Source organism: Carassius carassius, chromosome 21 (genome assembly GCF_963082965.1).
Source record: "Carassius carassius chromosome 21, fCarCar2.1, whole genome shotgun sequence".
Taxonomy (NCBI): Eukaryota; Metazoa; Chordata; class Actinopteri; order Cypriniformes; family Cyprinidae; genus Carassius; species Carassius carassius.
The window spans coordinates 27874833-28019011 of NC_081775.1; the positions used below are offsets into that span (position 1 = coordinate 27874833).

At 36.2% G+C, this 144179-nt stretch overlaps 5 protein-coding genes and 1 pseudogene across 6 annotated transcripts in view; 2 read left to right on the forward strand and 4 right to left on the reverse strand.

Moving 5' to 3' along the window:
- Nucleotides 1–1766: 1766 nt before the first annotated feature.
- On the reverse strand, nucleotides 1767–21088 carry LOC132098047 (ubiquitin carboxyl-terminal hydrolase 11-like). Its single transcript, XM_059504152.1, has 21 exons — nucleotides 20865–21088; nucleotides 20058–20167; nucleotides 17329–17459; nucleotides 17105–17222; nucleotides 16115–16260; nucleotides 15818–15879; nucleotides 12222–12318; nucleotides 11962–12135; nucleotides 9802–9960; nucleotides 9051–9275; nucleotides 8659–8742; nucleotides 8399–8493; nucleotides 7314–7520; nucleotides 6703–6803; nucleotides 5791–6258; nucleotides 5487–5557; nucleotides 4407–4519; nucleotides 4084–4233; nucleotides 3219–3334; nucleotides 3037–3125; nucleotides 1767–2242 (listed from the first exon to the last, which is right to left on the reverse strand). Exons 1-21 carry the CDS (start codon nucleotides 20972–20974, stop codon nucleotides 2078–2080), a joined length of 2991 nt encoding a protein of 996 aa, XP_059360135.1. The 5' UTR covers nucleotides 20975–21088; the 3' UTR covers nucleotides 1767–2077.
- Nucleotides 21089–27997: 6909 nt separating this feature from the next.
- LOC132098048 (metabotropic glutamate receptor 6-like) lies at nucleotides 27998–74102 on the reverse strand. Its single transcript, XM_059504154.1, has 12 exons — nucleotides 73728–74102; nucleotides 65281–65886; nucleotides 48007–48223; nucleotides 47590–47725; nucleotides 44028–44182; nucleotides 43340–43480; nucleotides 42959–43159; nucleotides 40865–41004; nucleotides 39251–39874; nucleotides 35878–36189; nucleotides 32535–32780; nucleotides 27998–28169 (listed from the first exon to the last, which is right to left on the reverse strand). The coding sequence occupies exons 2-11, from the start codon at nucleotides 65836–65838 to the stop codon at nucleotides 32538–32540; spliced, it is 2727 nt and encodes a 908-aa protein (XP_059360137.1). The 5' UTR covers nucleotides 65839–65886; nucleotides 73728–74102; the 3' UTR covers nucleotides 27998–28169; nucleotides 32535–32537.
- Nucleotides 74103–85227: 11125 nt separating this feature from the next.
- On the reverse strand, nucleotides 85228–93548 carry LOC132097245 (catechol O-methyltransferase A-like; annotated as a pseudogene).
- Nucleotides 93549–100036: 6488 nt separating this feature from the next.
- LOC132098049 (cyclin-dependent kinase 16-like) lies at nucleotides 100037–133426 on the forward strand. Of its 2 annotated transcripts, XM_059504155.1 has the most exons (17): nucleotides 100037–100425; nucleotides 111602–111782; nucleotides 117487–117651; nucleotides 121147–121280; nucleotides 121639–121764; nucleotides 123529–123585; nucleotides 123673–123787; nucleotides 124261–124355; nucleotides 124936–124998; nucleotides 125114–125237; nucleotides 125529–125649; nucleotides 126769–126866; nucleotides 126981–127086; nucleotides 127195–127237; nucleotides 128385–128475; nucleotides 128810–128887; nucleotides 131975–133426. In XM_059504155.1, the coding sequence occupies exons 2-17, from the start codon at nucleotides 111662–111664 to the stop codon at nucleotides 132010–132012; spliced, it is 1575 nt and encodes a 524-aa protein (XP_059360138.1). In that variant the 5' UTR covers nucleotides 100037–100425; nucleotides 111602–111661; the 3' UTR covers nucleotides 132013–133426. The 2 variants fall into 2 exon arrangements, with proteins under 2 accessions (XP_059360138.1, XP_059360139.1); XM_059504156.1 differs by lacking the exon at nucleotides 117487–117651 and having other exon boundaries at nucleotides 100042–100425.
- Nucleotides 133427–136894: 3468 nt separating this feature from the next.
- tsr2 (TSR2 ribosome maturation factor) lies at nucleotides 136895–140557 on the forward strand. Its single transcript, XM_059504157.1, has 5 exons — nucleotides 136895–137049; nucleotides 137338–137428; nucleotides 137505–137596; nucleotides 137903–138076; nucleotides 140146–140557. Exons 1-5 carry the CDS (start codon nucleotides 136969–136971, stop codon nucleotides 140278–140280), a joined length of 573 nt encoding a protein of 190 aa, XP_059360140.1. The 5' UTR covers nucleotides 136895–136968; the 3' UTR covers nucleotides 140281–140557.
- A 230-nt stretch (nucleotides 140558–140787) lies between these two features.
- LOC132098051 (SRSF protein kinase 3-like) overlaps nucleotides 140788–144179 on the reverse strand; it is a 21397-nt gene continuing 18005 nt past the window's right edge. The window contains exons 12-16 of the mRNA XM_059504158.1: nucleotides 143831–143928; nucleotides 143614–143721; nucleotides 143436–143505; nucleotides 142455–142547; nucleotides 140788–141428 (exon numbers count right to left, since the gene is read on the reverse strand). Coding sequence (XP_059360141.1) covers nucleotides 141244–141428; nucleotides 142455–142547; nucleotides 143436–143505; nucleotides 143614–143721; nucleotides 143831–143928 — 554 coding nt within the window. The 3' untranslated portion in view covers nucleotides 140788–141243. The remainder of the gene's footprint in view (nucleotides 141429–142454; nucleotides 142548–143435; nucleotides 143506–143613; nucleotides 143722–143830; nucleotides 143929–144179) is intronic.

Consider the following 144179-nt stretch of genomic DNA (forward strand, 5'->3'; position numbering starts at 1 on the left):
AAGATGCCCCCACAATGAAAAAAAATCACAAATATTAGAAATTTGGTGTGTTATACTGTGAAATGGGCTTTAGAAATTTGCGTAGCATTGACAGAAATAGACTATTTCTCAAACAAATTGAGTTGCTGTAATATTTCAGCTATTTACAGGTGACCATCTGATGGATTTCACTGAAATAATACAAGCATGATTGCAGGCCACACAGTAGCTCTGATAAATATCTTATTGTAATATAATAAACATGCTGCATTTAAGAAATTAGGCAGCACTGTGTGTGGCTTTCTGAAGCTGTTGATTCTAGCACTGGTAAATTATCTCAGAAATAAATACTAGAATGAAGCCATTTAATTACTGTAAAATAGTAAAAACTGAAGCTCTTTTTAAATGGATCACTGCATTCATTAAACCTTGTAAAAAATGGAAGACTGCAGATGAGAAATAGATGAGTTCAAGCATTTGAGGAGTCTATTTGTAAAGCAGATTACCAGAAATTTTAGCGTCACAGGTTCATAAATCTCACAAATGCAGTCAAGAACACAACGGGTCGATTTTAATTGACAAATTCTTTCATTTTCATACTAGCAGAATTTTGGAATGCTAAATTGTGATGAAAATGTCAAAATGCTTCCTTTTCTAATAAAAAAATATATAATTCCATATTGTTTCCTTTGTTCTGGACAGGTTTTGTGAGATTCACCTGTGTTATATTAGAACATACTGAAGGTATATAGTGACATTTATATAAATGTCACTAGACTGCGAGTGCGATAAACTCTGTCCATTAAAATCCAAGGATTGCAATAAAGCACTTCACTTAATGGGAAGTACAATTGAAAAAGCATTTTCTATAAGATCTTTACACAACGGGCCAAATTAATTACAACACTGAGCAGCTGAGAAATGTTAATATGCAGTCAGAATAAACCGAAGGGAATTGATTTCCCATTGCCAAAGGAGCTACGCCTCCTTTTATTCAGAGGAAAAACCATGTAAATGGAAGCCAAATGTGTCCAATCTAATCTCGACTTTATAGTCAGCATTTATTCATATCAAAAGATGTGTATACAATTATATATTTAATCTATAATTAACAAAATAAAATGAAAGCTCCCACATTCCCAGCATCTGATCCAAAAGATCAAAGATAATACAACATTTATGACAATACAAAAATACTGTACAGAGGTGCTTTAAAAATCATCCCGAAAAGAGCTCTATCCAGAAAGCACTTTGCTGAAATATTCTTCATTCAGCAATATCTTGCTGTGCATTTCCTTATTAATTAAGATAAAAAAGTGAATTCTCACTGGAAAACAGGCCTCCATTTGTGTCCCGCAACAGAGTGGCTTTTCCAAAGCTCATGAGAGACGGAAAAAAACCCCATCACAAGAAAGAAAATAAAAATGGAAGAACTTTAGAATTATAATCTCTCACTCCACATTAGCATTTATTAATTCCGAAAATAAATAGTTCACGAGTGAGTGGACAGAAAGCTGTATCTCATTTACCTCCACCTATTTCTCCACCCACACCTTTTTACAAGATCTCAGAAATCTGAAGCACATGACATCCCTGATATGAGAAAGCCCAACCGCCCCTGCTGAAAGCGCCCATGATGAACGTCGCTGCTGGAATAAACTGATTTATGACTGATAGCTGAAGGTTGTACGTTCAGATCAAACATCACCACCGTGAACAGCAGCTGAGCTAGCTCAGAAAAGCAAGCTTAGGAAAAAATAAAGAACTTCAGTGACGATGAGAATTCGGAGAATGTCGGTGACGATGAACTGTGGTGCAAACCTCATTCTCCGAATTCTCATCGTCACTGAAGCACGCCGCAGACAAATCAGTGCATGATCTCTGAATCCGCCGATACCAGCCTAACCCGTTTCCTTGAGTTTGTCATACAGATAAAAAAACAACACATAAATCTACATTCCCACCCCATGATGCTCGTGCACCAGCCTGAGAGAGGTGCCCCTGCCTTGCACTTCCTGTCGCAGTCAGAGCAGAGGCGAAGCTTCAAGTTTCTGTTGATTATGAAGTTGAGAGGGAGAAAGAATGAAGTGGATAGAAATCAGTCCGTCTCCATGCTGACACAGGAAGAGGCTCCATCCATGCCATCATGGGTCTGGGATGAGACGTGGTTCTCGGGCTGGCTGGAGGAGGGGACGGGTGGAGGGACGGTGGGCTGGCGGATCTTGTCTTGGCGCTGGTAGAACAGAAGGTAGACGGCGCTGGTCTACAGGAATAGATGGAGAGTAAACATTACAGACCTATTGTATTTAAACACCATTCAAAGGTTTGGCTTCTGCATGTTTTTTTAATGTTTTTGAAAATTATATCATGATTACCAAGGCTGCATTTATTTGCTCAAATAAAAAAATATATATAATTAAAATTTCAAATCACTGTTTTCTATTCAAATATATTAAAAAAATGTAATTTATTCTTGTAATGCAATGCTGAATTTTCAGCTCAGTTGGTAGAGCATTGCGCTATCAAGACACATGACCCATATTGTGCTTATTAAATGGTTTGACTTGTTTATACTGGTAAAATAATGTGTAGCCTGAATGCACTGTAAGTCACTTTAGATAAAAGTGTCTACTAAATGCATAAATGTAAATGTTTAGATGTACTTTTGTAAATCTCCTTACGCACTATATAGTAAACTTATGAATTGTATTTGCAATGATATTATAGCCAACTCTTAAATTACGCCCTGACATCACATGATCTCAATCTGGCAACCACCATGAGTTCATGTAGAATAAATAAACTCTACTCCACTGTTATGACCATTTCTTGTGGATATCATTTTAAACAGACCAGTTTTTTTGACACATGTGGCCCAGTCATTTCAGAGGCTAAGAAAGTTATTGTATTTTGAGGAAAAACAAACATTTCATTTAAGAAGAACGTGCACTGGTGAGTCATGGGCGGCAAGACCTAGGAAATTTAATAAAAAACATAAAAAGTCTATTTTGATTTCATGTTGATAATGCAAACCACAGAAAGGTGCATTCATCTCACCACTATTTGTTCCTCCCTTGCATAGGTCACCTTGCTGTCGTCAAAGTAATACCACTGACCATTGTCCTTGTTCTGAGCGTAACTAGTATCTAGAAGAGGGAAAAGGAAAATGTTTGTGCAATGTTATTGTCACTAATCAAATGAGCATGCTTCTCAATGAAGGCTAAGAAACTGATGCATACAGTGTCCATCTCGGAGTCCGCCGAAGTGGTTGGACACAGAGATCAGGTCATATCTACAGGGAGGTTCAGTACTGTTCACGGTCTTCTTTAGGAGGAAACCTGAGAAGTCCAGATCCCTGCAGTCAGAGAGAGAGAAAGCTGCTTTTCACCAGAGCAATAACAACATTTGAACCACATGAAAATGTAATAGTCTGAGTATCAACCATTGAAAAAAATATAAAGCTTGCTCATCAATTTAATTATTTTAAGGATGTGAACGAACATTTATGACCCCATCACCATCACATCAAAAATAAAAGCATTTATAATTGTACAATACATTTCAAAAGTTTGTGGTCAGTAAGACTTTTTCCTTCTTTTTTGAAAGACATTACTAATTTTATTCAGCAACGACACAAAACACTGATCCCAAATTACAGTAAAGATTTAAAATATTATAAAAGACCTCCTTTTCAAATAACTGCTGTTATATTTAATTTTCTATTTATTAAAAATTCTTGAAAAACTGTATTGTGGTATGCACAAAAATATTAAATTACACAACTGTTTTCAATAATAACCAGAAATGTTTCTTAAGCTGCAAATCAGCATTTAAGACTGATTTCTGAAGGATCATGTTACACTGAAGACTGGAGGAATGATGCTGAAAATTCAGCTTTGATCACACACAAATTAAATTTTACAATATGTTCAAATAAAAAACATTATATTAAATTCCAAGTATATTTCACAATATTACTGTTTTACTATACATTTGATAACATAAATATAACCTTGGTGAGCAAAATGTACTTCTTTCAAAAACATGTAAAAATGTTACCAACCCACATTTTTGAATACTAGTGTATGTATGTCTTCATCTTACCGCAGGGGGAACTCCACGATGGTATCCAGTTTCTCTCGAGAGTATTTTGTGTAGGAGAAGCGCTTTAAATGGATGATAAGAACCTCAGGCAAAGACCACAGATCCAATTTCTTAGTAGCAAGCTGATGCTTTTTACATGTTGGACAATACCTACAGACCATATGAACAAACACAGAGCTATGCGTGCGGAGGAAGCAATCAGGTTCTTTAAATACAACAGTAATCATGAAACAGATGCTTATAGGTTTCTCTTTCTTCATGGTCATGAAGGATAGACTGGAATAAAAGACTAGAATCTGTAATAGGTTTAAGTAATAGATTACCAGGGGTTTTCCTCTTCCAGTGTCTCTACTGTGGTAAAGAGCTCTATACATTCCTGCAGCTGCACTGTGATTTGCTGGTGAGGGACGTCCATGCTCTGATGCTTTATATATTTCTGCATACACATAAAAAACAAGTTTGCAACAGAAATGCTGCAGTTTGCATAGCTCGAAAAAGACTCAAGGTTAGGTTTTGTAACAAAAGATGACAGAAATAATGGATTTCGATATGTATTCAATTAAATGATCAAGTAAATACTGCATTTAAGCATATTTTGCATATTAAAAAGCTTTAAAAAAATCACTGTGATAGCAGACCAGTGGTTCCTGACTGTTGAGCACAAGTTTTTGTACATTTTAAAAGCATGTGTGTTTATATTTATGTACATGATAAACTTGGGTGCTGCGTTGGGTTGAGAGCCACGGTTTAAAAAAAATACTGACAAAGAAAAGATGCAGCGCTGGTTTAAAACACTTGATATTTAGTAACATTACTGATTTTACTGCACTGACATTATCGGATGATAACAAAACTTTAACTGAATTTAAGCAGAATACTGAAAATATTGTCTTCTGTAGAGCTTCGGTACAGCTGAATTGAATTAGTCTCATAATACAGTGCAACAATGATACTGTTATTTAACTGAACTGACTCGATCTGGATAATGACAGTAGGCCTTCTGTAGAGCTTCTTATAGCTAAATTGAACTTGTTTCACAATTGAGCTGCTTTACACCATTACTGATCTGAATCAACACTGAACTGACCACAGCTGAATAATGAATAATACTGTCTTTCTAAAAAAAAAGCTTTACAGCAGGATTTGCATATTATCAATTCTGTTATTTTCCCTTGCATCACTGTGAAGTTGCTTTGAAACAATCTGTATTGTATAAAGCTCTACATAAGCGAAGGTGACCTAAATTTACTGCGGTTATGCAATACAGACGCATCACTGCATTAGGAGTAATACTTGACACAAAACTTCTAATGGAATAGACTGGATTGAGACTTATATGAGAGATTGCAATAACAGACAAAAAGCATTTTTTTAAGGATCAAAGAGTTCATTAGCAATCTTACCTCGGCTTCATTCTCATTGTAGTACTTCTTCTTCATGTCAGGGTCCCAGTCGATGGCGATGTATGGCTGAGCTAAACAGAAACAGTGAGTCACGGCATTAAGAGCAGGAACATTTCTACTTATGAACACTCGGAGTTAAAAGATACCATGTCTATGAAAAGATGCGAATTGAGCAGCCGGAGAGATAAAAGACACGCAATCTCAATTTGTTATGACCCTCACTTCTGCGCACATGACCCTGAAGTTGTACAAAAGCATCAGAAGTGTCTGTAATAAATTGAGTTTCTCATTAGTATGTACTTACAGCTGAAGGAGAAGCCACCGTCCGCCTCTCCCATCCCTCGCTCCGTGGTGCCATTAGAGTTCACCGCCTGAATGGTAAAGAGGGCTTTTTTCTGCTTCTCAGTGTAGCGCCGTCTTCCCGGAAGCTTCTTGTTTGCCTGAGCGCAAGATGCGGCCTCCTCTTCTTCTTCCTCATCGTCATCTTCGTCCTCTTCCTCCTTTGCCAAAGGTTCCACACCAGTACTTTGGTTCCCGTCAGTGGCATCTTGGGAGTTGGTGTCAGTGCTGCCGCATGCTGATTGGCCCTCCTCTGTACTGCTGCCCCGGTCCGGTTCGCTGCTCGACTCCTCCTCCTCAGCTCTCTCCTCCCCGTCGCTGCTCGGGCTGGCTTCTGATTGGCAGTTGTTCTGCTCTTCGGCATGGCCTCTTTCTTGAGTCTCCTCCTCTTTCTTAGATGGCCCTGCCTCCTCAGAGTCTTCCTCGCCCTCATCTGTTCAGAAATGAATCATTGTTTGTACACACAATTGTGGGGTCATTTCAAGATTTTAAAAGAAGAAGTCTCTTATACTCATCAAAACTGCATCTATTTGATAAAATAACAGTTATGTGAAATATTATGACTATTTAACATAACTGTTTTTATTTAAATATATCTAAAAATTACATTTATTCCTGTGAATTTTCAGCATCATTAGAAATGATTCTAATATGCCGATCTACTGTTCAAGAAACATTTTGTTAAGAAACTTTAAAACTTAATATTTTAGTGGAAACTGGTATTTTTATTAAAATTCTTTGATGAATAGAACATTTTAAAGAACAGCATTTATTTGAAATAGAAATACTTTGTAAAATTATAAATGGCTTTACCATCACTTTTAGTGAATTTAATGCATCCTTGCAGAATAAAAGTATACATTTCCTTTATTCATACCATCACTAACTCCATTGGTTTGAGCCTTGTACAAATCTTCCTCATCTTCTTCTTCCTCCTCCTCTACTTCTTCTGAAGGGTCAAGGGGACGGACATATCGCCTGTGCAGGACACAATTATGACACATATGAATGGCAACCCAACTTTGGCATGAAAAAAAAAAAACTGATCACGACAGATTTATGCACCCAAAAACCAATGACCCTGAAATAAAAATGCACAATAACAACATATTGAAGCAGTTAGTTACCAGATTTATACAAAGAAACTAATAATTCAATGCATCTAGTGGCAGTAAAATATGTACAAATTGTTTAAATAATCTATACAATGCAGTTAAAAATGCATAAATAAAGGAAAAATACAAAGCATCTGCTTTCTGTATAATTAATGAATTTTGATTCCAGGACTAATGGCATACATAGCAGCTAACAATTTTTTAACCATATAAATATGACTATTTTTGTTTTATTGTAGAAATGATATCATAATGGTCATTGTATGCGTTTACCTTTTATAACTAAAAAATGTACAACATATTAAAAACTAAACAATCCCAATATTTAATGAAAACTAGCTTGTTACAAACATGCATGACTGATTAGACTTACGCCAGTCTTTTGAGGATGAGCTGGTAGAGATCTTCCCGTGTGCACTGGGTGCGTGGCACAGTCATCAGCAGCGGGTGACCGAACAGGGAGGTACCATAGTTGTTGCTTCCAGAGCCGTAATCTCTGTAATGGGAGCGTTCACGCATATAGATGGCCATAACCACCTCCTCACCATCCTTATCCACACAACCGTTGCTCAGCTGATACCTGCGTCAACAAATCACAAAACACATTTAGACTTAGCCGTTTGTCTCAAGATGCAGCTTTGATACATATTGTTTTCTTTTCTTAAAAGATGGTCTTGTAGCCCATTCTAGTCTTGTGCAGATCTACAATCTTGTCTCTGACATCCTTTGGCAGCTCTTTGGTCTTTCCCAATGGTGGTGGGAGATGTTGGAATGGAAGATACAGATTGTGTGGACAGGTGTCTTGTACACCTAACGAGCTGACATTAGGAATAACTTGTTAAAGTGGCAGGACTAATCTGTTTTCCACATGGACACATAACCAGAATTCTTGCTGATTGGTAGGGGATCAATACTTAATTCACTTACTGAAATGCAAATCAATCTCTAACCTTTATATAATGTGTTTTTACTGGATTTTTTGGTTGGTATTCTGTCTCTATCTGTTAAAATAAACCTACCATAAAAATTACAGACCCTTCATTTCTTTGTAAGAAACTTACAAAATCAGCAGGGGATCAAATAAATATTTCCCCCACTGTAATGCACTATGAATTATATTTTGAAAATAAACAGCATTATATGAAATGAAATCAACAAATCTTAAAGGCTCGGAAAAGTCAGACACTAACAACAACTGAAAAAAAAAAGAATATGTTTATATAATTTTATAAAAATATATATCATATTATGAATTATATTTTGCAAGGAAATAATATTTAAAGCTAAAGGCTTGGAAAATTCAAGACACTAACAACAATTTAAAAAATATATAAATTGATTTTTATATAAATATATAATATTTAAAACTTAATGAACCAGGCTTAATAAGACCTGTATATTTGTGTGTTGGCATGTCTGTATGATTAAAGCCGTTTACTCAGATTAGTTCTATCTTACACAAATATATCATCCCGGTCCAATATACAGCTTAAGGATTCGTCAGCCTGGTAAATCCTATAGAAGCGGTGATTGAAAACATCAGCCACAGCCATCTGTGAAGAGCAGATCATTTATTAGCCCAGAACAAATACAGCATTTATCAGTAGTAAATCAAACTTAAAATGGATACAAGGTCACAGCATTAACCAAACCAAGATTATAGCCAAAAGCCACTTGTAAACAACAAGTGTTTTAGTAGTTAAAATGCTTGTTAGAACCTGGTTGGGAGGGACTCCTGTTGCCTGAGAGAGGGCAGTGCACAGGTCAATCACTCGGCCAGCTTTAGGTACAATCAGACGATACTGCAGAGGGAAGACAGACACAATTATCAGTCATCACTTATTAAACTCTTTAATAAGAATCCTTATTAAACTCTGTTCAACAGACTACTTGGCCCTAAGCAAAACTGGTTCTGATGATATCATGACACACCACCAGCTGGCTTCCTGTTTACAAACCTGCAGTGCTACATCATTCACATCTGCCAAACTCATAGCATGGATTCACTCATAATAGACATGTATGTCATGCAGCACATATGCTGCTTTTCCTGCCAAAAGTGACTGAGCATTTTGTTTTTTTTGTTTTAAGTATATGACATAATACAAACCTGGGTTGGTTTGGCCATGGGATCCAGCGATACATAGAACACCTCCATGACCCTCTCCTTACTAACAGGTAAGGGCACGCTCAAGTAGCAGAAGGGGTCGAAGGTCACAGAGACCTTGTTGCATTCGGGACACACCAGCGTTGATTTAAACAACCCGTGGAATGTGTCGACAATGACCGAATCGTTCCGCCGCAAATGGTTGCGCCATGCTTCCTCAGCAACTTCCTGCAATACACAAATAGAAATGTGATTCCCATAGCAACACTTTGTTTTGATGTGGAGTTATAAATATTGTTACACTTAACATTTTGACCAATAGTGGATTTAACAGAGACTAAGCTGGAAAAACTGGTAAAAAAAAAAGATAAAATAAAATAATAATAAGCTTATTTATTATTATATGATGAATACAAAAAGGAAAAAGAACAACATGTATTCAAAATAGAATTTTTTTGTAACAATATACACTACCAATCAAAAGTTTGAAAAAAAAAATATTTAATCAAACAATCCTGAAAAAACTTACACAATTACTAATAATGACTAATAAACTAATTAACCATGGAAATGTAATTATGAAATAATAAAAATGTATTATTCTATAAAATAAAGTTAATTACTTTTATTTTCACATTTACTCTGTTTGGTTGTAAACAAGAGTGACAACAGCATTTAATAAATGAACTATCGATAAAGTGATATGTGACACTGATAAATATGGTGTGTACTAGTGTGTGTGTGTAAAAGGCACCTGGTCAGGTCTGCCATCAGCATCCCTGAGTTCAATATACTCCTTCTTTTTAACCCTGTTGAGGTCTTCATGCAGACCGTCCAACAGGAAAGACAGCAGCTCCTGAGAGTCGTGTTGCTGGTAGCCCAGAAACTGTGACGCAAAGTGGCCGACCTTGGTCTGCAAAGACATACACACACAATGCTGCTTAATTTCTGTACTATTAAAGGAGCAAAACTAAAAACAAACTATCATAAATACTGTTTACAGCCTATAAATGACTTACACTGATCAAACGTGACCGTAAAGGCATTTAAAATGTTACAAAAGATTTCTGTTTCAAATAAATGCTGTTTTTTATTTTTATGTTTTTCACACAATGTTTCTTGAGCAGGATATCAGCATTATAATGATTTCTTAAGAATCATGTGACACTAAAGACTGGAGTAATGGCTGCTAAATTCAGGATTGCAAGCATCAGAAATTATTTTTAAAAAATACCGAAACAGTTATCGTAAATTGTAATATAATATTTCACAATTTTACTGTTTTTACTTTGTTTTTGATATAGTAAATGCAGATTTGGTGAATATAAGAAACATCTTCCAAAAACATTAAACGATTACTGTAATCATAGTTGTTTCTTCATATTAAAAGTTATTTTATTAAGACAGTGGTTTTCAACCTGTGGGCCGCGGCCCCCTTTGTAGGTGGGCCACCAATTACTAATAAAATAAATAATAATATATTTCATATATATAATTAAATAACAAAAAATAAATATTAAACTGTAACTATGCTTCCACTATTGGAGCTTGCTGATTGATTTAAGAATAAACCACCAATTTATCTTAGATATTTTTGCTGCATATGCTACAGAACAACAAATTCAAACATGCATAAATGCTGTCAACGTGTTCCCTTACTGCTTGCTCCGCTGACTGTCTACCCGCTGCCGAGCTCTGCCTGGATCTGGTTTTCCCGTTTTGCTGAGGGGTGCCAGTCCGAGTTATTTTCTGTTCATTGCCAGTTCATTCTAGGGCTGTGCGTAGAAATCGTCATAAAATAACGATTTGAGCCTGCGCGATTTCTAAATCGCTTTATAGCAAGATTTTCCGCGGCTCTGACCTCCCGCATTATGCTATCTGATCCAATCAGAATGCAGCGCCTACTGCGAGAACAGAACAGACTGGGCATATGCCTAACTCCAGGTTCACACACTGTCTGCGATGCGCCTTTTTTCCGCGCCCATGTTAACGGATCAGAGCGTTCACACTGCACGAGGTAAAAGGCTTTAAATAAAAACGTGCAAAAATTAATATCTAGCACATGAGCATAGAGAGAGTTGTGAGTGCACAGGACGCAGTTTAAGTGTGATGAGAAACGTTTTAAGTGCGCACACTCTCTCCGGGTGAGAGCAGCGTGTATCTGAGCAATCTCGTCTGGTTTTGTGACAGAGCAAAAGGAAATTTGCGTGCGAGCGGAGAGATTCGCTCTCGTGCATTATTTTAATGTGCTTTCGCGTTACATTAATGCACTCTCTCTGCTGCTTCTGCACCGCACACATAACTGTATATATTTATATTTTATTTATTTTTTGCCATAAGTCTATAAATGTTGTTACACCTTTAGTGATTATTTTGACTTATGTCTGTTCTAGAGACGTTACAACTTTTTGATAAAGCTCTAATTGGTTTTCTTTTGGAAATATGTTTCAAATTCATCCTGAATGCATTTATGACTGTAAAGCATATATGTGTGCGTCAAAATTGTGATTAAAATCGAAATATCAAAATTGATCAAAGAAATCGCGATGTTTTTTTCCCCATATCGCACAGCCCTAGTTCATTCAATAAATACAGTTAACAATCTAGCTTCTGAGTACTAAGTTATTAACCGTACAATAGCGGGGTCAGTTATTATTATTATTTTTTTTTGCAGTGGGCCACGCAAACATATATGTTTGGATGTGTGGGCCGCGAGTTGAAAAAGGTTGGGAACCACTGTATTAAGATATGAAAACAGAAAAAGGACAGGTAATGATAAAAAGAAAAGGGGAAATTGTATTATGAATTAGAATGGGAACCAGATTTGAAATGGACCAATTGATTTCAGTTCCACTGGTGTGGTTTTGCACTACAAAATGGCAATGCATACTGATGATCACTACAACTACGTTACCTTAAATACCCGAGGAACCACAGAATAGTGCCTGCCTGACCACATCTGTTTGATAACATCTGCGTAGGCTTCAGCAATTTCTCCCTTCATGCCCAGAGGGTTGGTGAAGTTCAGCTCCTCCAGATACGAGTTCCTCAGAAAATACTCAGTCAGTGGTGGCGTGTTACTCAGACACTGTGGGGAAAATACACAATTCATTTCAAGAAAAGCCTTTTGTAGAAGTTATGTGACTGAGTGTTCAGCAATGCATGACCTCTGACCTGTAAAGCAGAGTTCATGAAGCAGGTGTTGCCTAGGTTTGTGAGGCCACACACTCCAGGAGGCCCTCGATACGAGTCCTCATCAGCAGAGTTCCGCCTAGAGACACAAAATTCCATATAAATTCCAAATATCCAATAAAAGTGACGTTTCAGAGCTCAGTGAGCTGCCCATCTGAACAGCATTTTTTGCTAAGAAACTTACAGTGACTTACTAGGTAGGTTTTCATTAAATTTGAGGTTAATAAGTGAAGTGACATTCAGCCAAGTATGGTGACCCATACTCAGAATTTGTGCTCTGCATTTAACCCATCCGAAATGCACACACACAGAGCAGTGAACACACACACACACACTGTGAGCACACACCCAGAGCAGATAAATTTGAGGTTAATCTTATAATGTTAGTAAACCTTTTTGCAGCACAAGCAGTTATAATTTATATTCATACAACTATTTTCCATTCTCTCTTTGACAGTTAAAATGAGACATTTAGGGATAGGTTAATATTAAGAATTCAGTGTAACCGGCATCTGTTATTTTTTTGAGCACTTTTGCAAACCATTCTTTTAAACCATACAATCCATGACTATAAAATATATTATATTAATGTAAACTATAACACTGGCCAGCATGCATACAGTACAGTCACATATAGCAATATTCACTATATACAAAACTATTACTAGTTGCAATAACTAGTTACAAAATATAACTTTATTATCGTCCAGCTCTATATAAAATGTTGGAAATATAAGTTCATCCAAATTCATCTGCATAAATATAGTACACTCATGTAATGTGATGCATACTATACTTTTATTGTCACCAAATTTCACAAAACAACATTATTGCCCTAATCTGCTAAATGGGACTATAAGACATTATGATATTAACACTGTGTTGCACAAGCTATGAAAATCCCTTCTAATACACAACATGGGTCTAAAATGACCCGTATTCATTTCCTATCCTATTTCATACATCGCTGGGCTTTTTTAAAATCTTTTGAAATCAGTTAATTCCAGCATTAAATATTCCCTGATCTATAAATTCCATTATGCATGAATATTCAAAATATCATTTTAGAATGACCACAAATTAATATTTGATTTTATTTTCTAGGTTTTTTGTTACCACATCATCACATTTATCATGCATCATCCAAGCATGATAAAACTAAACAATATAGACATTTTTTTAAATAATTATTTTAGCAGTTATTTAGACCAACCCATTTAACACTTGAAATATATTTATCTGTCACTTTGTCACACATAACATACACATATCACTGATGGCCGATAACACAGAAATTGAACTGTCTGTGGTGCAACTGTAGTGAATGGGACCGAATAGATAAAAATAAAACTAACAAAATAAAAATCACACTCAAATCGCCATCTCAGTGCTTACATGCCTCACAAATGACAACTACAGGTTTGTGCTCCTTACAAAAAAAAAAGGCCTCACACTGAACAACAGGGGCATATCCTGAACCTCTTTCTCTTCGACTGACCCTTCTGTCGGATGCAAAACTGTGGCCGGGTGGTGATTGTGTTTTGTTTTTTTATCCCACATCTTCCCATTGACTCTGTAAATGTGGTTTTGAAGGTGGTGTGTGTGCCCTCCAAACACCTCTTCCTATGTGGAATGACAAGCTCCTTGCTAAATAGCTGTCATGCATTGGTCACACCACACACAATCAAGGTTGGTGTAGACAAGGGGTGGCCAATGTCTGCCCTGGAGAGCCACAGTCCTGCAGAGTTTTGCTTCAACCTTGATAAAAACCTAGCAGCTTGTTGTTTTTTTATAGTAACCTTTAGACCTTGACTAGCTTGTTCAGGTGTGTTTGATTAGGGTTGGACCTCAACTCTGCAGGACTGTGGATCTCCAGGACCAACACTGACCACCACTTGTGTAGGCATTGAAGGTGAACATCCAGCACACTGTACCACAGCACCATGGGGCTACCTCTGTGTAGGTGCAAACCATTTTTACTCAATCTATTGGACTGGGCCTGAGGACTCATCAGACATCAAATGAGTCTTCTTCATCTAGGAGAGCTGGATTTACACCCACAACTCCAAACTGACCCCGTGGCACATAGTCTATGTAGCATCAGATATTTCATACTCTGATTCAGGACTAAGAATTTTGATCTTCCTCATCATGCAGCATCTCTACAAACATTTCAGCCGTTAATCTTCTAGAATGTCTGGAATAAGCTATACTAACAAGCAGTTGATCATGTATATAGTGATTAAATATTGTCGCTGTCAGACAGAAACCTTTTATGTACAAAACAATTACTTTTCAGGACCACAACACAGACATAAAGGGTGACCAATTTTACTGATTTGACAAGAAATATATAAATGATGAAACGTTGAGAAACGAGGTTTCCACCTGACAGCAATGATATATGCTTGTATATAATAATGTATTATTTTGACTCATTTTGTTGACCTAGCTAACATTAGCTAGTTAAAATAGAATATTTTAACAACAAGCAAGATAATGGTATTGGACATGTTTCTCTGTCTCACTAGTAGATTTCAAGGTCAAGGCAACATTAGCCCAACATTCAAATATTATATCCAGTTATATTTCACAATACATAAAATATTTTCTGAGGTAATAAATTATAAAATAAGTCTAAATGGATCAATTATACAAAAGCAGCTATTCTGAGTTGTGAAATGTGGGGCAGGTGAATAGTTTTCTGCAGTAAATACGTTCCTACTTGCAAAAAATTAGCAAATGTTTCTATTTTTGACTTGTGTGTGTAAAATTCATTTAGAAATACAAAAACAGTGTTTTTTATAAAGTAATGAAAGGACAAATAAACATAATTATTTGTGGAAATCAAAAACAAGATATTTAATGAAATTAAATAATTTAATGAAATAATAAATAATAATAAATAATAAAATGTATTTCTTTCAGAGATTCAGCTAAAGAATCACTCATCCCTAACTGAAATAACACAGGAAATGAATATGGGTCATTTTAGACCCATGCTGTGCATTATAGGGGTATTGACACAAAAACGATGCTGCTTTGAAATAATGTGCATTCAAAAAGCGCTATATGGATAAATTTCTCTTGACTATAATACAATGCTTTGTGGCACTGTAATAGACCATCACATCATAAAGTTGTGGAAGTGCAGATCCAGTCATTTTGCAGCCAAGGTTCAATTAATGGTCTTTTGATTTGGGAAACTGAAAGATTTATAGTGCAAAAACCAAATATTCCTCATGATAAGACTCTTTAAAACCTACTATAATGGTTTATTTTTTTTATTGGACTCTGGCATAGAAGGCATAAATGATTATTTTTGATAGTTCGTTTGACTGATATTAAAATTGATTTGTGCTACACTCATCACATTTGGCTTGCGATTTCTATAGGATATAAGCATTTAACCTACTACAACTAGCAACCAATGTAAATGAATGGGGCTGATGATACATATGTGGATGTTTGAGCATTTTGTGCTTTAGACTTGTGTCTTTTTTCATTTTCCTAAACAAAAACAGAAAGGAAACCTGCATTAATGCACGAGAGAAGGAAGCTGGTGTCTTCATACTCACATGATCTGAGGCCTAGATGTGGGCCACGTACCATCCGCATTCCTGATCTCCATAATCACTGTCTGCAGAGTGAGCAGAGCATGTTAGGACACAACACACACACACACACATACACACAAACACATGCAGGGTGGCCCATGATAGAGCATTCATTTAATAGTAACAAAGTTTGTCGATATGACAAACCTGCCAGGTGAGGTTGCAGGCAGTGCTTATAACAGTATATGTCACCAAGTGGTTACATAACATAACAGATAACCAGAGTTTAGGAGTGTAAATGGTAGGTGTGTATTTTACCATGCCGGAGCTGAGGCAGGTGTCTAGGACAGTCATGTTAAGGTTGCGTAGCCTCTCTGAGCTTGTATCTGTACTCCTCATCCACAGTCGGCTCTCAGCAGTCTCTGACACGTTAAAATGTTGCCGTATCTTTTGATGTATAGCGTCTATCAAACACAGATACACATGTGAGAGATTTACACACACACACTCACTCAGAGATCTGTACCTCAGATACACCAGGCTGCCAATACCCTGAGGGGTTTCACACATCTGTTTACAAAACATAATTACATGCCAAAAATAAAATAAGATCTGTGAGAACAACGTTCTGTAAATTAAGTGGCAATCCAGAGTTTGAGCTTAACATTTGGTGTGCCAAAGAAGACATTTAGTTTATTTTAAATTAAGTATAGTGTAAGACATTTAGTATGCCTGTTTATCAAGCATAATTTAATGCTTATGGCTAGCAGAAATTGTAGCTTTTCTTAATAATAATTTAAAAAAAAAGTTTTTCAAATAACAACAATCTATTTAATCAAGGAACCCATAAAAAAATATAAATGTACAATAAAAAAAAAATTATAATAATAAATCAGCAACAAATCAGCATATTAGAATCATTTTTAAATGTGACACTGATCATCAAAGGAATAAATTACATTTTAAAACATATTCGAATAGAAAACAGTTATTGTAAATGTTAATATTATTTCACAATATTACTGTTTTTGTGAAATTTTGATTAAATAAATGCAGCCTCGAAGAACATAACAGACTTCTATCAAAAAGTGTACTGACCCTAAACTTTTGAACGGTACACAGTGTGTACAGTGTTGCTGGAAAGTGGACCGAATTTATTTTTACTTATTTTGCGTTATTTAAAACAGAAGCCCTAGTCCCGATATTTATTGCAGTGATTTTACATGCAGAAAGCTCTGTATCTTTAATCAGACATTTTTAAGTGTCCAAACACTTTTCTTTTTCTATCCATCAACAGCCTGTACTCACGTATCTTGTCTGATCGACTGAAGCTTGCAGATACAGTACTCTCCATGTTGCTAGAAAGACAGAGGTAGATCTCCACAGGGTAGACCTCTACTTTAACAGTGCTGGGAAGATCAACAACCTGCAAAGAGAAGATGATTTCACATCATCCTCAAATAATGACAAACACCGCCAATTCTGAATTTAACATCTCATTTAATTTTAATAGAAAGAAAAGTTAACACTACCTTTCTCTCCAAAGGAGGTTGATCGTCCATCATGTCATACCATGACAAAAGTTTATGCCAGGCTTCTGCAGGGACCAGGACAAAGTCCTCATTCTCAGACAGCCTCTCTTTCAGATGATAGGAATCCAGATCTACAGAAAGCATACAAAGTATTTCAAAACATCTTCTACCTCCACAATTATTTAAGGAATTGTTCAGCCAAAAATTTACATTTGCTGAACATTTTCAGTTCAAGATGTTGATGATGTTGTTTCTTCATTAGAACAGATTTGGAGAAATGTAGCATTATATCACTTGCTCACCAACGGGTCCTCTGCAGTAAATGGGTGCCGTCAGAATGAGATTCCAAACAGCTGATAAAACATCACAATGATCCAAAAGTAATGCAAATAACTTCAGTGCATCAATAAACATCTTGTTAAGCAAGATTTTTTTTAAGAAGCAGATTCACCATTACGGTATTTTTAACTTTGAACCATTGCTTCCAGCTAAAATACAAGTCCTCTATACAATAACTTTGATGCATTACTATGGATTATGGACTCATAGTCTAGCCAGAAGATGCATACATTATGGATTTGTTTCTTACTAACATGTATCTTTTAACTTCACAAAATGTTCATTAGAGGACTTGATTTGTGTGGATTACTTGTGGATTATTGTGATGTTTTTATCAGCTGTTTGGATTCTCATTCTGACGGCACCCATTCCACAGTTTCCACTGGTGAGTGAATGACATAATACTACATTTCTCTATATTTGTTTTGTTGAAGAAACAAACTTAATCTTGGATGGCTTGATGGCGAGTAACTTTTCAGCAATTTAATTTTTTAAGTGAACTACTTCTTTAAAGGAACACTCCGACTTTTTGGGACTTTAGCTTATTCACAGTATCCCCCAGAGTTAGATAAGTCCATACATACCTTTTTTATTTCTGTGCGTTCTGTAAGTGTTATTTGACGCACCCACCGCTAGCCTAGCTTAGCACAAAGACTGGATGTAAATGGATACTGGTAGCATAGTAATCCCAATAAGTGACAAAATAATGCAAACATTTTCCTATTTACATGTTGTGGTCTGTATAGTCACAGTGTGTAGAAATAACAAGGCTATATGAGACGGAGAGCATTTTTAATCGTATAAATACTGGGAACTATATTCTCACTAGGCGTAGGAGCACAGCTAACGTTACTTGGGCGGAGTGGCTACTTGGGCGGAGTGATTAGCGCAGCACCCGAGACGCGCCGTGGTGAGGAGAAGACAGTTCGCTCAGAGTTGGAGTAATAGAGTCAGCAATTACTAGATAGTAGATTTATAGTGTACAATCATGGGTGTTCGCTGTATTGTAAAGAACTGCGACAAACAGGGGAGACCAGGTATTACCATGATGTTTCATAGAATTCCAACCACAAACGCTCATAAACGACATAGATCCAAACACACCTGTAAACACCATCACAAAGTATTTCGTTTGCTCTGAACATTTTAATGTAGACGACTATTTTGAAAAAATGCAAGTTGCCACACGGACCATGAAACGTGTGCTAAAGGATACAGCCATCCCATCGATAATAAAGACAGGACAAATTGGATCACCTGTTGCTGCGGTAAGTGTTCCGTTATGTTTTGAGATGACTAACATTAGCCATACTGTAACAGGGCCATGCTAATGTAATATAACCTTAGTAGTGACACTATTACGTGGATAGGGGCTCCGTGTATCCCCTTTATTGTTATTATTGTGACACACTGTATGCAATGGCTATACTACAATTTCATTGAACTATGAATGATCATTATAACAAAATCACTTACTTGGTGGACAGCTGACCATTAGGTTCACTCAGCATGGGGCGTTTCTTCCAGTTGATCTTGTCACAATGGGAAAAAAGACAACTGCCGGGTGTATTAGGGCAGAGAAATCTCCTGTAGTAGTGACGCAAATATTTTGATTGTCATCAAGCCTTGACATTGATGGCAATACCCGGTCCCATTCATTACAACAAAGGCACTCGGTTTCTGTCAGCATAGGTTGGCATGTTCCACATTTACACCACCAGTCCGTGTTCGTTCTGATTCTCCCTTCGTCTGACAGCTTCCAAAGTTTGTAACTCCTCGTCTGTGTATTCTGGCTCAAAACTATATGGTTCTGGATCTTGGTTTGATACACAGTAAAATTCCTCTGAGTCTGCCAATTCCTCAAAGTCAGCCATGATCACGAGTCACGTCTAGCTAGTTAGTCACGTTTGTTTTGTTTACGGTCTCGTGTGCTGCGCTAATCACTCTGCCCAAGTAACGTTAGCTGTGCTCCTACGCCTAGTGAGAATATAGTTCCCAGTATTTATACGATTAAAAATGCTCTCCGTCTCATATAGCCTTGTTATTTCTACACGCTGTGACTATACAGATCACAACATGTAAATAGGAAAATGTTTGCATTATTTTGTCACTTATTGGGATTACTATGCTACCAGTATCCATTTACATCCAGTCTTTGTGCTAAGCTAGGCTAGCGGTGGGTGCGTCAAATAACACTTACAGAACGCACAGAAATGAAAAAGGTATGTATGGACTTATCTAACTCTGGGGGATACTGTGAATAAGCTAAAGTCCCAAAAAGTCGGAGTGTTCCTTTAAGGGAACAGATCTGCAGAAAACGAGACATTAAATGGTTCATGGTGCTACTATGGGATATTGTGTATAACATCACACAGAATAGCAGCACTTACCTTCATAGAGCTCAGTGTTATCAATTTTCCCGGGATATGAGGAAGAATTTTGGTCCCCGGCATGTACATACTCTTTCCACTGATCATACCATCTTTTATCCAACAAATACCTGCAATACAGACACATGCACCTTTCACATTCAATACTAATTGGTTGTGTCAGTCCAGCATCATTTAATGAGCTTTAGGACAAATCTGTTTAATGTAAACTGTAAAGGGCGCCAGTGTCAGACATGGATTAAGACACCAACCACTTGTCATTTGACTTGAAGGACAAGAAGGAAATACAGCAGTTCTGTCTTTCCTGTCCAAGGAACAAACACAAACCGAAAGTAACTTTCCCACAACAGACTGACACACCTTCTAGAGATGGAAGTGAAACTTAAAACAACTGCATTAATGACTTGGGACACCACAAAACTTGATCATGTTCACGTTTCCTTTATGAAAATGAAAAGAAGTTAAAGCGTTTAAAGCGGCTAAGTTAGAGTTGATGGTGTTCGAATCTGGTAAGACAAGCAACCTGTCAAAACTTAATGATGCCAAGGAAGCTGTAAACCAGGAAACCCGATCTATAATTAGGCCTGAAAACTGACCTGTATGTTAGTTTCCTTCTTTAATTTGATATCTGAATCATTTAATTCTCTATCACATTGGCAAGGCTGCTATAAAACCCTTGAGAACCTGAAGACCCTCGAACCGCACAAGCTCTAGAGTGTTATAGGTTTTACAGATTTCTGTCAATGATTTATGCGTGTTGTTGTTTATTGAATGTTTGTTTGTTATTAAGTCTGAAGTTTCTCTCACCAGCTGTCTCCGGCCCGTAGCAGCTGCTGGTTCAGGATGTCGATCTCCCGCCACTGGGTCTCTAGTCCAGGAGGCTCCGTGGACGATCCGGTGCTGCTGTTCGCAGCCATAATCACTCAGAAAATCCGAAAAGCGCCGTTAAAGCCGCATAGACACAGCGGAATGTTTTGACGCAGGAAGTAGGAAGCGGTTAGAATGACAACTTCCGCCCTGCTAGGAACTCCAGGGCGTGGCGTACGACGAGAGGGCGTGTGTGAAGGAAGAAGAGTTTGATCAAATCTGCAAAATAAATCCAAAAAGATATGACCAGTATCTTCCCACTTTAAAAAATTGAACCATAAACATTTAATCTGATATTTTTTTTATTTTTTTTCCTACAATTTAATTCAGCAAAATTCGATTTTATTTATTTATACTACGTTTATATATACTGTTTATTTATAGATTCATTATTATGAATCTATAAATACAAATTTATAGTGCAATTTAAGTTATAGTGGGACTTACAGTGCATCCAGGCTAACATTTTTTTACCTAACATTTATATATTATATTTATTTATACATTTATTTTAAAATATATACATTTTTGCAATTAATTATTATTGTATTAATTAATTTAACTGTTAACTATTATTGTTTTAAAATGCTGAAAAATGTCCCCATAAATCAGCTAAAATGTATTTATAATAAATTAGTAGTAGTAGGTTACAGTATGTCACGATAATATTCCAACACTTAGGCTAAACCTTTAAAATGGACATTTAATTTGACATTTACAGTGCTACATGTTATGCATTCAGATATTACTAATATAGATGAATAAAAAAGCATTAAAATGATTTAATTTCTTCATTCTTGTTATCAGAGAATGGGTGTTAGGTTATGCAAGTAACCTAAAGTTTTGGCTGTAGGACCATGCAATTGGCACAAGACGGCAGTGTTTGACAAAAATACACTTAGACACTAGTGATTCGAATAACTTCAATTACCCAGAAATTGATTGATTTATTTATTAATAAAGGACCTTTTAACTAATCTGATTAATCTTGTAGTATATCATTTTGGTTTTCAGTGTGTGCACAAGCAATGTTGAAATTTGCCTTGAGACCTAAGAGATTTTAATGTTCTTTATAAAAACAATGCAAACTAATAAATATAAGCTGACAAAGCATGTTCTAGAGGCTGCAGTGCTTGGAATTATTTATTTTCTGAAATTACATAATTTCAATTATTTTATTCTATTCCCTGGCACAAAAAGTTAATGTGGCCCCTGAATCTTGCAAATGTGTCATTGTCATAATTCCATATTTGTGACTGACAGCTGATTGATGTGTGAGCAGCTGATAATTTGGTGGTGAATGTTCACTCTGTCGAGCCTTTCAGTGTCTCTGTTGCAGCCCTGTGTTTAGACTCCTATTGCCAAATCATCAGATGTCATCATTTCTTCACCTCCAGCGCACACGTCTGTCATCTAGGTTTAGTGTTAAGGCGTACTTGAGTAAACTGTGCTTGCAATGGCCTAATGGTTCCTCTGTTGTCAACGTAGAGAAAAAGAAATCATATGTTGTAAAAAAGAAAAATCTCCACCATCTTTACCGGCCCATTATGTGTTTTTCACCTACATACTGTCACACATGATTTGAGCACTTATGTAAATAGGGACAGAATGATTCTTTTTCATACACATTAATATTTATACCTAAGTTAAGTGGTTTGTGCATTGCATATAACAATGCAATAGTAGTGCATGCAAAATAGATGAGAACGTGGACCATTATGTGTTAGAATGCATTATAATAAGTGAATCTTTCTCTAAAGTTACAAGAAAGAACTGTATTGAGATCTGACTTGATATGCTTTCAAAGGAAGTTCACCCAGATAATCAAAAAGCACAATTACAATGAATGGGAAGTTTTCAAGCTGCAAAAAGGATTCAAAAGCAACACAAAGGTATCATGAAACATTAAAGGATTCCATAAGATTTGTGCACTGAATCTTCTGATTTTGCACATTTAATTATTATTCACTGTGAGCTACTACTAAAATTGTGAGTCCGAATGAAATTGTGAGAACTGAATCAGTCTGATTTCATTAAGATTTCATGAAATAGATAATTTGCTTATGGATTCTCATTTTGCTTTCCATTAAAAATGAAATAAAATAAAATGACTATGTAAGTAATGATACAATGTACATTTTAGGTAAATAATACAATTAAGCATATAGAAAACACATTATGAATGCTTAAAAAATGATAGGAACAAAGAAAATAACAGGTCTTGATGTTATTGAAACATTTATTTTGTTTTTAGGCATGCGTGGAAAGCACACACGACCATCTATATTTTATTTTTCTATTTTCTATGTATCAAACGTCTTGCTGTAGGGCTTTATTGAATGATTTTTGAGAACAGAAACACTGAACTAAGAAATATTCAGAAAACAATGAGTTTTATTCACAGCACAGCATCCCACTGTTGTTATTTCATGTAGGAATTATTGTGGCAAAGCATTCTGACCATCAGCAGTCTGTTTAAGAAAGTCGTGGCCTAATGGTTAGAGAGTCGGACTCCCAATCGAAAGGTTGTGAGTTCGAGTCCCGGGCCGGCAGGAATTGTGGGTGGGGGGAGTGCATGTACAGTGCTCTCTCCACCTTCAATACCACGACTTAGGTGCCCTTGAGCAAGGCATCGAACCCCCAACTGCTCCCCGGGCGCCACAGCATAAATGGCTGCCCACTGCTCCGGGTGTGTGCTCACAGTGTGTGTGTGTTCACTGCTCTGTGTGTGTGCACTTCGGATGGGTTAAATGCAGAGCACAAATTCTGAGTATGGGTCACCATACTTGGCTGAATGTCACTTCACTTTAATTACAATTGATTGCTTTGCTCTTTCTATTATTGATTGTACCATTCATTCAACATCAATATGCTTCAAAAATGACATCTTCATAGACACAGCCAGTTTTGCATTTTCTTAAGCATTATGAAGTCAGCAGAATATATGGACATCCTAAAACACTGATGTAAAAAATAGCAAATATAGAAAGACATGAACTACATTTCTTTAATGTGATGTGAGCAAAACACAGCAGTCATGTTACTCATGTAACACAGTACGACTTTTCAGATAGAGTTTCCCATGCAAATTGTCAATCAAACAACACAATATACCCGCCTCAAAACACAAATATAATACATCCATTAAACCTTCTGCAGATTCCTCTATTTACAATGTTAAACTGTCACGTTCGGTGTTACAGAGAACACACAGGAGAGAGAACCAATTGCGGGTATGTATTTATTAAAGGGGCAATCCAAAGAATAAACAGTCCAGGCAGGGGTCGATATCCAACAAATCCAAACATAAACAAAACACGAAGACAAGGCAAGGCAAGATGACGGACATGAATAAACATCAACATTAAACAAGGACTCCGTGACTGAGACTCAGACAGACCAGGTATAAATACACACAAGGATGATGGGGAAACAGGAGACAGGTGGGGAACACAATCAATTACCTAAACAAGGAGGAAGGTGACCAAATAAGGGAGACAGAAAGTGATAAGGTGATAGACACCGTGAGAAGGAGGACATCTAGTGGACACCCAGGGACACAACCCAGACACTGTGACAGAACCCCCCCTCTACGGAGCGGCTCCCAGACGCTCCACGACAGACACAAGACAGACCAGGAGGGAGGCGGACAGGTGGAGGCTCAGGGGGAGGGACGGAGGGCCAGAAAAGAAAGACATTGGAAACAGGCACCAGACAGTAAACACAAAACAGGAAGACCAGGAGGGAGGAGGACTGGAGGAGATTCAGGGGGAGGGATGGAGGGCCAGACTACAGAGAGGAACGGGGACAGGAGTAAATACGAAAACAACAGACAAACACAACATGAAGCCCCCCCAGGGCGGGGCAGAAGACCACCATGTCCGTGTGGTCAAAGCAAAAAGCCCCCCAGGGTGGAGCCGAAGACCACCACGTCCTCGTGGTCAGAGCGGAAACCCCCCAGGGTGGAGCGGAGGACCACCACGTCCTTGTGGTCGAGGCCAGAGTCCTCCAGGGCGGGGCAGAAGACCACCACAACCGTGTAGTCAGGGCAAGCGCCCCCCAGGGCGGAGCAGAAGACCACCATGTCCGTGTGGTCAGAGCAGAAGCCCCCCAGGGCGGAGCAGAAGACCACCACGTCCTCGTGGTCAGAGCGGACGCCCCCCAGGGCGGAATGGAAGACCACCACGTCCGTGTGGTCAGAACGGAAGCCCCCCAGGGCGGAGCAGAGGACCACCATGTCCTCGTGGTCAGAGCGGAAGCCCCCCAGGGCGGAGCGGAGGACCACCACGTCCTCGTGGTCGACGCCAGAGTCCCCCAGGGCGGAGCGGATGACCACCACCCCCCTGTGGTCGATGCCGGAGTCCAACAGGCCCGAGCAGCAGCCCACCCAGTGACTTGACTTGACTCTGAACGTCCAACGGTGACCCGCCCTGACTCTGGAAGGTCATCAGTGACTGGCCCTGACTCTGGAGAGTCCACTGGGACCTGACTCGACTCTGGACGGTCAACAGGAGCTAGCCCTGACTCTAGACCGGTCTTGGGCACCGAATCGGGAACGGCATCGGGCACCGCCTCGGCCTCGGGAACGGCATCGGGCACTGCCTCGGCTTCGGGAACGGCATCGGGCACCGCCTCGGCCTCGGGAACGGCATCGGGCACCGCCTCGGCCTCCGGAACAGCATCGGGCACCGCCTCGCCCTCCGGAACCGCATCGCCCTCCGGAACAGCATCGGCCTCGGGCACCGCCTCGGCCTCCGGAACAGCCTCGGCCTCGGGCACCGCCTCGGCCTCCGGAACAGCCTCGGCATCGGGCACCGCCTCGGCCTCCGGAACAGCATCGGGCACCGCCTCGGCCTCCGGAACAGCATCGGGCACCGCCTCGGCCTCCGGAACAGCATCGGGCACCGCCTCGGCATCGGGCACCGCCTCGGCCTCCGGAACAGTATCGGGCACCGCCTCGGCGTCGGGCACCGCCCTGGCGTCGGGCACCGCCTCCGCATCGGGCACCGCCTCCGCATCGGGCACCGCCTCCGCATCGGGCACCGCCTCGGCCTCCGGAACAGCATCGGGCACCGCCTCGGCATCAGGCACCGCCTCGGCCTCCGGAACGGCATCGGGCACCGCCTCGGCCTCCGGAACAGCATCGGGCACCGCCTCGGCATCGGGCACCGCCTCGGCCTCCGGAACAGCATCGGGCACCGCCTCGGCATCGGGCACCGCCTCGGCATCGGGCACCGCCTCGGCATCGGGCACCGCCTCGGCATCGGGCACCGCCTCTGCCTCCGGGACAGCATCGGGCACCGCCTCGGCCTCCGGAACAGCATCGGGCACCGCCTCGGCTTCGGGCACCGCCTCAGCCTCCGGAACAGCATCGGGCACCGCCTCGGCATCGGGCACCGCCTCGGCATCGGGCCCCGCCTCGGCCTCCGGAACAGCATCGGGCCCCGCCTCGGCCTCCGGAACAGCATCGGGCACCGCCTCGGGAACGTCCTCTGGGCCTTGAGGAACGGTAGACGCCTGTCTCCTCCTCCTCCGTCCTCTATGTTGGCGAGCCGGTGACACCTTATCTGGAGACTCAGGCGTTGAGTCGGCCATCTTGTGCTGTGGCCCCAAGCTGGCGGCCACCTTGTGCTGTGGCGCTGGGCTGGCGGCCATCTTGTGCTGTGGCGCTGGGCTGGCGGCCATCTTGTGCTGTGGCTCTGGGCTGGCAGCCATCTTGTGCTGTGGCCCTGGATTGGCGGCCATCTTGAGCAGTGGTGCTGGGCTGGGGACCGCCCCACCGGAAGAGACCGGAGTGGCTGGGGCATTCCACAGAAGCCGATGCTGCACATAGTACACAAACTCCCAGTAGTCCAGTGTCTCTAAATGTACCATCTCCTCCTGAGACACTGGATCATCCAGCCCGCCGTTGAAGTAGTCCTTCAAGGCCGCATCGTTGTATCCCATACCCTCGGCCAGGGACCAGAACACCTGTGCCAGGGCACCCACCTCATTGCCCTCTTGGCGGAGAGCGATCAGCCGGAGATACTTAGCTCTCCGCTCCGCCATCTTGGCTGGGGAACGGGAAAAAAACATACCGCTGGATCTCAGTGCGACGGAGTCCTTCTGTCACGTTCGGTGTTACAGAGAACACACAGGAGAGAGAACCAATTGCGGGTATGTATTTATTAAAGGGGCAATCCAAAGAATAAACAGTCCAGGCAGGGGTCGATATCCAACAAATCCAAACATAAACAAAACACGAAGACAAGGCAAGGCAAGATGACGGACATGAATAAACATCAACATTAAACAAGGACTCCGTGACTGAGACTCAGACAGACCAGGTATAAATACACACAAGGATGATGGGGAAACAGGAGACAGGTGGGGAACACAATCAATTACCTAAACAAGGAGGAAGGTGACCAAATAAGGGAGACAGAAAGTGATAAGGTGATAGACACCGTGAGAAGGAGGACATCTAGTGGACACCCAGGGACACAACCCAGACACTGTGACATAAACAAGTTAAAGTGTGCACTCTGGATGGTGTATTGATATTTAATTCTGTCCTTTCCTTCAGGTTTCTTTATAAAAGCACCAGCTTGTCTTTGGCCAAAGAGATCAATCATCAACATTAAATCAAAGAATGCATTATTTCAAAAAATAAAAATAAATTAAAGAGCTAATTAATAACACCTAGTTAGAATCATTTAAATAAATAGATATATAAGATGCACAAAGCTATCAAATACACAACTGCCTCAATATAGTGTCTACTTAATTATTGGAGCTTACAGTCTAAAATAAAATAGTGTATTATGAGCTGACAAAGCAGTGACTTTGCTGTACAGTTAAAGGTGAGGAGAGTTTTTCTTTTTATCAAATCTGGTGGACTTCATTAAGTTTATTCTTCTTAGTGCGTGCATGTACAAAGTTGCACTGTTTTAAATGTCTCATGCTAAAACTTCAATACAACAACCACACAATACTTTTTTCTGAGGTAAAAATGGGACAAAAAGAGCTATTTCCAAATTGCATTGTGCGATCCGCAAAAATCCTCTGGATGAGAAAGGCTTTTGAGCACATAGATGCTCAATAAAGTATTTTCTGTTCGCAGTGTTAGCAGTTTGTGCTTCACAGTCAGTAACATCGGCTTTATTAACGTCCTCACCTGGCATCACAAAATACAACACAGCAAAACTCCACCTTTGACTCTGTTCCTCAGTGATTTGAGATCCACACAGCTGTTCCAAGGGTCACCTGTAAGTACAAAGACAGATCTGTGAATATGAGAAACTCAGCAACACTCAGCAAAAAAGTAGGTTGGTACTTCACGTGCGTTTTAAAGGGTGCTACAAAGAGTGTACATCAAAGTAGAGACAAACTGTCTGCAAGAAAACATAAAATAGCCCCAAACCAACCAACCAGCAAAGACTGCCTGGTTAGCATGATTCTGTTAACCTCTGCTGGAAGACAACTACATCTGCATAAAAGTATCTTTCACTATTTATGACCATCTTTTTAATGGAACACTCTTCTGCCCACCAAGGCTGCATTCATAATACGTTGTTTGAATATATTTTAAAATGTCAGTGATGCAAGGCTGGATTTTCAGCATCAATAACTCCAGTCTTCAGTGTCACATGATCTAGATAGATAAACAGAATGAACGATGGATGGATGGATGGATGGATATTGGCACAAAAGTTGAAGCAACAACTAAAATGTTGTATGACAAAGTGAAAGGAAAATGGCTTCTGGACTTCTGAACTTCCTCTTGTAAGCAACACCCACGAATGACAGATCGGGAGAGAAAGCAAGATGTGCCATCAGATCTAGTGTGTCTCCTCTGAATAGATCCGTGCTGTTTTTATATCACACTGCTGAATGTTCCTTTGACAAAAACACACACTTGAACGCTTCTTGTGCTGGATGTGGGTGTTTTTCCTTCATCACTCAAGTCCTGAAGGGTTTCGGCTGCATTTCCCATGAATGCAGTGTTTTCTAGTGAAGGCAAATACAATCTTCTCACGGATGCATCAACAGATGGCAGTTATAATAGACATTTCTCATAGCGGTATGGGAATACTAACAAAATTGTGCTTTAGGCAGATGATGTAGGTACGATGTGCGATGTATGATTCACTATTATAACCACTCTTTGCAAATGTAGTAGGATAACAATGGCAAGGATAAATTATATTTCTACATTTTGCCAATGCAAAACTCACTATCAGTGCTGAAGTGTTGTTGGTGGTTGTCACTGTGTTGCTGTATCATTGATAAAATGTTCTGGGTGTTTCTTACTGGCCATGCAAGACTAAATACCACAAGCCTATGTGCCTATGATATAATGGGCTCTAAATATGGTTCACATCTCTTCTTAAATGGAAGACGGTGGGATTTATTTGCCCATTTAATCATTCATTAAGCATCCTTTATGCTCTGAACTTGGTGTGGGACAAATTACATGCAAAAGCTTAATGCTTGAAGCCAGAGGTTACCTTTAAATAAACATATTTAATAAATATCACCATACTTTCCCAGCTGATTGATTACATTAAAAACTGCAAAATACACAAAAAACACATTTTCGAGTTGTTTACATGTGCAAATGAAGCATGATCTCTTTAAATATCCACCAATTTGCATACATTTCTAAATCAGAAATAGGAAAAATAAATAAAGAAATGTTCATAATTATTGTTTGAAATTAGTTATAGGGTTTTCATCAGAAAATGCAGCCAAGAACCGAAAAAACAAACAAATTTTCACATTTGTTTAGGGAGAAAATATTGTAGAAAAATTTGAGAAATGATATATGAACATGGAACCCCTCTGTAAACACCTTCAGTGCTGTGCTGAAGTGGAGAAAATTTCATTTTGAGAAAACATCTTTAAAGATATGTATTCTAATTGCAATTGACAGACATGTCAATAAAATAGTGCAATATAATAAACACTTAAAAGTGTTTATTTTTTTGTTCAGTATAAAAACTGGTAACATTTATGAAAACTACTCTAACTTAATAACAAAACAACAGAAAACACAAGAGACTGTACATGTACAATGAAGGAAGATGCCTTTTTGTCGGGAGTGATTTACCCTGTACTGACATGAGAAACTGTCTGTCTGCAGTAGCCAGGAGTAAAACCCCTTGTTTAAGGGCGCAGAAGTGATAGGGCAAGTGTGAGAGCATGCTAACTCTCTTCTTCAGGGATGAACACAGCTAACAGCACACAGATCACTGCTTATGACTGTCAATCAGCTGTCAAGAGGATGATTTGTGCTAGTGTTTGTTTCTGGAAAGCACTATATGGTGGTCAGTGAAGTTACAAATACTGCAAAAGAAATATCATTGTATCTAAGCAGCTTTAAAAATGCAAATAGTATCTAATATTAGCACTCTGTGAAGCTGCATGTGTATAATCTAATATGATAGATATACTACAGTTCAAAGATTTGGATTATTGTTTATAAGAAAATTTATATTTTTATTCAGCAAGGATGCATTAAATTAATCAAATGTGATCATAAAGACATTTATAATATTCGTAAAGATTTAGATTTCAAATAAATGCGGTTATTTTGAACTTTCTATTCATCAAATATTGCTAAAAAAATGTTTCCACAAATAATTGAATAAAGGCGGCTGGAAATTCAGCTTTGCATCACAGGAATAAATTACATTTTAAAATATATTACAATCGAAAACAGTTATTTTAAATTGTAATAACATTTCACAATATTACTGTATTTTGATCAAATAAATGCAGCCTTGGTGAGCACAAAAAAATACAAATATAAAAAATGCATATACATGTATGTAAAAGAAAGCTAGTTGTCACAGGGCAAAATTATATCAGTGCCTACAAGGGGAGAGCAGAGGATAACTGCACTAAAAATATATAACAGAATCATTTAGCATTTGTTTAATTAATAACTACATTTATAAAGCCCATAAAATAATCATATTCAATGCACTTCTATCCACATGGTGTTCATAATTCATTTTCTGCTTCCAGTTTTCTTCCGCTTGTGCACCCAAATATTGTTGCAGCGCAGAGAAATATCCATATCAACAAGCATCACTTCAAGAATTTCGTGCAGGCTTAGTCATTTTTGGCTTCCAAAAGCTCAGTAATATGGAAGTAATGAGATGTGCTGCTTCAAACTGCATGTTTTGAGGAAGCAAATGTGTGCTGCAGAGATAGAGAACAAGTGGAAAATAAACCCAAAAGCATTTCACTGCAATTTAAAAGAGGAAGAGAGAGAGGGAGATGTTATGGATATCACAATGTGAGGGGGCACTCAATACAACTTCCATAAAAGGATTCAGGGCACCTTAAATATTGAATTTAAAGCATCGAGTTTCCTAACAATCCCATCTTGGAAGCTTTGAGGACAGTTTATTGCAATGAAATATATTACGGAGCATTATTTCTCAGCAGATTCCCTGCTATAAGTCATTCGAGGGCATAAAAGTTCACAAGAGCAAGTAACTGCAAGACGTTTTCTCTTTTCAGCAAATATGACTTCACAGCAGAAACTAAACACAGCTATAACATAATGCTAGTGTGTTGTGGGTAGGGCTTTGCTATTGCTAAAGTGTTCTGAATGTTTTAGTGCATTGTTATGCAGTTTATTGGTTATGTTGCTAGATAGCTGCTATAGTGTGATCAGGCAAGTCATTACTATTGTTGTCTCTAGAAATGGCTTGGGTCTCTCTTTCAATAGACTTTAGTGAGATTAGAGACCATCGCGAACACTGATGACAACGAGGCTCTGAAGGATGGCCTTAACAATGATAAACAAGGTCCTATATTGCATCTTCACAGCTTACAACTTTCAAAACTGTTACAGTGTTTTATCTACTCAGAAGTAATGTTCAGAAAGTTGTTTCGACAGCTGAACAATTGCTAAACAACAGTTGTACTTCTAGCCCTCGAAGCCTTGTTTTCATTTTTGTCAGGTTTCAACACGGTACCCTGACTAAACTCTTTTTTAGATATTTTGTCTTCTGATAAAATAATCTGATTTGAATCTGGATCGGACAACTGAAATAAAAATAATAGAAATATTAGATGGAAAACATCAATTTATTTCAGTTAGATTTCTAAGTTTTGTTTAGTTTAATTAAACAAAAGTGCTAAAATGACTCAGATATGAGTTAAATAAAAGCTTAAAATAAAACTAAATGTGAGATAAAACTAAATGAATTAAAATCTTACTTATAAACTTACTTGTAAAATTCCATTCAGGGCTATTATCATTAACGAAAACTAATATTATTAAAATATTTTTGTTAATTAAATTAAGCTGAAACAAAATAAAATAAAATAAATATTAAAAATAGCCAAAAAAAATTCTAAGCCACCTTTCAAGATTTTGTTTAGTTTAAGTAAGTTGAAGCACTAAAGTTTATTCAAAATATTAACTTACAAACTATTAACTTCAAACTATAATAGTATATAAAAAGTACTGACATGACACTGTTCTTAGCATCAATCTTATAATCTTTTGGCTCTGATTGGAGGCTTTATTCTTAAATTTGTGTGATTTGGAGGGGTTGATTTAGTTGTAGCGTTCTTCTAGACTTTAATGGTGTCTGAGAGTGGTTGTACCTGCTACTGCGTCCTGTCTGGCTCGATCTTGGTCTCTCCGTTCTGCTTGTCACTGATGGATTTCTGCGAGAGGCGTGAGGACATGGTGGCGGCTTGAACCACAGCTTTGAAGCTGCGCTTGCGCTTCTGCACGTTCTGCTCCGGGTGGAAGATGATGACGTAGACTTTCGGTATGTAGAGCATCCCCAGAGACACAGAGGCACTCAGACTCATGGACACGGTCAGCGTCGTCGTCTGGATGAACATCTACATCAAACACGGGAAAAGAAAGGTCAAGAGATGCAGGTCAAAGGACCATCAGAATCATTTCAGAACAATGCAAGATATTTCATAATGACAAAGTGATGCTAGACCCCATAATAAAATAAAGAAAACATGACAAATAAGATTGCTTTACCAGCTCAGTTGTCACTACAGCATAGTAATAGAGAGTTTTATCTTTTGATTTTTATTCTGGAAAAAAAAAGATCCTTGTAATCAGTACCTCAACAGTATCTACAAATCTAATTTACATACACACACATACACAAACATGCATGGAGTCATTTTTTAATAATTATAATTTTAATTGATAAACACTTTACAATAAGGTTTCATTTAACATTACTTAACTATTTTAGATAAAATGAACTAACAATGAAAAATATTCATAAAGCATTTATTAATCTCAGTTCATATTAATTTAATGAAATATTAAACGGTAATTAAATAAAAATGATAAATGAAAAAAGCCTGATAAATATTAATGAATGAGCTTGAGCTAACAATGAACAGTTGTACTTTTATTAATTATTGTTAACAAATATGAATAAATGTATTTCTAATTGTTAGTTAATATTAGTTAATAATTAATGTTAAGTAATGGCCCTTATCATACAGTGGTACCATTAAAATGAATGTAATTATAAAAATAATTAATTCATAATAACTATTTTAAAAAATGTATTCATAATTTCGATACATTACCATTTTAAGGTTTGGTGTCTTTAGGTCTCTTATATGCTTTCAAAAGGTTGCATTTATTTGTTTAAAAATACAGGAAAAAACTGTGAAATATTATTACTATTTATAATAACTGTGATCACTTTGGATATATTTTAAAATCTAATTTATTCCTGTGATGCAAAGCTGAATTTTCAGTATCATTACTCCAGTCTCCAGTGTCACATGATCCTTCAGAAATATTTTTTTATTATATATTACTTATGATCAGTGTTGAAAACAGCTGAGCTGCTTAATATTTTTGCGGAAACCATGATACTTTTTTTTTTTTTAAGCTTTCTTTGTTTACATTTATTTGAAAAATAAATATTTCTTTAGTGTCATTTAATGCCTCCTTGCTGAAAAAAAGTGATTTATTTCATTCAGAAAAAATCTTACAGACCCCAGAAAAGTAGCGCATTAATGGCATCCACAGTCATTTTTTAGCTCTTACTTTGTGTCAGAAGATGAACAGAAGAAACATCAAACGTGACGCCTAAATAAAACACCTCCTAAGGCCTCCCGAGCAACCTTTTAGCAATAAAATCCTCCTTTGGACAGGCTGTGGCTATGCATCAAAATAAACATTCACAATGTTCATCATATGCGACTGCCAAGCCAAATAAAAGAGCACCTGCCCACCCAAAAGCACTCACCAGGAAACAGCACATACAGTATTAGCACAGCACATCAGTGGGAAGCTACCTGGCTCGTTTAATCTATGCAGCAATAACTAATGCTCTAATTCCTAATTCCCGCTGACAAGGCTTCTGGCTTTATTATGATGGGTAGACATTGTCTTTCAGGCTCCAAAACACTCCCGTTATCAACCTCCTCCCACAGTCAAACCCCCGGACCCTCATTGGTGGGCGGAAGAGCTTTTGTCTCTGTGTCATGGTGTGTCTTTGGGAGATAAAGGGGAGAAATGAAATGTTGTTGTTTTTTCTCATCTCATCCCTTTCCATGTCTGCCATATCAAAGGGCTCTTCAAAAAAGAAACTGTGGCAATACAACTTGGACTTGTTATCGTGAGCCTGGCAGGTTGTTGCTTACTTCAGTGCCTTCATATTGAAATGACTTCATTTCACATAATTTTCTACTTAAGTATTTAAACGGCGACTAAGCTCTGCTCTTTTGTTGATGGATTGGAGCAGAACTGTGAGAACACATTGTGGTGCAAATCGGGGAAGTTGTTTTATAGCATTGCTATATATTGTGTTTTGAAGATGTGTAGTATTGCTCGCTGTCTTATTGTGAATGTATGAGAAAAGCATTAATAGCCTAAAATATCTCACTGTCAGAGAGTACGGCTTTCATTACAGTTTTTATATAAGATCAGTAACACAGAAACCTGCAGGTAATGATGAAAACACTTCCATAAAAACAGAATTTTGCTTCCATGAAGTGATTTTTTTGTGTAAAAAAGAGTGGGGTGGTATTTCTGCAGTGATGTTAATCATATGAGATTCCTCAAAGAAACTTTTTTTTTTAGTGTGAAGATCATTACATTAAGATCTAAAGAATCTTTGAAGAATGAAACGTTTTGATGGTTTTTTTTATGGAACCATCAATGGAAATAAAGAATCTATATTTTTGATTGTGTGCTCCTGTCCTAAAACACAACTGAAATAATTTCTGAAGTTCAAACATGTTCAAACTCATCGTATCATGTTCGGTCACACGTCAAACTTGGCTAGATGTGTTAGCATGCAAAGTTTAAATATGTGCATGTGCAAATGAGATTTGAGCACTGTGGTCAGGAAGAACATTAAGAACTTAAATTTCAATTTTGTTTAGCACAAAAAGCTATTATGCTATTATTATTAAAGCTATTATAATGATTTCAGAATAGCATTTTTGTCACTTTATACACTAACAATAAAAAACTTGGGGTGTGTCTTTTAAGAAGTGCCTATGCAAAAATACAGTAAAAACCAAAATATTGTAAAATGATATTCAAATGTTTTAAAGGATGCTCTCAAGGCTGCATTTATCTGATCAAAAATACGGGGGAAAAAACTAAATATTATAAAATAGCATAGCAATATATATATATTATAAGTACAGCATTTATTTGAAATAGAAATCTTTTGAAATATTAAACATTTATTTACTGTCACTTTTCAGTTGAATGCATCCTTGCTGAGTAATAAAATAAACAATTTATTCTTTCAAACAAAATTCTTACTTTTGTGCATTTCGGATGTATAAAAAGAGACAGGCTTCCAAATATCTTGTTTTATGTTACAAACAAAAAAGAAAATCATACAGGACTGGAACGACATGGTGCAAGTTTGCATTTTTGGGTGAACTACTTGTTTCTCAACATTTGCAATGAATCTCATTATAACACACTTCTCACCTTCTCAGTGGACTGTGCTGTGCCAAAGAAAATAGGCACGAACGCCAGCCAGACGATGCAGGTGGTGTACATGGTGAAGCCGATGGGTTTAGCTTCGTTGAAGGTCTCAGGAACACCTCGGCTCTTGACCGCATACACAGTGCATGTGACCATCAGCAGGATACTGTAGCTCAGGCAACAGATGAGAGACAAATCAGCTATGTCACACTTCAGGATGCCACGCGCCAACTCTGGATTGGGCGGCCGCTGCTCCTCGTAGTCCACAATGGTGTGTGGCGGCATCACACCAAACCAGATGAAAACACCCACAACCTGCAGAGAGACGAGGGGAAGAAAAAGCTGATCGATCATTAATGGCGAGACTGAGTCAGTCAGAAGGGCAGAATCATTTGTCAAGAGCTGCTGTTTGATTGATGTAGAATAAAGTGTAAAAGAAGCTGTGTTTTAGCCAGTCTACAGCAGACAAGACTTTGCACAAGATTACTGGTTAAAATAGGCCTGCTATCAGCCTGATTGCTCTTAATGATGGGTTTTAAAGTGCTTTTTTAAAGGCACAAAAGAAACTATAAGATCCTTTCCCCGCTTTGTAATAACGTGACCAGATTTTTCTGAAATGAAAAAAGGGGATATGTCTAGTTCAGCTGAAATGTAGCACTTAAATTTCCAAAGTTTTTCATTTTTGAATTATGACATTTTGTGTATTTTGATCATGACAAATGTAGATTGTCAAAAAAAATAAAAAAAAATAAAAATACAATGCACCCTTTATAATATGCCGTTACATTACAAAGGTTTGGGGTCAAATTTTTTTTTGAAAGGAAGAATAACTTTAATTTCAATAAGGGTACATTAAATTTCTCAAAAGTCATACATTTATAATATTTCAAATGAATGCTTTCTATTCATTAAAAAAAAATAAAAAAATTATCATGCTTTTCACTAAAATATGAAACAGCACAACAACTTAAAACATTGATAATTATAAGAAATGTTTCTTCAGACTTGACACTCAAGTCTGAAGTAATGATGCTGAAAATACAGCTTTGCATCACAGGAATAAATTACATTTTAGCACATATTCAAATAGAAAACACTTATTTCAAATTGTAATAATATTACACAGTTTTTACTGTATTTTTGATCAAATAAATCTTATATAGCCTTGGACAACATAAACTGTAGGTCCTTATTTTTTATTAGATTTTTAAAATGTAAAATTGTGCGTTTTATGTTGGATATTGCACCATATTGCTTACAAAAAAACTCTTCTCCATATAGAGTGTGTATTTTCATTCAGTAAACATAGGTCAATAACATACAGTATGTGTCAGATGCCTGTAATCAAATTCTCTTATGAACTCATATACTTCCCATTTAATTCACACAGACAGCTACAGACATGAAAATACATGTCTTAATTGTCTGAACTGACTTCTGTCTAGCGAGTTATTTGCTATCTAAAACTGGAAAACGATGAAATCGAAATGCCAAATTCTATTTGAAGATATAATATTTCTATGAGTATAATGTCCAAAATCTAGCATAAGTTACTATTCTACATTTTAATCACCGGGTGAGAGCAGCTGTTTAGGGGCGTGATTTAGAGATGCACCTGTTCTCGATGGGAACATTCAAGTGACTCATCCCGATTGAAGGTGCTCATCAGGTAACGCGAGGAACTTTCCGAGAAACTTCTACGGCTGGGAGGAGAAGAGAACAGCAGCCGGGCGGCCGGCATGTTGCTGGGGAGACAGATGTTGCTGTCAGAATGGCTCAACGGAGTTCCGTTCTCCACTCAGCATCGGTGACACATCTGCCAACATGCGCTGGAGGAGGTGCCGAGAAACGTCCTGCTGTCAATCATTCTCCCGCAAACGTCCTGTTAATCTCGTCTCCCCCGTGCCTCTGCCGGTGACTCATGCGCATAATTTTGGGGCTAAGCTCCAACTACAAAAGCCTCTAAAATATTCTTTTGTAAAAGTTCAAATCAGCAGTTTTTTAGGTGTTTATCAGCAGACACGATGTGTATCGACAGCGGTGGGGCTTTCTTGTCAACTGTAAATCATTTTGGAATCTGTTGCTTTTGCACATTAGCGTGTTTGGCACGTTCTGGCACAAGCAGAATGAAGCCCCGGCACTCAACATGATGAGGTCTGCACGCAGCTTATCAGCTTCGACAGAGTGTATAAACACAGGAGAATCTGCTCGACTGGGAAGCAGCTATTGACAAAACCTCAAAATTCATCCATAGGGGCGTGTTGAGAATGGAACAACAGCACAGGGGCTTTAGTTTCCATAACCAGTGGCTCTGTGGTGCTCATGAACCTGTGTTTGGCTGGCTGGAGGGAGACAGCCTGTGAATTCTGTGCAATGTGCAGCAGAATTGTCTTTATTAATTCAGTTAATTAATGTTTTATTCTATAATTCAATCTTTTGGCCTTGCATTCCTCATCGAAGCTGTCACAGCAGTTTTTAACATATATATGAAGCTAAACATTAAAGGTGACGTGTGTTATTTTTTATATTAACTACTTTTGCTATGCAAAACTTAATATGCAGAGGTAATTTGTCCATTTTCTAGATATATATGTACAATAGTGTTCAAAGATTGGGGGCAGTAAGATGAATACTTTTAATATTTCATTCGTTTTTGTAATATTTTTGACATACTTTTAAGAAATAGTCTAGGTTCTACAGTTAAAGGTCACTAATAAAATTTTATGAAGGGTGTTTTTTTTAAATAGGAAAATAATACTTTAATTTAGCAAGAATGCAGTAAATTAATCAAAAGTGACAGTAAAATCATTTATTAAGTTACCAAAGATTCCTATTTTACTAAATCCTGTTCTTCTGAACTTTTAATTCATTAAAGAATGTTGAAAAAATGTATAATGTTTTCACAAAAACATCAATGAGCACAACTGATTATAATAAGAAATATTTCTTGAGCAGCAAATCAGTATATAGAATGATTTCTGAAGGATCGTGTGACAGTGAAGACTGGAGGAGTGATGCTGAAAATTCAGCTTTGCATCACAGGAATACATTACATTTTAAAATATATCCTAATAGTATACAGTTATTTTAAATTTGAATAATATTTTACAATATCACAGTTTTTACTGTATTTTTGATCAAATAAATACATCCTTGGTGATCAGAAGATACTTCTTTTTAAAATCATAAAAAATGTACCAACCCCAAACTTTTGAACTATAATGTAAATACTTTTAAAAGTAAAAAAAAAAAAAAATCATTATTTTTTCAAACCAGCCCAACAGAGTAACCAGTTCCATGAGATTTGGAGAATTATAGGATATGCAATACAGCGATTATCACCAATTGGCTTGAAACTTTAACTTAACACGCTCACCTGTACTGAGATCAGTATGAAGGTAATCATAAGTTGCGATGTGGGGCTGATGAATTTTGGCGGTGTGACGGACTTCTTGCCCTGCTCGAAGATGCGGTAGATCCGGTTGGTCTTTGTAAGCATGGCCGAGTACGTAATGCACATGCCCAGCCCCAGCAGCAGCCTGCGGAAAGCACACACCACCGTCCCCGGCTCAGCGATCATCAAGAAGGTGATGAAGTAGATGAGGAAGATTCCCGTTAGGAGCACATAGCTGAGCTCACGGCCTGCGGCCCTCACGATGGGGGTGTCGTTGAAGCGGATGAAGGTGATGATGACGGACAGTGTGGCTAGGATGCCAAGAATGGCCAGGAACAGAGGGATCATGGCCCAAGGTGAATGCCACTCCAGCTTGATGATGGGAGTTGGGCGGCAGGCCGTGCGGTTGAGAGTCGGCCGCATGTCAAAAGGGCACATCTCGCAGTTGAACTCGTCAGCTTGGAACTGATAGCCATCACAGAGCTCACAGTGCCAGCAGCATGGGACACCCTTCACCATCTTCTTCCTCTCGCCGGAGCGGCACGGAAAACTGCAAACCGAGTCCGGAATCTGACGGGATCCACCAGTCCACTGCATCTCTTCCACCTGATGAAATACAGAGAATATTTACAACCAATTAATTTAGAAAAAAGCAAAAAAAGTCACCTGTTGAACCAAACAGATCATACTTGTAAGTTCAAGATACACATACAGTACAGCAAAAATGTTGGGCTCTGTACGATTTTGTAATTTAAAAAATAAATAAAACGTCTCTTATGCTCACCAAGGCTGCATTTATTTGATTAAAAATACAGTAAACACAGTAACACTGTGAAATATTATTACAATTTAAAATAACGGTTTTCTATTTGAATATGTTTTAAAATATAATTTATTTCTGTGATGGTAAAGTTCATTCGAATATACTGATTTGCTGCTCAAGAAACATTTCTGGTTATTGTCAATGTTGAATTGAGTTGTACTGCTTAATACTTAATCACTTAATACAGCATTTATGTTAAAGTATGAATTTATGTGAAAATGATTACAATTTGAAATAGAAATTTTCTATTTGTATATATTTCAAAATGTTATTTATGTGATGCAAATCTGAATTTTCAGCATAATTACTTCAGTCTCCAGTGTCACATCACATTTCTTATAACTATAAATGCTGCTTAATATTTATGACAATTATTTTGTTTCTTCATAAATGTATTTCACTGTCACTTTTAATAAATTTAATTTATCCTTGCTTAATTAAAGTATTAATTTCTTTCACAAAATTTTTTACTGCCACCAAACTTTTTAATAGTAAGTAGTGCATTTAGACAAATAACCAAATTAATAGCTCTAACAAGACAACTATCTTATTACTTATAATTGCTTACATTTGTTTAGTGTCCATGAAACAGTGTTATCATTGTTTAAAAAAAATTATTAAACATAATAAAACTTTACCAAAACATTAAATAAAATTTTTTATTAAAACCATTAAAAAAATAAAACATTTTTTGGAATAAGTGGGGGGAAATTTTAGACTCTTGGATCCTCAAGATGTGAATATAATTAATGTACAATTTAATGTCAATTTACATTGAGTCGCAGGTTATTGGTCCACTGGCCGATGGCTCTGTATCCTGGATTGGTGGTGTTGGTCATCTGGTACTGAAAGATGTCATAGCGTCCAGGAGCATCACCATTTTCATTAAACAGAACAGCAGTGCCCGCACTACCTACAAATCACAGAGGAAACAGGATTTATAAAGTGAATCATCATACAAGAAACATCATTCATGTCATTATTTTACAGAGACAACAACAACAACAACAAAAACTCAGTTTGGCCTGCTTTTATTTTAGATGCATATATCTGCTAAGCTACTTACCAAAAACCATAAACCATTCTGATGTCTTGTCTTTGAAGAAATACATACAGATGTGATAGCAGATAATAGTTGAGAACATCAGCTCTTCAGATGAGTGCGATCACATAAAGAGACGTACCCTGATCACCTCCTCTTCCTGTCACTGCTTCTTCTCCACTGAGACTCTGAACATCTTCACTTCGCTCTACACCCATCTGTCATATAAACGCTCCGTTCATGCATACTTTATCCTGCTGCACGTCATTACAGGTAGTGATGTCTGTTTTTAGTCCATGTTTAGATTTGAATGGGAAACTAATGCACTACAGACAAACGTTTCCCTGTGATTGAATATGTGTATTTAGTTCAGTCATTAGTTCCCTTCCTCCAACTCAGCTAGAGCACATCATTGAACCGCTGATAACCTGCTCCTGTTAGCCCTGGATGGATAAGGATTTGTGTTCTCCTTGTTTGCTCTTTGCTGTATAGGAGGAAGACAGCTTCATTTGAAATTCTAGAGTGGAAAAATGACTTCTTTTCCATTTTCTTCTTCACAATAATGCACATTGCTTGTTCAGCCAACTCCCTCCAGGCGAGTTTTCACCAAATGTTTGTCACTCTTGAGGAAGTGATTTAATGGAAATTCCTTCATGGCCAGCTTCACAATGCCAGAGCAACATTACATTTACGTACCAGAACTTTGCCATTTTCTGGAGATGTTTCTGGCCACAATGGTACTGGGAAAAACTAATTATATATAAACACCCCATTAAAAGAAATTCGTAACACATTTAAGGGCAATAATGTCACACATTTCAACATTAAAGTGTATAGTCTGCAAATAATTTTGTAGGACGGGACTTGATTTTATCAGTCAGGATTTGATTAGACTATGAAAAATAGCTTTGATATTAGTGGTTAATAGAAAATAAATTTTAGAGGTGGAGAAATTAATATATATATTTAAAAAAAATTATTTAGAATAATATGCAATATTTAAATAAACAGAGTTCCTATGATATGTGATATTGTATAATATTTCATAATATTTCAATAAACATTTTCAGTATTAAATTATGCTTTCAACTGATTAGAAGTGATAGTAAATAAATGTATAATGTTACCAAAGATATCTATTTCAAATAAATGATGTTCTTTTAAATTAAATGTAAATAAACAATAAAACATTAATAAAATAATACATTTTTATATTAAAATAAATAAAACATTTCAACTGTTCTCCACATTGATAATACAAATAAATAAAAAATGATCATGTAACACTAATTTTAAATTAAATTTTACAATTTCATATTAGAATCCAAACCGTTATTGTAAATTGTAATAATGTTTCATAATAATGAGATTTTCAGTGATTTTCAGCAAAATAGCCATTTAAACTTCTTGTAGAGCATAAAGCTACTTTACACTTTAATTAAATATAAAAGAGCTCTCCATTTCCATATTTACTTTAAAAATCTTATATCAGAAACTTTTTTTTTATCCAAAATACTTACCAATAAGGCATACAAATAAATAAATAAATGCATCCTAACTTTCTCAATAATAACTAAAGTCATACAGGTTTGGAACGACATGATAACAGAATTTTAATTTGTTGATTAAAATTCAAATATCTGAGGGCAGGCTCATGTCAATATTCATGACCCTTGTGCTCAATCCAAACGAGCCTGTGAGGCTAAACTCTTTATGGGGTTTAGTTTGAACCTTTCAACATATTATGGCATCTAGCCTAATGGCATTTCTGATGCCAGTCAGGTCTCATCTTCAGTGATTCTGATCTAGCATGATGTCGACTCACCATTGAAGTTGACAGCGTGGATGTAGGTAAGCAGCAAGCGTCCCTCCACTGGGTCCATCTTATCGCATACGCCCGTGGCTCCAGGGCACAAATCCTGGTGCATGTTGTGCAAAGCATGAGCCATAGCATAAACTGCATCAATTACAAACTGAACCTTGCCCTCTTGCTCATAATGAGAATCACGACTGATCCGTTCTTCTCCTGAGAGAGAGAAAGAGAGAGAGAAAGAGTAACATGAAAAAAGTGAGACAGCAAAGTGATGAATGAAAAAGTTGGAGAAGTTAAAGATAAGTAGGACAGAAGACATTTAAGAGCTTTTAAGGTCCGCTGTCATTACTTCAAACATCAGTTAACTTGCAAACGGCTATCGGGAGCTCTCACCTGTGCATTTCTTCTTTTCTGGGTCGATTTTGATACCTGGACGTGTCAGTTTGCACCTGAAGTCATCCTCCCAGAATTCAGCAAACCATATATTCCTGCGGTTGTTCTCTAGGGATCGAGTGGTGAAGTACTGGTCAAATCCTGATTAAAAAGCAGAAAAATGACCAATTTTATTCTTATAGTGGAATCGATTGTAAAAAAAAAAAACACAGCATGAAATAGAAGTTGCAACCAACTTTACTACCATTTCTGAGTAAAACAGCTATCGAGCATTAAAGGGTGAGACTTAATTTTATTTGTCGATTATTGATTGGATTGTGAAAAGTGAGGTGGGGGCAGATTCACAACCATTTTTGGTTCCCTTTCAGTGAACAGTTTTTAAAAGAACACTTTTTTGTCTTACTGTGAAGAACATTTTAATAACATAACATTTTAATATAAATGTAAAACTTATACAATGATATATAAGAACTTTTTTTCACTATAAATAACTTTTTGAGCAATGAAAACATTTCTATTGATTTTAAAAGTTCTTCTTGGAACAACCATTGCAAATAAAGAAGCTTTATTTTGAAGTCCCAATTTCCTTGTAAAAAATGATAAACACACAAATGAATCAATCGCAATACAACCACTGACATGCATTTTTTTAATACAGACTTAAAAGATGCATATCTATATTTCAAACCTTCAATAGATGCTCTTTTGGGCAGAATGGTGACGGCACCCTCAGCCACTTCCTCCTGGTCCAGGATCGGAGAGCTCTTGGCACCCCAGCTGTCCGATCCCACAAACTTGAATTGACCAGTCAGATTGGACTTCCTCGCAGCCTCCAGGACCTGCCTGGACAAGAAACAGCACAGCTAAACTATTAAACTGAAGTAAAGTCATTCTAACTAATATTACAGGGCACATACAGTATCTCTTGCTATTATGCAGCGTTTTAGTATTTTGAACAGAAATATGATCTGTCGGGGAAATTGCCATTCATGTCCTTACAATCATGTACTGTATCAATTTATAACAAAAAGAGAAATAAAACAAGAATTGTGTTTTGTTTTGCCAGTGAGATGGATGCAATCCTCTTTAATATCCGTCAATGACCAACTCTTAAAAAATTATTACATTTGCACACAAATGTACTTTGTTCATAAATGTAAAAGAAACTTTGGGAGGAACCAAGCTGTGGAAGTCCTTATATTATACAAAGCACAACTGCATGCATACACAAATGTTAACATAACATATACTTGTATAAAAGTCTCTAAATAAAAGTACCTTCATGAAATTCAAATATCAAATTGTTATTTAGTGTGGCACTTAACCAAGTTATTATGACTTAAGCCATTCAGTTATGCATTTTGTTTCAGCACTGAAGACGTGGTTGACAATTCATGCAGTGTGAGCGACAGCTCGTGTTTACAGGAGTGTTTTAATGAGGGGGAAACTTCAACTGCACAGACCTTCTCCACCACATAAGCCTGTCAAAAAGCATCAGCAATGAGCCATATGGATTAGAGACAGTGACACCCAAACACAGAGTGGTAAACCGTCACTAGTGAGCGTCAATGGCGAGAGCAAAGTTTTGTCTGAGTTTATTTGGTACTTCTGTATTTGCAAAGTCAAACATAGAAAATAAAAAAGCAAAAGGACATTATGCAATGAGAAATGCAGTATCCTGAAATTTGTATCTGCTCTTATGATATATGAAAAGGTCAGCTCAAGAGATAAATTGATAAAGACAGCACATTTTGGATTTGACAGCATAGCACCTCCTAAATGAATATTTTCCAGGCAGATTTAGCACGTCCTGAGTTGTCCTAAGGGCAATGTTGCAATCACACATGTGATACAGTACGTCACACTATTCAGATGCACAATTATCATTTAAAAGGAAGAAATATTCAGGTAATTGAAAAGCCAGTGGAACAACAGAACATCTGTACATAAACATTATATTGACTAGAGATGTTAAATGTAAAAAATAATTCTCAAATCATGTTCTGGAGAATTAAAGGAATAGTTCACCCACAAATTAAAATTAAAATACTCATGCTCAAGATGTAGATGAATTGGTTTTTGATTGGAATAGATTTGGAGAAATGTAGCATTACATGACTTGCTCACCAATGGATCCTCTGGAGTGAATGGGTGCCGTCGAAATGAGAGTCCAAACAGCTGATAAAAACATCACAATAATCCACACCACTCAGGTCCATCAATTAACATCTTGTAAAGTTAGCATGTAAAGCTGCATGGTGTAAGAAACAAATCCTTTATTTTTAAGCTTCAGGGTTAAATACGAGTCCTCTGTCCATAATATTGCATTTTACAATGAAAAAGTCATCTGCACAGAACAAGCACCTTTAACAAGCGAAAACAGTGCAGTTCTAAACATTATGTTGGTGGATTTTGATGTGAGAGGAAAACAGGAGATGGATTTTTTTTCAATGGAGGAAGCGTTATGGATTATAAACTGGTTTAAAGTGCCTGAATGGTCGATTTGTTTCTTCAAAACACGTTCGATTTCATATCAGAAGATGTTAATTGATGTACTGGAGAAGACTACTGTGATGTTTTCATCAGCTGTTTGGACTCTCATTCTGACGGCACCCATTCACTGCAGAGGATCCATTGGTGAGCAAGTGAGCAATTTAGCTAAATTTCTCAAACTTTTTTTTAATTCTATACATTTTCAGCCAATTTTCATTTTTTGGAGAACTATTCCTTTAATGAAGAACCTTTTTTCAAAATATGGTTCTTTAAAAAATAAAAAGTTATTTGTTTCAAAAATTGGTTCTAAAATGGTTTCTGTTTGTGTATCAGGACAATGCACTAATCATACACATCTGTGATCATGTAATTGCTTAAGAGTATGTTTCTGGCCTAACACTGCGGCCATTGTTTCCTCTTCAGGTTTGCTGTTCTGGAGCCAACTCCATTTACATGCATGAGCATGTGTGATGCATTGCATATCAAAAGCAAAGTATCCCATATTGTCTTATCACTACATCAAAGGACGTTTTCCCTAATTGCACATACTTTGCATTTAGTATTTGTTTTTTTTTACAAATATCCCCTAAATGTCACAGATATTAAAAGTTAGTTCAATCATATCAAATAATCCACATGTGCCCTTGTTACCAGTCAACCATTATCAAATCTGTGACAACATTAGTCTACTGCACCGCAACAGATGGAACGAACAGTTTGTTCCAGACAGAACCATTAAAAAAACTATGAAAAAGAGCCACTGTTACACTCCCATTATCCATCTGTTATAGACAAAATCTTCAAATTCTAAATATAAAAATTTAATGTTGCTTGTAAACACTTATAAGTGAATATTTTGGGTTAAACACAACAAAAAATAATGAACATTAAATCAAAATTCACACTCTATGCCTAAACACTCCTTTACTTTAATACTTCTAGGGTAAGCCAATCATGCATGCTTTTTCAAGGGAAAAAACATGTTTGACTTCTTAATCTTTTACCAGAATCTGCCTCTGAAACAACTTTTTCAGCTGACTTCCCTTATTTGTTAACCAACATCTTGTCAAACAGTACAATGGGTTTGTTAACGTCACTTCAATCTGGCGTTCCTCAGTTGTAAAAAATAATAATAATAAATGCTTGTGAAATCCTACAATTACAGTTCAATTATAGCAGACAAACTCTGTTAGCTGGTTGTAACAGTGAAACCAAAGCACTTGAATTCACATGAACACATTTTCAAAATCTTCCTTCCGAGAGGGATGCATGTGCATTTGTAATCTGTTTTGGATAATTTCATGATTTCAGATACCTGTAAAAGTGTAACAATCTTATCTTATTTTAACATTTACATCCAATATAAAAAGTGGAAAAATAATCTGTCAGCATTACACCATTTCAATCTGCTTTAAATCATTACACTTTTAAAATATTAGATTTTTAATAAAATAAAATAAAATAAAACTTCTTTCTTTATTCTAAGAAAAAAATTAAATAAAATAAAAAATACTTAACACTCCATGGTCTTAATAAAATAAAATTAAATACAAAAAATAAAAAATATAAAAACGTCTTTCTTGACATGCATTCATGTTCTAAAAGAAAAAATAAAATAAAATACTTCCTTAACACTGCTTTAAGCCTCCACAAATGCAAATGCAGCTGATAGAATTAAAGCTGTTTTTAACCCAGAATGTTATAAGGCTTTTAAGGCCTTGCTGAACAAACATACATTAAGCATATCCTTCACTTACTTGATGTCGTCCTCATGGGCGAAGATGATGACTCCTCGAGCATTGGGGGTCTCCATTAGTCTCTTAATGATCTTGTCAAACTCTCCTGGTTTGGGCTCTCGTGGGATCTTTAAGGACTGAGCGATGCACAGACCTCCTTTGTCACAGAGAGAGAGAGATGGACACCAATGCTGAAATTTTTCTCTCCTAAAATGTGACTCACTTTCTATTTATATTAATGACCGCCATGAAATTCTGGCAGCAGATGGGTACAAATGCATGCAGCTGTCTCTGTCATGCTCCTCTTTGGAACTTCTTGAAATATAGCATATTAATGGAAAGCCCAATCTGGATCATTCTATATGCTTCAGTGTGTTTTACATCCATAGATTACCACAGAACAGAATCCAAAGACTGATAACTGTATGGATACTGTACCTGCCTCTCGAGAGATCTGAACGAAGGCATCTACTCCGCTTTCACCATAGTTCCCCTCCGACGCTAATGTGGACACATAGTTCCAGCCCAGCGCCTTCACGATGTCCACCATAGCTTGGGCCTGGTAGGAGTCTGGAGGTACCACTCGAGAGAAGAAGTCATAGCGGTTATTGTCACTCAGCTCTGGTGCTGTGGAGGCATAGCTGATCTGAGGGATCTGGAAGAAAAAGAAGAGATATACATACTTTTCTAAAGCCAGTTAGTCTGTTTGGCAACCGTCTTGCTAACATCCCCGGAAAACTGTTTAAGTTTATGCATAAATGCATAAATTAATGAATAAATAAATTAATATATAAATAAATAAATTGATTGATTTATTTATTAATTATTATTTTTTGTTTTGGTTTCCAATAGAAATATCAAATCAAATCCTCAAAACTAAATTAATTAAAGAGAAGATTATAAAAATGACATGTACGTACATCTTATAAAACTTGAAGCATAGTCTATTTTTAGGTAAATTCTATTTTCAAAATTAAAATAAAATAGAACCAGAATTATTTATATTTTAGAAATGTAAAAAAAAATAAGTATTCAAACACAATAAAATAAGTCCAGGGGCGTGACATTACTCCCATCCCCCCCCCCTTCAGGAAAGTGCATCCTCGCACTGTAGAAACATGGGGAGGGGAGGGGAGTGGGTGGGAACAAGGGAGGAGGACGGATATCCAGGAGAGGAGACGACAGAGGGAGGAGCCAGGGAGGAGACCGGAGGAGCTTGGACCCAGTAAACAGCCATGATGTCAACCCACGAGGGAGCCAAAGGAGGAGGAATGGACGAGGAATGGTCGCTGACTCCAGGGAGCCGTCCAATGGTGGTGGAGCAGGTGGAGGATGAGCCCGAGGTGGAGACAGAGAGCCAACGAGCCAGGGGGACACAGAGGATCTGGGGTGCCAGGGTGGAGCTGAGGGCTCTGGCAACCGAGGTGGAGATCCGGGTAGAGCTGGAGGGATGAGGGAGCCCAGTGGAGCTGATGGATCAATGGTTGACGATGGAGGCAAGGGAGCTAGGAGCCGCTGGGTCTACGGGCTGAGGTGGAGTCCAAGCTTTGGAGGCTGGAGGCAGAGGTGAGGGAGACTCTGACCATGATGACACTGGAGGATGGCACTCCCATGGGGCATGCACCGCAATGATGGTGGGCTGAGGGCGAGCAGAGGGGCTGCCAGATGACAGCGGTGGAGGAGACTGGAGTGGGTATTTTCGAGGAGCTGGCACTGGAGGGAACTTTCTAGGAGCAGCTTAAGATCCGCACAGTGGGGAGATGGTGGGCTGGGCTCTGGGTCAGGAGTGGCACTGGCCAGTGTCCATTCCACTTAGGTGGTGAAATTCCCTCGGGGACCGACCTCTGACGACAGTGATCTGTACGCGATGTTCAAACTGGCATCGTAGAACACACAGAGCACATCATTCGGGTAGTTGATGAGACTTGCCAGTACCCAGAACAGTCTGGTGCGGCCCCCAAGTAATTTGTCCCCCTGCATGATTTGTCCAGCAGGAGGAGGTATTGAGGGGATCCAGGAAACATGCAATAAACTGTTTGGGTCAGTTCTTCTGTCACACTACACAAGTAGTCAAGAAGCCAGGAGACGAGGAATTCATGAAATGAGAGTCTCTAATAATCCAAATGGGAAACATAGACTACATGGAAGATATCCAAGAACCGACAAACACAAACTGAAAGGACTTCTTATAAAGACAGGATAATTAGGGAAACACTGCATAGCATAACTGATTAACAGGGATACAGATACATTGTCAGGATTCTTTGTTAAATTTTTAAATAAAGCATTTATTTGAAATAAAAATCTTTTGTTACATTATAAATGTCAATTTTGATCAGTTTAATGCAATCTAATACATAATCTAATAAGATTACTTTTATAAATAATAATAATAAAAAACATACTGATGCCAAATGGTATTACGTATTTGCTGAAAATACATTTTAAATTTATTTAATTAATTACGTTTAATTAATCTTGTTTTAAACATTTTGCCTAGAAAACAAAATCTGACCAGATTTAGAAAAAAAAATCTGAAATTTCCATCTTACATTTGGAAAAACATATCAAATCACCAATAAAATGTTTCAAAAACTTTATCATAAAGTTTCTCCATTGGCTCAAAAGAGTTTTAGCATGCTACTTTATAAATTCATAGACCACTTAAGATTTGACAACAAAATGTAGTAGTGAATTATGTGTGCTATTACATCATTTGTCTGGAGCAAATGCAGATGGCTGCTGTTGGTTTCATCATGATTTGTCTCTAGGCCTCAAATACGGTTCACCCAGTGACTGATAAACCTAGATAGACTCCAGCTTTTTATAGCAGGAGAAGTGAAGCAGCGCTCATGTCTCGTCAGCTAATGCACAGAAGGAAAGCAAGGTCTCGGCATGTGGGTGAGCAGTAGAGGCGTCCTTACAACAGGTAGATGGATGAAAGAACGAACCATTTGACAGATTATCCATGAGGATAAGAGAGGTTTTAGTCAAATTAAGTTAAGCACAGGAGGAGAGATACAGAAATCAGGAGGGGGGAGGCAAAGAATTCATTTAACACTGATTATGTGTGGCGGCCCCCACCAATGAGACTTTAACCCAGCATTTCACAATCCTGCACATTTCAGTGTCTAAAAAATCTGACACACCCAATTCAGGTCATGGAGCACTCCACTAATCAACTGATGAAATGAATCAGGTGTGTTAGATAACAGACATTTATATAATTACTGTGACGGTACCATGGAACTAGGAACAGGTTTTGACACAGATTTCACGTTTGGATTTGATTCGATATTGTACATTTGAAATATTTCTGGTTCATGACAAAGAAAAAAATATTGTGAAATATTCTAATTTGAATAAACATATATTTCATATATTTAAAAAAATAATGTATTCATGTGATGACAATACTGAATACTGTAAAAACAATTATTGTGATTTTAACAGTAAAACACTGTAAAAATGCTACAGTAAATACCTGTTAACTGGTTAACTGTAAGTTTCTATACTTTGTTCAGTGAATAAATTTAGTAATATTTAAGCTAGTTTTTCAGTAAAATGCTGTTAAAAATACTGCTTTTGGAAGTGAAAAATTTTAAACGTATTTAAAATACGTAAATTGACCCTCCCAGAATCCCCTGCATGACACTTCATAATTAATGTTTTTTTTTTTTAAATAATGTTTCTTCTTAGTTTTTTCTTCTCAGTTGTTTACATTAGAGTTTAATCTTACATTTAATGTTGTTAAATTAATGTTTAGTGTTTGTGTGAATGACACTGTGCACCTTCTGCAGTATATATAAGTATTGCTCTCCTCAGCTCGTAGAAAAGCTGTTTGTGATGAGCTTTGGTTCATCATCTGACTTTTCATCACCACCAGTTTTTGGTGGTTATCAGTGCATTACAATGGTTCAAAACAGATATTAGTACTTGGCTTTTTAACTTTACATCAGTTAATGAAATAGAGTATTTTATTGTGAATTAATGTTATATCTGTAAAACCTAAAATGTTGCTACCATATTTTTTATGGTGAAGTAGTGATGAAGTCATTTCCTTGAGCTGACTCTTTCGGACAGTTGCATGCGGTTAAAGAAAAAAATATTTCATCAGGTCTTTTACACCCTAACGTAATGACGTCATTCGCAATGACATAATGATCTCGAGTCTATTGTCCCGGGCCGGAATGAAAATACACATTCAAATATGTAAAGTCAGTAGTCATAACTTCAGTCAGTTAAAACATCATAATAGTGGCAATCTGGCAAAACTTTAATTTATTTAATAACAAATAAACCGCTGTAGACTTAAATCCTCATATGCACATCACTGCCTGTTACTGTAATTGGGTGCTTGGGTGCAGGGGCGTCGGACTGGGGGTAAATCCAGTACTGATTACCAGGGCCCCAAAGGAAGAGAGGGCCCTTGAAAAGTCTGGAATATATATTTTCGGGGGGGGGGGGGGAATTAGGACAGCCTATGCATAGGGCCCAGGATCTTGTGCAGCGCCCCTGCTTGGGTGCTTGGGTGTGAACTTTTCTGAAAAGGTCCCTGTATGTTCATTATTCAGCTCGCTGCACACATACACACATACTGTGTTCATTTTCAGTTCTCTCTTTACAGCAGTTCAGTCAGTGTACAGTTTGAGTAAATTAATTACACCGGGATATTGGTTTATTCTGACTCAGGGGGAGTGTCAGCCACGTAAAAAAAGGGATTAACTTAAGTAATTTGTGGATTAATGCTTACTGGAGACACAAACTGTTTCAAACGATTCAGTCCGATTTGCTGAACTGGTTCAACCGGTTCACTAAGAAGAACCGGTTACAGTAAATCGAACAATTCGTTCGCGAACCGGACATCACTACGGTAAAGTTCTGGCAACCACAGCTGCCGGTATTTTACCGAAAATGTCACAGATTTTTTTTGTACAGTGAATCTTCAGCAGCCTTTAATTCCAATCTTCAGTGGTCAGATCTATCTGAAACTGTAAAACAATAAAAAATCAAATGTAAAAAAAAGAATAGAAAGTTCAAAAGAACTAATGCTGTTAATGCTGAAATAATGCTGTTTTGTTGTATTATAAATATCTTCTGTTTCACTTTTGGTTAATTTAATGCATCAGCACTCCAATTTTTTGTTGAAATATGAGTGAGTTGATATTTTTGTCACTCTTCTGAGGAAAATGTCATTCACTTGTTTTGGCAATGTACCGAATGTGTACGATTTTTTTAATGATCATCTGATCCCATTTTGTTTAAATCTGAATCAAATGAACCATGATCCCCGCTCCAATCTGCGGTGCGAAATTTCTAAAAAAAAAATTTGAAAAGAGGTAAATAAGGCTCTGTCTAGCCAGGTGATATCACATGTGGTCAATATTACAACAACAATGGTTACATACACATATATTTAATTGTTTGATCAATATTATTGCTTGGGACAATTTAATAGTTGATGGATATTGGTAGGGACTTCTCCCCAGTGTCCCTACTAAATTCAATGCAAAAGCTATTGTATGACTTTCATCATCCCTGGAATATAGTACATGAGGGGAATTAACACAGGTTTGGAAAGATATGAGGATGAGTAAATAATGACATAGCAGAAAAAAGTCTGATTCTGTCCTAACAGAACTGATTCTTAGAATTAATAGTTTAAATTGTGGTAAATTTCACTGCACCCCACTTTTGGGAGGGATGATTCTCCAGCTGGACAGGACGCTGGCTCAGACAGAGCTATTTATTATTCTGCACTAGTTCATCATGACTCTGTAACAGGACTGTTCAGCGCCTCTCGACACGATCCAAATCCAACCTTTTAATCACAGTAATGGCTCCTGTCTGGCCCTGATCTGTTTCCATGCACTTCACTAAAGCCCTTATTTCTGTTACATGCATCAAGTATATGTGTATATTTGTATTTATACGTGAATGCTTATTTTTGTGTGCATGTCCAACTGTGGGCTGTATGCAAAATTAACCATATGTTCAATTCTTGTTTTAAATACGTCAGAAACAAACTCATAAAGCAATATCATGTTTAGTATCCCATTTTTCACCCTCGGAAATCAAAGACTTCTGATTAGGTTTTCTGCTTCTTGGATGTTTCAGTATGTTTAAAAAAAACATAATCAGAAAATTATTCAGAAGATATTTTATATCTTGCTTGAAATGGCCAAAACAACAAAATCTGCTTTTGCATAGTCAGAGATAGCAATAAGAATTAATTTCCCATCAAATTCTTCCAAGACCAAATGATCTGAGCTGCACTCCACATTCAGTTTATACTGTAGCTCTGTACTCTCGCTGTAATCAACAGTTGAATGAGAACCATCTGAAACATTACATTTATTCATTTAGCAGATGCTTTTATCCAAAGTGACATGCAAATGAGGAACATCACAAGCTATGTTTTCATAAGAGCTAACAATATTCATAGTACGGAATGCCAACTTTAAAGTATTAACAAGACTAGTTGAATCACAAGCTAGAAGAAACACAGTGAATACTTCATATACTTCAATTAAACATAACTACCAACACTAATATGTTTTAAAAAAAGCTATAAAAGTGCTACCTCTGAGAAATAAAACTGTCTTTAGGGATCTCTTTTGTTTGTCTTTTTCTACAACAACAAATCAATCCATCATGCTGTCGCCACCGGTCTCCCTCAAATGACCCAAATACAGTTCACATAAAGTTTGAGTCGACTCTTAAGTCCCCCTAGCTGAAAGTGCATTTATGAAACATTGGTTATAGCTTAGCAGTTAATTAGAAGCTTTGAGCCAAGTATTCTGCTTCCCAGACAAACATTTAATAAAAGAATTGCTCAGCATGTTTATCAAAAATGTTGCTTTTGTTTTTTTACATATTTTTCTTAAACCTTGTGAAGTTTAAAAAAAAAAAATCACTACAAAAGATATTTAGAGCTTAACTTTTTCATGGTTAATTAGACCTTGACTGAATCCACTGCAATAAATAATCTTAGAAAATATGATTGAGTCACAAAGCATGACTGTAAATATCCTGACATTGTTTTGTTATGAGAAATGCCCCCTGGATATATCTTATTATTATTAGTGTTTGCAAACTATTGCTCGACTATTATACTCGAGGTTAAGGATTTGAACAATGAATACAAACATAAATGATTCCTCAAACTTCCAAGTGACTGGACTTACAATTTTAGCTCAGTGGGGGGACACATAGACTGCAATAATTTATCAACAGAGATAGATATCTGAATGCGTTTCTGATTCAGTAGCTACTATAGGTAAATAACAAGAAAAACAACAAAGGGCAGTAAAAAGTAAAACTTATAAACCAGCGTGTTTATGATTGTGCTTATATGATCAAGATAAAAAAAATTCAAAATTGTGATAATAATAAGTCATTTGCAGCATCAAGAAGCATAATGGACATTTTTTTTTTGTGAATCAAAAACAAATCATGTAACCCGTGATTGATTCATGAAAAAATTACTCTTTAGACCAGTTATATATATATATATATATATATATATCCAAACTGACACATATATGATCACTTCAATATTTGGACAATGCCATTCTGTCCCCTGGATAGACCATGTATTGAAGGTCTAGTGTGACTCAATACTTATGTTTATAAATGATAACTCTCTCTCCTGATGGAAGGAAGCAGAAAGAGACAGATTTACCATAGGTTGAACAAATCAGACACATAGATGTCTAGAATATTTGAGCGAATGCTTTCACATGCCATGAAATGAAGTGTACTTTTAGCCTGTTTTAAAGGAATGTTCCAGGTTCAATACAAGTTCAGTTCTTTCAATAGATTGCTGTCACTTAAATAATTTGATCTCATCCCTCAATTTGTAAAACCAGCCCAAAAACATCATATTTATTATACATGAACATTCAATGGAAGTCAACGGGGCATTTTTCAAGGTTCAAAAGCACATTGCAGCTTTTTGTTGAAGCACTTATATTAATTCTTCCATACAAAAAGCTGTTTTTTTTTTCTTTTTCTTTTTTTGGTGGGGCTGCAAAGTTGTAATAATCCTTTAAGCGCTGAGACTGTTCTAGGCGGATGAACTTTTGCTGTGTTACTGACATAATTCCTTTGTTTGGATTTTCCTCTACGTAAACAGAGAAGAATTCACATGTTTACTGGGAGCACACACTCATAACAGATGTTGAAATAACTGCACATGCATTTCTACTGTAAACACTTTCTTTTTTTTTTGTACTTCGTGACCAGTCAAAGCTAAACTCTCTTCCTTTAATCATTGTCTACTGTGCATGCCACGCATCCAGCTAATGTAATGGTGATTTCACGCAAATACATCTGCCTATAAGTAGGACAATGAACTGGACTTCACACTGGCAAGTGAAAACTGTACTGATGACAGCCTGAAAATTCAGTCTCTATGCATCATAATAGCAACTGACACAAGAAAAAGTTCACTCAAAAGCATTCCCTATAGTTCAACAAAAAATAGCCATGATTTTCTCAGTTGAATTAACTGTTACAGACATCAGTGCAATTACTGACCATTTACCTCACAATAACAGCAATTAGAGGAAACTCTGACAGCCAAGGTGCCTGTGAAAACTCAGCTCCTTTGGAACGACTAATGCAATGACTATTTATTCACAAAGAAACCTGTATAAATCTTAAATCTATAATTCTATAAAACTATAATTCCTTCATTGACCCATTGCATGCAATTTCTAAATGATTAATGCTCAAGCATGCACCTCACTAAATGATTTCAGTCCTCAAAACTCTTACTGTTAAAAATTTGTCCTAGTGATTAATTTCTCTTTCCTTTCTTTAGCACTTCTTTTACAGACTTAATTTGAGTTTTCTGAACAGAAGCCAGCAGATTATTGCACCAAAGGTCCTCTAATTTTGCAGCTAAGAGCCTCTGATGTGCTTTCCAAACACCTAGACTTGGTTTAATGGCTCAGGGTGAAGACAGTGTAATTAAGGGCCGAAACAAACTCACACAAGAACATAAACACAAATTCCTCTAAAAACGCAAAAGCTTTAAGATTTTAGGATATCAAATAAACAATCTTATCAACATTTAAAAGAATGGTTTACCGAAAAATGAACATTTGCTGAATATTTATTCCCCCTCAGCCCATCCAAGATGTTGATGAGTTTGTTTGTTCTTCACAACATATTTGGAGAAATGTAGCATTACATCACTTGCTCACCGATGCATCCTCTGGAGTGAATGGGTGCCGTCAGAATGAGAGTCCAAACAGCTGATAAAAACATCACAATAATCCACACAAAACATCAAATCTGCATGAAACAACTCCATCATTAAGGCTTTTTAATATATAGCCTTTCTCAAATGAAAAAAAAATTGATCTGCTGTTGTTCTCTTACATCAAAATCCACCAATTCAATTGTTTAGAACTGTTTTTGCTTATAAACTGTGCTTGAGCTGTGCATATTTCTTTCCTGATTCAGGTGTGATAACTGGAGAAAGCAACATTATAGGATATAGGATATTTTAGCTGAAAGCATGGTTTGAAGCTCAAAACATCGTATTGATGTTTCTTACAAACACTCAGATTTTCACTTTACAAGACATTAATTGATGGACTATAGTGGTATGGATTATTGTGATGTTTTTATCAGCTGTTTTGGACTCTCATTCTGAAGGCACCCATTCACAGCAGAGGATACTTTGCTGAGCAAGAGATGCAATGATTTCTTCAAATCCGTTCCATTGAAGAAACAAACTCTTGGATAGCCTGAGGATGATCACATTTCCATTTTTGGGTGAACATGCTTACAGTATCTTCTGTTGTTCGAACTCTGCTGTATTTGCTGCAGATTCATCCATCACTTGGTAAGAGTTAGTAATATAGCAACATGGACAGGTTATGTGACATAAAAACTATGCAAGGTAAATGAAAATATGATAAAGACTACATTATGAGATGAACACATGAGGTGGAGGTGAGAACCAGTGCAGTAAATACATTTTCAGCTGAACTGTCATAGTTTGAATAAAATCATTCTGGGCAAGTTTGTAAAGTTAGATAAACGTGAATAATAAAACATCATGGTTTAAAAGTGCAGTAAGCGATTTCTGAGAAACATTGTTGATATTTGAAATCACCAAAACAAATATGTCCCTACCCATAAGGATCACACTCTCATCTTAATAGCTCCACCCCCAAATTCATAAACATGCTATGAAACTCCCCCGCTATGAGTGGGCACACCCCTTACTGGTGATTGGCTAGGAGTGTGTTTTGGTGTTCAGTACAAACAGCATTTCTCAGAAATCACTTAGACCTTTTATGGAGCATGCATTTGACTGCAACTCTAGAGTAGCAACCCTTTAAATCTTGTTTATTAATCAAGGAAACATTTCACATTTAGTTTAACTTGATGTACTAAAATATCTAAAATGAAAATAAAATGATTAAAAACTACATGAACATATTTAAAAATAAGATTACAAAAATGACAAATACCCAAAGATTTTAACGAATATTTAAAAGAAGACAGAAAATATAAACTAATTTAAACCATCAATAAAAACAATGAGATGAGATACTAAAATAACCCAGGTATCTACATTGCTTTATGAAATGTAGTCTGATCCATATTGGAATGCAAATATTCATGCAATTGCATAACTAAAAGCATCTGCACAGAGAATATTTCAGACCTAAGTAATTTTCATTTGAACATTTTCACATGCAAAACCACCATTTCAAAAGATGTATCTTTGAATTTAAGTAAAATGTGTAAAAATAAATAAATAAATACTAAACTTTAAATAATTTATGATGGCTATTAGACAGACTAAAAATGCATCTCAAAGGAGATAAAAAAAAAAAAGTCCTGCAATATTAATGCTCGAATTTCCTATTAGCCACATTTTCCTGCTTGGTTCGCCAAATTAGGAAAGAGCTTTAAACCCCTTTGTTGTCTATAAAAACAACATGCTCGTGCTGAGCTCAAATAAGAGCCCCTGTCTCACATACAGTGAACCTCATGTGATTGTTTTGGCGAGAGGCAGTCAAACTCCTCTGTTCTACACGTATCTGAATCTGCCCCATAAAACTAAGAGTCAGCGAGCGATCTCAGCAGAGTTTTATGCCACATAAAGACGAGCCGTTAAAAATTGAGAACCTGAAGCTGTTTCATGAGCCAGAGCACTAAGTCTTATCATTAAAAAAACATGTGGTTTGCTACCGTGTCCCATCCAGCCAGAACGACCACAGAGGCGACATTTACAGTTATGCAACTGCTGCACTGCTGATTTTTACTGCAGGTCTGTTGGGGCTTATGTGCCGCTTTCATTGGAAGGTCTGTGACCGCTCTGTAATCCAAATGAGTATGTGTGTGTGTGTGTGTGTGTGTGTGTGTGCATCTGAGAAAGATGTCTGAGCGACTCAGAGAAAGATGTGTGTGTTTATATGTGTACATGTATGACTCCCAGCATGCTCTGTTTCTGAAAAGGTGCACTGAAGGTCTGTGCTTGCTCACAGATGTGTCATCACTGTCTGTTAAGCAGGAAGGACGTGCCGTCTTTAAAGCGAGCGTTTGACAGGGAGAGTCATTACCGTGGGCTGAAGTAAAATCTCATTTAACTCGCCCTGACTGTGGAAAGCATGAGATACGGCCCCTCTTGTGACTCTCACATCAAGAAACTCTGAACTAAAAACTCATGCCGCATCCCAATTCACAAACTATCTGTCCTGAACAGCATGTGAGATTAGAATTAGTTCATCACAAATTATAGTTAATTGAAAAGTGTGCCAAAGGTTCCTGGATGGATTTCCAAGTGTGCATTGATGCATGTTTTGTTTGGTTAACACCCACTGCAACCCCTGCATGAAAAGAAGAGTTTGTGGCAGTGCTATTTTTAATTTGTTCAGCTGCAGAAAATGGTGCCAAATGTAATATATGACATAAACTGCACCTTAGTGATATAGAGTGATAGATTGCCATATGTTATCTATAAGGCAATATGTAACTTCTACATATATTAAGCTACATGCATTCTCTGGCTAGATTAAGATGTAAGTTCATAACATAAATAAAATCCCCATAGTAAAATTTGTATATATGTATATGACATCTTTATGATTTTGTTATATGGTAATATATTTAGCACCATATATGTCAACAATACATATTTTATTTAAATATGCAACTTTATCCAATCAACATATAAACAAAACATATGTTTCTGTACTGTCAACGCAGTCTTTAAATGTAGAAACTTTATAATTAAGCATTCTTAATTAATATGAAGCATTAAAGGTTTTCCCCCAAAAATGAAAATTGTCATTATTTACTTTACTTCATTTAAAACTTGTCTCGTACAAATTTTCTCTGGGAAAACACAAAAGATGATATTTTGAAAAATGTTTCAGTGTTTTTTTTTTTTTTTTTTTTGTTTGTTTTCTGTGTTTTGTCAATTCAGTGAAATCAATGGGGTTTGCAGGTTTGGAATAACATGACACTGAAAAAATTATGACAAGTTTTGCGTATATTAAACCATTGTTTTCCAAATTGAATTCAAGTTAATGTAAAGAAAAATAAAAAAAAAGATGTTTGTTAGTGCAAAGAGCTCAATTTTCAAAAATAAAAAATACAAATCTATTTAAAATCTATTAAATCTATTTAATTCAAGTTTCTCTATGCAGAAAATGTGCATACTGTGCTATTGTATACTGTATACTGTAGAAATAGCAAGAGTATGTAAACACACCATTGCAATAAAAATCATATGCTTTACAATCATCAGTGGAGAACATACTTTCAGTGCATAGCAGAAAAATGCAATTTGGGACACATCCACAGGTTCATTCCTGTCGCAAAGACTGGAATAAACACAAAGACCTTCCACAAACAACAGGTGTTTGGTGTCACAAACATCAAAGAAATTTCCAGAACCCGAGCATTGTGCTCACAGTCTGTCTCATGATATTTTCATGATGTTTCCGACACATCAAACACATATTAATGATCGACTGTGTAAAAATATCAGCGAAACAACAGGCTTTTCGTATGCAAAACATGGGCTAAATGGCTGTTTGAAACTGTCCCAAGCATATTTAAACAACAAAAACACGATAAATGGAAAGAGGTGGCTGTCCAACCTTTGTCCACGCTTCAGTGAGCAATATGTAAACTGGAATAATCACTCGCGCAAAAAGGTCCGGTTAATGAAGATCCACTGTACCACTGCTTTTGTTCCGCATTCGTTTCAGACTTTATTCCACATGTGTTTAATTAGAGGGTTGGCTACAGACAGCTGTCCCCACAGATACAGCCTATTGTCTAACACCTTTCTATCATTTACAACAGCACAATGGGATAACTTCCTGTGAAATTGAAATGCACTTCATGGTTTTTGTGTTTTTTAAATGAAATTTGAATTTCTATGAAATCTGTTTGGGAAAATTCAATAAAGAAACATTGTATATAGACACAGTGAACTGGTGTTACAATATATACCATGGTATACTGATGGAATTAGATGGTAAAACCATAATACTTTGATATACTATGATACTGTATTCATATTGAAGACAGCAGAACCCCTTGGTGTAATATGTTGACTTGAAATACCCCCTGAGATTTTATGTTAATATTTCAATAATTTATCTACACATTTCCAAGTCTTCAGTTCCCTCAAGTTAATAGTAGTAGCAGAAATAATAATAGGAAATAATATAGGCTACCAAATATATTTCTGTTATAATAATAATAATAATAATAATAATAATAATTAATATTATTATTAGTAATGATGGTAGTACAGTAGCAATTTTTATCTGATTATAAAAATAACATAACACTTAATTATAAAAATGAAGAATATATTACTGTTGTTAATTACAATATTATTGTGAAATAAAATATAATTTGATAATTAAAATAAGGAAATGCAACAGACTCTACAGTTATTTACGTACATTTGTAGCCTTTAATTTGCTAAATGCACTTAGATATATTGCTATAATCATGCAGTCTAATATATATATTTTACATTCAATATAATTAATTATTACCTTTCTTTCACTTACAACCCCCCTGCAGTTCCTTCACATTCCTGAAAGAAAAATGTGTCCAAAAACCGTATGTCAATGCCATAACTACACCGTTATCATGCCCTGATGTATTTAAGAGTGATTTTTCTGGTTTGAAGGCACTCTCATGTTCATTGGTTTTTATATATCATAGTTTAATAAAGCAGTTAAATATTTGAATGTTCAAAGATGCCTTTGATATTTTGTCATAGCCAGCTTATTGGATCACCTAAAACATGTAAACATGAATTTGACAAGGGCAGAAATCAACTAAGGGGTTTAGCAATGTTCCTGTTAATGAGATTACAGCATTTCCATGACAACTGTGAACTGGAAATGCTGGATTCAGAAACAAAACAGCTGTATTTTTTCTTTAATCAACCACAAATAAACACGTGAGGCCTCAGCATTCATGCGATCGCTTTAATCTGACATTACAGGTTTGTGTCCCCTACACTGCTCCAAATGCTTCCTCAACTTCAAAATTCTTTTGGAGAAATAAAGATAGACAAAGCAAGTCCATTATAAGCACATCAAGAGTATAACGCTGCAAAATGAATGTAGAGAGCAGCTCAGATCATTTGGAGAAATGGTTTCCGGTCGTATCTCTGATTGCAGACTAAGCAAAAGCAAATCTGAAATCTCCATTTGCTCTCCACTGCTTCATAAAAGAATCAAATGAGATATTAAAAAGACCTCAGACTTTCTTTCCCGTGGGTCTCTCTTGAACATTTTTGCTTTGTCAAAGCAATTCCATTCCGATCAATCAGCGATCATCATAGACTTTGTTTGCAAATGAAGTGAGGGCTCTTTGAAGCTCAATAATGCATCACAGATGGGTTAAGAGAGTTTAAATTGTATTATGACATAAAAAACATTTTCTTGGGTTCTTAACCATTACACACCGAGGCATAGACAGCATATAGAAACGCTCCCACTCTGTTGTCTTGTTCCATTAGAGAAGAGCTTAAAAAGAAAGCTTTATTAGTCTGTCACTCGGTCGACTCTCATAAAATCAATTTCCACATTTCACCTTACAAAAGAGGAAAAAACTCTGGACATGCTCTCAGAACAATATGTCGGCTTCTTCTCATTTCAAACATAAGAACCATGTAGGAAGGGATTTGAGTCCTGTGGAACCCGAGGGATATTGGGAACGAGATAGTCTTCGCAAAAAAGCTTACACTAGGGGAGCAAATCACACCATTCGTCACAGAGATTCCCTCGTTCCCGGGCAGGGTGTCCATGCCATGTGTTCTCAGACGAGCCTAATTTTGCAATATATGAGTGAGCCACCAAGTATGATCCTCTTGGGAGAAAGTTGGAACAGTTTCTGGACAAATAATGCATAGTTGTTCACACTTGTTTAAAGCTCCCTCAGCTTTTGTTTGCTTAAAGGAAAAATGTGCATGGGTTTTGTGCTTTGTTGTGGGTAAAATTCTGATCATAAATGATTGCGGTTGCCAATAATGCCCAATCACAGCCTAGTCTGCACCAAGCAGTTCTAACTGTAGTTGTTTCTCCATGCTTTTGTTGTAGCAAACAGACAAAAAAACACTGATTACACAAATGTGCTCTCTTATCTTTGTCCAAATTGAGATGGATCCAACAACAGTGTACTCTCCAGTTTTTCAGACAAGCAAATTGGACACTCTGAGTCACAAGTTCACTCATGCATATGCAATATTTAGTTACAGGGCTGAAAGGTCATGGTTAAAAGCTACACTGGGGGTCAAACTGGGGGTTTGGAATAATTAAGATAATTAATGTTTTTGAAAGAAGTCACCAATTCTGCATTTACTGAACAAAAATACAAAAGAAAAAACAATAATATTGTGAAATATTATTGCTATTTAAGACAAGAGTGTTCTATTTAAATATATTTTGAATGAATATTAAAAATGAATATTTATTTACTTATTTTTTAATCTTACTCCAAACTTTTAAATGGTTGTGTATCACAGTCTACAGAAACATATGAAGCACCACAGCTGTTTTCATCACTAATATTAATAATAAATGTTTCTTGAGCAGCAAATCAGCATATTACTATGATTTCTGAAGGATCATGGGACACTGAAGACTGGAGGAATGCTGCTAAAAATTGAATTTTACAATACATTCAAATAGAAAACTAAGGTGCCCCTAAGATGACATGGTCAGTTCACTTAGTATTGTCGTGGCCATGACATAATAACTCATGGGAACATGACAATATGCCATGGCCACGAAATATTAATTTGAGGGAACATCATATTAACTCGTGGGAATGTCATATTATGTCATGGCCACAAGATAATTTTGTCCAGGAAGTGACATCCTTATGTCGTGGTCTTGAGATGCTATGTTGAGGGAATGACTTGTTTTTCCCTTTGTCACGAGTTTAATGCATAAACACACCTGCGTAACCATAGCAATGCGTGTTGTGTTTTCATTTACAAATGAAACTACGTGAATGATTAATTCCTGAATACTACAAAACAGAATACTATAGTATTTATAATTATGGTCTATTAAATAGCCAAAATAAAGTTAAATATATGTTCAATTTAAACTGCATTCCAGGAAAACTTCCAGTAAGCATAATCAAAACTGTACTGGCATGTCGAGCATTTACTGTAGGCTATTATTTACAAAAGTACTCAGAACGTGAAGAGATCGAAATAAAGGGAAAAATTTTATATAAACGATTATAAAAATATAACCAATAATAATAGGATAATAATAATATAATATACAAATATTATGGGGAAAAGACCATCAGTTAATGGTCTTATAAGACTGTAGGATGGATAAAAATGTTTTTATATTTTATATTATGCACTTTATGTAACTTCTGTTTATGACAAAGTTCATTTGAATGCTGATGATCACATGTAATACAGCCCGGTAGCATAGGCCTATGGTGTATATAATAATTTAATAATGTAGTAATTTCTATAATAAATAATATAATAATTTCTTAATTCAAAATAAAATATTAATGAATAAATCCCTGGCAATCCTGGGGTTGCTATGGTCACGCAGGTTCGTTTACGCATTAAACTCGTGACCACGAGAAAAACATGTTGTTCCCTCAACATAGCATCTCGAGGCCATGACATAATATCATGTTATTATATCGTGGCCACAACAAAACTAAGTGAACCGACCATGTCATCTTAGGGGCACCGTAGAACAGTTATTTTAAATTGTAATAATATTTCACAATATTTCTGTTTTTACTGTACTTTATCAAATAAATGCAGCTTTGTTGAGTATAAGAGACCTTAGCTATTTTGACAAATTATATCTAATTGTTTTTTTTTATCATCCTAATGTTTTCATTATCATAATGTTGGACGGAGAGAATGACAGAACAAAAGACAGCAATAGAATGATAGGTAGAACGGTAGACAGATAAACTGACAGACAGAGTAATATATAGGTACAATGATAGAATGGTATACTATACCATAGAAGATACTATAGATAGAAGAACAGAACAGTAGATAGAATGATACACAAAACAACGTAACGACAAAACAATAGAACAACAGAATGGTCGATAGACATACACACACATAGAAAGATAGGTGGAGCCAATTCTGAATGTTGCACAGACTCACTCACTCACTGTCATGTGCTTAAGATGAGTTCTCACCTCAAACAGCCGGAGGACATTGGCCACCATGATGGACACTGAGCTTCCTGACGCCCCTATCACACCCACCACGCGCTCAGGCTTGCGTATGATCGGTTGTTCGCCATTGGAGCAGCGAATGTCAGACGTGTCTTTCTGAATGAGGGCCTGGACAAATGTCAGAGACTGCTCTAGGGCATAAGTGTCCCTGGAACACGTATCGAGGATCCGGGCCCCTAGCGTGATGTTGGGCAGCAGTTCTGGGTCACTGTTGATCTGGTCAAGTGCGTACAGCATGGCCTCCAACCGGTGGATTCCTTTCTCCTTCTTTATTTCTCCACATGGTACTCCTGCATGACCTCTGGCATGGACAGGGAAAAGGCCCCCCAAGGTGATGTCCCCCGGGATTTTGATGGAATGTGGGTGCGAATGCTGGTGAACTGACAAACATGGGTTTAGCCACACCCACAGAATCCACAGGAGGCGTGGCCATGTGGTAGAGTGACAGCTGCTCCATCTTAAAACCCGAAACATCCCGACCTGATGGTCCAATGAGAACAGAGGAGGATGTGATGTCATAACGACCAGGAATCAAACACGCAAGTTTTCATCCACTATCTGAGGAACCTGTCAGAGATAAACAAAAATATTTAATTGCCAATTATTTAAGTTTTAGTGAAATTGTGATTGCAATTTCAAATGCTTTATTCTCTTTTTTGGTTTGTGAGGCTGCACGATATCATTTTTTCTATAATAATAATATCTAATAATAATAATATTAAATAAAAATGTTAAATTAAATAAAATTCTATTATAAATGAAAACATATTAAGTACGGATATAAATATGTATTAAATAATATATTAAACAAAAAAACACTTTTATTTTTAAGAACAATTATTATTGCAATGTTTAATAATAATAAATTAATAATTAATATTACTATTATAAAATTGCACTTTAATACAAATGTAAAAAAAATGCATATAATAAAAATATGTTTAAGAAATATACTACAATAATAATACAAATGCAAATATGTAGTCTAAATTTCTTAATATCCAGTCTTAATAATTAGTCTTTATTTATTTTTATTTTAATTTCTTTATTGTGATTTTGGTTTTATTTCAATAATTTACTCAGCCCTATTTCTAAATGTTAAACTCTTGCATGGAAGTTTTGCATGTATTTGCATGACTTGGGGCAGTAAATAATCAACATGTCAGAAGCTTGAAACTCTTTATGTCACTTTTGCAAACCTTCTGAGTTTGAACTCTTCTATTCTTCTATTCTTGTAATGCTGATTCACAACACTCTCATGACAATGATTCTACAATAATGATACATGGAAAAAGCATTCGAACACTAAAAAAGTCATTTGAATTTCTAGCACTCTCTAACTATTCAGGCAAAGTGGATAACACATCATAAACAAGACTAGATACAATGTGCTTTAAAGATGCAGACTGTAAATGGAGAGTGATATAGTCTGGCATGTGGTGAAGCTCCGGGGAATGGAGCCCAACTGTTCTGAAGCGTAGCGATTGTACGAACAGCTATGGAAAGAATGGCTCTCCAAAGGGTTCAAAGGTCAATGAAAGACTGAATTTGTTTAGAAAGCAGAGAGAAAAGATGGAACTGAGCTAAGCGAGAGACTGTAACTAAAACTTTAATACAAGAAAAGTTAACTTTAATGTTGTGAGCATATAGAAATAAAGCTCTAGTCTATAGGATGATCATACAGTTACTCAGAGATGCAAAGAGAGATGCACTGGGGAAAGACAAACAGACCTGTACATGAACAAAAAGACATGATGAATCATCATGAAAGTCAAGATTAAGTTTCTTCGATTATTTTCAGCTATTTTGTCCCTGTAGACTTTCAGAAAATACAGTGTTCAACAGTGGACATACATGCTTGTTATCTGCCTGAATCAACAAATGTAAGTCTCTAATGATTTTGTTTCATACATTCTCTGAACAGGGTTGTTTAACTAAATTAAAAAAAAGAAAACACTCAACTAAAACTAAAAACATTACGATTAAATTAACATTAAAATAATAATTTAAATAAAACATAAAGAAAATATATTTTTTGACATATATAGACGTATAGACATAAAATAAACAAAAGTTTATAAAAATAGAAAACACAATAACACTGAAGCATTAATTAAAATTAAAAGAAGAACAGAAAATATATACAATTCAAAATATTGATTAATATATTAAATTAACAAAAACAATAATAGTATCTCAATGATACTATAATAAAACTGCTATGAAATGTATGCATCCTAACAACATATATTTTAAAATGTCTTTCTTACTATTTTTGATAATATAATTCATAATAAAAATATAATAGTAAATAATATTATTTCTTAAATATTATAATTTGGCAAAGTTTGACTGGACATGACACAAGTTGAGACACAAGAAATATTAACTTTAATCGCTCTAATATACTTTTCATATGGCTTACTTTGAACATATTTTGTTGTATCATTGGTAACCAAATGCATTACTTTTTAAAAAAACATTATTAGGTCAAAAGTAAAAACATGAAATATAACCATAACAGGCATCTGATTAGTAGCAAAAGAATTAAGGTAAAAAGCTTAATATGACCTTCAGATTTATACATCACCCTCTGGACTGATTAATGAATTTTTTATACAAACTTGGATTCAAAATGCACAATATTACATTTACTTTATAGAACATGCAGTGTAGCGAAAGATGTGACAATTTAGCATGCTATTGTGTGAATGTTTCTCATGACACACTGTATACTGTTTTAAAAAATAGGCAGTACATATTGTGCAGTATGCCGTCAACAGTACACAAGAATTCCATTGCGAACACAAGCCATGGTTTATGCACGAGAGTGGAAGGATAAATCATTGGAGCTGAGTCTGACAGCTTTCAGAACCTCTTAGTAGCAAGGCATTACATTTTGATGAAAATTTTACATCACACTCCAGAGCACATAGCTGTAGCGGCGGCATCTGTTTTTGCTGCAGTTGCTTCGAAACTGCAACATCTACTCAGTCAGGTGTTATGCAGCAACTTCAGATATCGAACGCTGCTCTTCCAGTTCCTTGTGAGCCCTGATTGCATTTACAGTAGAAACTGGAGATTGAATTTGCTTTGAGTAGCCTAATCAAATCTTATACCATTCACATGCTCTTTTTCGCCAGCTTGTGGGCCTGCCTGCCTGCCAAAGGGTTTCCCTTTAAATTCATTCAGCTAACACAAAAATCAGATTGAATATCTATAGTCTCCCTTACTGTCATCGACAATTTGTTCCCTATTATCTGGAGATGTGTGTGCTTGAGTGTACCAAAGCACCCCACTGCTATTTCTGAAATTAAAAGACACATTTAATATTGCAAACTAATTGTTTTGAAAGTGGGTTCATTTCCACATGAGAAGTAATCTGATTCTGGGTTGGCACTAAAGTGGCAGTGGCACGACGTCAGATGATAATCGAAGGAGACAAGCTCTTCCCTGCACTCTCTCTGGTAAATATCATTTTCACGGTGATAAAACATCATTTGAAGCTGTTAAACATAATGGGCTGTTTCAATAATCCATGGTGGCATCATGTAATCACAGTAATCACTGTTTGTGGAATGCTGCGTGCGGTTGGCACTTGCAGTGCAGTGAACGCATAGGGTAATGTGGCATTAATGTAAGCGCAAGATCGCTTTGTGCATTCAGAAGGGGCAAATGGTTTTCACAGGACACATCCCAATGGTGATCCCAAACAAACCTGTAAACAAGCTATAAAAGCCACCAATGAAAAAAGCCCACCCCAAGTGAATGATTAAAAGCGGCATGTTTATGAGGCATTTCAAAGGGAGAGGAAAGCACTTTCTAAATCATTTGCACATCAGAGACAGCTAATATGCAGTCAATAATAGCAGTCTGCAGACTATTATACTGGATTTCTGTCATTCACTGCAAGTTTCTTTGCTTTTCCTTCAATATATGCAATTAACTTAAATATTATATGACTCTACGGATTTGATTTAAAGTAGAAAGATTGGCCTCTGCAAAAAATAAATTATAATTTCTTATCACAATTTCTTTAATCCCTCTGCCAAAAACATGATATAGTTTTATATCGTGTTCAACCAAAATCCCAATTTCATTTCGTAGTCTGCAAACAGAGTCTCAGTTAATGCTTTTTAAAATTCATCAGCTGAAACTATTAATGCCCATTCTGGCCCAAACTATTAATGCCCACAAATGGTGAGGTCATTCCCAGTGTGACATACTTATAATGTGATCACTCTTCAGAAATGAAGGGTTGGAATAATGGATAATACAACAAATCATTGGGGGAATTTTTTCCTTGGTAATAGACCTAAATCTTGCAGCTGATATCCATTAGGAGCAGTTAGAGAGAAGTTTGAGGGAACTCGTTCCGAAATGATAGACTAGACAGAGTCAAAGTGACCCAGCACAAAAAAGGGTGTCAAGGTACCTGGATTAAGATGGACCGTTCTGCAACAATGAGGTCAGCGGTTCAGAAATAAGCTGAGGGTCTTTGCAATAGACTGTCCATAATAGTTGTAACGGACACAGGGAGTTTTTTGAAACCTCATTCATCTTCTTGTTCAGGAAATAATGGAAAGAAGAAATTCAGCAAATCCAGCATTGTGCAGGGAACAATATAGATGCGCAGCCCAGTCTGAAATACTGCACACTTTGGTGACGTAATGGTGCATAAAATGGCAGGTAATAGTCCGCATCAGGCAAAAGGGCGTAAGCCAAGACGGAAGTTACAATCGCCCTGGTTCCCCTAGACATAATGCAATTTCCATTGGCTTTTGGATTATTGCAGGAAATATAATTCTTACACGTTTAATCTTCACAAATGAACACAACATTTATAAATGATGGAGCTAAACATAGGCTATAAACGAACACATGATCATATGACTTTAACGTCAAAACTCTTTACATTTAAAACATTTAACTCAAAGATTTTAGAATAGTTTGAAGGAGTGCTATTATAAGCACAATGAGACTGTATAGACAGACTAGTAAGTAGATGAGTTTACCGGTTTGGCACGGTTTAACGTCACTGACAACCTCTGTATTTTTCAAGACAACTAAAAGCATTTTATTTTTTAATCAAATGGGGATGTTTTTATCTTAGAATAAAATGTGAAAATATCTTGAGCTTGTATTCACCACCAACCAAGGCATTGAACCTTAGTTAATTGTAGTTGCATCTTGTTAATGTAATTTTTATTTTTTTAATTTAATTTAATGTATTTGTTTGTGTCTTTGCTTGTCATTTATCTATTCTTATTTTATTACTGACTGTTTACTTGTCTTTTTAGTACAAATGAATTCAATTCAGAGTTTGAAATCAAAGTTCTTTTTAAGTATCTTCCCCACAATATAAATATGAATCAACAACTTTATAAATTCAAAAATAACAAATACACTGGGTGGCAAAACATTTAGGTTGGGTGATTGTAGTTTAAAAATATGTCAAAAAACAGCCACCTAAAGGGGGAATACCCCAATTTTCCAAAGTGAAATTAAGGCTTTACAGGTGCATCTCAATAAATTTGAATGTCATGGAAAAGTTCATTTAATTCAGTAATTCAACTCAAACTGTGAAACTCCTGTATTAAATAGATTCAATGCAGACAGACTGAAGTAGTTTAGGTCTTTGGTTCTTTTAATTGTGATGATTTATGATGATTGTGATGTATGGGAAAGACTAATGACTTAACAGTTGTCCAGAAGTCAATCATCAACACCCTTCACAAGGAGGGTAAGCCACAGAAGGTCATTGCTGAAATGGCTGGCTGTTCACAGAGTGCTGTATTTAAAATATATTCATAGAAATTTGACTGGAAGGAAAATTTGTTGTAGGAAAAGGCATACAAGCAACAGGGATGACCACATCCTTTGGGAAGATTGTCAGGAAAAGCAGATTCAAGAACTTGGGAGAGCTTCACAAGGAGTGGACTGAAGCCGGAGTCACCGCATCAAGAGTCAACACACTCAGACGTCTTCAGGAAAAGAGCTACAGCTGTCACATTTCGAGAACCAAGCCACTCCTGAACCAGAAAAAACGTCAGAAGCATTTCACCTGGGGTAAGGAGAAAAAGAACTGGACTGTTGCTCAGTGGTCCACAGTCCTCTTTTCAGATGAAAGTAAATTTAGCATTTCATTTGGAAATCAGGGTCTGGAGTCTGGAAGAAGACTAGAGATGCACAGAATCCAAGCTGCTTGAAGTCCAGTGTGAAGTTTCTGAAGTCAGAGATGATTTGGGTGCCGTGAGATCTGCTGGTGTTGGTCCATTGTGTTTTATCAAGTCCAAAGTTAATTCAGCAATCTACCAGGATATTTAGGAGCACTTTATGCTTTCATCTGCTGACAAGCTTTATGGAGATGCTGATTACATTTTGCAGCAGGACTTTAGCACCTGTCGACACTGCCAAAACCACTTCTAACTGGTTTGCTGACCCTGATATTACTGTGCTTGATTGGCCAGCCAACTCACTTGAACTGAACCTCACAGAGAATCTATAGGGTATTGTAAAGAGGAAGATAAGTAGCATCTGACAAACAATAGAGAGGAGCTGAAGGCCGCAATCAAAGCAACCTGGGCTTCAGTAACGCCTCAGCAGTGCCACGGGCTGATCGCCTCCATGCCACGCAGAACTGAAGAAGTAATTCGTGCAAAAGGAGCCCCAACCAAATTGAGTGCATAATTAAACCTGCTTTGGAGATCTTGAACATTTCTTTTTTGTAAATCTGATCTTTGAGAAAAAAAATCACATTTTTTGAGATACAGAATTTTTAATGTTCTTAAAAATTTTCTTGCACAATTTGCAAAAAAAAACAACAATTCTGTTATAAAGGATTTCACAAGAACTCTTGCTGATTTGTCTAAGGCCCTCTTACAGAGCACACACATTATCAGATGAAGATCACACACTGTGAATTCTTGACATTATGTGAGAGGGCACAGGGAGCAGCTACAACACTTTTGAAAACATCCCTGATGACAAATGACATTCTTAACACAAACGGAAGACTTTTAAATGCTGACCTCTCATGCACAGAAGCATGACACAGCCGACAGGGGTTCAGTGCTGCAATGATAATTCAAAGAGACTCGACAGACCTCATAGCATGGATTAAGAAACTAGGAATTCATCCTACAGGACATGGAAAGCAGATACAAAAGAGCTTCAAGACAAATGCACAAAAGTTCTACACTGCAATGGGTGTCAAAGCCTTACAAGAGCTATTGAATTCCTCTTTTGTCTAATCGTGATGGACACGTCAAAGCCTATATGACAATCTACATTATGAAATAATGCATGCATTATTGCAAACCTTCAGATAATTATGCATATAGTGCTCACTACCCACTGAATTCTGCATAACAGAGGCATATCAAAAAAAATAAAAAAGCCAAAGAGAATTGAATTGTTGATAAAACACACATTATTAAATGTGAACAAAATTATTATGGTTTTTTTTCTCAACAGAAGAAAGAGAAGAAAAAAAACATTTCTTAACCCCAGTCCATTTTGAGACCATTGTTTGGTCTATATGCGGACATTGTGGAATATCTGTTATTTCAGCAGCATTTGAATGACAGTTTCATTTACAGTCACTATCAAGATAGCATAAATACATTTTAAACATGATGGGAATGATTCAAATTTGAAAAAAGTTGAAAGTTGAAGGGGTTGCTTATTCAACTTTGTAACAAATAACTTTGTTACAACGACCATCAGTCACTAAAAAAAACTGTTAGATTATACAATGCCCAACACATTTGTTTTGCCTATGCACTTAATACAGAGATATAATCTGATAATGTTAAATGATAAATATATTATGTATATGTCATAATGTATATCATGGTACTGAATGTTTACCATATGCATTTACCATGTTCAAGATATGTTTATTGTACTTCAAACAATATGATAGTATGACAAATACTAGTCCCCCAAAATGTTTCTTTGTCCTAAAAACGATTTATAATGATGGGATCAAATGGCATTACGATGGTACTTTGATATACGGTGCTGAATCCTAAGTACTGTATATTCATGTAGCATTTACTCCAAGGCTCTTCAAGGAATACTACACTATTATCATCACAGCAGTGTCCGAACCATGGTAATACCATGGTACCTTGATTCCATAGAATTCATTTAGTACTGCATTTACATCGGTTATTTTTTATTTTATTTTTTTTTTTAACAGTTGTACATGTAAGATGTATATATACATTTAAAAAATCACTTATACCATGACATTTTTGTCCGTGCATTTTGTAAATGTTATAATAACTTAGAAAATAAAAATTGACAGAAAACCGAACAAACTTTGTGGAAGCAGACGACATAGGATATTGTAAAAAAAAAAAAAATTGCACGACACAAATACATACAGTCCGCTTTTTTACCTGTTCATCCTGATGTTGAACTTTCTCCAGGAGTCTGTCGAGACATCCACGACATCTCCTCAAACCCACGAAGACATTACGACTCGCTCAAACCACCTGAAGCTTTGGAAGTTGTTTAGTTTACCTATGACCTGCTGAGACCACCTATGACCTGATTACAGAAAGCCCAGAGCTCTTCTTCATCGTTTCATTCATTCATTCATTCATTCATTCAGTCAGTCGTGCGTTCCGCAGCTCAGTCCGCGTCCTCGCGCGCGCTCTCTGCCTTTTCACCATGAAATGAGATTCGTATCGAACATACAATATTTCTCAACACTGTGTCGCTTCTTATCTCTATCAAATCTCTTAAAAGCTCAATTCCCCCTCCCCTCTCTCTCTCTCTCTCTCTCTCTCTCGCTCTCTCTCTCTCTCTCTCTCTGTCTCTCTCTCTCTCTCTCTCTCTCTCTCTCTTCACTCCATGTATGCTGTCATGCAGTTTGTGCTGGTCACTCTAGTCCTCATGCTCTGTTTGGGGTGTTGCTGTTTATTTTCACTTCTTTTACTGTACTTATATTTTTTTTCTGGGGACCTGTTGGGTTACTTCTGTGGTAAAAAGTAGGGATGATGCTTCAATGGACATTTACTTTGTTTTGATTAGCTTAGAAAAAAACCTATTGAAGTCTAGTTTAAAACATGTTATTACTATAGCATATTGGCTATTTATTATTACTTATAAAGCATGGCTTATTCTGCATGATCATATTCTAACCATACCCAACACCTTAAAATAAATACTATAACATCTACCTTACTATTAATAAGCAGACAATTTAGAGTTTATTGAGGGAAATCTCTTAGTTAGTTAATATGTTTTCCCTAATCTTAAGTGTTAGCTTTTTCATTGTTGATCATTTGTTACCATTACGTTTTTAGGGTCACTCCAACAAAATATGCCCTTTCACAAAAGGTCAAAATATATTTTTCACTCATTTGGGTCCTTTCTGTTTTATACACATTTTACACATTTGAATGTATTTTTTTTTTAAATGAGTAAATAATTTATAGTTGCAGCCCTAAATAAATAAATAAAAATAAAGTTATTGATCCATACATCACTGGGGTCTCTGTAAGCGCAAGCGTGAAAACATAAAATAGTAAAAGTCAATTTCAACAGAACATGCTTATGTCTGGCAAAATAAACATTTGTAATATCTAAAAGTTCCATAATATGCAAGAAACAGATACTGGTCATGGCATAAAGCAAAATCCATCTGTCTTAATTTGGAACCAAGAAGGATCGAATTATAATCTTGTAAAAATAAAATAAGATTCTGCTGTAGGATAACATCAAATTATTGACTAATTTATTCAGTAAACATCTGCTACATGCAAGGAATCTTACATTTACATATGTGCCAGCTAAATGGGCTCCCCAAACAAGGTTTCTCTCCCTGCACACTTGCACATCTTAAGGATATTGTTCCTTGCCACTGCTATCTTTGACTTGTCGACTGGGGACATCGGGCTCTGTAAAGATGCTTTAAAAGAATCTGTATTGTGAAAAGCGTTGTTAACTTTGACATGTCAAATTATGAAAAAAATTCATTACCTTTAGGATTGTGGGGGGTTTTTTTTCTTCTTTTTTTGTGGTTTAGTTTAATGACACCTTCTGTTTGCTTCAACCTTACAGATGTGACATCTTATCAAAAGCAGTCTCTCACCTAGTGGCTCCAGCTTCCACAGATCTGATAAAAAGCATCTGTTTTTTGTGTCTAAACACTGAATTGATCACTTTAAAACAACAGCGCAGCATCATCCTTTGTCATCCGAAAGAAAATATCAGGTCTAAATGTTGATCAGAAGTAATGGTTAGAACATCTGCATAAACAGATACAAATCAGAAGCCAGGCTAGACCACATAACTGAATTTTGAAAACATGTGACCCTGGACCACAAAACCAGTCACACGGGTCGATTTCTTGAAATTGAGATGTATACATCATCATCATTCAAATAAGCTTTCATTCATTTGATGTATGGTTTGTTAGGATAGGACAATATTTGGCAGAGATACAACTATTTCAATATCTAGAATCTGAGGGTGCAACAAAAATAATCTAAATAAGAAATAATCTAAATGAGAAAATCACCTTTAAAGTTGTCCAAATGAAGTTCTTAGCAATGCATATTACTAATCAAGTTAAGTTTTGATATATTTACGGTAGGACATTTACAAAATACTTGATCTTTACTTAATATTCTAATGATTTTTGGCATAAAAGAAAATCGATAATTTTGCCCCATACAATGTATTTTTGGCTGTTGCTACAAATACTATACCCCAGTGACGTGAGACTGGTTTTGTGGTCAAGGGTCCCATATATACAATATGTAACTTGATGCTTGTTGTCTATAGAAAGTTTGTCAGTTAAATATATTGAAGCTAATTTTGAGATTTCTTTTGATATACATACTTTGGTTTGGGGACAAATTAGTAGCTAAATTCATTTGGGGACATTTGGAAACGGCTTTATTTGGAAGAATGATTAATAATTAAATAGTACTTTTTTAAAACTTTAAAAATGCAAAGGGTTTTCTGTTATGGTATTGGGTCAATGGCATGCCTTCATTTAGCTCGTTAAGAAAACATGAGTTTTTATCTTCAGGCTGTTTTAGGGAGGCTTTCAACTGAAAGAAATTCACTGTAAATCCATTTAGAAAAAAACATCTGCTAAATGACAATCTTGCTGCATACTTTCCCACTAAATATAAATTTGAGAATGGGCATTGTGATTGACTTTGATTATAATATAACATATAGAGAAAACAGATGGGAAATTAAATAAAAATATATATTTTAAAATATATACAAATTGAGTATAAAATGGTAAACCAAAACAATATGACCAAAGACAACTTAATGATGAAAAGAACACTTAATGTGAACAAAATAGCAAAAATGCTCAAATCATGCATGCTTTTTTAGAATTAAAGAAGAGATCAGCATTCTTCTGGGAGTTCATGCATAAGTAATTCCACTGTTGTATTTTTAGTGCAATCAGAAAACTGTTCAGGGTCTGAAGATATTAAAGTTGCATAAACTCGAGGGGGATGTTCCACGACCTGGAACCTCCCGCTTAACACGCAAGCAGCCATTCACGGTTTACTGTGATTAAAAATCCGTTCCTGAAATATTGCAGATACAACTTTTCAAGCAAAGCATTTCTCCAAATAATAAAAAGTGTTTTAAATAATAAAACAATTGATACAAGGTTTAAAATAAAAGTATTTGTGATGAATGACACCTGTGGTTTCTTTGTTTTGAAGCTGAAGAGATCTGACTTCATACATCCACTAAAAAAAAAAAAATCACAAAGTTAATACAAGATAACACAAAAGAAAATAGCGTTAGTCCTTTTAAGAAAAGCTCAAGCAGCATTTATTTGCAGATGCCATGCATTTCAGGCAAAAGTGTGACGGGTTTTTAGAGCTCCTGTACATCAGGCCTAATAAATAAGCACATTAAATATATTTTAAAATACATCACTCTGAAAAGTTGCTCTTCCAGAAAATGGCTAGCGAATCACTGGGATCATTGTAGGACTCAAAACCTTCACCCTCAGCTCTCTGAACACAGGCCAGCCAAAAGAATCTGAATTATTCAGTGGTGATTAAAGCACCAAACCATAGCCGAACACGATCCAGATCAGTTCACATTTTTTATTTTCATCAATAACCATTGCTTGAAATGGAAAAATATGGCTGCTGGTTGCCTACCCCTTTTTTATTTGCATATTTCCCTTGTTGTTAGACTACTAAAAGCTATGAAGCCAACAAGCACAACTCTTGTGATATTATAGCCTAAATATGGCTTTTATAGAGATGTTTGCATCTGTGTTACCTGCATTTGCTCACGTCATAGTGATAGATGTGTTTAGAGTGGGGTCAGGTAAGGGGAATCATTTTCATTGTATGACTTAAAAACACCCACCAGTTTAAAGATATCCACTTTTTATTGTCCAGAGACATCTAGATTCTCCAGACTGTCTTATATATGTGTACACTGTTCACCATGACTGTGATGCCTCTACAATGCCTCTGGTCTATGTTTATTTCAATGTAATCATCACATTTACAGTTACAAGATTACAGTTGGCTACCTTTCCAGCTGTAATCACATGTAAGTGTGATGATTACATTGGCTTTGTTGCTGAGTTCCCAAAGTACAGATTCAGTGTCAGTTTAAAGACTTTTGTAAACACAAACAGTCTATTCACAATTAAAGCATCCAAACTGCAATATTTAACAAACACATAACAACTGCAATGCATCAAATGTGTAGAAAATATGATTTTCTCACTAAATTCAGTAGAAACTACAACACAAACTGCATATTTTCAAATGCTCAGAACACACGTCTCTACCCAACACAGCGATTTGCTACTGCTCTAGGTTTTTTACTCCTCATTTGAATATGGTTGAGTGTTTGGTGCTATTAATCCCACAATTCACCACACAAGTGTTAATCTTGGTTTCCATAATGATCTTTGTTTTTGTAGCGTTGTTAAATTTTGACTTCAGTAAAAATCCTGTCACATAACAATAATAATGCCTAAAATTCATTATCAATAATTAGTGCAACTAGCAGGCTATTCATGTCCTGGGAAAGATTTAAGGAAAGTGTTTGGGACGCATCATTCCTTTTACTTTGCTATACTAACAACACATAATTACATTGCTAGTGGGATTTCATTTTTTTTGCATGTAGCCTACTATTTTGCCTAGCTGTGGGCTTGTCATCGACCCACCATTCAATGTAAAAAATAAATAAATGAAGCACAGACCATTGCTGTGAAATAGATGAATGCCACAAGCATGACCAGCTGCAGCCTGCAGGCTACTAACCACTGACCACTGCATGTGATCATGCGGCATTTGTTGGTTTTCTTACCAATTGCAATTACATGAAATTAAGCAACAACTCATGTACATTATTTGTGGCCATTCAAAATGCAGAGCGTGTTTGGCCTGCGATCAGCAGACTTTTAAAGCGTGCGAGTTCGACTCACACTGAGATAAAACCTCATGTCGTGGCACATTTCGCATTTATCTCAGAGTGAACAGAACCTCCTGCCGTTCAATTGCACATTTACTCTCCCCCCACCTGATCAATATTTAAAATGTGTAAATAAATCATTAACGTACGAAGCCCCTCAGGTACTGGGGAGTTTGTTTGGTGATGTTGTTAGTGTCCACATTTGTGTTTGTGTTGCTTTGCGACTTCACCTTTGCATGTGCGATTAAGTGCATGTTTAGAAGGTCAATGCACCTTGAGGTATGTGAAATGCACTGGGTGCTTTGATTACTTTGTGTGTGTGTTTGTGTGTGACTCTAACTAGTGTTGCCACAGGGGCCCAGACAGATGGCTCTGTGTTTTATTCTCTCTGGCTCTGGCTGTAGTTATGGATGCTGTTTGAAGTTTGCGATAACAAAGTCGTAGCGCGCAATCCCATTTCATTAAACTCTCCCAGTCTTTCCATTAAATGATGTGGTCTGCTTTGGTTTCTTTGGGGTTTTGGTACATTAACAAGACATGGTACAGAAGACAGATCAGAACATAGACCTATTAGAAGAGGATCATTTACAAACTGAAATGGTTTTTACAAATTGGACTACAGCTTTTGTTATATTTTGCATGATTCCTGGTTATGCAACAGACACAGGGTCTTTTCTTGCTTATATATGATGCATCAAACAAATGCACTGGAGGGTTCGAGCTGCAAATAACATCGGCTGGAATTTTCTTTGTTTGGCTGCATTGCTCGGCTGCTTTTGTTGCCTGTCGCAATCTATCCACACCATCGTGAACCATGCGCCGTTTGGTGTGCGTGTAAATTTGGTGGACAGTGTACTGTCAGAAACATGTCTTTAGTTGTCAGTCACCCTTCTTCATAAAACAAACACTCGCAAATGTGGCCCTCAAAGGATTTCACATCTGTCAAGCAATTCTGTGCATTTCAGCTGGCCAGGACCCAAATGGACCATGAAGATGAAGCATTATTTAAAATCTAATTTGTTTTAAATATGTCAAATTAGGTTATTCATGCGTATCACATTGCCTCTATGTTAATCTACTTTCTACAGATTGTCATGTTAGTGATCATTTTTCCATGTGCAATGGCTTGATAAGATAATGCGGCTGCAAACTCTACCCAGATATGTCAATTTTAGTTTGCCTTTGTGTACATTATTTTTTTATCCCCATTGAATATTACTTTGGATTTTACTTTGGAACATAATATTCATCAAAACATTCTGCTGGTGTTTTTTATGATCAAAGCAATAAAAAAAGTCTAGAAATGAAGGAATTGAAAGGAATTTATAAGTCTATATAAAATAAGTCTCTCGTGCTCACCCAGGCTGCATTTATTTGATCAAACTTTATGAAATATTATTACAATTTAAAAATGACTGTTTTCTGTTTTAAAATGTTTACCATAAACTTGTAAAGACATTTACAGTGTTACTAAAAACATTGTTTTATTACTTCTATTAAAACAAAGACATAAAAAATGTTTTATATATTTTTTTATATATAATGAAAAAAAAACTTTTAATATATATATATTTTTTATATAGAATTTTCACTGATATTGTCCAGGAGGAACTGCAGTTCACTGAACACAATAATGGGGCATGTTGTCACACTTTATGGGGTAAGTTGTCACAGTGAACCTTCCATTAAACATCCCATTTTGCCAAAAAAAAAAATTTACCAGCAATGAATTAATGAAAATTATGATATAGTTTGGAGCAGATAGTTCACTCACACACAATTTAAGATTTTCTCTATAGTTGTCAAAGCTCATGTGGAATCTTGCATGAGTGACTACTAGCCCCGCTCTCCTGTAGTACATGGGCTTAAAGAAAAACTGCTCTCTTCGTGGGCACAGGAAGTGTCTAATTTAAGGAGGCGATGGCATCTTCCTCCCCTTAGTGGTTATGCCATTTCAGATGAATTCCTTGAGCCTGTTGCCCTGTTGTTTGGGGTTAAATTTGAAATGACAGAAGTCCCAGAGTCAGAACTGCTGCAGAGCTCTCTGTAAACCCAAGTCATCCTCTTCAATAATGCAGGAACCCACATGTGACGGGCACATGGCCATGCATTCTGCAAAGCATTCATCATGCCATTATTTAACAGGTCTTTATTAATACCAGTGATGCAATAATTACTTTTTGATGATTGGTTTGAAGTGTGCAGTGGCTGAAAACAAATTAATAGAAAAGACCATTGTACATTTTTCTTTACAAACTGAGACTCATAAATGAATTTCTTTTTTAGTATGGGAAACAATTACATGTTCCAACAGTAATAATACCATTAAATGCATTATATTTCATAGATATTGTTTCAGTTGATCCAAACCCACAGTTACAGTTTTGCATGGACTCCTTCAAAGCATTCAAACATCAAGTTTTAAGAGCAGAAACTTCAAAGTTTGCGGTCTTTCTTCTCAAAGCCAACATCAAGATTGTCTTGAAAGTTTGATCTAATTGTATCAAATTGTATGTGATGCAACAGTTGTGTTGCAATACATTAAAATGCATCATGTCTAAACAGCATAATATCTTGCAGTTTATTCTTAAAAGCTATGAGTTAACGAATTGTGAGCTATGATTTAACAAATAGCAGATTATAACAAGTTCAGATTACCTGGCCTCAAATATTTCCTTGTGTTTTGTCGCCCTCTGCTGTTTAGTTTGAAGGCTACAATAACAGGCACCCTTTGAAAGCTTATGAATGCAATGGCCAATCAGATGCATGCACTGGCTGACTGAATTCAGCTCTCACGCGAATTCTCTGATCATAAGCAACAAAGTGCACATGTACATATGATGGGGAGTTTATAAAGGGAGTTTTTATGAGAATGCTAAAACTTGCTCTAGACTTAAATTTCTTTCACAATCTTAATGTTCTTTCCTCGCATTAACTGTGGAAGGTACAATTAATAAAAAATAATAATAATGTATTACCTTATTCATGAACATCCTCCTTCATAGCGTCATCAACCTTCGCCTTTGTTATTGTTTTGAAAATGCGATCTCCAGTGGCGAAAACGTACATATTGTGCCTTTAAATAATTGTCCCTTCCTGTTTTATATATATATATATATATATATATATATATATATAATATTTGAAATATATTAAATTCAGATAGAGATGTTGAATAGCTGTCACATCTAATCATGGCTCTCCCGGAGAAGAATAAACCTACCAGCAGACCAAGAAACTCAACCCATAGTCAATGAAGAAGAGTTAAATGACTCTAAACAAGAGGAAGATGAGAAGGAGAATGCAGATGTTGTAGAAGATGCTGATCAAGAGATGAACTGTGAAATGTATTCCAGGTATCGTGTATTTGGGACACATTCCTCCAAGAATGCGACCAAAACACATGCGGACTATGCTGAGTGAGATTGGGAGGATCTTCCTACAGTACTTTACAATATTATATTAAGTATACTGTCTAACACCACACTAATTACAATAACAGTCCGTCAGAATCATTGTTTTGTGGCTTTTAGTCAATGTCCATTAGCTCTGGGGTCATCTATATATGAGTGTATTCCTGAAAGTATTCAATTAAACCATTAAATCAAACAGAATTTTACAGCTTAAGTCTCTGTCATAACGTTCACCAATTGGAGATTGAAAATGTTTCTTTTTTTGAGACCCCAGGAGCCCAAATTCAGACCTAGAATAATAAAACCCACAGAAGGGGTGGGAGTTCAAATGAGGAATCTTTATATTACCAAACTACAGGGAGAGGAAGAGTAGATATAAGTCATGATCTGCAAGATTAACCACAATCTGATGTGATCCGAGTTCGGAGCTACGCGGATCATTTGAGTCAGTTCGAAAGTTCGGAGCGGGTTCGCGAATCATTTGAGTCAGTTCGGGAGTTCGGAGTGGTTTCGCGAATCATTTGAGTCAGTTCGTGAGTTCGGAGCGGGTTCGCAAATCATTTGAGTCAGTTTGGGGATCGCGAATCATTTGAGCGGGTTCGCGAATCATTTGAATCAGTTTGGGGTTCGCGAATCATTTGAGTCAGTTTGGGGTTCGCGAATCTTTAGAGTCAGTTCGGGAGTTCGGAGCGTGATCGCGAATCATTTGAATCAGTTCGGGAGTTCGTAGCGAGTTCGCGAATTATTTGAGTCAGTTCGGGAGTTCGTAGCGGGTTCGCGAATCATTTGAGTCAGTTCGGGAGTTCGTAGCGGGTTCACGAGTCCTTTGAGTCCGTTCGGGAGATCGGAGCGGGTTCGCGAATCATTTGAGTTAGTTCGGGAGTTCGGAGCGGGTTTGCGAATCAATTGAGTCAGTTTGGGGATCGCAAATCATTTGAATCAGTTCGGGAGTTCGGAGCGGGTTCGCGAATCATTTGAGTTAGTTCGGGAGTTCGGAGCGGGTTTGCGAATCATTTGAGTCAGTTTGGGGATCGCAAATCATTTGAATCAGTTCGGGAGTTCGGAGCGGGTTCGCGAATCATTTGAATCAGTTCGAGAGTTCGGAGCGGGTTCGCAAATCATTTGGGTCAGATCGGGAGTTCGGAGCAGGATAGTGAATCATTTGAATCAGTTTGGGAGTTCGGAGCGGGTTCGCGAATCATTTGAGTCAGTTCGGGAGTTCGGAGCGGGATTGCGAATAATTTGAATCAGTTCGGGAGTTCGTAGCAGGGGGGCAGGGTTTCATATTTTTTTGAAGCACCCTTAGGCGCCGCCATTGGCTAGCGGACCCCCATCTCCTGTTAGCATTCCATTGACTCCCATTCATTTTGGCGTCACTTTGACAGCGAATAACTTTACATCTGAGGCATTTAAAGACTCCATTTGTCCATTAATTATTTCTAAAGAAACACAAAAATGTATAAAAGGCTCCATTACCTTGTATCTTACGGTATGGTCCTGTAGAAGCAGTTTTTGTAAAAAATAGGCTAACGATTGCGTCATAACCAGCGACTCTCTGTCGCACAGTAGAGAAATTACCGTATGGACAGGAGGAGAAGCTCGCAGGCAATCTTTTACTGTCCATGAGGCTATCGGGAGGACGTGGAGGCATAAAGGCAAGGGAGATAATTATTCAGAATACTTACCAAAATGTGCTCCTGTTCACGCTCGCCTTCTCTGCAAGATTCGGTGGGTGATTCAGATTTCTCTTGGCACAGCTATTAGAAGACTTACAGGTTGCTCACGTGACATCTACGTCATCAAGCTCAGTTTTAATCTGCGCAGTAAACCCGACCCCCAGGAAGTGCGTGCTTCTAATCGACTTCATTTTTCTCCATTGAATCCAATGGGGTCGCTGTGTCCATTTTTTCTACTGTCTATGGTTCGTAGCGGGTTCGCCAATCATTTGAGTCAGTTTGAGTTTATTCTTACTGAGGCTATGTTTATTTGATCAATAATTTGAATATATTTTAAAATGTAATTTATTACTGCGATGCAAAACTGAATTTTCAGCAGCCATTACTGAAGTCTTTAGTCCCAGCGGGCACCTTGATGTCAATTTGACGTCAAATATTAGACAAGACTTGATCAAGATGCTGCAAAACATAATTTCTAAATCAGATTATACATCAAGTCCTTGAAGTGGTTAATTGGTGAAAATATTAGGTTCATCCCATACAGAAATTGATTATGTAAGTATATGGGCCAACATGTTTGACATTGAGTTGACGTTAAATCAACGTCGTGTTATAGGCGTTCAGTTGATGTCATATTGACATCACATTGATATCAACCCAGCGGGCAATTGATGTCTAATAGACATCAAATTGACGTCAAACATAGTCATCAAATAATTTTTTTTTTCTTTAAAATGCATCCATTCGGCATATGTTTTGAATCATATGTTGTTTGATTTCTGCATGAAAGTGGACTTCTGTAACCTTTGTGGTTAAAAACATAAACAACAACAACAACAAAACTATTTATAAAATAAAACATGTAGGGCATAAATTACTGATAATGAAAGAGGTGAATATATTATATTTTACCAAAAATATACTGATTTGCTTAATTACAAATAAAAAAAAATTATGCAGCATTTTTCAACTTCTATTTTATTGATACAATATCAATAAACATTGCTTAGTATTTTTGTCCTGTTTCCAGCAAAAATATGTAAATATTTCAAAAATGATATGTTTGCTTGAGAATAAAAATGTCTAAGGTCTTGTTTTCTGAAAAATGTGTAAAAAAAAAAGAAAAAATATATATTAGCCCATTGCCAATTTTATACTTTTTTTTTTTTTTTTTTAGAAAACAGGACTAAATATCTTGTCATTTTGCTTCTCAAGTTAAAGTAAAGTGTTTAGATATTTGTACTGGGAAAAACAAGAGAAAAATGAGGAAAAATAATGAAAAACATTGAAGTACCTCTGTGACATTCTTTACTTAGGAAAACAAGATTTTTTAAGAGACTTAATTTCATAGCTTTATCAAACAATATGGATTCACAAGTGGCTTGTTCTCTTTCCCCTTGTGCAACCATGTTTTCATGTACAGCTGCTTGGCCTTTCTCATCCTAAGAAGACAGATTTCTCCAGGCCATCTTCGACTTTGGTGTACTCCAGGTTGGATTTGTAGTATCGGCTTTCATAGCGTGGGCTGTTCCTCACATATTTCAGATACTCCGGAGCTCCGGGATAAATGACGTTGTCAGCCAACAGGACAGTGCCTTTCCTGAGTAAACCACAGTCCTACAACGTCATAAAATAAATATGTTTGTAATTTTAAGTATGTTAGAATAACTTCATGAGGGGTTAACATAAACAATAGTGCAATTTGGGCTTCTCACCTCGAGAAGTTTAGTATCTAGCACGTAACGATCTTCCCAGTGGTCCAGAAACACAAAATCAAAGGATTTTATTCCAAATCACCAGAGTGTCCCTCCACTAGTGTAACCTTTAAAAAAGAGAACAAAGAAATAAATAAATAGATATTTAGTACCAAACAGAGTATGTGAGCGGACCGGTGTGAATTTAAATGGAGTGAGGAGCAGGTTTTTTTAAAGTTATCTAAAGGTTATTTGGAGTTGTTTTTTTATTTTATATATATGTATATATGTAAAAAAGTATGTTTTACAAGAAAAATACTATTTCAGTACTACTTTGTACTCCAAAATATCACATTTTAATGTGTCTCTTGCCATTTCTTTGTGGTTTCAATTTCTGTGGCAGTTTTTTTTTTTTAGTTTTTTTTTTTTTTTTTTTAGTGTGGATTAAGAAAAATATTGTTTTCCTTTTGAAATGAGTTTATTTTTCTTAACCCACTGCCAGATATTTTTCTTATCAGTGTTATAGTGTTATTGAGATTAAACAAAGATAAACACACACACACACACACATATATATATATATATATATATATATATATATATATGTGTGTGTGTGTGTGTATATATATATGTGTGTGTGTGTGTGTGTGTGTGTGTGTGTGTGTGTGTGTGTTTATCTTTGTTTAATATGTGTGTGTGTGTGTGTGTGTGTGTGTTTATCTTTGTTTAATCTCATAATAGGTGCATCTACAAAAATCTAATATTGGGAAAAAGTATAATACATGTAAAGTAAATTTTAATTTTGATGATTAGAGCTTTTTTTCAGCATTTTTTTATTTGCATTTAATTCAGTGCAGTTTCTGAGTGAAAAAAGGTTTCAAAGCAAAGTCCTTGCACACCAGTTGTTTTTCTCACCTTGTCCTGAAGGCCTGCGTAGGCAATGATCTGACGAGCAACTGCTGCAAAGGCTGGGTTGAATTCGACTGTAATGAGTTTGGAGCCAGGAGACAGAAGTCGAGCGATCCGAACTGCGGAATTGCCGCAGTATGTGCCGAGCTCCAGAGCTATGCTGGGGTTTACCTCCGTCAACACCGAATCCAGTATGAGCCCTTCAGAGAGACACACAGAGCTTAGCTAGAGGATAACTGAGGAAACTAATCAATAAGGTGGCTAATGACATCACTGAAATATCATCAGAGCCTTTGTGCCCCATTAACAGCTCCGCACCATCGTTTATTCATCAATGTTTGTTGTCACACATGAAATTGAGCTGCTAACAGCAACAATATCATACTGACGTTCACTGTTTGGTTTCGTATAGTGGCACTAAAAATATTGGAAAACAATATTTCCATTGCAAATGTCTAAACAATCTTAAATCAAGATATATTTACTTGAGAAGCAAAATTACTCATCATATACAAAATGACAAGATATCAAGTCTTGTTTTTTAAAACAAAAAAAAAATGCCAATGCACTACAAAAAAAATTATAACTGTAAAAAAAAAAGTATGTTTTACAAGAAAATAGGGCTCGTTAGATATATCACCCTACAAGAAAAATAGGCCTTCTGTTTCAGACTTTTTACTTCAACATATAACGTTTAATGTGTCTCTTGCCATTTCTTTGTGGTTTCAATTTCTGAACAAAAATTGTTTTTTTTAGTGTGGAATAAGATAAATATTCTAAATATTAAGTTTATTTTTCTTAACCCAGTGCCAGATATTTCTCTTATCCAGTGTTATAGTGTTATTGAGATAAAACAAATGTAAACTGAAATAAAATGTAAAAAACTTAAAACATATTTTATTTACACTGATTGTCAAAGCAACGTTTCTCTTTTTCATTTAGTATAACTTGACATACTAAAATAACTAAAACTAAAATAAAATATAGTACTTTATGTAGTAAGCCATCCTTAGTCCCATAATGCATCAGTGCACCTAATTGGTGTTGTTGGTTGTGTAGGATGCATTGGCTGCACATTGTGCACATGCATAAATGCAACTAGTGTGCAGCCATGTAGAGAGTGTACTGACCCAGTAGACAAGAGACTGCCTTCACTTCTCATTCAGAAGAGCCGGCTGTGAGCAGCCCTAAAGCCATTTACTCAAGAGCAGAAAAGAGCATGATACAAACAAAAACAATATCAAGCTAATGGTGAGAAAATTAGTAAGGGATCAGAGAAGGAGGCAAGGGAATAGAAAACAGGTTGGTACCTTTTTCATCGCCCACATTCATGGCCCATTCTTTGTGCCAGCAGTAATAGTCTATGGCTGAGATGATGCTTTCAGGGTCTCCTTTTGTGGCATTCTTCTGAACGGCTTTCAGCATGCGCTGCATTCACAGAAATCAGCCATCAACAGTGTTCTTGAGCAAAGCAAAGCCAGAGAACAATGGTTGAAAAAAAAGACACATAACAGGAGGCCATTAATTACTCTTGCTTTCCAAAGCCATTCTATAGGGTTTCTGCTATTGAAAATTCCTGTTTAATCAGCAGTCCCTTAAAAAATGGACTTGGCCTGTCCCATGGTACAGATGCTAGGAGGTAATACTGTGGTATTTGAATATATAAAATGATAGTGGATGATTACTGTTTGCATGTAGTATGGTATTGATATTACTCCAAGGTTCTTCAAATAATTTATTTTTGAAGACAATTTTATTATTTATCTATTTTTTACAAAATTAAATAATCATAAAGATTTATGTTTTCCATTATGATGATTAGTGTTTTTGTTGTTGTTGTTTTTATAAAACTCTGCACACACACACTTTATACTCCTCAAACAATGATAACACATAAAAACAACAAAAACAAATATACATAAGAACAATATAAAAGATCTAAAACTCATCTACATTATACTTCAACATATACATGTGTGCAATTAACTGTGCAATTAACGTGCATAAATATCTACACAGAATCAGATACATTTAATATAATGACATGTTCTTTACAGACTTTGTCAGATTCACCAAAAAAACTGTATTTTCATGGTAACCTACAGTAGCATTCTATGGCACCATGTGTGAAACACCATAGTAGGAGCATGGTATTTTTGTCGTCAGTGACTCTCATCAACAGCTCGTCTCTGTATATGTGAGTGATGTATGTATGAATGACAGTGAGGGTCACCTGAGGTTGCGTTGATCTTGTCATTTTCCCGCTGCTCTGCACAGCTGCAGGATTGAGCCAGCGATAGAGGACGTACAGGACAGCTGCTGTAACCACCGTCACTGCCAACAAACTCCACAGCATCCTGTGAGAAACAGAGAGAGACATTCACAAAGAGAATAAATGATTAAGGTCAGCCAAAAAAAAAAAAAGACATTACCAGCTTCACAATTCACAGAGGGTGAGACAACAAAGCAGATTCAGAAAGTATTACACAAAAACAGATAAGGCATCAGTATAAATCAAGGTCAAAGGGTAAATCACACAAAGCCTGTTAAAACAGGTTTCTGTTTTTTATATTTTATATTTCAAAATCCAAAGTAAGAAACAGTTTATTGCTGAAAGAATAAATGCAGTATAATTGTTTTTTTAAATTTATCTATCAGTATTTTTTTATGACAATTAAGCATATTTTTATGTTTGTATACATGTGTTTGCTTATTTTCAGTTACATTTTCTAAATTGGATCAAGGTTATTATAGTAAAATAGTACCAAAAAGTTACTTAAGATAACTTAAAAATTTAATTAAATTAATATAAAAAGACTTTTATTTAAGCTAGTTGCCAAAGCAACATTTCTCTTTTTAATTTAGCTTAACTTGATGTATTAAATAACAACTAAAATAAAATAAAAACTACAGCCTTACAGAACAAAAACACACCTACTAAAATGAATACAACTAACAACTAAAATGTAATATATATAAAATAAAAACAGGTTCAAACTGTGGTAACACTTTACAATAAGGTTCATTAGTTAACTACTTGAGTTAACATGAACTGAGAATGAACAATAGTTCTACAGCATTTTTTAATCTAAGTTAATGTTAATTTCAGTATTGATTTCAACATTTACTAATGCATTATTCAAATCAAAATTTGTGCTTGTTAATATTAGTTAATGCACTGTCAATTAACGTGAATTTAAAATAAACGACTATATTTTCATTAACATTAACAAAGATTAATATATACTGTACTAAATGTTTGGTTCTTGGTTTGTTCCTGTTAGTTAATACATTAACTAACATTAACTAAAGGAACTTTATTGTAAAGTGATACCCAAACTTTTAATAAAACTATAGTCATTTATGAATGATACCAAAATAACACTGATACAGCTTTATATTTGCATTCTCATTAATCTAGAATCAACCTGTCTGAACACAATGATTTTTTTAAAGGCAGTACAACAAATACTACCATGATATATAAATATTTTACAATCTAAATATTTATATTTATATATTTTTGCATAATGGTTAGAATGAGATTTTTTCACATGACTGTAATAAAAAAATACTTAATTGTCAATTGTTAATTGTCACAAAACAATTTTTTTTATTAAATTTCATATAATTTGTATATATATAAATTTATATTGATTTTGGACAGAAAACATAATATATACTTTGATCATATATGGCCACACCACACAGCTCAGATCAGCCGCATGATATGTACATGATATAACACAATGACTAGCCATATTTGCAAGGACATTTAAGATGTTAAAATCTCTAATATTAAGATTGGCCACATAAAAAAAATTTAATGAAAAAAGACAATACAAGATACACACAGATAATAGACGAATGAGAGAACGGGGTTAAAAAAAAAACTTTGACTTTCAGTGGTGTGGAATGCCAAATTCTCCATCCCCCTCTCCTGTTTCAGTCCAGAAAACAGTGAAAGCTCCTTTTTCTGTGCTATGCAAGATTTGGCTCATGCCTGGGGAAGGAAATGAATTAGCACAGCTTCATCCCCGCAGCTGATTTACCACTCACATCAACAGAGTATGCCTTATAATAACAGCTTGCAAAATGAAGATTCAGAAGTTTTTTTTTATGTGCATGTTAACAGCCCACTTTATATGGCTTAATATTTATGGTTAAACCTTACCCTGATCGTTTTTCACACTTTACCTACTCGAGTTTGTCAACTTAACCTTTTCTTGAAGATATAGTCATCGGTGGTTCAAGTGATGACTACTACAAATGTAAAACTATCATTTTTTCACACCTATACTGTTGAGAAGATTTGGGTCGGTAAGATTTTTTTTATGTTTTTGAAGTGTTTCATGCTCACCAAGACATATATAGTATATATAGTAAAAAAGTTCAATATTATTATAATTTAACATAATGGTTTGCTAATTGAATATATTTTAAAATGTAATTTATTCCTGTGATGTAAAGCTGATTTTTCAGCATCATGTATACTGGACGTCTTCAGAGTCACACGGGGCTTTAGAAATCATTCTAATATGCTGGTTTGCTGCTCAAGAAACATCTCTTATTATCAATATATTTATTTTGTAACATCATAAATGTCTTTACTGTCACACTGGATCAATTTAAAGCATCCTTGCTGGATTAAAATATTTTTTAAAGCTTACTGACTTTTGAATGGTAGTGTATAATTTAATGCTAAGAATTTTTTAATCTAAAAAAAAATAAATAATAATTTTAAACTCAAGAACGCCATACAAATTAAAATTTTTACAATCAGGAATAGTTCACCCCAAAATGAAAACACTATCATCATTTATCACCCTCATGTTGTTCCAGTCCTGCCTCTTAATTAATTTCTTCTGCAAAACACAAAAAGCTTTGGAATCTGGAATTGACATTTTTAAAGATATCTTCATTTGTGCTCCACAGAAGAAAAACATTCATACAGGGTGAATAAATGCTGACAGAATATTCATTTTAGGACAAACTATCCCTTTAAAAAGAAAGTTCTTAAAAAAGAAGGTGCAATATAGCACCACGTGCAGGAGTTATTACATTGTGCTACCAAAATGACTCCTTAACACACTCTTATTAGTCAAGCTCTGAACAAGGACTTCTGCTCCGGCTTTCTGTGCAAACACAATGGGCCACTCATAAAGAACCCCAGGCACGATCCGCTTGAGTAACACAGTGAGACACAGTGGTGACAGTAGAAGACCGTGCGCTGTCAGAGCATGCTTTAATTAAAGATGGTATCACCGTTCAGACCTGCAGCTGAAAATAAAACCCCTAAAAGAACCAGACAGACAGAAGTGTCTCTCTTAAGCAGCCAGTTTTACAACTTCTGTCGGCTCTAGTGATGTGTCGTTCGTGAACGAATCGTTCTTTTTGAACGAATCTTTTTGGTGAACGAATTGTTCTCGTTAACGCAATCCACTGACTCATATTTCTCATTCAGTGAAGTTCCTCCCTCCACAGCAGCGCGGCGCTATTAGCAGCGCATGCGCAGCTCAGTGAACCGGGTAACAACCATTTCATCCTGTCAAAGAATTACTCAACCTCGAGCCAATAGCCTTCGAGTATGAGATGTGACAGAGTATGTGATTTGTTGAATGTAGTGAACGAATACGTATGAGGTGCCGTCACTGCCGTGTAGGATTTAAATCAAACTATATCAATACATGCATAAAACACGTGCATATACACCTACACAGGGATCGTGCTACAGCTAAAGCATTTTGCGAAATGTTCTTTTTCTTCGCCCACTATTGTAAGACCAATTACCATCAGTTTAATCAAATGTGTTGCCGTTTGTGAATGAAATAAACTGGTACATAGCTTTTCTTGTTCGTGAACGTAATGAATGAGAGTAATCCGGGTTAGTCTGCCATTTAGCATGTTACAGGTACTGTGCACATACGTTTGTTTTGATATTTAGCAACTCCACGTTTAATCCCCGATTTATGAATGTGAATATATAATATACAAACTGTCTGACCAAACAATTAAAATGCTAATTAGGCAAGAAAGCCTCGTGCTTTGTTCATCTGAACAACTTAATTAGACTTTATATATTGAATGCGATTATACACACATTTTAATAAAGCCAGATCAGTTTTTGTAACAAGTAAATACGTTCGTTGACAAAAGACATAACACATAATACACTTTTTTTGCCACCTGCTGGCATATTTTGTGTAATACGAAGAAATGATCACTGAACGAATCAGTGAACGATTCTGAACGAATCATTTTGGTGAACGAACTGAAAATGAACGAATCCCTAGAAAGAATCATAATTTCCACCACTAGACTCGGCTCCTCCACACATGCTGATATCGACCGTGTGGCCTGCCAGAGACCTCAGGACTTTAAGCAAGACTGAGTTCCGATTACTAGGCCACATTCATATTTAAGTCTCTTGCTTAATTATAGATTGCAGCTAGACTTTAGTAAACTGAAGTGTGCTGTTACCGCGAAGGCAGAGAATTAACACTTTTGCGCATGCTGTGTTCGGGATGTGCGAATTTCCATCACCATCTTGCTTATACCATCTTGCTTATACCTTCAATACCACGACTTAGGTGCCCTTGAGCAAGGCATCAAACCCCCAACTGCTCCCCGGGCGCCGCAGCATAAATGGCTGCCCACTGCTCCGGGTGTGTGCTCACAGTGTGTGTGTGTTCACTGCTCTGTGTGTGTGCATTTCGGATGGGTTAAATGCAGAGCACAAATTCTGAGTATGGGTCACCATACTTGGCTGAATGTCACGTCACTTCACTTCACTTCACTTCACTTATGAGTAAATATTGAAGTGTGAACGATATTGGTTGTTGTGAAAGCTGAGATCATGCAGAAAGCTACATAAACACAAAAGTGTTACGGCAAGAAAAGATTCTCACATAATACATAACACATATGCATATTTCCTTGAATTTCATAAGCCAAACAATCTGTTGCAATATTGTGCCAAACAACATTTCCATAATCTTACTTCCTTTTGCAGCTGTCTTCACAAACACACACACACACAGAGAGAGAGAGAGAGACGAGCTTCGCTTTTTCTTTTACTCCGGTGGCTTTATGCCTTTCTCAAGTAGGGGTAACTGCAGCCTGGAGCAATGGGCGTGCCAAAATGTGGGCGTGTCAAAAGGGTTCTCATTGGTGGAAAGAAAGGTAGGGGCGTGGCAAAAGGTTTAGCGAAAACTGGCTGTTCCGCCTAAAGGCGAGCCATACTCTTAATCGCTATTGGCCTATAGATTAATAGAAAGCGATAAATTAAACACATAATCATATAAAACCAATTGAAATTCATCCAATGTAAAAACAGCGTTAATGATGTAAAGACAATTATTCTAAATTACTTTCGAAAGTACCTTCAAAACGGCTTACTGACGTAATCACCACCGCACGTTTAGGTCTTAGTTTATCAATAATCAAAAACAGATTACAATTATTTTTGAGAATACAAACGTCTCTTAACACGGTTAGTCGCACTTGCTGTTCTTAAGTTAAAGTCATTTAAAGTCAGCTGTATTTGTTGACATTAGTGAATTGATGAGTATTGCTCATAGTTAATGTTAGTTAATACATCAATAATGAAACTTTATTGTAAAGTGTTACACTAGAAAACTAGGTTTTGCCTTATAGAGAAAAATAAATATGACAAAACCATTAAATTATCAAATACCAGAGGTTATACTAATATTTACATTTATTCATTTAGCAGAACCTTATTCAAATCGATTTACAAATGTGACGTGACATTCAGCCAAGTATGGTGACCCATACTCAGAATTTGTGCTCTGCATTTAACCCATCCGAAGTGCACACACACAGAGCAGTGAACACACACACACTGTGAACACACACCCGGAGCAGTGGGCAGCCATTTATGCTGCGGCGCCCGGGGAGCAGTTGGGGGTTCAATGCCTTGCTCAAGGGCACCTAAGTCATGGTATTGAAGGTGGAGAGAGAACTGTACATGCACTCTCCCCACCCACAATTCCTGCCGGCCCGGGACTCGAACTCACAACCTTTTGATTGGGAGTCCGACTCTCTAACCATTAGGCCATGACTTCCCCTGTGTTAAGCTAACTGAGAAATGAGGACAAAGTGGAAGCAATCAAAAACAACAAAAAGTGCAAAGATATATAAGTGCTATAACAAGTCTCAGTTAGCTTAACACAGTACACGTAGCATGGGCTTTTAAATAATATAATAAATAAAAATAAAATGGATAGAATAGAAAAAGAATAGAGCAAGCTATTTGGTTCATGTGCATGCACCACTCCAACATGTTGGATTAACTTCAAAAGAGTGAATGTCCTTCGAGTGCACTTTGGGCAATGGTCAAGGCATGAGGATCTAATACAAGAGACAAATCATTCAGAGTAAAGTTACTGACAGTGCTTGTCTCCATCTTCTAATGTTGACAATGTGCCTCTGAAGGAAAGTCAGTGTCTTTCTCAGGTGTGGTGGATATGCAATGTTGAACACAAAACACATCCACAAGGCTGTAATGAAGGCTTCATCAAGGCTGGTGCACTGGCACACATCTATTCCATCTTCTGTCACCACACTGAGCCCTCCTCCTATGATTGACATTTTACAGTCAGTATCCATCAGGTGTATGGTAGGAAAGGTGTAGCCGGGTCCCCCTTTCATAAAATAAATAAATAAAAAGAATAACAACAACAACAATAATAATAATAATAATAACGAGAAAAAAAAGAAAACACTTTTCAGATTCATCAGATTCTGTTCCATTCTCTTTGGCTCAGACAGTGTAGCTACATACACTGCAGAACTGCAGAAACAACCAGAAGCTAATGTATAAGGTTCACAATATACTGTACAATGCATTTCATGTTCTTGTATAGACTGATAATTTTTTTTCTAAAACTAATGCTTTAAATTTTTAACAGATGGGCTAAAAAGGTACAGAAGAATAAAATATTACCTGAAAAGATTTGAAACAAGATATTTTACAGTTGATGAGTTTTTTTTTTATATATATACTCACTCCAGCAGGTGTCCTGAAGTTTTTTGAGTACATCCTCCACAGAGATTCCTTCAGTGCTTTCTCAGCGTCTCCAGGAGAATGTTCCTGCCGTGTGGTCTTTGACAGTCGAAGTGTCTGAATGTGTTTCTGATACTCACTTTGTAGCACATTCACATGTGCCTCAACAGACACTGAATCCTCCCCAACACAAGCTTCCTTCATCAGAACAACAGAAACAGATCATGCTTAGACCGTGACAGATATGAAAAACATCTAAATACTTACTGAACAAGGTGTTTTAGAAAAAAAATTATAATAAAAACATTGAACTGCATAAAAATTAAGATGATGGTCAGGCAGTGAAGAAGTGGAGTACATACAAAAAGGATTTAAATATCTGTAGTACAGTATCTTCCTTACATTAACCTGCACTAAGTGAAAATGTAAAATTGATTAACAGTGCAAAAATAAATGATGCATATGGCAGTGTGCTTATATATTCTACAATAACCTGCCAGTGGAGCACGTTCTGCTTTACTTTTCAGGTTTAGGGATGTGTCAGATGTGCTTAAAACTCAAACTTGACTGATTGTCATTTTCCAGCAAATAAAGATTACAACATCTTGTTACTACAATATTGTGTGTGATTATGTTGATAGAGATAAATCAATGGTTTAAAAACAATTTAACTTACACAGTCATTTCTTTCTATATTTCTCTGGAAAGGGTTCTTCACAACCAGTGTGTTGACAGCTTGAATATAATCTGCATAAGTTGGACACCTGGCAGAAAGGTGGAAACAAACTCTAAATTAGAGTGTTTTTTATTTTTATTTTGTCTAATCGTCTTCAGATTGTGAATTGTTCATAGTACAGTTGCAATAGAGGTGGTAATAATTATTATACTTACAGGATGTAAGTATAACGCAAAGGAAAAATTATGATCGTATTGTAACAAACTTATCTTTATATACATATTTGTGGTATATAAAGATAAACGTATAAATGATAAATAATTATCTCACGTCTTATCGCCACCACCTTGTCTAAGGAAATTACGTAAATGTATATTTTCCTGCTGATTGGCCACCACAGTAAAACTCCTTTCACCAATGAGAAACCTTTTGGCACGCCCCTACCTTTCGGCGCGCCCATTGCTCCAGGCTGCAGCTACCCCTGTCTCTTCTCTGACAAAGTCTTTCTCGCTGGCCTCTCTCTCTCTCTCTCCCCCTCCCTCTTCTGTTTGCTCTTTCTAACCTGTTCTGCTGGTCTGCCTTGATATGTGTTGAAAGTGATCTACGACCTCGGATCATTGGCTTGGTATCATTAGATCCACAAATGTTCCACTTCTTAATAAGTGACTGAACAGCAACGACAGGCATTTTTAAGGCTCTGGAAAAGTTTTTATATCCTTTTTCTTCTTCATAAAGTTCCACTACCTTGTAAGGCAGGTCTTTTGATAGATTTTTTCTTCTCCCCATGGCTCAGCTTTTTATAGACTGTTCAGTGCAACGACTTGAGAGCTGACTCAATGACCATTTACACAGACATGAATAGCAATTTAAAAAGCCATAGGTGTGGGACATTAACTTTTAATTGCTATTTAAATGTGTGTGTGTGTGTGTCACCCTGTGTGTCTGTAAAAAGGTAAAACAAACAACTGTAAACTTTTGATCAGGGCCATTTGGCTGTTTTCTGTTATCATTATGATTTAAAAGGAAGCCCAAAAACTATGTGATAATAAATGGCTTCATATCATCACTATTCCTAAATAAAAGGCGCTATCACTCATGTATTCAAAATCAATGCCAAAAATTCCTAATTTCATGCAAACATTTGAGTTCTATATATATATATATATATATTATATAGTAATTCAACAACATTTTTTCCCAAATTCAGACTAAATTTCTTGATATTGACTGATATTGTACATTCAATTGTGAACCCACATTCACAGATGCAAGCTCCTCACCTTTCAGTGACAACTCACTTTTTTAGATCAAAATAGATCACCTATAAGATTTGCTTATATCCAATGTCTATGTCTAAAATGATGTCTAAAAATGGTCAAATTTATGTATTTGGGGTCTGAGATGTGGAAACGGCGAAGAAAGAGAGAGAGGGCAAACATTTAGCATTTTAGGTCAGCATTCCCATCTAATCAGCCAATGTTGTCTTAACTAATTTAATCTTTTATAATTGTTCAAATTGTTTTACACATTGTTCAAAAACCACATTAAAATCACATATACACATGAGAAATTCATGTTCATTTTCTATATTCGTGGTAAAACAAAAGACTCGTACAAACACATTGCGTGAGCTCTACATGAGGCTTATGAGAAAACAGAGAGAAAGATAAGGAGAAAGGAGGAGAAAGGTTACAGATCCCAAATGTATTCTCTTTAGTACATGTCATTTCCAATCTAAATCATCTACACACACAAACATAATGATGCTTCCAGTCGGTGCTTCCACATACAGAGAGGTGAGCACCGGGCACTCTGTTGTTCTGTGAACCTCTAACGCTGCATAATAGTGTCGCTCTCAACATGTTAAGCACTTGAAATGTGAATGTACTAATGAATGCAGCACATTACGGCATGCGTCAATGGGTTTGCCTTTTAGGATTACATCAGACAATAAACCACTCTTATCTGCATTATTGTTCACCAGTATAAATGAGTCCCTAATAACATTCTTATTTCTAATTAAAGCTCAATCATATGTGGTCATCATCAAGTAATAAGGATGGCATGTTGAAAGTCACCTGACCTGGCTGAACAGTGGCTACTGGTGGCCGAAAGAGGAATTTTCAGAAGTGCTCTCTTAATCAAGACAAGGTCAAACATGACTTCCCTTGCCAATGGCTAGCTAGTGTTACATATAATTAAAGGCCATTGAAAAACAACACGCTTGGTGCTGTTTTTAAAAAGGTAAGAATTTAAAAAAAAAAAATGTGTATCTTTACAGTACATGCTTCATTGTGTTGCATTGTATGCAAAATTGCATTTTTAATATTCAGCTCCCACATGTAGTGCTTTTTTAATTGATTTTATTTCATTTTTTATTTTAAGGTCAAGTCATGCATGCAAAAAATACTAACCTCTGGATAATTCCCAGCATTTTGTTTCTTTCTTTGTGCAGTAAAATGTTAGGAACTGTTAAAGGAACAAAAGAAATGTTCATTTGCACCCAAGGCACATTGATGCAACCCCCGGTTTCCAGGACTAAAGTAACTGCTGGGGGCTCTGATGCTTGCCAGAGCGGTGACTCACTGTGGGGCTCCACTGCTCTGCATCAAACACACACACACAAACACACACACACTTCAGGTTTCCCCTCTCCTAACCCATCCTGTTTAATTATCATATAAATCAATGCTGTCACTGCAATTATGAATCAGGCTAGATATCCAAAACATAACACTCTAATAAGATTTAATGTGCTCAAAGTAGACATGGCAAGATACATTGAAATATTAATTCATATGTAAGGGTATGAAGGTTTTATTTAGGTTTAGTTTTCATAGAATAACCTATGGCTATCTATATATATATATATAGATAGCCATAGGTTGTTCTATGAAAACTAAAGAAATATAATAAAAATTGCTTACTTTTAAATGTATATAAAATATTTTTAATAATAATAAAATTTTGGAATAAAACCTTCATACCCTATATATATATATATATATATATATATATATATAGATATGTAGATATATAGATATAGATATATAATCAATTCATTCATTCATTAATTTATTTCCTCCACATTTCATTTTCAGGGTTATGGGACGTACCAACAACCATGACCCTGAAAATGAAACATGGAATAAATAAATGGATGAATGAATGAATTAATTAATTAATAAACAAATGAATGAATTAATATAATATTTATTTCTGCACTTATTCATTTAATTATGCAATGAAGATTCATTTATATATTTAAACATTTATTGAATTACTTAATTTTGCACAATTAGGCTTTCCATAGAATACAAACCAGTATTTGTTTTCTATATATATATATATATATATATATATATATATATATATATATATATATATATATATATATATATAGATAGATAGATAGATAGATAGATAGATAGATAGATAGATAGATAGATAGATAGATAGATAGATAGATAGATAGATAGATAGATAGATAGATAGATAGACTTATTCCTAAAGCTATCAACGTATATCTAAATTGAGAAGCCTTTTTAATGATAAATCTGATCCTATTACAAACAACTGCAATTAAACGTAATTTCTTAAATAAATAATATGTCAAAAATATGTAACAGCTCAGCATGACATGCAGTGGAACACGTCACAGCACACTGCACTCCCACTGCCTCTCCCCTGCGCATTCCGCCTGAATGGTACAGTCTGACTTGCTTGAACGGAATTCCGGTCAGCCCATTATGAGCCAATTTAATTTATTAGGGGTGGACTTTTTCGCCTCGTATCCCAATATCATGACTGCAGGGACGCATAATGTGCATAATCAACATAATCAGGGATATAACATGATAAAACATAGATATATTATAAGATTTTCATTTTAAATACTAAAGAATTAGTTCAATGGCATAATGACATGTTCCTCAACCTATCCAATGAGTGACTCCTGAATCTATTCGCAGCTGCTCTGTCGCTTCCATGATCCACTCCAGTCCGGATTTGGCCAGGAAAGGAACAGCTGCCGTAACGTTTTAGCAATTTCAGGACAGAAAGAGAAGTGGTGAGACATGCGGGGTCTAGAGGAGTCGCTCCAGCAGCACTGGAGATCGGACAAACAGCAGCAGCAGGAGTAGAGGATCATGGCCGAGGACTATTGGGAGCGCGCGGCCGCTTTGGGATATTATTATTGCTGTTAAGATTACACGAGCAACACACATTCACTCATTTACACAAGCACACACGGATCTCAACTCCACGGGTAAGTAAGCCATCCCGGATATTAATTCTGTCCCAATCTGATATTTCATCGCAAAGTGGGGAAAACATTAAATGGGACAGAAAAAGTAGATTTAGGCCGTTTTCGCGTGAGTTAATTCGCGCCGGACAGTCTGTGTGAAACCCGGTAACGTTAAGTCTGTCTGAATGGAAACCGAAATATTGTTTAATGATATATGCGAATGAACAACAGAACAAGTAAAATGAAGGAATAAAAAGGAATCATTCTCGCATTCCTGTACAATGGCTATTTAATGCTGGTCTTTAAAGCCAGCTAATAGCTAACGTGGCTAGCTAACCTGTTTATGTGTGGTTTACTGTGGATTAGTCAGCAGTCTGGCTGCAATCAAGGTTTAATTGAATTATTTTTACTTATTTATGGCTTGCCTGTGTAATTCTCTTATCATGAGGGAGTCTTCTGTATTATTCACTCATGTTGTGTTTTCTAATAATGTAATCTGAATTACCTCAGGGGCTTATACAGTATGGGTTTAATGAAGGTGTATGATCATTTTAAGCAATTTTGTTTAACATATTAATAACATATGCTATTAAAAATAGTATAAAGGGTAATATTTAATTAAATACCTTTTAGTGAGAGGAAAGATTGTCAATGACGTATTTTACGTTGGCATTGGCGTCTAGTGTTGACAGCGTGACGTCACTCATTCAAAACATGATGGGGGTGTTTTGTAAGTCTACGTCATAGTTGTAAATATGTACTATCGAATTCATGCTACCTTAGCGTTAAAGCTGTACTTGAATCCATTACTGGCATATAAAAGCCATAATGATCTTTCCAGCTCACCTTGATTTCCCAGCAGGTGAAACCACTTTTGGTGCAAGTTAAACTGATGGAATGGGGAAGGAGGAAGAGTGATCCAGTCCTACTCGTTCAAAACTTGTATGAGATGCAGTAATGAGAAGTCTCCTGAAACACTCAGTTCTGGTCAGATGGAGGCGTGTGTTTGACAGTTGCTGGTCTGATTCAGAATGGCATGTTGGAGGCATTGGGTGCATGTTGAGGGGGTTGGTTTGTGGAATATTATCATTAGGTTGTGACAGATGGTTTAGGAGTTTTTAACTTGGCTTTCCTCACCTAAATAGCCTTACACTGTTGTAGCATGCATAATTGCAATGCTTTAGTTAACTGGCATTCATCAACCTAAATTTAAGTGGTGGTCTCTATTGATTGCTTATTTAAGAGAATAAGGGAAAGCACTTGACCTTTGACTTCGGTGTTGGAAGTAATTGGCTTTGAAGCAGGACTAGAATAATTCAAGAGGAATGTGGATTGCTTGCAGAATTGTTCTGTAGTCGTTTTTAAGGGTATTTTAATTTTTAGTAATAGATGGGGAAAGATGAACTGAAATCTGTATATGCATGACCGATAAACAAAATGGGTACATCTTTGCCACAAATTCACAAAAAGCTTTTTCACATTTTGCACTTCTGTGTATTTTATTTCATTAAATTGCATTATGTAATCAACATTATCTCTATCTGTCATTCATTGAAAAACCTATACTTATCAAACATTGGCTTATTTTGGCTACATGATCTTGTTTTTGATGTTTTTACTTGCTCACAATTTTCCGAAATATTTCTGGCACATCTCTTAATTTGCTTTTTAAGTGGTGGATTTCTACATGGCACATTGTTGACAAATAAACTATTTCTTTGAGTAAGATAAAAAAAAATCTAACATAAGTTATATTTATTATTTTACAATAAGATATTTTATTTAATGATAGTAAACATACAATTAATATACATAAAATGCCTAGCAAAAAATGGAAATTAAAACTTGTCATAGAATTAAACAAAAAAAAATCTGCTAGTTAAATGCTAAAATAATTTTTTTTTCAGTTTTCTTTTTAAAATATTGTGTAACAAAAATGGAAATTAAAACAAAATAATAATAAAAGATGACAGTTAGTGCTGTCAAATGATTAATCACATTCAAAATAAAAAAATTGTTTACATAACATGCATGTGTACTGTGTATATTTATTATGTATATACATCATATATTTTGGAAATATTTACATATGTGATTAATCATTTGACAGCACTAATAACAATACATATAATTCACTAGAAAAAATTGGTTGGTTAAAAGCTAAAATAAAAATGACTTTTTAAAATATAGCACTTTCCTTAATATCTATTGATTGTGTGTTCCATAGCTTTGAGGCATATTTAACAAAGGCTGCATTCTTGGTTTCCTCCAACTGTTGTAATGGTCTTCGTTATTGCTGTATTTGAAACTCATAGAGCCCATAATGCCTCAGTGAATAACAGCGTCCAATTAGAAAGCAACCAACATGAGCTGGCTGATTTTTCTAGTTCTGGCATGTGTCACCAGCATAATAATATTGATGAGGTGCTGCGCTGTACAGACACTTTCTTCCACTTTTCCTCCGCCGCCGCCGTGGAGAAATGACAGCAGCACAAGTATGTTTGCGCTCAGAGGCTGGTTGATGTAGTGCTGTCTGGACCTGGTGTTCCAGAATCAGTCTCTAGGAAGGTCACCCCCGTCGGGGTGTCACCTTGTGTTTGGATGCATGTCAGTTTGGTTGGAGAGGGATGTTGGGGGCCTGTGGCCAACATGGACCGGTGCTTTGTTTGACTCTCTTGCTTATGATCAAATTAAAGATGTTTTACAGCAGAAAGGCTGTTTTTTGCTGCTTGACTGGTTAGGTTTGTATTTTGTAAACTCATCCACATGGACGAAGAACAGGCGGGCACTGTCAGCCGTCCGAACCCCATGAAGCATTTATTGACCTATAGAGTGGAAAACTGAGCCTCAGACTGCACCATATTGATGCAGCTCAGTTAAAGAAACACCTTGGCTCTGAAACCAAGCACCGAAAATATGTTTGCAGGAGAGTTGAGATGCAGTTAGTTCTGTGTTAGTTAGCAGTGGCCCACAGAATGCATGTCCTGCATGCTGTTTTGGTGGTCGACTGCTGCGGGCAGTAATGAAAAGAGATAGAAAGAGTCTTAAAGAGTCATCAACCCTGATTAAGTAGCACTAAGATGATGTCGAGAGCTGAAATGGCCCTTAACCCAATGTAGACCACTGCTGCTTTCCAGTGGGGCCGCAATCACTCAGCAGGTCATGAATGAAGCCAGTGTGGAGCGAAATTGATGGAGGGTAAACAGGTTAAGCTCATAACCATTGTCTTTGATTAGGCCTAAAAAAAAAAAAAGTTTGGTTCCGGTTGGTTGTCAGTTGAGGTCATTGGTCGGTAGGGATTTATTTTTTTTTATTTTTTTTTTTTTTCTCCAGTGGCAGTTTTACACACACACACACACACACACACACACACACACACACACACACACACACACACACACACACACACACACGCCACTGATTTTAAATGTGTGTACCGGTACTTTTACGACAGTGATTCTGTATTCCCGTTTAAAGTCTGTTGTTGCCATAGACACGCAAAACGCACACACACACACAAAAAGCCTTCGCGGGAGTTTGACAGGCGATCTCATAGTAGATTAACATGGAGGATTTGAACTTGAAAAACGGAGTGTACAGACATCTTTTTGTAGTCAAACAACATTCTTTGTTATGTTCATTTATGTGGTTTATTTGATTTTGATGCTATAAATTAACTATAAGCAAGAGACGATCAGTTAGTTTTAACTGATGATCTAGCTTACATCGATCTGTTCGACACATTCAAGAGCCACAAAACGGTATTTATTGTTTACATTTCTTTAAAAAATGACCACATTTGAAAGGTGAAATAACCAAATGAGACTTTGTTTCATATTAAAAGTAAGCTGGTAATGTTAATGTCCTGTCTGTCAGCATGTTGTCAGTGCCCTCTCTGTTCCGCGATATATTGTTTACTCCCCCCCTCCCCCCGTGTTTCTCTTAATTTTACGATTTCCAAACCTTAAGTTATAGCTCACTTTAGGAATTGACAGTTAAAGGGTTTTGATGCAATACTTAATGGTTTTTAACGGATTACTTAAGTGTAAAACAGCATTTAAAGGAAACTGTAATTTAATTAACGATGTGTGAAAGACCGTTCTTCCCCAGTCTCATAAAATAAATTTGGGTCGCACATAAATTGACAGGGTCGGTCGGAAACCGGAACCAAACAAATTTTTTTTTTAGGCCTTACTGAACTGATTAGGAAATGACTCCATTCATTTTGGCTCAGAGTAACAGATTTCCAGATTTTGTCAGCCATTCAAACACATGACTGATTGTTATTCAAAATGCAAAACATGATGAATATTATGCAAAATGTCCTTTAACAGTCAAGAGTTCCTCCTCTGAGCTGCTTGTCACATTGGTTTACGTAAACATGAGCAAAGGTTTGTGGATTTCCTGTTGACTGTCTGATTCAGGAGATCTGATTTGAGGCTGCTTGGTTCACCTTGAATTTATGGGTGAGATAAATAAAAGACACTTTAAATGCCTTGCCTTGATTGCTATTGCATCTGTCCCCTTTTATTCGCTCTTCTTTTCAACATTCATAATTTTTCGTCATCTTGGGTTTCAGGCGTGTGTTTCCGTGCTTCCCCCTCAGGGGGGAAAGGAAACACCACTCTCGCTATTTCAAGTATTTCAACTATTTATAGTCTTTTTTTAGTGTTAACCTTCCAACGGTTTGCTTGGAGTTCTTTAAAACCCTTGTTCTTGGGTGTCTGTACAATAAAATAAAATTAGTGAAGATTATCCTTTATCATCACTTGTTGTGTGATCTCAAAGTTTATGCATTCTGCTTAATGTGCCTTTAAACCCCTCAAGATTGGATTTTACACTGATTTATCACCTTGAAATACTGCTTTGATATGTATTTTTGTGTTTTAAAATGCTGTTTGACAAATTAAGAGTCAGTGCACTACTTTTGAGTGGCTTAGACAACTTCTATAAGCAGTTTTTCTAAAGAACATGTGGTCTGTTACTTGTTTGACATGTTAAATCTCTCTTAGCATGGACCACGATATATATCTGTACAGGAAACAAGTGTTTGAAATCGTAGACGAGTAGAATCTCGTCCTAAGGCAACTTGTTAGTGGGTCACATTAAGTCCAAGGACCCAAAGCTTGGATTTGCGGTTAAGATTGTTGCTCATCTTTTTGCCAAAACATGTGATTAGTCTAAAGGAAAGGCAAAACCTTCTGGCATATTTGTTGTTCCCTAAGAGAAGACCCTGTGTTCCCTAGAAGCACTGAGGTTAACTTGTTTTTTCTCTTTTAGGCTGTGTTGAATGGAATATTATCTTGATATATATATACTACATACTTTTGTATTACTTTTGTATTCATACTTTTTTAATATGTATTATTTTCCAATTTTAAAAATAATAATAATAACAATACTATTAAAATATAATATAAAATGTAAAAATGTTAAATATAAAATGTCATATATTTAAATTATAGAATTTATTTATTCATTTGTAAATAGTATATTTTAGGGCTGTAGCTATCAAATATTTTAGTAATCGAGTATTCTACCAAAAATTCCATCGATTAATCGAGTAAAATAAAATGTGTTTATGCTTAATTAAAGGGCAATATTAATTATGCAAGAGAAAATGAGACTCCTGGGTCTCTTAAAATGAACAACTAAGTTTCCTTTTTTAGAAAAAAAAATATTTGTATTTTTTTAAATGCATAGAATGCAATTCATACATCAAAAATAAACATTTAATTATTACCCATTGTTTCTCTGTCTGTACTTGTACTGTGAACAATGTAGAGCTGAAACAACGAATCGATTTAATCGATAAAAATCGATTATTAAAATAGTTGTCAACTAATTTAGTCATCGATTCGTTGCTAAATAATTTTTATTTGCCGTAAGCGGCTCATTTCGTGCATATTTCAAATCTGCGGTGACCAAAGTGTGGCAGTAATGAGCCACCGGAGGTTTTACTCAGCCAGTACAGCAGGAGAAGTAGCGAATAGCCAATAGCTGGCCTCGTTTTATGTCACGTGCTTCCCGAACAGCGTCTCTGCAGCATTTAGCGGGATGTGGGAGACTGGGAGTACTTTACTTTGAGCCTTCAAAAAAGAAGAGTAACCTGTAAACTCTGCACTACTGAACTGTTTAAGGGGACGTTCACATATTGCGTCTTTTGCGCGCTCAAGTTCGTTATTTCCAACACCGCACCGCATCGAGTTAAAAACATTTCAACTTTTCAGAATGCCGCAAGCGCACCACGGGTCATGTGACAAGAACTAACCAATCAGCTTCATCCTTTCCCTTAACAACGTTAAAAGCTCAGTCAAGATGAAAGGAACAGCTGATCATAGTTGTATATGGATTTCCATTTTGAAATAAATTTAGTAGCAGAGCTACTGCAAGCGATTTTTTGAGCTGCAAATCCATTTATCCTTTGCTGAAATTTCCGCGTCTTCAAGGAGAGAGCACGTTATGGTTGCTTAGCAAAGGCAGACGCCTCAGGGGCGCAACTGCACGAGCGCTTTGGAAAGAAGGAGAAAGCGGTGCGCCTAGCGTTTTCCACGCGTTTTTAGGCGCGATTTGTGAACGGCCCCTAAGACTTATTTGTGCAGATTCTCCAGTACAATGTTGTTTGCAAATGTTTAGTCGTAAAAGCTGATAACATTGCTTTTTAACAGTTAACATTTAAAGCTTTACAAACATGTTCTGTGATCAGTTTGTCGTTTACCAGTTCAAAATTCAGTCGTGCAGCCTAATTATGACTGAATGAGAGAGGTAAATGTTAAAGATATTTGAAATGCACTTTTTTTTCTAAGTATTCACTGCTCTTTTTCACACAGCAGGTTTTTTGTGTGTGTCCAATTTTTTTTCTGGACAACCTTCTGGTGGATTTTACTTGTGAGTTCCATTCAGGTTTCAGGCCATTGGCACTTTTTTCGAAGGATTGTTTACAATTTCACAGCAAAAGCTATAAAGCTGTTTCCCAGTAAATAATAAAATACAATGCACTGCAATTTTATTCTGTTTTATCCTTATTCTTGGTGAAAATATGTTCTGAAAGATTCCTTAATAAGCTTTGTTCGGGATGTTAAACTACTTTAGGAGCTCTAAGGACTGCCATGGTGAAAACATTATTTTAAATCTCCTAGTGAAATTTGCTAGAGTATGGGTCAGTGTTCAGATTGCAGAAGAGTTCGACAAAGGATTACTAACACAATAAAACAACTCCAGGTATATTTTTGATGAGGATATGACAGGGCAAAATGGTTAAAATCTCTTAAAAATCTATGCTGAAGGATAAAGACCATTTATTAATAATTTACTTGGGGAAAAAATGGAAAAAACTAAAATATAAGTACATAAACCGATTAATCGAGTAAAAAAATAATCGACAGATTAATCGATTATCAAAATAATCGTTAGTTGCAGCCCTAGAACAATGACAATAAGGTTGGCAGATGAATTAAGTGCATTTAAGTGCCATTCAGTTGGGGTTTTAAATAAAGCATTTTCTGATATGCACATTAAACATTAAACACAAAACATTAATTTAAATTATCTTTTAATTATTGAAAATTGACTTCACTTTTTGGTAAACAAAGGGGATTTACTATTAAAAATAAAACATGGAAGAAATGTTGTGTGATTAAACCTTTAAACCTTGTGATTTAAACCTTTTTTAGTAGTAGGCTATGTACATTCTGCTGAACAATACTCTTTAACCTGACTTTTATTTTGACGGGTTGGCGTAACTTTACAGTTCTGTGTATGTGATGTGACGCTAGTTTTACTCAAATCAAAAGGTCAAATGCTTATGAAGTGACAGAGTGTCAGAGCGGTTCTGGAGATGTTGTTCATGTGTTCACGTCCTTATTTAGTGAGACAGCAGACGCTGAAACACGCTTCAGCGTGTGTTAATAAAGGAAGACGCGCTTCTGCTCCATTCCTTAACAGAGACATGCAGAACATGCAGGATTCATATTTAAATAGACTGTTCCGGCTTAATATTTACAGATATTAGTCCATATCGTGATTTGATGTAAGTGCAATGACCTATTTTTTATTAATTCATTCAAAATTTGGCAAATTCCTTGCCATTCCGCGTTAAACTGTAAATTCCATTTTTATGACTGGATTCCACGATTCCCTCCACATTTTCTGCATCGCGCAAATCATAGGGCCTTAGTTGTGGTAGCTCTGTCTTGCAATGGACACACACCACGACGTTCTCTTTACGTTTGCCCGTGCCCTCAAATCAAAACACTGCTGACTCCTTGCAGTATGCGAAGCAGCGCTTGTGTCTCCTTCCGCTTTGTGGGTGACGTAAACGCGTTGTGTCACAAACGAATTGCGAAAGAACCTGACGGGAGATTTAAAATTAATTAAAAGAGGCTTTGAGGCAGAGGAATTTGCCTCGATCATTTTTTGTAATCGAGTTACTCGAGGAATCGTTTCAGGCCTAGTATATTTGCATTTTAGCCCCGCACACATTTGTATTTATTGTATAATTGTATATATTGTATTATATATATAATATGTACAATTCATTATTTATTGAAATATATACAGTACAGACCAAAAGTTTGGACACACCTTCTCATTCAAAGAGTTTTCTTTATTTTCATGACTATGAAAATTGTAGATTCACACTGAAGGCATCAAAACTATGAATTAACACATGTGGAATTATATATGGAATTATATACATAAAAAAGTGTGAAACAACTGAAAATGTCATATTCTAGGTTCTTCAAAGTAGCCACCTTTTGCTTTGATTAGTGCTTTGTACACTCTTGGCATTCTCTTGATGAGCTTCAAGAGGTAGTCACCTGAAATGGTCTTCCAACAGTCTTGAAGGAGTTCCCCGAGAGATGCTTAGCACTTGTTGGCCCTTTTGCCTTCTGTCTGCGGTCCAGCTCACCCCTAAACCATCTCGATTGGGTTCAGGTCCGGTGACTGTGGAGGCCAGGTCATCTGGCACAGCACCCCATCACTCTCCTTCTTGGTCAAATAGCCCTTGATGCCTACAGTGTGACTCTACAATTTTCATAGTCATGAAAATAAAGAAAACTCTTTGAATGAGAAGGTGTGTCCAAACTTTTGGTCTGTACTGTATGTTCTTTAGGAACTTCCAAAATTGCATGATATTATATAATTACAAAATAAATAAATAATAAATTGGGGGGGGGGGGGTTACTTTGCTAACTTAACAAACTAAACTAATTTCTAAGCCTAGCATATACAGTGCTTCAATTACCAGTATATATTTGTGCCATTTATCATTTGTAGCTACCATCATAACTGCAAAAGCCTAACTGGAAAGGCTCTTTTAATTACACAGTATGAGTGAAGAAGGACATATTAATTAGTGATGCACCGAAATGAAAATTCTGCGCCGAAACCGAAACCGAAAATTTAGGATGCACTTGGCCGAAAACCAAAACTGAAGCCGAAAATGGCTTGTTTTAAAAACGTATATATATATTGCTTGGATTTAATGGATCTGAATTGAAAAATCACAATATAATAATCAAACTTTTATTAACAGTTACATAACAAAACATAAAATATTTTTTACAATAAATAAATAATAATTATTCTTCAAGTTTTATGTTCCATCAAATAAAATTGTTTTTTAAAAATTGTGCAAAAAAATCCACAATTTTGGAGATTTTTGCAGAACAAATGTTACATATTGCAACTTTGGTGTCCTCTCGTATTGGGCTGTCACTTTTGTGAAAAAAAAATCCTGTTCGATTTTTGAGACATAGGCAAAGTGTTCATTGAATCGTTAGTAAATTGCCTATATTTGGCGTTGATCCGTTTTTCAACGCCAAATATAGGCAAATCCACCGACAACTAAACAGGCATTAGGGCGAACGTAAAGAGGGCGCTTGAGACGCGCACAAGTCAGCAATGTGGACTGCCATAACATCAATGAAAAACATTACTGAAGGCTACATTGATATTATGCATTAATAGGCTCTGTGTGTGTGTGTGTGTGTCAGAACCTGCAGTTGCTGTGTGACGCGCGTTCGCTGCGAGCGTATAGTGACGCGCTCTGAGAGAAGGCCGTTAAAATCGATTCCCTGTTTTCGTTTTCGAAACTTGTGTTGGTTGGTCCGATCGATTGTGCAGCTTTTGTGACAAGCTTTTTTTGATTGTGACAGCCCTTTGACATGCTTAATCTTTGATAGGCAGACGCGTGATAACAGCTCGACCGTGAGTGAAACCTAAGCGCTTGCGAACGGATGGGAGGGGCGGGTGACATTCATTTTCGGTTTACGTTTTCGGCTGTTTTTTTTTATTTCGGGCCGAAACCGATAATGCCATTTCTGCCGAAAATTTTCGGCGGCCGAAATTTCGGTGCACCCCTAATATTAATGCTTTATATTGTGTCCAGTTCTATTATCATACTGCAAATGGAAGGTCAGGTAGAGTGCAGTGCATTGTGGTATCTCACTTCTCACTGTGCTCTTGTTGTGTACTGCACATCTAGTAGGTCATTTTAGTGTTTTGTGCATACTGCAAAAAAGTACAAGTTACACGCTATTCTCAACAAACCCATAATCTCTGGATTTCACAGAACCGAGATGAATGTACATGGTCAAGTCTGTTCTGTGATCATTAACATGTGTTTAGTGCTTTCTCTCTGCACATACTCTCATATAATGAATCTGTTGAGATTTCTCTGAGAGTCTCCCAGTTGGATTCCTTGCATTTCAAGCCTAAATACACTTGAATCTGCTGTGTCTGCAATCCTTTATGCGATTGATTCATAAATGAAAACAATCACACTAAGAATGATTAGTGTGAAAACACTGTTGCTAGCCATTACTTATGTGTGTAGTTAAAGTTGGCTGTGTAATTTGTTTATTGTAGGGGTGATCTCTCACCATGAACCTCTTCCAGTTACTGTCTCTCACTTTGATGTCCACTCCGTAGAGCGCCATCCGCTCAAATAACGTTCAGTGCTTCTGAAATAAACAAATTTGTCCTTTGAGTCACCTCTCTGCTCCATGTTTGTCTTTACACATAATTTAAAGCTAATATTTATCCTAGAATATGTTAACACATTCCATTACAGTCTTAAGAGGAGAGCATCCTTGAAAATGCATGACTTTTTGTGTCCAGTAATCACAGAGGATATCAAATGAATCAGGAATCAGCGTGTAAGGTTCTGCTTGTGGATTTGTGTCTATAACAGAGCGGTTGAACAGTGGCAGCCCCTCCACCCCCCTCACCTCAGCCCCCCATACCCCCACTGATGGACCGCATGAGGAAGATCAAACGGCAGCTGTCCCTGACGCTGCGAGGGGGTAACAGCGGGGACAAGACCTTGAGCGAGACCATCAGCTCTCAGGACACAGGAGCACACAGTGATTCCGGTACGGTAACATTCACTTTCTTGCAATACAATGCGAAAGCCATACTTGATTTCTAGTGCAGAATTTGGCATACACTGGTTTACTGAACATGGATGTGACCGTATTTGATCGGTAAACATAGAAGGCTGCACGATTTTGGAAAAATTTAATAAAATTGCAATTTAAAATGTGATGAAAAAAATGACAGGTTTGAAAATGTTTCATAAATACAAATTTATATTAATAGTATAAGATAATAATAATTCTTATTAATAATAAAAGTTCATAAAAATAAATAAAAATAATTATGATATTTTTTATTATTGCCATTATTATATATATATATATATAACTAAATAATAACTTTAAAAATCTATTGTAGATTTTATTTGACTGTAAAATAATAAAAAAGTAGTTTTTAAGGAAATTGTTTAATAATATTGTTTTACAACTGTAAAATTACAATGCTAATAACGGTAATGGTCTTAATTTTTATTTGATTTTTTTCAAATGTTAAACCATCAAACTTTTATTTTGATGGATAAAACACATGGAGCCCTTAAAGGGATAGTTAAGCCAAAATTAAAATTCTATCATCATTTGATTACTCTCCACCTGTTCCAAACCTGTTTTATTGTCTGTCTTCTGTTAAAAAAAAAAAGAGAGAGAGAAAAACAAGATATTTAGAAAAATGTTTGTAACCAAAGAGTTGACAGTTGCCATTCACTTTTTCGTAACTATGGAAGTCATTGGCTACTGTCAACTATTTGGTTGCCAACATTATTCACAATATCTTTTTTGTTTTTGTGCTCAACAGAAGAAAGAAACTCGTATGAGTTCGGAACAGCAGAGTGTGTAAATGATGACAGAACTCTTTTGATAAGTGCTTCTCATTACAAGTATGTGAAGATGGTTGGCGGATATTGCATTCCTATATGCAGTGTTGGGGAGTAACTAGTTACATGTAACGGCGTTATGTAATTTAATTACAAAATTATTGTAACTGTAATTAGTTACAGTTACTACGAAAAAATGAGTAATTAAATTACAGTTACTTATGAAATTTTTAACGATTACAAAGGGGATTACATTTGAATATTTACACACATCCACATACAGATTTAACTGATTTCTTTCCCAGATTGCACTGACTATTCTGAGACATACCGCCCTAATAATTTCCGGGATGCGGAAATACAGTCTGGTTCGTAGAATGGTACACTTGAATCAAAACATGACATCGACTAGTGTCTGTGAATATTAAGCCCCAAAAATGCAATATATGACTTGCACATTCTGCGTGTCTGTGGAAATCAGGCGCGGACTGGACACCGGGAGAACCGGGACAATTCCCGGTGGCCTGGCAGCCGATTTTGCCCCACTATTTAATATCATTATTGTATAATTGCCTGCCGAATGTACTAACGCGATCATTTGCGAATCCGCCATTTGATAATTAAATCTCTAATAAGTCATGAATTGTTAGTCATGACTCGCGCGCTCTCCGCACCTCCGCCAAACGGTTTCGATCAGAGTAATCAATGCGAGAGAGAGAGAGAGAGAGAGAGAGAGAGAGAGAGAGAGAGAGAAAGAGAGAGAGAGAGAGAGAAAGAGAGACAGAGAGAATAGAGTGGACTGCTGGAGCAAAGAAGCAGAACTCCTGTTCAGGGTTTCAGGTCAGTTTTATCTGTAAAGATGCTTTTTTGTCTTTGTTTCTTTATTTAATTAATCAAGCAGCACGTTGCTCATCAGTCATCACTCGAAATACTATATAAAGGACATCATTATTATCTGTTGTAATGTTACAGTAGGAATTTAGCTGAAAAACAATCAGATTTTTTTATAGGTTTAGGGGGAGCTACGGACAGACAACAACACAACCCTTACGAAAATTAACATTTTAATATTTAACTATAAATCCAGAGAAAATGGTTACTATTGTTTAACTGTGATAACCAAACATGTAAAATTATTTTACAAATGTATTTATTTAAAAATAAATACATATCCATTTGCAAAAAAAAACAAAAACAAAACAAGGTTATTTGACTTTTATATAGGCTAATAAAAGCAAGGTTAATTTTTGTAAGGGAAAAATATGACTCGTGTACAGTATTAGGATTTTTCTATAAAGATATTGTAGTATTGTAGAGTATTGTATTGTAAAGTATAGTTTTGTTCAATCTTGAGTATTAAAGTCATGAGAGAGATGGATAACAGGGCAAAATAAAGAGACTGAAGAGAAAAAAGGAAGTGAAGGTGCAGTTCAGGAGGGAACTTTTAATTATTTTGCATGTCCCCAAATTAAAGATTTAAACCTTTTGTTATGTCAGGTCCATACAAAAAAATAATTTTGTCCATGATTTTGTTTGTATGAGTTTGAATTTTCCAGTCAGATTTTTTTTCCCAGTCTGCCCCTCCTGTAAATTAATGGCAAAGACATGGTTTCATTTACTACACATAAGCCTACTGAAGCTCGCAGTGTTTTCAACCTCTGCCGTCTCAATATAGGAGTACACGAGCACATAAACATAATTTCTAGAACTGCTCTGTGTCACTTCATGTGCATTTTACTTATTTTGAGAAAACTATCATCATATCATATACAAAGAGACAGCAGTTTAAAAAAAAACACCAATGTTTCAGGAGTTTATTACACAGAATACGTCACATGCTTATTAGATAAATGTATTTAAGTTGATGTATATGCTTTCATTTATTATTCTATAATTTTCACAAATTTAGAAAAGTAATCAAAAAGTACTCAAAAGTAATTAGTTACATTACTTTAATAAAGTAATTGAAAAAGTTACACTACTATTACATTTTAAACAGGGTAACTTGTAATCTGTAACCTATTACATTTCCAAAGTAACCTTCCCAACACTGCCTATATGTATGTGTCAGCCGAGCTGCTGTGAGATGCTAAAAACACCTGTATATAATGAGCCACTTGCGTGTAAGAATGCAGTGCATATATTTATGTAATTAAGTAACATTTGCGATGTAATAGTAGCACTTGAGTAAAGCCATATGGCAATTTTTTTGATTAATCGTGCAGCTCTAGTGACCATGGTGATTGTTTTATTATCTTATCAGTAAACCGGGATGGAATCTACATCTGCAGAATTCCGCAGAACTCAAATGCTTGTCATGCATAAAATTCTTTTCTTTCTTGTTTGTTTGTTTAAAAACAAATAAGGATATAATGCTACATTTAACACAATTGGTCATGTTTAACTCCATTCCACTATATTCCACAAACACAGTTGATGCAGAAGTTGTACAGATTTGGCCGACTTATCTGTTTAATGATGACTAATCAAAGTTAGTGTGATTAAGCATATCTAACATAACATTACAACATAATTATGTTTCATCTCTAGGTCGTCCCAGTAATTCCTTCCCGATACTGGGACGTGCATGAAGCTCTGTGGCATGTAATAATATTTCAGATGCTCATAACCAGAGTGTATGTGATTGTGTGTGTGTGTGTGTGTGAGAGAGAGAGCATTCTTACCGGAGGGGATAAAAACAGCTCAAATTCAGCGCCATCTGTACAATCTGTTCTAGGGTTTTTATATAATGGCAGTCAGAAAGTTGCCAGAATTGTTGCAAATGGCCAGACTTCAAAAAGAGCATTTAGTCTGTCAGCAGACCACTTTAAGTGCCTAAATCTCTAAAAAGAATTGCTAATTTCCTTTTTATGTTTATTGGTTAATGTGAGATCTGTGGCTTTTACTTTTGCTGCTGTAAATTTGGAACAGAGTAGCTATGAACTTTAATACAGTGAATTTTCATTACAGCAGTGTTTTCTTTCACTGTTCAGTGGAGGTGCTGTATTTGAATCTACGGCTCCATGGCAAAAGAAATTACATTTTAAATGAGTTGAGCTTTCAGTCTGAATTGCGAAAAGACAGTGCATTTTCTATTGTTTTCTTTGCTGACAGCATGCAACAGAAAACCCAGTTCTATTTATGACCAATTGATGTTAATATAACAGTGCATATTTCAAAGGAGTTTTGTTATAAATGTTAAGGTAGTTCTGAAAAAAAAAAAAGTTTAGTAACTGATTTACAGGCATAAAATCTCTCTTAAAGGGATACTTCACCCTAAAATAAAAATTGTCATAATTTTCTCACATTGTATGCCTTTTGGTCTGCTGTGGAACACAAGAAAAGATATTTGGAGAAATGTTGAGTTTTTTCTTTTTAGTGGAAGTTCTCCATAAATATTTGGAGCAACAATATGGTTAGTAAATAGTTGCATAATTAAAATGTTTGGGTGTACTGTCCCTTTAAGGAAGCGTTAATGCCAACTGCATTTGCTATGTGTTTAACCTCCATAATTAGATATATTTAATATTCAGCAGGAAATTATGTAGAGTGAAACAACATAATTTTGTCCATCAGAATCTGATTTGATTAGGTTATTATTATTTCTTCAGAAAATAAGTCGTTTTAGGTGGAGAATGCGCTATATTTCAAAGAATTCTGTAAACATATTTGTACCTATAATTTGCTTGCACTGAAGAGCATACAATACATTTAAAAAGCAAGTAAATGGGGTCGATGTTCACTTTAAAAGTCCCGATACTTTCTAGAAGCAAGTACAAAGCTCAAGGCTATGCTTTCATCCATGTGGTTTCAAGAAAGTCTTTCAGCCATTCGTCACTGAATGCATATACATTCACCTCTGCCTCCCTTCGTGTTGCCTGCCAGTGTGATACGGGTATGCAGCATAAAAGCATTGCATTAAAACATCGAAATGAGTTTTAAAGCCAATCTATCCGTTATACCCAAGGACTGGCTATGGCTTTGCGTGCATTGAGCTAAGCTACTGTCTCCTGCCTGCTGTTACCCCCTCTGACCAATCAGCATGTGTCTTCTAGCATGGCTTTCCATCTCGAGCTAACTGCACTGACAGATCCTGCTCATCTCAGATCCAACAGTTTCAAAGAAACAGCTTCAGTTCAACATCTGTCTCCATAAACGATTCACCCAAGTCGATAATATATATGTACATGCTATATATTCTAATTACCATATGCAAATACATCATCATATTGACCCAGAAAATCCATCTCATTCTTTTGTAGTGTGTTTTGGCATTTCTCCAAACCCTGCACTAATTTGAAAGGCGTTTGGCTTTCATATGCTGATGAATCGATGCCCTTGTGTGTCGTTTTTATCGCAGAGCATCATTAGAAACAATTACCGGCAGCGAGAAAATAAATTTATCAGTGTTGTTGCTAAATAATTCTGGCCCCTTGTACGTCATTTACTAACACTGAAGATGTTCCTTGTAAATCGATCTTCTTTTCTTTAACAGTTTTAGAAAAATGATTGCATGCTCTAAAATTTGACTTTTTCTGTTTTTATTTTAATATTTCCTCTCTTTTTTTTCTTCTTGTCCTGTGACCTTTCCCCCCAAACCTTGATTTTCTCCCTTTTCCTTCTTCTCTGTTAATCATATACTTGCTACCCAACATTACCATTTCATCCGAACCATATCACTCATTCCCAACCACTTCTTCTTCTTTTTTTTTTAATCTTCATAATACACTTATCTTCTTTATTCACCCCTTTTCCTTTCACTTCTGCTCCGTTTTCTTTTTCCTATCTGTAACGCTCCTGCCACATTTACATTCTCCTTCCCTGCTCCTTCTCTGCCCTCGTCCTCATTTCCTCTGTGTGTCGTCCTCCTCCCCTCTCCTCCCTCTCAGAGGCCATGCCAGTTGGAGGCAGTGGTGGTCTGCGGGGTTCAGTGAGAGGTTCGGGGGGTTCCTTCAGCATGCACTCCCTCCTGCAGTCCTACAGCAGCGCCCTGCGCAGACCACGCACCCTGGGCCGCAGTCTCAGCTCCTATCTCAACCACACCACGCGCCTCGGTACTTTCACACGCATGTACACGCATGCACACAGAGGACGAGAGTGTGATGTGTGTAAGGTTGCACAGTAGGGATGGGAATCGCAAGGAATTTTAACAGCTTCGTTTCCGATTTCGTGTTCCTTATTGCTTCACTTAATGATTGTTATTGCATTCTCACTTCCACTTGGCCCGTTGTCAAACAATGAGATAATTTTAGCAGAACAGTAATGACAAAGCAACTTCTCTGTCTTTATTTGTCTTAAAGGGTTACTTCACCCCAAAATGAAAATTTGGTCATTAATCACTTACCCAAGTGTCGTTCTAAACCCGCAAAAGCTTAGTTCGTCTTTGGAACACAATTTAAGATATTTTGGATGAAAACCAGGAGTCTTTTAGTAACTTACACTGTCAAGGTCCAGAAAAGTATGAAAGCATCGTCAGAATAGTCCATGTGCCATCAGTGGTTCAACCGTAATGTTATGAAGCGACGAAAATACTTTTTGTATGTGAATAAAACAACAATAATGATTTTATTCAACAATTTGTCTCCTCTGTGTCTTCCGTATCACCATTCCGTATCTAGCACCATTTTGGAGAGCGAATGGCTATTCTGTGTCAGCCACACAATAAGGATATGTTTTCTACACATATTTACGTATTTGATTTGAAAGAAAACAGTGCATCCGTGTTGCTGACACAGAAAAGCGTATACTGCCTGCGTTCAGCTCTTATTCTCCAAAATGGCGCTACGGTGACACAGAGGCGACAAATTGTTGAATAAAGTTATTTTGGTTTTCTTCACGTACAAAAAGAATTTTCGCAACATTCATAACGTTACGGTTGAACCACTGATGGCAGATGGACTATTCTGAAGATGCTTTTCATACTTTTCTGGACCCTGACAGTGTAATTTATTTGGCAGTCTATGGGACAGTCACAAACCTCCCAGTTTTCATCCAAAATATCTTAAATTGTTTTCTGAAGACAAACAAAGCTTTTACGGGTATGGAACCACATGGGGATAAGTGATTAATGTCAAGATTTTCATTTTGGGGTGGAGTATACCTTTAAAGGAATAGTTCACCCAAAAATGAGATTCCTGTCATCATTTACACAGCCTCAAGTTGTTACAAACCTTTATGAATTTCTTTCGTCTGCTTCAAAAGAAGACATTGTGAAGAATGTTGGAATGTGTGCTGGTCCCTATTCATAGCTTTCAGTCATGTGACCGGCTCAAAGATCTGGAGGGCAAAACATCCATAGAACTGCAGGACAAGCCAGTCAATGTTTCATGTTTGACAGCCGCAAATAGGGTATTTAGACCCCTCTCAAAAGAATAAAACAAGGTATGTGAACAAAATGCAGGTTTTGGCCATTTGCAATCCATATTGAGCGCCCACAGCAATATTTCAATCATTAAACAGTTCGACAAAACAAGGTAAAATGCTTAAAGTGCCTTAATATATTTAAAACAGTAATATTTTTATATTATGCATGCATAGAACAAAATATACATAATAAGGTGTTTTCTAAATTTCGCCTTTTAAAATCTGCGTTTTACTACATTACAACCTAATGCAAACTGCGTAAAAATAACTGGCAGTCAGTGGAGGAAAGTTTTGTTTTGCCCTCCTGGTGGGCGTTCCTATGAATGTGTGACGTAATGTGAAAACTATCAATTGACTTCCATTAATTAAACAAAAAAAATGTGTTTGTTTACCGATCTCTTCAAAATGTCATCTTTTGTGTTCAGCATAAGAAAGAAATTAATCCAGGTTTGGAATAATTTGAAGGTGGGTAAATGATGACAGAATTAAAATTTTTGTAAAACCCATAGTCATAGGGTTTAGGAGGGATAAAGACCGCAAAGATACAATAATGTTTTTCAGGAACTGTAAAATTGCTTCGGATCTGTTGTTACTGTTCTGCTGAAATGATCTCATACAATACACGCCTGCAAAACAGCATATGTATCCTGAAACGGTGCATTTATAGGTGACATTTTAATTGTAAAAAGCAATGTATTTAAGCAGTCCTGCTTAAATTGAATGTTGAATTAAAAAAACACTCAAAATTAAAATAAAAAACGACTTCCGTCCACAACGATCTAAGAATGCAGAAGTTTCAAGACTCTTAGTAGAACTGAGTGTCATAAAATTATTTTACTATATTTTATTAAGAAACAGAAACCAGTTCTTTCCCAGATTTTCCGATTCCCAGCCTTGCTGTTGTGAAATGCAGCATAGACATATACACTATTACAGTGGTTCTCAATTTGTGGATTGCAACCCAGGTAAAAAATTTGTTAAATGCTAATGATAAAATGCAGCTAACCATATAATTATGCATAAGTAGGAGAGCAAAAAAATATGATTATCAAGAGAAGGAGAAATACACATTTCCCATATCTTTTGTTGTTGAAAGCCATGCATCCAATCAGACAATACAGTATTTTCATATTTTTACCAATGTCACTGGGTAGAAGATAACCAAATTAGACATCAACATGCAGAAGTTGCTTTATATCAGTCACTCAATCAAAATGTATTTCTATAGCACCTTTCAAACAAATACAAAGCAATATGCAAATGTAAACAAGCAATTGACACAACATACTGTACAAGCAATGACATTAACACTTAAGAAATGTTAATCAAAAATATAAAGCAAAATAGAATAGAAATAAATGGTAATGATGTAAATAAAATAATCATGAATCATGGGATTATAAATCATAGCATTGATTATAAGACACTACATTAAAGGCAGATTTAATAAGTGGGTTGACATGCCCTCATCTCAAAGCTTGAATAAAATACATGCTAAGTAAAACATGATACAGCCTAAACCGCATCAATTTTTGGCTGCTAAGAGCATAAAACCGTTGACAATTCAAGAGAAATGTGAAACATTTTCCTGTCAAGTAGTTATTCATTTATAGGTTTTTTAGGATTAGTTAGGGTTTAATTTTGTGCTACTCATGATTCTGGTTTGCCTGGGTCGCTTCTTGATGTTTAATGTAGAATCTGCATCCTGAAGCAAAATCAGTTGAGAACCACTTCACTATTATACACGGATAGACAGGCTGAGTGACTGTGTGTGTGTGTGTGTGGAGTGAGAGGGGGAGGTAGGTTGTGTTATGGTTTAATGGGGGGATGGGACAGTGAGTGAATAAATGAGTGTTCTTTTTTTTTTGTGTGTGGGTACAAGACGGATCTCCTTTCAGAGCAGCTAAGTAGTTCCTCAGCTGTAGTGTGGTATGAATCTTAGAATCATATAAATGCATCAGAGACAGACAGATAAATGTGCAAGAGATGCATTTGGAGATTATTGCAGGCTCACAGATGATACATCAGCATTACTTTGGCTTTAAAATAGAAAAATGAAGTGGCGGAAAGTCGTTTAGAAACAACAAATTTGATTTACTCAATACATTTTACCAATATCATCTGAATCGTGCCGTCGGCATAGCATGCCAGTGTTTTTATGTGTGTGGTTGTGTCTGTAAATGCAGAAATCGTCCATGAGGATGTAAAAATGGGTTCCGATGGAGAAAGCGATCAGGCTTCGGCCACTTCCTCTGAGGAGGTGCATAGCCCCGTCCGAGTTCGTCTGAGAAACAATCCCGGTCGCAAAATTTCCACAGAGGTATGTTCACGTTTCTGACCATGCTTTACTATTTTTTTCTAGTCAGTATTTTGTGGGACACCTGAATAATATATGATGTGTTTGGTAAGAAATACATGGCTTAGCTTTGTTTTTGTTATGTTTGCTTGAGTTAAACCGTGTACCACGTAATAACCATTCGCTTGTTTGTTGCTATTGAAGGTACATCAGTTGCGTGTGACTAATGGTGCATTGTGGGTACTGAAAATGCTCCACCCAATAGTACCCATCAGTTAGATGACTAGCCTGCGGGCCATATGGGTTATTACTGTTGTGGAGTGTAACGAAACCTTTAGGCCTTAACTAATAATGGTTCCCCCTCCTCCTCCTTTACTCTCAGGACATAAACAAACGTCTGTCTCTGCCTGCCGATATCAGGCTTCCTGATGGCTACCTGGAGAAATTCAGCCTCAACAGCCCCCTGTTTGACAAACCGCTCAGCCGGAGATTACGCAGAGTATCGCTGGTAATGCCTCTCTGTTGGTTTTCTTTCTTTTAACCTCTTTCCTTTTTTTCAGCCTCTGCTTGTGCCTGATTTTCTGCTCAAATCCAATTCGTGAGGTGGTTTCTCCTTTTCATTGTGGCCCTCGAGATACTATTTCAAATGATTTCATAACATCATTAATTATGATAGAATGTTTCCATAACTAATCATACAAAGTGAATCCAGTTATAAATGAAAGATAGAAACAGAAATGACCAAACTGAATTGTTCATATTTATTTAGATGAGAAAATTGACTGTGATTTGTATTTATATATATATATATATATATATATATTTTTTTTTTTTTGTCTTTTTTAAACTGTACCTGACTGTAAAACTTTATTATATATATATACAGGAAACTTGCGTTAAAGGCCATAAAAAAACTGTTTACAGAAGATAAAAAAATTAAAAATAAATTTATATATATATAATTTATTTTTTATTTTTTTAACAAGTATCAAATTGAAAGGCTGTATATTATTCTTTTTTATTTTGTATCTATTTTTATTAATAAAAATAATTGCATAAAATAATAAACAAATATTAGGACATTATTTTTCTTGTTGTATCATTATTATTATTATTATTATTATTGCTATTAAGTTTTTTTTTTTCTTTGATTAGTCCTGAGTTTGTCATATACATAACCCCTGATCCTGGCATAAAATCAAATAGTTATTTTTTATTTTTATTTTTTTAGCAAATTTTAATTTGGACTTAAATCAATTTAATATGATTAATTAAACTGATGCCCTCCAATTTCTGTCTTTGTTTTCTTTTGCCACCAGTTCTTTTGCTCTATCCTTCATTCTCCTTCACTCTCTCTCTTTGAGTGTCTCTTCTTTTCTCCTTGACTTGTCTTGTTTGTTCAGGGTCACATTATCAGTGCTTTGAAATCCTTGTGAACACACAGACAAGACAAACTTCCACGGCATCGGTCTCGCTGCTAAAACTTTCTCGAAATATTAGTGTCGCACAAAATGAGTGTGCCTCACAAAGAAATGGCCAGGTCATATTTCACCCCAAAAATATAAAGGAACACAACAACTCTATTTTTCAAAATAAAACTGAAGCCTAGTTTTATTAGTTTTTTTGGGGGGGGCATTTTAAACTTATTTTACTTTTCAAAATGTAGCACGTAAAGATATAACATATATACATTAAATCAATAAATAAAATTCAGTACAAAAATTATTAGGTAATTAGGCATTTAGTCCATTCCTAATTGAATAATATATATGATTTATTTTGGATGTCTGATATGGATTTTTTTTTTTACTAAGAATTTGAGAGGGAAATAATTGTAATTTTTCTGTATTTTATTTAGGACTAAAACAGAGTCCTAAATAAGTCATATTGGAGTGAGATATGACCCAGACATGTTTTGAGCAGTATTCTTGACAAAATGTAGAAATCATGCAATTATTATGCTATCCCATGAGTTCAGCTGCCCTTGATATGACATATAAACCCAGACCGTGATGTTTATTCAGTGCTGTTGACACACGCTTGATCTGTGATGCGTTTAAACACCTCATTTGTTACACTTCAATTGTTCCCTATTTATTTTAGGGAGGGATATTTTAGCTCATTTTGTCTATGTGTGTTATATAAACATCTACGACCAGCCCAGCCCAGCCGTCTGAAATGAGTTCACATGAATGCCTTTGAAATTTGGTTGTTTTAGTGATGCTTTTTAGGACCATGTTGTGACATAGTTTTGGTCTTCGTGTGTTTGCAGTCCGAGATTGGATTTGGGAAGTTGGAGACGTATGTCAAACTGGATAAACTAGGAGAGGTAACTTCACAGTCAGTTTATATCTTAATTGCTCTGTTCAATGCACCATAGTCACGTTACTGTGCATGATCTTTTTCTTTCTCTCAGGGCACCTACGCTACAGTATATAAAGGCCGCAGTAAGTTGACGGATAACCTGGTGGCTCTGAAGGAGATCCGTTTGGAGCACGAGGAAGGAGCTCCATGCACTGCCATTAGAGAAGGTGAGTTACAAGCATGCCGTAGTGGATCAGCACTAAAATTAGATGCTTGCGCAGTCACATGCTCGCGCAGTGACAGACATTTGTACTTTTATATGTAGGATGTTCTAAATTAGCCAGAGAATCTCTAAATTCACTATCATGAATTTGTTACATTTGTTACATGGTATTTCAGCTGGTTAAAAGGGTTTTATAATATGCAAAGGAGGGCTTATTTGCAACCAGCCACCCTGCAAACCGTAATAAAGATCATTTACACATCTCGTCAGTCTCAAAGGTACAGTACCAAAAGTCAATTTAAGGTTGATTTTGTGTAGGAAAAAACTATATTTTGCAGTAATGTTTGCTTCAGGCTAACTTTGTCTAGCTTGCCGTTCGTCCTTGACTTCTTGTCATTTAGTGAATATTCATGAAGGTGTGTGAAGCAGCAGAGGTCATGTGTTTGAGGAATAATCTGTCTCTTTCTGCGCCTCTAGTGTCTCTGCTGAAGGACCTGAAACACGCCAATATTGTGACTCTTCATGACATCATCCACACTCAGAAGTCTCTTACGCTCGTGTTCGAGTACTTGGTGAGTCATTCACATGTGTAGTATTTCACAGCACTGTACACTTTTTAACTGTACTTATGATCTCACACACAGTCATCTACACACCAGCGTTGGAGAAACTATCTAGAAACCGTAGCTTGCCAAGTTGCATGCTGCTCATAACTTGAAGTAGTTAGAGTTCAGTCAAATTTCTCTTGTCCAAACGAACGTAGTTAATTAAATTGAAATGATTTATGGATGGCATATCTATCTACATAACAGCTTAAAATTCAATTCTAGAGCAGATTTATCTGGCACAAAATCAAAGATCTTAAAATGACTAAATCATTAAAAAATCATTAAATTCGGAATTAAAAAAAAAATCAAAATCATATCAATATTTTTTTATTTACCTGCGTGTCATGTAACAATTAACTAACTTCAGAGAACATGTGAATGTTAAATAAAAAATATTAAGTAGCAGATTTGGCTACTTTAGATTTGAAAAAAATTGTGAATCCCTTCCCACGAAAATATAAGTTTTATATAAGTTACATAAGTTTTTATATCATATAAGTTTGGTTATTCATCCATTACTATGATGACTTCCTTTATCTCTTAGGATAAAGACCTGAAACAGTACCTAGATGACTGTGGAAACTGCATTCATATGCACAATGTCAAGGTAAGGCCTCTTTGACAAATGTCTTTAATTTCTGTTTCTCATAATCGTCCAGCTGCACATGACAATCATAGACGGTGCTCTTCTTATTCACCTGTGTGTTTTTTTTCCATCTCAGCTGTTCCTGTTTCAGCTGTTGCGAGGTCTGAACTACTGTCACAGACGAAAAGTCCTTCACCGAGATCTCAAACCTCAAAATCTCCTGATCAATGACCGCGGGGAGCTAAAGCTGGCTGACTTTGGTCTGTTACATACAAAGCTGCTGTAACGAACTCATCCGTGCTCTTACTGTGTTCTCATGGTGTGGGTGGTGTAACACTAGTGGTTAATGAAAACCAGCTGCCCACTTACCTACTTGAAAAACTGAACCCCGGGTTGCTCCACTTGCATTGTCTCTGTAATCATTGTAGTGCTGCTTTAGCTAAAAGCACCTAGTGTACTAAACGTCTGCTAGGGCTTAAGTGGATATGTAATATCTTGAAAAGTTTGGTCAAATGCCTCTTAAATAATTAGTTTTTTTGTTTGGTCTTCAGGTCTGGCACGAGCAAAATCGATTCCCACCAAGACCTACTCCAATGAGGTGGTGACGCTTTGGTACCGCCCCCCTGACATCCTATTGGGCAGCACCGACTATTCCACTCAGATTGACATGTGGTGAGCATCCACCTGATGATTTATCTTACTTGGTTTATTTGTGGTATCAGTGTTATTTTAGTATTTTTATATTCCACAATAGTATTTATTAATAATTTGTTTTGTAATTTTAAGTGCTTTTATTTTTTTTATTTTTTTATTTCTATTTAATTTTAATTGTATTTTTACTTTATTTGTATTTAACTTTATTTCAATTAGTTGCCAAGGAAACATTTTTTGTTTCCATCTAAGTATTTTTAAATTTTCATCAAATATTTAGTGTTGTTTGATTGGAACTCTATTTCAGTTACCGAAAAAGATTTTTAGCATTTGTTATTTTAGTTAAAAACACTGCTGATTATCACTTTGGAAAAAAATTAATTGGCTATTATTTTTATTTTTTATTTTATGATTTATTTATTTATTTTTTTTTATTGAACATTCAGGTTTTTATTTTTTTATTTTTTTTATATTGTTCTTGCTGCTAAGTACACCATGTTACAGCATGCGCTCTTGCTTTCAAAAACAGCTAGATGTAGTGCAGCGGATGTCAAAGACACAGTTTTGAACTTCTTTTAACTTGACACAGCCTCTAAAGAGCCGCAACAAGACGTGATGCAATGGCCAAAGGCATCCATCCAACACATGACATACAAAGCGGCTATCGCAAAATGAATTTTCCATAAAAACAATGAACTAACTGGCAAGTAACTGAAATAAGTTTTAGGTGAAGTTCTAAAATTGCTGAAATAAATATGAATTAAAGCTTAATAAAACTGTAAAAAAGAATAAAATGACAAGTGTATAACAAAATAATCAAAACTACATTTGTAATAAAAATTCACAGTATTAATAAATAGTAATAGTAAGAATAGTATACAAACAATACTAAAGTTAAATGTTGTGATTTAAAAAGGGTTTTTTTTCTGTGTACCAATCAATTCTACCTTATTAATTCAGTTCAGACGGCAAGCTCACATCTCTGTAAAATTATTTCTTGTACTCTCTTGTTATCAATTCAAATAGTGAGCTAAGAATTGGACTCTTGTTTGTACTGTGGTAAAATCGGAGCACACTCTTCTTGTGTCATAGCTTCTGTGGGGGTGAACTTGAATTGAGTTTTAATGACTCTCATTGCAGGGGTGTTGGCTGTATCTTCTACGAGATGTCTACAGGTCGACCCCTGTTCCCGGGCTCCACGGTGGAGGAGGAGCTGCACTTTATCTTCAAACTGCTCGGTACCATTCTCTCACCCAGTCTCTCTCCTCCTGATTTTTCTGGCTCCAGATCTGACAGTTTGTCTCCGTGTGTGTCACTGTGATATTTATAAACCCTCCTGTGTCTTTTCATAGGTACGCCCACAGAGGAGACCTGGCCTGGAATAACCTCCAACGAGGAGTTCATCTCCTATAACTACCCCAGATACCGCGCAGACTGTCTCCACAACCACACTCCACGGTAACGACAGCTGTCCTCTGGGCCTGATGCCTGATGCCTGAAACAATCATCAAAAACATTCGCTGTTGGAGGTCATTTATTTAAGTTGCATTATTTTTTTGCTTCCAGATTGGACAATGATGGAGTTGAACTTCTGTCGAAACTGCTGCAGGTGATTTGTGTACTATTTAGTCAACTAAAGTCACGTTTACCTTTTAAGCACTTAATACAGACTGCACATATAATACAGACAGTTCCAAAGCAGTTTCACAGGTAAAAATAACAGAAGCAATGGTTTAAACTTCAAATAAGACAAATTCTGCTCTAAAGCAGCTGTAAAAAAAGACAATAGTGCCATTATTCAGCTCAAGTTAGTTCATTTAAGCACCTCCATAGAAAGCATGGTGTCATTATTCAGCTTAAGTCAGTTTGGTTTAAATAGAAATGTTGAAGATGAACTTACCCCTCTGGTTGCGATGCTTGTGTTTGAGCCACAGGGTTTGCACTTTTCAGGAAATCGTGCCTATGAATGCCTTGCTTGCAGTATGATATCTTCATTAGGCAGGGATAAGAGGAAGAATTTAAAAAATGACATTGAAAAAAATGACACTTTTAATATAATGTTGTTCTCTTTCCAGAGTTCAGTCGTCTGAATATTTATTTGTCTGTATACATTCTTTGTAGTAGTTATTTGAAACAACTTTTCATATTCAGTTTTTTTGTCATCTCATGTTGAATTCTAAAAATGTGTGAGTGTTTTGCTAACTTGCCTTACATTCTATATAGTTCAAAGGTTTTGGGTTTCAAAGCGCTCAGTTTTAAAAAAAAAGAGAGAAATCAGTTCATTTGATCAAAATACAGTAAAAACACTAATATTAAAATTTTTTACTATTTAAAATAACTGTTTTCCTCTTGTATATATGTTAAAATGTCATTTATTACTGTGGTTCAAATCTGAATTTTCAGCATCAATTCCTCCAGTCTTCAGTGTCACATGACCTTTCAGAAATCATTCTAATATGCTGATTTGAAACATTTCTATTAATTATCACTGTTGTGCTGCTTAATATCTTTGTGGAAAGTATTTTTTAAAGAATCTTTGATGAATATAAAGTTCAAAAGAACAGATGTAGTTGAAATGAGAATCGTTTGTGACAATGTCTTATAAACATCTTCCTCTTTGACTTTTGATGCTTTTATTATGTCCGTGCCGAAAAACCCTAAACTTTTGAACAATAGTGTATAATAATGTGTATATTAGTCAGTTATTTAGTGAGCGTTTTGCGTATGTGCTTGACTAACACTGAACTTTGTCTTAGTTTGAGGGGAAGAAACGGATTGCAGCAGAGGAAGCCATGAGACACTCATACTTCCACTGTCTGGGAGAGAGAATTCTCACACTGCCAGACAGTGAGTTCACGTATATACACGCACACACACACATCTCAAACTGGGGAGATTTATGATAGTTCCAGATAACATATTCATGTGCACACACACACACACACCTTACACTGACAGATAGAATTATTAAAGTGCCAGACAGAAGTCTCACACATACACACACTTACTTTGAAAGACATTTAATTCCACCGAGCCGCTATGAGCTATTCTGTATTTGCACTGAATCAGGTCGGTGTTTGCTGAAATAAGCTTGCACAGATTTTCTGAACCCTTAACGTTATATATCAGCCCTAGTTTTAGTTCAGCTTGTTAACATAACTGTTCCATTTCTCCCTGCCAGCTGCATCAATATTTGCACTTCAGGAAGTTCAGCTGGAGAAGGAGCCCGGGATGAGGACGAATTCCCTGTCGGAATCAGGTAAAACCACAAAACACAAATGTCGGATAATAAATCATAATGATAGTTTTGAGCTTCATCCATCAGTGTACCATGTGTTTCTGACCTCTCTGTATATGGAAGCACATCAACTGGCATTACTCTCAAACAGTCAGAGTTTTGATAAACTGGCTGATATTTATCTCAGTCTGGCCAAGAATCGTCCACAGAAGGACTCTAAATGTGTTTTTTGTGAGACATTTGAGTGGAGGATAAATCTGAATTAGACAAAATAATATTTGCTAAAGAATATTTACATTTTGTTTAAAACAAAACGGCATTAGGATTGCTATTTCTCTGAGTATTTCTTCATAGCACTGATTTTAGCTGCTGTATATTTGTTTTCTGGCAGACTGACACTACTAATTAAATGTTTGGACACACCTACTTGTTCATTATTTTTGCTGTCAATATTTTATAATATTGTGGGACAGTAAATTCATTACAAAAGAAATAACACCAACTGAAGAATGGCATCAATGGCATCATATATATATATATATATATATAATTTATATAAAATGGTAAAAAGGAGCATTCAGTCTAGTCTGTCTAAACCTCATAGTATAAACCTGTGTACCCAGACTCCCAGAAATTGCATAAAGCCAGCCAGTCAGATAGAGTCAGATGCTTTAATCCAGTTTTTGCACACTGATCCCATACCATCATCTCAGTCATATTCTTCCTGAATATTATTCATGTTCATCAAATGAGAGATGAACTGTATTGCTCATCATGACACAGCTCATTTTCTGTGCTCTCTCATCTTCTCTCTTAATAGTGTTCTTCCCACTGTGCTGTAGTCAGAGACGCTGGTTTACTCATCTTTTTCTGTCTCTATCTTCATATCCCTCATTTTTTCTTTTTTGCTTAATATATCCTTCATCTCTGACTGCCTCACATTGGTTTGGTTTACACCTGGTATTAAGATCCCCAAAATGTATGTCAGTGACATTTAAACAGGATCTCTTTCTCCTTCTTCTTAACATGCATCCTTTTTCTCTTTATTCTCTATCTGCAATGTTAATTTTGTTTCTCATATAGGCTTGTTAAGGCACAGTTGCGTTAGAAATTCTCATGAGGAAGTTCTTGTTAAGCTCCATGTATTATGCAACTCATTCACTGCTAACTTTGTTTTCTGCTCTTTTCTTTCCCACGGTCTCTCTGTCTCTTTTCCCTCCCTGCCTATTATTATTATAATTTTTTATTTTTGTATTTACACCACTGCTTCACTGTTCTTCAGAGCTTTTGCAAAGATGTCTAAGGTTCCGGCATACCTTAGGTACATATTTGTCACCCTCCGCTCAATGCAGGAGGTCACAAACAACAAAACCATCTTTCTTCCCTTGAGTTTCCTGTTCATCCATACTGTCCAGTTGTACCCTACAGGAAGTGATCACATATGAATCACTCCTCAGATGTTTCAAAAATACATTTTCTCTCTTAACTCATTTTCTCTCTTAACTCAAGTGCATAGGACTTTAAGATGTAATGGACCCATGCATTTCTTGAAATTAGAAATACATTAGCTTCCATGACTGAAGTAAATAAGAACACACAGACAATACAGTGACACTCTCATCTGTCCCATTTTTCCTTTTCGGAGTATGGTATAAAAATGTGCACGGACTTTCTCTGTCCGTTTTGGCAATCCGCATGATGTGCATGTCAATCCAGGGTTGCCATGTTGGTTTTTAGCAAAATGTTAAAACATTTGCAAAATGAGGGATATTCCTGCTATTATTGCTTGTATAATGTTTTGGTGATCTAAAACTATTGGTTATACATGGGCTGAGGTTACATAATTCAGCTGAGCAACATTTAATGAGACATTCATCCTCATCAAGCATCAGGTTCTCCTGTAAAAAACTCATCTTCCATTCAGACCTCATCTGTATTCAGTTCACGAATTGATGAAGCTGTCAGGCCAGAGCTTATAATTATTCAGCATTTGTACAGAGCACTGAAGTCAGTGCTAAATATGAATATTAATCCATGCTGTCAAAGTCTCTGTGTTGAAATCACTGATGAAATGCCAAAGGCTTGGGCTGTCCAATTGAAATTGTTCCACCTGTATATAAAATCACATTACAGTTAAAAAGATCATTTTTGTTGTAAGGAAATTAAAACTTTTATTGAGCAAGGATGCATTAAATTGATTAAAAGTCACAGTAAAGAAATTTTATAATGTTACGAAAGATTTCTATTTCCATTGCACTTGTACTTTCTATTCATCAAAAAATCTCAAACAAAATGTATCTCGGTTTCCACAAAACTATTAAGCTATTTTCAACATTGAGAATACTAAGAAATGTTACTTAAGCACCAAATCAGTTCAGAATGATTCTGAAGGATCATGTGACACTGAAAACTGGAGTAACGGTGCTGGAAATTCAGTTTTGCAACACAAGAATAAATTACATTTAAATAGAGAACATCCTCTTAAATGGTAATAATATTTCACAATATACTGTTAAATGAATAAGAGACTTGATTATCGGTAAATTATTCATGATTTCATTAGACAGACTGAAAATAGACTATTTACTAGCAGTAAAAGTGTAGAGAGACGTAAATCAGAGCCAAAGAGGGATATAAAGTAATATAGGTCATTTCTCTGCATGTTTTTAGCATTGAATTTTGCTGTTATTTTCTCGAGCTTGGCATTGAACAAGTCTGACTGTATATCAGTCTTGCAGAGAAGCTGTAATATGCAGAAACAGGAGAAGAGCTTGCTGTGCGAATACCCCTCTTTCCTCACTAAATAAGAAAACAGCCCAGGCTTCTCTAGAGCTATAAACTGAGCATGTGTGGGTGGCTGTGTGTTTGGGTGCACGTTGACGTGTGTTTGGGTTTGGTAATCTCTCCTACTCTCATGCCCAGGTCTCTAAATGAAGCGAGTGCTGATTTTCTCTCTCTCTCTCCCTCTTGTAATCCTTCATACCCTCTGACGGTCCTTATGAGTGATTGTGCATTTAGCTTTATCGTGCCAAATGTTGCATGCACCATTTAGCCACTGAACACTGTCTGTTTATGTAGCCTAAACTTCCTCTTTTTCTTTTTCTCCAGTCAACAGCATATCTCAACGGCAGAGTTTGCTCTTTTGAGGGCAAATGGGGCAACTCGGGACGGGGGAAGATGGATGGGACACGTCGAGATGTTTCCTGTCATGAAGATGAAGTTTTTCATTTCTCCGTCTGAGTCATTGGCTAGTCCTGTGGCATTATGTGCTTAGAAGGGGTCACTGTAGTTGTTTACATGAAGAGGCTGAGGATCTTGATTTGTTTTGAATAATGCACTTCCCCTTCCCTGTTCACATTACAAACATGTTCTTCCTGTTTTGCTGTACCTTCTCAATCCAGCCTCTGTACTCAACCAATCAAACGCAGAATGTTATTGGATGGCCTGACTCTTCATCCTCTGACTGAAACAAATCAGCCTGGTTTCTTTGCAATACTTCTCAATTGTAATGTAAAAGGAAGGCCAGTTTATGAAGGAACATGTCATGAATGCTGTTAATATCCAGAAGCCAAGTCACTCTAGTCTTCCAGAAAATGTTCCCCTTCATTAGAGTCATCAGCCCTCCCATCCAAAGACGAACATTTAGTACTATGCCAACACAATAGTTCATCGTAATCAACCATAATCTGTTATTTGTATTCATCAGAACATTGACGACTTCAACTTTTGTTTTTGTTTGCAAAAGCATTTCACATTTAAGTTGTTGTTTAGATGTTTTTTTGCCATGCAATACAGTTTGATAGTCTAGAAAACGGTTTCACCAAAGACCCCCCCCCCATGCCATCTCTCTATCCCTTTAGGTTTGATTTATGAGCTTCCATTTCCATCATCATGTTCAAGTGAACCCTCGATCAGCTACACTGTGTCAAGGAATAATTATTTGTGCAAAGCAACTTAGAAAGTTTGAGTTGCATTTTGAAAGCTTCTGATAATCTTGACGCAGCCTTGTTGATAATTCTTCCATTACTGCTGCATGCAGCTCTTACGGCTGTCACTCTGGTTGAAAACCGAGCTGATTTCTATGTCAGTTCAGTCAGGGCGATGATAACTAATAATGGGATGCCCAGGCATATGCGGAGAACTGGTCGAATTGTGTATAGTGCTCAGGTTTCTGTCACTCTGCAGAACAGCTGAGTGCGGTGGATAATGTTCTGCATCTCGGCTCGGTTGTTCATACTCCTTAGATTTTGGAGCACGTTGGTGTCGCGTAACACAGCGCAGATACAAAACACTATCATCCCCTGGTGTGTGCTATTCAGGGCCTCTCTGCACAATGTCTGCGATTTATACAGTCCCACAAATGTGATTATTGGGTGAATCTTTGGAAGAAGAAAAAAAGTGTCAAGGTGATATTTCACCCTGAAATTACGAGAACAATAATACATTTGGTTTATTATAAAGTAGGCAATATTTTTTTTAGGACTGTTAATCTTTTTTTTTTTTTTTTTTGCATTGTGACATCCTCAGCAATTAGTCTCCAAATTCTTATTCCCTTAATAATGTAAACAATGTATTTAATATATTGTATTTTTTAAAGCATGTATGCATGGTAATATTTGTTATACTCTCTTTGCTGGTGCAAATAATTTGATAGTAACTTTTTACTGTAATCCAGCATAATTTTTCTGTATTATGAGAAATAGTGAAGTAAAACTTCCAAGTGTATTACAGTAGTAAGGAGGGAAGTTTGCTTAGTATGTAAATAATGTAATAAAAAAAAATTGTCACAATGCAAAAAAAAAAAAACTTTTATTTTAAAGTATTTAAAAATCTATTATTTCTAGGTGAAATGTGACTAGATATTTTTTGCAAGATTCACCCCATTAGAGCTGAAATGCAGAGGCGATTAAAATTTGTTCTCAGTGTCCGTCGGTGTTACTAGATGGATGATATTTTAGTAAATATCTAATTTTTTTAATTAATTCAAGCAATCCCAAAATGTTTGGTCTGGTGATAGATTGTGACTTCCCTTCCTCCTTGTTAGAGATGACCTGTGAATACCTGTGCTGCATATTCAACGAGGAGAATGCAGACTTGCATGGCAGTGTTGTATAGCTGAAGACTGGTACTTTGTAAATAGCGTTAGAATGTGTTTTGCAGATCAGAAGCGTGGAGAGTGCAATGAGAAGATCCTCCTAACAATGTATCATTTTTAAAGCAAAGAGGAATATCATTTTTGTTATACATATCATTGATGACATTGTTCATTGTGTTCTATCTTTTGTTTGTTTTTTTTCTTTTTTAATATGATGTAGTAACCAGACGTTACTACCATAGGAGACCCATGTGGTGTAGATATTTGGTTTTGATGTTTGTTAGGATGAAAATGGCTCATCTGATTTAAAGCTTTCATCTGGAATGCGGACGGACTGCAGTGAAAGGGCTTCGATGGATAAGCGTGGCCAACTTTTCATTTTTTACATCATTTTTTACGCAATAACTTTTTCTTTGAAAACCCTCTTGATTTGAAATGAATTTGGTTCTGATTTTGGCATGCATTGCGTGTCATTAAATATAAAAGAAGCAAATAATGCCGGAAATTGTCATGCAAAAACTCAAGGCTGTTTTATTGCCCATTTAATAAGTGAGGTTTTGATATAATTGCAGGTGAAATGCTTTTATACACGGATACACTTTGAGCAAATATAGACTTCATACATTTTGAGTATGTTTCTTTTGTACAACTCAATCTTTTAAAATGTTCATTTTATGCAAAACAAAATTTGATCATTGATCAGTACAGTATTATTTTCTTTAGCTTTTTAATTTTGCAGTTGTATACACTTAAAAAGCCCAAAGTTTCAGGATTTTCAGCCATTTTACTGCTCTTCTCCAGTTGGCGGTTGTCCAAACATGAATGCGAGCAATGCGGTCTGCTGTTCTATAAATGTTAAGAGCGGTTTAAACACATTAAGCAATACACACTGTTAATGTACATTTCACATCTCATGGATATCTAATGCAGGAAATCCTCTCAGATGGCCATAGTATATTTTCAGTAAATAATTATGCATAAATGAGTGGTCAGTTGTTCTGTTCGAGTCTAGGGACGTTAACCACAAATAACAGTTGTAAAATTTTTGATGCAATGTTAAAAATCCCCTTTGTTTATAATCTTTGAGTTCTTGCTATTGCAATAGTCAATATTTACAACCAAGAATATGTGGATCAGAAGTGTATTGACATGGAAAATCTTATGTCTGACTGTTACTTCATGTTGCTTGTATGAATGCTGAACTCCTTTCCAACCAACTTGATCCATCTCTGTTTATCATGAAGCAGGGAGTGGACTCATTTGAATATTGGCACAAAAAAGCTGTAAAACATTCAGAACACATGTGAATCATTTTTGCTGGCAATATAATCAATGTCCCAAACTTGAATTTTGTTATATTTTTTGTTTACATATGTCTTTTCAAGTTTAAGAACATTTGGGTGACTCATGTTTAAAGGTAATAATATATTTATACGTTTGCATGTTCGTTACATATTCAAAATAATTCCCAATATATATTTAAACCCAAATCCACATATATTCGGATCAGTTACCATAACAACCTGAACATTTTTTTTATCATTTTGACCACAGTACATTAATGACACTCATTATAACAAGTGCTTTGTCAGCTTGTGGTTTTATTTTAGAAATCTAGAAAACTTATGTCACCCATAGTTAGACTCATTCAGATTCCATTAATATTGATTAGGTTTATGCATGAGTTTTATTGAGTCAGTAAACTCTACAAGATTAAAGTGCGAATCCAAGAGGTTTAAACAAACATGGTTTTGGAGCAACATCTAAATGTGCCTTTTAAAATCAATAAAAAAAGAATAATAAGATTAGTTTTGGTATTACAAATTTGTTTGTGCTGTCAACACATTTGGCACAAATGATACCCAACTGACTCTTATCTGAAATCTGAAACATTTAAATATAAAACACAAATTTGAGGAAGATTTATGTTTTTAATAGTGAAGGAAATCATATATTTCTGATGACACACACACGGCTCACAGTGACCACAGCTGGACACCAGAAATGAAGCTGAAGTGATAAGAACGGCTTTTATTTGACATTATTATTTCAAATCCATAATGCCCATCCATCACGCACTATTTTTGTGAACTATTTTTATTTTTGTGACATTTTTAGCAGCTATATATATTTAAAATGAGGATTTCAAACTTGATGTGTTTTCCTTTATATAAATCAATGCAGTTCTCTTTCATTTCCAGATTTCTGAGCAGTAAATATGCGCCTCAACATGTATAATACAGCAGCTTGGTTTGGCGACTGCTTTTCCGCTTTTGCTATTGGTCAATGCCAAAATTATCCGAAGTCTTGCATGGGTTGGTGTTTCATTTTTCCAAGGAATATTATGATACTGACACCCTGCTTTGTGTTTCTTACTGAGCCAGTTTTACTGCAGCAGAGAATTACTGTTATGATAAAAACCACATACTTATAACCCCAGTGTTCCCACACACATCTTTACAAATGCTATATCATTCTGTTCATTTATTGTATCAAAGATATACAATTCAATAAAGGTATGTACATTTCTGAATAACAAGTTGAATCTGTCTTCTATGAGTATATACAAGCTTATTTAACAAATTAAAATGTATTTATAAAATTAAGTTCGTCACTATATATTGTGTAGTCACTTTCGATCAATTTAATGCATCATTGCTGAATATATATATATATATTCATATGTATATGTATAGCTTATGTATATATACTTCATTCTATATACTTTTTTATCAAATATGTAAATTATTAATATTATTATCAAAAAGTGTACATTTCCGAACAATAATTTGTACCAGGTCCTCATTCTTGGGTGAGCAATCTCATCCAAAAGATTAGATAAAATCCATAACATTTAACTAATATATATTTGCATTTAATGCAACTTTCTTTAATAATCAAGTAAATAAGCAATCGAGTCAAGTTAGTTATCCATTTCTGTGATTTATTATTTTTCCTGGCGCATGTGCAATCTGTGATCGATTCTTCAGGTCTGCTGGTTTTCAAGATGGCGCCGCTCTCATCTTCCACATGTGTATTGTTCAGTGAGGCAGTTCGGGCTGTTTTGGAAACGTGGCCGGTGCTACAAGTTAGTAAATTTACAACATTATATTTCGTAAAAGATATATATATCGTAGAATAGTGTCATATTTATTGTGTAAGCTTAGGTTTATTCCGTATTTTACAAATTCAGAAACCAGACTGCTAATGTTACGTGGTTAGCAGGTTAGCGCTGCCAAGTGTAAACACGAAGCTGATATACAATAAACACACTGTCTTGTCTTGTAACGATATGTGTCCAGCTGCACAGGAGTCATGATTTGATCTTGAGCAGGTGCTGATCTTGTGATTTGTAGACTTGAGTGTTTTCTCGCAGATCGCGGTGGATAATGGTTTCGGGGGCGCGCACAGTCAGCAGAAAGCGGAGTGGATGGTGCACGCGCTGCAGCAGTACTTCATCGATAACGGTCAGAGCCGGTCAATCTATCACTAACATAACGCTATGTAGATCTGATGTCACAGCAAACATGTGCCTCTTCACAGATGAGCTGCAGCAGGACGAGGTGGAGGAGTTCATCTCTGACCTGATGAACAACGAGTTCGACACGCTCGTGGACGACGGCAGCTTGCCGCAGGTTTGTTGTTGAAGAGATATTAGTCGAAGGCGTGTGTGTGTACTTGATTATGCTACATTTGTGAGGACCAAAAATCTCCACAAGGATAGTAAAACCTCACATTTTTGACTGTGGGAGACGGGGAAAAAATATAAAAAATAGTAAATTATGTTTATCTGAATGTGTAACAATGCAAACTGTAAGCGGTAGGTTTAGGGTTGGGTCAGGGGATAGAAAATATTGTTAGGTCAGTATAAAAGTAATAGAAGTCTATGGAAAGTCAACACGATTCACAGAAACACACGTGTGTGTGAAACGGCCGCTCAGGTGGCGCAGAAGGTGTGTGAGATGTTCCAGCAGTGTCAGCAGGACAGACTGACGGAGGTCAGAGAGCAGATCAAGCAGATGATTCAGAAGAAGAGCGCTGGGAGAGCAAAGGCCACACCTGCTAAAACACCTGCTGCTGCTGATGATGATGATGATGAGAGTGAAGATGAAGAGGTATAGTATATTAGTGTGTGTGGTATGTATGTGTGTATGTATACATATATATTTTAGGGCTGGTAATTTAACGCGTTAATTAGATTGTGGAGAAAAATATCACATTAAAATTAACGCATTTAACGCACTTGCCCCGTCCCAGACCTATGTGGATCACCTGCCATTTCATAAAGTCGACTGAAGACTAATATGAGGCAGGGCAACAATTTACTGTGTGATGGAGCCTAGAGAATATCCCTAAAATTCAAGATATGGGGCAAAACGCCCATTTGAGATTGTCTCTCATATTTACATCACATAGTTAAGAAATATCACACGAGCTGTAGGCTACGTGCAATATCACATGAGTGCAAAGTGATACTCATCTTATACAACAGTTCATTAAGAAGTTAATATTGTGTTAAGACACAATGTTGTCTGTTTTGCTCAATTTTGCAAACCAAATATAAAGACAAATCAGAACTGTTCATCTCCGAGTAACCCACAGCAGAATTTCATTTCTTAATCCAGGTTTTGAACGAATTTGGTGAACCATTTGGCGCGTTGAACCATTGGCCATAGTCGCGTTGGCACTGAAGTGGCGCTGCACAGACCGATCGGTGTATGACATCAAAGTACCGCGAGAGCGATTCAAAAGCACAAGGAGTCTCTATAAGCTCTTGCGGTTCTTTGATGTCACACACCGATTGGTCAGATGGTGACGACCCGCTTCAAGTCGAACAAGCCTAATGATTCAATGAACCATTCATAAAGAACCATTTACTTCACTACTGAATGAATCAGCCATTTGAATTAATCAAATGAATGAATGACTCAATGACTTAATCATTAAAACATTTACCACCACCTACTGGCAGTTTTAGTTTATTATTTTGAGTATCATTTCATTAAATAAATAATTTAGTATTTTCATAATAATAATAATACATTTAAGAAAATAAATTATTAAAGTTATAGTTCACCCAACCAAAAATGACAGTTCTCTCATCATTTACACACATGGTCCAAAAGAGTATATGTAATAAATTTTATCAAACAAAATATTTCTTGCTGAACCTACTTTTTGTAATCTCTGTTTGATGCTCTGCACAACAATGACTTTAAATTATCTTTCCAGAGTAAATTCTCCAAATTTGATGTGCGATCAGTTAGATTAATCACCACATCATGTAATTAATTATGTTATATATATTAAACAAATATACGCGCATTATATATATATATATATATAATGCATGCGTGTATATTTGTTTAACATGTCTTTAATATTTTAAGTGTAATTTAATAATATAAATGTAATATAAAAATGTTTATATTTTTTATTATAGATAGATATTTTTGTGTTCATAATATTTTAAGTACATAGCAGAATGATGATATATAAAATAAATAATTAAAATAATATTTGCTTTTTTTTTCGTTGTTTGTCAATGGTACAAAATATTTGGTACTTGTTGGCACGTTATTATGAATGTTTAAATATTTATATTTAAAATTTTAAGTGTAAAATTTATATATATATATATATGTTAATACAATATACATTTACGATTTATGCTTAATGTTTTTTTAAGTATATGTATTTATATATGATATATTAAATAATAAATAACCTAAAAAAACACTTTAACAATTAACGGTACAAAACATTTAGTACATGTTGAAATTGTTAGGAATATGTTTAAATATTTATATTTAACATTTTAGGTGATATTATATAGTGTGTAATATTTCTGTATATTTATACATGTGTATATATATATATATATATTTTTTTTTTATAAAGTTATTTTTATATTTGTGTATGTTTATGTGTGTGAATAGACTATAGGTAGAGATGTGATAATGTTAAAAATGAAGAATATATTTTTAAGTAAATATATTCTCCTGTGATAATCAATAAAAAGTGTAAAAAAAAAAAAAAAAACTAAAGGTAAGAATATTTAATTTTTTTTGTTTATTAATTAGTGGTACAAAAGTTTTGGTACTGGTTGATGTTATTTTTTAACTTTAAAAGTATATCATGCAGTATGAGAAGCAGATGTCCTCTCTCTGGTTGTTTTTCTCAGGCTATGGAGTGTGATGGAGGTGCAGATGGAGCTCCAGTCAACGGTGCAGCAGCGAAGGAGCAGCATCTTCCTTCTCGGGCCGCGAGTCATGAGGAAGAGGATGATGGCTGGACAGTTGTGCGCAGGAAGAAGTGACCGCACTTAATGTATTAGAACTGATACATTTCTTCATTTAAGACATTTTAAGGGCTTCTCTGTTTTTCCAGCCCTGAATACTTCTGTATTCACAACCATGATAAACTCCTGAAACCCACAGAATGGTGCATCTGACTAATGTTAAAACAGATGGATTTCCTCACTGGACCTCTTCCATGGGTTTCCTTTAGAAATGCTTAGTTTGGAGCACACAGTCTAATGAAATCAATTTGTGTATGCTTTGTAACTGGTCTGGACATTTTCATGGTCCAGTTGTGGCCAATTTCGACTTGGTTAATGCCTGCACTGGTCCTTTATCGCCCTCTAGTGTCACTATAGTGTCACAGCAACAGATGGAGAGAATATTTGAGTTTTTTCAAACATAGTGTACAGGTTTTTGCTGAACTTCATAGTTTTTCTCACTATTATTGACAATGTTAAAACATGCTCCAATGTTACAGTACATTAGGGTAACCACAAAAAAATACTCTCATTATGACATCTGTGTTTGTAAGTGATCCTTTATTCTTCGGCGCTCAAGTCTTTATTGAATTCAGTCAAGTATTCATACAGTCTTGTGTATGTTCACAAACAAGCATTCCTCACACATATTTGCAGACAAATATAAAAAGGTGAGGGTGTTTTTTTTGTTTTGTTTTTTTTGCAGATGGCATGTCAAGGCACTATTTTAACATAAATATGTGACCCTTCTACACAAATGATCGTACAATGAAAACTCAGACTACAGACATATTCTCTCCATCATGTTCAGAGATCAAAGCTTCTTTAAATAAATATATAAAAAAAACAATACAGGTTTGAAGTTCTAGCTAGGTGTGTGCTCAGAGACTGTATCTCCTGTAGGTTTACCTTAGCAGTGAGTTTAAGCTCTGAAAGGTGGATGTGTGCACCAAGTGATCAGACGAACCTAAATGATACAGTGAACACAAGGAAAACAGCGAGTTAGGAGTTGATCCAGGGGTGCTGCAGACACTCGGCGGCTGTAGCGCGGTTCTCCGGGATGAACTCAAACATGGTGAGCAGGAAGTCACTGAACTGTGCTGCTTGATCCAGCGGCCACTCGTACTTCTCTAGTAACACCTCGAACAGCCCCCACGGCTTCAGGTTGGAGATGTGCCTCAGTTCACCTACACACACACACACACACACACACACACACTCGGTCAAAACATTCTCAACTCAAATTCATTTTTAAAATTATATATATATATATATATACACACACACACATTTAGATGCTTAAACACTTTCTTAAGATTCTCTGTAGATTTACAATCCAAAACAAATGCAATCCAAATTTTGCACATTTTAGATTTTAATTAAAGATCATTTGTAACCTATATATATATATAGGTTACAAATGATCTATATATATTTATATATATATTTAAAATTCATAATGTAATTCTAAAATATATTAATGCAGTCATAAAATACATTATTGTATTTTTTTTTTAATAAAAATATCTAAAATGTAGTTAAAAATATATAATACATAGTTATAAAATGGATAATATATAGTTATTTTATATGAATGAACACATACAAAAATAAAGCAGAGATGGATGGATAGATAGATAGATCCTACTATAGACCAAGTGGCATTTCAAACATCTTGTTTCTGGAGTCATAGGTTCAAAGGCATTTCAAGGGATTGTTATCTCCGGTCTAATGAGAGATTTCACTGGTACTTGTGACTAGTGACAATAAAGGACTACTACTACTAGATGGAAGTATTTGTCGTTCTATAGTAGTGGACACAAGGAATGTATTCATGAGGCTCTTTCTCAGTGGCTTAGAAATCAACTTTGTTCTTCAGCAAGGATGTTCTGAGCTAATAGTATCCTGACCATTCATCACACGTCTGTGGAAAACCTTTTGAGAAGAAGCACTAAACAACTGAAGCTGCACGTCACAATGTTCTGCCGTTTGTCTATGACCTAATGATGACTGAATCTCATCTTAATGCACCATAAACTCAAGCTCTTCATGCCAACCCTTTTTTTTAGGGAAAGTGACTCAGGCATGTTCTTCATCAGATTCACCCTGACTTTCATGCAAATCTGGATGTTTGAATCGCCGGAGAATTCAAACATCCAGATTTGCATTTTGTCTAGGGAAATGTTTAAGAATAGTGTTTGCTGATCTCTCGCCTCTTCTGTTGAAGTATTCTCTGGAGTATCTGCCTGACAGGGCGAAGTGTGGAGGAATAGGACCCAGCAGCTCAATGATGTGAGCTATGTGATCTAGAAAATAATACAAAATATTAGTCCATGGAAACAATGGACAAATTTTTTTTTTATGTTTTTTTTTACACTCTGCATTTATCAAACATACAGTAAAAACTAAAATATTGTAAAATACTATTAGAATTGAAAATAACTTGCGTTTTCAAACGATTAAATCGCAGCCAAATGAAAAGTCTTTGTTTACATAATATGTGTGTACTGTGTATATATAAATACACACACATACAGCATATATTTAGAAAATATTTACATGTATATATTCATATAAATTATATAATATATAAATATATGTAATATATAAACGTCACATATTTTTCTTAAATATATACATGCATGTGTGTGTGTATTGACATATACATAATAAATATACACACTACACACACATATATTATGTAAACAAAAACTTTTCATTTCGGGTTGCGATTAATTGTGATTATTCGTTAGACAGACCTAAAAATAACTGATTTCTATTTGAATATTTGAAATATAATTTATTCCTGTGATGCAAAGCTGAATATTCATCATCATTACTCTCATCTTCAGCATCACATGATCCTTCAGAAATCATTTGGATTTGCAGCTCAAGAAACATTTCTTATTATAATCGATGTTAAAAAACAGTTGTGCTGCTTCATATTTTTATAGAAACATTGTTACATATTTTTCATGGAGTCGTCAATAACTAGTTTACTGTTACTTTTGATCAATTTAATGCATCCTAGCTGAATAAAATATTAATTTATTAAAAAAAAAATAATAATAATACTGTTCCCAAACCTTTTGATTGATGAACCAAGTCTGAAGTTCTGAGACTGATGCAAAGCAAAGCAGTGACCTATAGTCACTGAATAGAAGTAACCCTGGAGGAAGGCTGAGAGCACTGACCTTCATCTCGAGTGTAGTCCTCTCCTGAGTGAGGCTCAAACAGATAGTCTCCGGTCGCCAACTCAAACGCCTGTGAAGACACATCACATTACTACTCTCGCACATGACGCACAAGCAGGAAGCTCAAATCTACATCCTGACCATTCTTTAAGTGTCTTTACACTGAATGAGTTCGTACCATACACGCAGTGCTCCATATGTCAGCGGGGGGTCCGTACTCGGCTCCGATCAGCACCTCCAGAGCTCGGTACTGACGCGTCTGGATGTCCTCGGTAAAGTGCTTGTGCTGATGTGGAGAAGAGGACATCAGTAAACATCACACATCACCAGCTCTTTGTGTTCAAACACCTGATGTGATCCATAATTCACTTTCTGAATGCCTGGACTTTACTCACCACCCAGCATGCATTGCCTAGATCTGCAATCTTGATGCGTATTTTATCTGCGTTCTGAGGTTCTAGAGGATTCACTAAGAAATCAGCAGCAGAGTATGCTGTGGGGAAAAAACGGACCATTTTAAGATTGATGTGAAATTTTCAGCAACATAATTAGAGCCAACAGAAGATATTGGACACTTCATTTAAGATAACAAGCCTATAGAGAGCAGCAGTTGGATTCCAGAAGCAAGAATCCACTTTATTTTCTCCTCAGGGGAATTGATTTTGAACGATAACTTACAAACCTTTAAAAACAGATCTGTGAACTATGAGCTTGTTAATCAATGCTATTATGCTTTGGTTAAAG

Bases quoted from the DNA above. Each gene is read 5' to 3' on its own strand.
- LOC132098047 (XM_059504152.1), bottom strand. From the start codon at position 20,974: ATGGCTGCGAACAGCAGCACCGGATCGTCCACGGAGCCTCCTGGACTA. The intron at 17,223-17,328 runs GTAGTGTTAACT...TTCTCTTTGCAG, and splicing joins AACCTCCTTTGGAGAGAAAG to GTTGTTGATCTTCCCAGCAC. The intron at 12,136-12,221 runs GTCAGAGGTCAT...TTTTCCCCACAG, and splicing joins TCATGAACTCTGCTTTACAG to TGTCTGAGTAACACGCCACC.
- LOC132098048 (XM_059504154.1), bottom strand. From the start codon at position 65,838: ATGACATCACATCCTCCTCTGTTCTCATTGGACCATCAGGTCGGGATG. The intron at 44,183-47,589 runs GTAAGTGAAGGA...TTTCTTGTCCAG, and splicing joins GCCCATGAGGACGACATCAA to GCAGGTCCTGGAGGCTGCGA. The intron at 39,875-40,864 runs GTAAATTGACAT...GTATTTCATCAG, and splicing joins CCAATAACCTGCGACTCAAT to GTGGAAGAGATGCAGTGGAC.
- LOC132098049 (XM_059504155.1), top strand. From the start codon at position 111,662: ATGGACCGCATGAGGAAGATCAAACGGCAGCTGTCCCTGACGCTGCGA. The intron at 127,087-127,194 runs GTAACGACAGCT...TTTTGCTTCCAG, and splicing joins CTCCACAACCACACTCCACG to ATTGGACAATGATGGAGTTG. The intron at 128,888-131,974 runs GTAAAACCACAA...CTTTTTCTCCAG, and splicing joins GAATTCCCTGTCGGAATCAG to TCAACAGCATATCTCAACGG.
- tsr2 (XM_059504157.1), top strand. From the start codon at position 136,969: ATGGCGCCGCTCTCATCTTCCACATGTGTATTGTTCAGTGAGGCAGTT. The intron at 137,429-137,504 runs GTCAGAGCCGGT...GCCTCTTCACAG, and splicing joins GCAGTACTTCATCGATAACG to ATGAGCTGCAGCAGGACGAG. The intron at 138,077-140,145 runs GTATAGTATATT...TGTTTTTCTCAG, and splicing joins ATGAGAGTGAAGATGAAGAG to GCTATGGAGTGTGATGGAGG.